This window comes from Gopherus evgoodei, unplaced genomic scaffold (assembly GCF_007399415.2).
Source record: "Gopherus evgoodei ecotype Sinaloan lineage unplaced genomic scaffold, rGopEvg1_v1.p scaffold_34_arrow_ctg1, whole genome shotgun sequence".
Lineage (NCBI taxonomy): Eukaryota > Metazoa > Chordata > Testudines > Testudinidae > Gopherus > Gopherus evgoodei.
In genome coordinates this window covers 599,915-721,810 of record NW_022060016.1, presented here as the reverse complement: position 1 = coordinate 721,810, position 121,896 = coordinate 599,915, and the positions used below count along the sequence as shown (strand labels likewise).

The window sequence follows — 121,896 nt, the reverse complement described above, 5'->3', positions numbered from 1 at the left end:
GAATGATCCAATAATAATTAGCGTTCAGTGACTCAGGACTCCTGGGTTCTATTCCCAGCTCTGTCACTGACATGCTGGGTGCCCTGCAACATGTCCTCACCTCTCTGTGCCTCAGTTTCCCCTCCCAGCCTTTGTCTCTTTAGCTTGTAAGTTCATGGGGGGCAGGGACTGTCTCTTACCCTGTAGCGCCTGTCCCAGTGGGTTCCCCATCTCTGTTGGGCTAGCATACACATAATAGGAGTCAATAAATTCATAATAATTCAGATTAATATTTAAAAGGTCAAATATGGGTTAACATGAGGGGTGGAGGGGTTGGTTAAAAACCAGCTTTTCAAAACCTAAGCCTCAGCAGAAATTGTTTCCATTATATTATTGTTTATTTGTATCACTGTTGTGCCTAGGAATCTCTGGCACTGAACAAACACACAACACACACATGGGCTTTGCCCCCAAAGGGCTCTCAGTGTAAGTTTAAGACAAGAGACAGCGGGTGGAGACAGACAGAGGAGTACAAGGAAAAGACCACAGGGGTCTGGGTGACGACTGGTGGTCCCGGCACGCCAGCAGCCTAACTGTTGCCACATTTAATTTTAATCACCAAACTTTTCTGTAAACAAGTAACCTTCCTCCCCCCATTGGCAATGCAGCTCAGCAGCCCCCTCGTGGAGAGCCCTGAGACACAAAGTCTCTACCAAGCAAAGAGAAATGCAAACAACAGACAAACCACCACCTCCTCCTCGGGTTAAAAAACACATGGCTTGAAGAAAGGTGAGAATTGGAGGTGGGGGAAGAAATTAGATTTTTAATTTGGAACAATCTAGGGTGTTAATCGCCCATAACAATCCCTAGCTTATATCGTCGGGAGAGCTCAAAGTGCTGTACAAAAACACTCGCTGTCCCTAAAACGCTCATCCCATTTTACAGATGGGGAAACTGAAGCACAAGAGAGGGAACGTAACTTGCCCCAGGGCATCCAGGAAAGCCAGAGCTGGGGATAAAACCCAGGTGTCCTGACTCCCAGGGCAGGGTTCTATCCACTAGGCAACACTGCCTCCCTATCTTTCACCAGCTCCTGTGATGATTCTATATGGGGCTTGATTATCGTTTCCCTTACGCTGGGTTTAGACCAGTGTAACTTGGCTGCAGTATAGTCACTCCTGAGTGACACCAGTGTAATTTAGGGTAGAATCGAACTTTCTTTTTTTAACCCCACATTGACTCTAAAAAGTTTCTCTTTGTAAAATATCCCTTGGACCCCAAACCAGGGGTGGAGCCCCATCTGTAAATTCTTTGTGGGGCAGGGAACGTCTTTTTATGGTGTATTTGTACAGCACTTAGCGCAGTGGGGTTCCGGTACATGCCTGGGGCTCCTTGGTGCTACCATAATACACCTAGTAGCCAATGGGTCCTGGTCCATGCCTGGGGCTCCCAAGAGCTACCGTAATATACCTAATAAGAATAACAGGAATCCCCTTTGCTAAAGGGAGTTAGTTTAAAAATCTGCCTTTGAAATAAGGCAAAATGAGCAACGCTGGGGATTGTGACTCTGCCACTGAGGTCAATGGAAAGCTTCCCCTGGATTTGAATAGGCTTCGGATCCTGCCCCACTTCTGTCTAACCTTCCTACTGTCTCATAGTACCTGGGTGACTGTTTTACTCTCTTCTCTTGAGCAAGTTGGTGCACCCCATTTCCCCCCTCTTAAACTGGAGGTGGCTGTTGTGACCTGGGTGGCATAATTCATTACTGTTTATAGTGTCTAAGGCCAGGAATCAGACCTCCTGCATAGCCCAGGGCATAGGACTGCCCTGGATTAATTCCTCTTTGAACTAGAGCTGATCCTGTAGAAAAACAGCCAGTCTTGATTTCAAAATGGCCAGAGATGGAGAATCCGCCTTAACCCTTGGTAGGTTGTTCCACTGGTGAATTGCCTTTCCTGTTAAAAATGTGCCCCTTCTTTCTGTTTGAGGTGCTCAGCTGGAACGGTTTTCTACTAGCACTGAAATTCTTGTGTATATTCCAGAAGGGCATATCTGCTCCGCCCAAGAGAAGAAGGGTTGCCCAAGCATTAGAGTGAGAGCCTGGGACTTGGGAGACCTGAGTTTGTCTCTGCTCTATCACAGATTTAGGGGCCTTAACTCCTACTGAACTGAAATCCCTGTGAGGATCTGGGTCTTAGCAATGGTGTGCCTCAGTTTCCCCATCTATACAATGGGCTGTTGTGAGGCTAAATCCATTAAAGATGGCAAGGAGCTCAGATACAGTGGGACAGGGCTCATATAAGTACCTTTGGTAGACAGATAAATAACCAGCCCTCCGAGCCCAATTGTGCTAGGAAGAGACAGTCTCTGCCCACAAGCTTCACAGAGCTTATGGCCAGAAGGGACCCATTAGATCAGGAGTTAATAATCTAACTAGACAAGGGCAGGGAGGGGAAGCAGAAACCTGGAGAGGAGAATCTACAGTACTTAGGCAAGGTCACTCGACAGGCCAGTGGCAGAGGTGAGACTCGACTGCACACCTCCCGAGTCTTCATCTGCTAGGCGGCGCTGTCATTCTCTCTTCTCCTGCTAACAGGATGAACCCTGAAAATGGGCAACGTGCAGTCGGAAGCATCCCAAGACGTAGACCCCGCGCAGGGCAAAGACAAGAAAGGCAAGCCAGGAGCGGATGACGGGTGCTTGGCTGGCACGCCGAGCGGGGCCGGGAGCGAATCGGGAGCCCTCCCGCCTCCTCCTGAAACCTTGGCAGCGAAAGAGCCTTCCCAGCCACTCAACAGAGAGCCGGGGAGAAGAGAAAAGCAGGCGGCTTCCTCAGAGATCTGCAAGAATTGCTCCAAGCCCAAGCTGCCTTCTGTGTGGGTTCAGAATTCCAGCAGCCTCAGCAGACATCCAGACCTTGGAGACAATGACTCCGCTCAGGAATTGGGGCGAGGGAAGGCAGAGGAAACCGGATTGAGCTGCCTAAGTGGCAATGCCAGCTTGGCCACAGAGCCGAGCCCGGCGCTGGACATCCCAGGCACCCACCAAGGGGAACCTAAGGGCCAGAAGGTGACATCCAGGTCTCAAAACCTGCCCCCCGAGCAAGACTTGCTGAGGTCCAAAAAGCCAGCGCCCAAGGGGAAGAGCAAAGGGGAGATCGTTTCCATCATGAAGCAAGGAGGCCAGGGCGACCTTCTAGGCAAGAGTGCCGCTGCCCCAGTGCTGCTGGAGCGGGCGCAGGGGATCGGCATGCCCAAGGGCACGTCGGGACCAGACAGCTGCAGCCAGCCGGCCCTGACCAAGACACAGACACAGAGTTCAGTTCTGGACAACCCCGCCCGTTCGGATGCTCCAAACCCCAGTGACCAGGGTGGGCCAAAAGATGCGACAGAAAGGAACCCGACCAGGACAGCTCTCCCAAAGCCCCCGGCTATGTCAGGAGGGAAGAAACAGCCCCCGCCTCATGAGGAAGGCTCCCCTGGCAGCCATGGTGACTCAAAGGCACCTGCCAGTCCCTGCCAATCGCCCACCGGCCAGGCCACGACCCAGGGCAGCAGAGCAAAGGAGCCCCCGGGGAGTGAAGAGGATGGGGTGAACGCAGAGGGGGTGCAGGCCCTGCTGGAACATGGCCTGAGCTTCCTGTACAAGGTCACCATCCAGCCTGGGCAGCGGCCGCCTAGTGTCAAGGCGATAAAGCACCGGGCCGGCCTGATCTCCTCCGGCATCTCCTATGCCGACGCCCTGAAGCAGTGTCCCCAGAAGAAGGCCCCATCCAGTGTCTCTGGGTCACCCAAGGTGGCTGAGAAGCTGCCGTCGGTCAAGGGGCTGGAGAGGAGAGATCAGGAGGATCTCAGCTCCTTGACCCAGGCCTTTTTGGAGCAGTTCCAGAAAATGGGCACTAAGGAGCAGGCCTCACCCGCCACCCAGCCCCAGAGCCAGGCCAAGCAGCAGCTGCATCTGGTCAAGATCCTGGATGACCTCACCTCCTTCAACTTCAGGAGCCTGGAGGGTCAAAAGCCCAGAGTGCCCACCCCGTACCCACAGCGGCGCAAAGGCCAGAGCAGAAATAGCCCCAGGTTCGGATCAGACGTGTCTCGGCTGGCGTCCTTCTTGGGCAATGGCCCCAAGCTTGATGAGCTGAGGCAGGACGAGGGCCACCCGCAGCCCATCAGGGCCTGGCTGGCTGACGACACTAGGAAGGACGTGGGTCCCAACGGAGAACCTCCTGGAGAACCCCCTCAACTTAGCCCTGCCTTCATGGTGGAGCCGGAGCAGCTAATACAAGCTGGAACGACCCAGCAGCGGAAGCCAGAGACACCGTCCCAAGAGGCAAATCCACCAGTGAGGGCTCCTGGTCTACCCACGCCAGAATCACCTGCCTTGCCTTCGGGAGGGGCTGTAGCCGCCAGTACAGTCCAGCCTGGCAAAGGAGAGGACCAGCTCATGGCCCTGCCTGGGCAGGAGGCCATTCCTCCCACTCCTGCCCCTCTGGTGCAGAAGTGCCCAGTGGCTCCCCGCTCCTCCTGCCCCATGGGAGCTCAGCGCCAGGCAGCACTGGAGCAGAGCAGCGCCTCCAAAGGGGCGCCAGGCCATGTCAGGCCAAAGGCAAGGAAACAGGCCATAACTAAGCTGCATCCCCGGTCTATGTGGCAGCCCAAGGTGGCAGCTAGCCCCGTCCAGAAGCCGCAGGAGAAGCTCAAGGCCCACGGACAGCCAAGGGCCAAAGCGCAGAAGATCAAATTGCAGAGGCAGGGTCGGGAAACCCCGGAGCCACAGGTTGCCCCAGCTGAGCCCTGCCAGGACGCAGCCTCAGAGCAGGGTCCAGATGGCTCGCACAACAAGCCCCAGGTGTCCACTCGCCACTGGCCGCCGTTCCAGATCATGGATTCATGCCCCAGGAAGTGTTACTGCAAGCACCAGGATCAGAGGAAGCTGCCCAGGAACATCTCTGCGTGGTGAGTGGGCGTGAGGTCTGGATCCCAGACACCCTCAGTGCTCGGAGCCGGCTGCTCCCAGCCCTGCCTCCATAAGGAGGAGAGTCAGTGACCCGGGCCCACATCCTCAAAGCCAATGGGAGGTAGGTGCCTATATACCTGAGGATCTGGGCCTTGGAGACTGGGGAACCCATAACCTCTAGGTCGCCTGTTCAGATCCAGCCCAGGGGGGTCATGGCTGAAAATCCCAGGTAAATAATTTCACACACTGAGATAGCTCTGGTTTTCAGCCACCATGGAGCTTGGCTGGAGTTGAGCAGGAGGATGGTCAGGGAGCCAGTCCCCTACAGTTCTGGCACTGGCTGCTGTCAGAGACGGGATGCGGGGCTAGCTGGACCATTGGTCTGCCCCAGTATGGCCGTTCTTACGTTCTAAGGCTCACTAGCCCGTTAGCAATCCCTTCAAGCCACACGCTCGCAGAGAAGCAGCCTGGACTGCTGTACAATGGCCTAGCCGGCCAAGCAGCCCCCCGATAGCTGGGGAGCAGAAATCTTGTCTGGCCTGTCTCTAGCACTCTGATCCTGGCGATACCACCCCGGCTTGATGGGGAGCGGGACCAGGCCTGCACCAGGAAAGCTTTGCCAATAGAGCTTGACTGGCAAACCATCCTGCTGGAGAGGCAGCTCCACTGGCAAAAATGTGTGGTTGCCAACATTGCCCTGAATGGAAAAAACTGCCAGAGGTGGTGGAACTGGGGGGTGGGGGGTGTGTGCCTGGGGACAGACCAGCGATGACTGAGTTCCCGACCTACCCAAACTACTGCCCCTGCCTATTCTCTCATTTAACCCTTCAATGCAGGCTGAATCCCTCCGCCAACCACCTGGCTGAACCGCCCTGGGTCTCCACTGCCATCCTGGCTGGATCGCTGGTTGCCGGCACCAGGTTCGTCCTGGATTCATACGAGCAGCAGACAGGAGACGACGACTGAGAATCCCCCAGTTTTCCCGTCAATAAACCGCATTGGGCCAGCTCTGTGGATTGGCTTCATTCACACGCCCATCTGCGTGGGAGCAGCAGCAGCAGGCTGGACAATTCTTGGGTGATTTCCTCCTCACGTGACTTTCCTAGCCCAGAGACAGCTGGCCTGATTCTCAGCTACAGTGGCCCCGCTGGGCCACATAAAGGGGTCTTAAAGTGGGTGGAAACAGCCCCCTGGCAATTCTCACCCCTTATGATGCCATGTCAGGGAGGATGATGACACAGAAACCCTGGTGAGGGGAGAACAAGGAAGGGGAAGGGCTGGACACAGAGGCCCTGGGGGGCAGCGGGAGAGGACATGGGGGATACAGCCCATGCCATTGTGGTATCTCATGCGGAGCGAAGAAAATTCACACAGTCAACACAGCTGCAAACAAGTCAGGAATCTCCTTTATTCTTTTCCACTACCCCCTTATATAGTTAAGTCTGGTTACATAAGAACCAATCATGCGGGCTAACATCATACATGCTAGCAATCTAATTGGACAAAAAGAAAAATCACGCGCTTACCATGCCTCTAATCACGCAATTGGCCAACCGCAACAACGCAATCCCCGACCACACAAAGAAGGATCTACAGCCTCTTCCCCTCTCTTCTCCTGAACCAATCGCTCTGTGTGAAACACAGAAAACAAGCGGCTCGGACCAGCCCCCCCAGCCATAGCCACAGGACTCCAGCTGAGGAGGCAACGGGCACTCACGTGTGACAGCTGCCGCCCACCTCTGCCTGCGGAGCGCCCCGCGCAGAGACCCACACATACCCGAGATCAGAGCGGGAGCGGCGCCGAGCCCGGCCGCCTGGGCTCCCCGCGCTGCCCGGCCGGGGCCCCAGCAGCGCCCGGCGTCCGAGTGCATGAGAGGGAGCGAGGAGCGGGGGCCGCGGCCCGAGCCGCTCACCTCCTCTCCCGGACGGCGGCAGCAGAGAGACTGGCCCGGGGGGAAGCAAGGGGGCAGCGAGGAGGCGGCGGCTCCACGCGAAGAGCCCGGACACAACCCCGGTCCAGCGCCGCACCCCATCCACCTAGATCAGTGTAGGGAGGATAAGTCCCCACACCTCCCCCTTTCTTTTCAAACAAGGCCGTGGCAATGCGCATAAGACTTTGTCATAATATATAAACAAAACAAGGAGCAAAACAAGAAAAGCAATACAATCATTAATAGATACAATTTAGCGTGTAATAGTGAAGTAAACCAAGTTGGTTAACCAAAACTATTAAGCCAATCCCAGGGAGGATTCTATCCCTGGGTAAGGTTATACACATTATTCTATAATCAATAGTTGCTCGATTTTACAAAACTGCACAACGTATACTATCTGCATCTTACAACTTAACTAATAATTACAAGTTTCTAATTAAAGTCAGGAAAGAGGAAGTGTAGATCCGGGATGGTATCGTCGTTGGCCGCTTCTATATCGGGATCGTGTGGTTGCTTATCACGTCGCTGGGTGAGCCACGGTCGAACCCACTTCGCGGGGATCCATCTGGGACCTGTAGTAGTAGAAACACAGGCATAGCCCCTTCCCCATGTTAATAAATCCACAGGACCTTGCCACTTTTGATCTGTATAATTAAACCATCGGACCTGTCGGCGGGGCAATTGGCAATCTTGGCCCATAGCACCAGCGATATGTCGCGTAACTGGTGGGACATTATGGGTTCCTACCTGTAACCAATTAAGCACATATAGAGCCTTTGAAAGGCGAGCATGGGGCGTACGGGACAATGGATCAGCATCGGGGGCAACTCTCCCTTTTTGTTTTAACAAAAGAAGCTTTAATGAGGCATGAGAGCGTTCCACAATAGCTTGGCCGGTGGAATTGCCAGGGACACCGGTAACATGAGAAATTCCCCATAAGGAAAGAAAGCGAGCTCTACGACGAGAAATATATCCAGCGCCATTGTCCGTTTTTATGGAAGCAGGAATGCCCATAACAGCAAAGCAGACCTGCCAATGTTTAATAACATCCCGAGAACCAGTACTGGCTAACGCTGTAGCCCACAAAAGTCCTGAAAAGGTGTCCACCGTGACGTGAATATATTTAAGGGAGCCAAACTCAGGAAAAAGGGTAATATCTGTTTGCCAAATTTGTAAGGAGGACAAACCACGAGGGTTAACACCAGAGGCAAGGGAAGGGGGTACAACATGCTGTTGACAACTAGGACATGAGGCCACAAGGGCACGAGTGGTAGCCAAAGGGAGCTTAAACTGTCGGGCTAAGGCACGGGCAGATTGGTGGAAAAAATCGTGCGAAAGGCGAGCCTGAGCAAAGGAGTCAGGGACATGAACTGAACCAACCAATTGGTCAACGATGGCGTTGCCCTGGGCAAGACCATCAACAATACCAGAATGACTGCGAATATGAGTAATAAAATAGGGGCAGGAACGGGCATCAAGTAAATGCCAAAGTCGCAAAAGGGCTTGCCACAGCACAGAATTAGACACTTGTCTCAGAAGAGAACGTTCCAAGCGACATGTCACACCCACAGCATAAAGAGAATCACTAACAATATTAAGAGGGGTGGTGGGCCACTTGACAAAGGCACGAATAATGGCTTGAAATTCCAAAACTTGGAGAGATCCCTCAGCTACGACCAGCTCGTGATGCCAAGCACCGGCCGTATGCCACAGAAGGCCGGCGCGGGCCATCTTGCCACTGGCATCAGTAAATACAGTAAGTCCTTGCACAGGGGAAGATTGTCGCATGACCACCTTTTCTAAGGGAATTGTTACTGACAAAAGGCGATGAGAGGGATAATGATTGGTAAGACGACCAGTATAACATAACAAAGCAACAGCAAAAGAAACATCATTAGCAAGAATGTGGGAAAGTAACAAAGCATTAAAAGGCACATAAATAACATCAGGGTCAGCGCCCGTAATTGCAACAGTACGGGAACGGGCTGTCACAATAAGTGATGCAATGGCTTCCAATCGAGTGGTAACTGTTTTGGAAAATTGAGAAGATGGAAAAATCCATTCAAGTCCGACGAGAGGATCAGGTAAATCCGGGAGCCATTGAAAAAGTAGCGCCTCCAGGGAGGTATCTCTAGAAAGAATTGCTAGGGATACAGGTGAACCCGGGAGAACACGGCCGGAATACCGAAGCGTGACCTTACTGGCAATAGTGCGAAGGGCAACTTCATGTTGTGGTTGCAAGGAGCGAGGTTCAGCTGGATCACGGCCTCCTTTGAGAAGTTGAAGAAGAGGAGCAAGGTCCTCATTAGAAATGCCACAAAGCCCACGGACCCACTGTAGGTCTCCGACCAGGCGTTGGACGTCATGTAAATTGCGAGCAGTAAGATTAATAGTTAATTTCTGAGGTCGCACAATAGAGTTAGTAATGCGCATGCCCAGATAAAAATAAGGCGCCTGTCGTTGAATTTTATCCGGGGCTATTGTGAGGCCAGCAGATTGTAACACAGAAGCAATTTCCAAGATGGCCGTTTCAGTATTAAGAGTTGCTCCAGCAAAAAGAATGTCATCCATGTAATGGTAGATAAGCCATTCGGGATGTGCATGACGGAGCGGCCGCAACGCCCAGGCCACATAAAGCTGGCAGATGGTGGGTGAGTTTTTCATGCCTTGGGGAAGCACTGTCCATTGATATCGTTGAGCGGGCTCGGCCTTGTTCACAGAAGGAACCGAGAAAGCAAATTTATCCTTATCATCAGGATGAAGAGGAATTGTAAAGAAACAATCCTTTAAATCAATGACAAGTAGAGGCCAATCACGTGGGAGCATCGTAGGGGTAGGCAAGCCTGGCTGAAGGGCTCCCATGTCTTTCATAACCGCATTTATTGCCCACAGATCATGCAAGAGACGCCATTTTCCCGATTTTTTGGGAATAGTGAAAATTGGAGTGTTCCAGGGGCTTAAAGAAGGTTCGAGGTGGCCCTTTTCGAGCTGTTCTTGGACCAATTCTTGTACATGGGCGAGCTTGTGAGCTGGTAACGGCCATTGAGCGACCCACACCAGAGTAGAAGTTAACCATTCCAACTGTAGGTTCAGCCGCCCCTCAATGGCCGCTAAGCAAAAGGGGAGTTTTGTAAAACAACCCCCCACTGACTTAAACAATCACGGCCTAACAGCCAGACGGGAGCAGAAAGAACGTAAGGACGCACCTTTGCTGTTGTAGCAGGGTCCTCGTCATCACAGATTGTAATATAGTACGTACTGATGCGAGTGGGTTGGGTCCCTCCAATACCTCTAACCGAGGTCATAGCATCCTGCAGGGGCCAGGTATCAGGCCAAAATTGAATTGGAACAACAGTGACATCGGCCCCAGTGTCTAAAAGGGCTTCATGTCGGATCTGGCGGCCATCCGGGCCCTGTAGACGCACCATCCGTGAAGGTTTACATTGGGTTACTGTCATGGCAAAGGCTACCTGTGGAGAATCTGTAGAGCCAAAACCATGGGACCCACGCTCTGTCAGTTTAGTTTTTGGAACGGAGCTTTGGAATGGAATTAACTGGGCAATACGAGTGCCGGCTGCAATATTGATTGGAGGGAAGAGGGCACAGACCATTATTCCGATATTCCCGGTATAATCTGCATCGATAAGACCAGGTAGCACAAAAAGCCCTTGCTTGGACATAGAAGAGCGGCCGATTAAGAGAGCACTAAGTCCGTACCCCAAGGGGCCATTTACTACCGATGGAACAATTTGTACTTTGTCATCTTCTAATGTTACATCTGCTGCGGTGGCCAAGTCCACTCCGGCACTTCCTCGGGTGGCTCCTGTAAGGTATTCCAAACAACCGGCTTGGGGTTGGGGGACTCTTGTGTCTTCGTGCCCCCCCGGCGGGCGCTCCGCGTCCCGTTTCCCTGAAGCGGTGTGCCATCCTTTTTAAAACGAGATCGACATTCAGACGCACGGCGTCCAAACTTATCACAGCGGTTACAAGTTCCTGCAAAAGCCTTCGTTGCATTTTCGGTTCCTGCCCGTACATTTTTACTTGGGCAGTCCTTTTTCATATGCCCCGGCTTTCCGCACGCAAAACAAACCCCCGACGGGCGGGAAGGCTTACTGGGCCTCACCAAAGGTTGTAGGGCCACTGCCAACGCTGATGCGTGAGCCTTTGCATGTATTTCCGCTTTATCAGTTTCCTCGTACACCGACGCTCTGTTACAAGCTTCCACCATTTCTGTCAGGGAAGCAGTTTTTGGCAAGGTAGCCAAGATACGACGACAAACAGCATTGGCATTTTGTGTAGCAAGATCGAGCCCAACAGCTGTCTTCGCTTCGGCCGTCAAATTAGGGGAGCGGTCTATTGCTTCTCTAAGTCGATCAAGAAATGTTGAATAAGGCTCTGAGGGATCCTGGACAATTTTTGCGTATGGTGGGATCGGTTTACCCATTTGAGGTACATCCTTAAAAGCGGCCAAGGCCAATCCCTGCGACTGTTGTAAAATCCGAGGATCAAGACGAGCTTGCCGTTGCGGGTCCGCATAAACTCCAGTTCCCATAAGCATATCCTGAGTGGCATAACGCAGCGGATTGTCCTCAGACAAATCAATATTGCGTATGAGAGCCATTTCCACACGCTTTGACCAATTATCCTTCCACAATAGCCTTTGAGTGGGTATTAGAAGCATGTCAGCAAACTTTAACGAATCATAAGGGCACATAGCTTGTCCGATGAACACCTGCTCTGTGAGGGACTGTACATATGGATTATTCATGCCGTAGGACATTATTGATTTTTGTGCCTCACGGACAAGTTTCCAGTCCAATGGTGCCCACTGTCGCCTAGCAGGGTTATTCGGGTCTGGTGTAATAACCGGGAAGGCATTAGGTAAGAATTCTCCTTCTATGTGGGCTTCCTTGATAAGCCCACACCACCGCCGCACCGGATCCGGAGACCCTGGACCCACATCATCAGAAGAATATGTTGGTGGCTTATTAATAAAGGGATGGCCAAGTTCCCGTGGTTTGCCCACAAAGGGGTTATCCCGCTCAGTACATTCCACATTACACCCCCAACGCCCGCAGCAACGACAGGGGGTGACAACATCACTCGAGGGTGGGGTTTTATTGGGCGGTTTAGTCTTATAAGCTCTCTGAAAATTAGACAAACCCGGCTCAGACATTTCGTGCAGAGTCTTTAATGTACGAGATTGTGGAGGATGGTCCTCCCCGACCATCTGGGACAATTTATTTAACATTTCTTGCAATTGATAACCCTGCCTTCTGATCTCCTCCTGGAATTCAACCGTCCCTGCATTGATGGCTTCCATTTTTTCCAAGGATTCATCTGAATCCTGAGGGAGCGGGACAGTGCTAGGATCGACTTCAGGCGCACTGGGGGCTAGAGGAATTACAGTCTCTTCTCCCCCAAAGAACTCTTGGGCGCCAACCGGCAACACACAGGGCGGCTCCTCTTTTCGCCGAAAAATATTATTAATCGCCGCCTGCACTTCTGCCTCCGCGGCGAGTGTCTCTACAACCCTTTTTGTTTTGCGCCATATTTGGCTCAGGGATGGGGCTTCTTTGTCGCCATGCGAGACAGACTCCCATAGTTCAGATCCCACCCGTTCCCAAACGGCTGTATCCAAAACAGTACTTGGGGTAATAAAAAACCCGCGCCTTTGTCCCCACTTCAACAACTGGGACAGCGCGTCGGAGGGAATCTTTTCTCCCTGCTTCTCAGCAGTGCATAACAAAAAGTCATGCACCGTTTTTTCCTCCGCTGACAAAGCGGAACCCATATTTCCTTTTATAATATGCGCGGCCGCTCACCTGTGAGCTCACAACCGTCTCTCTCGGACGACCAGGAGCCGATCTTCCTTCGGTACCTCCTGCCGCGGCCGCTACCTCCGCTTTTCTTCTCTCGAGCGCGCCGACCAGGTCCAGCCGGATCGGATCACGTCGGGGTCACCAATTGTGGTATCTCATGCGGAGCTAAGAAAATTCACACAGTCAACACAGCTGCAAACAAGTCAGGAATCTCCTTTATTCTTTTCCACTACCCCCTTATATAGTTAAGTCTGGTTACATAAGAACCAATCATGCGGGCTAACATCATACATGCTAGCAATCTAATTGGACAAAAAGAAAAATCACGCGCTTACCATGCCTCTAATCACGCAATTGGCCAACCGCAACAACGCAATCCCCGACCACACAAAGAACGATCTACAGCCTCTTCCCCTCTCTTCTCCTGAACCAATCGCTCTGTGTGAAACACAGAAAACAAGCGGCTCGGACCAGCCCCCCCAGCCATAGCCACAGGACTCCAGCTGAGGAGGCAACGGGCACTCACGTGTGACAGCTGCCGCCCACCTCTGCCCGTGGAGCGCCCCACGCAGAGACCCACACATACCCAAGACCAGAGCGGGAGCGGCGCCGAGCCCGGCCGCCTGGGCTCCCCGCGCTGCCCGGCCGGGGCCCCAGCAGCGCCCGGTGTCCGAGCGCATGAGAGGGAGCGAGGAGCGGGGGCCGCGGTCCGAGCCGCTCGCCTCCTCTCCCGGACGGCGGCAGCAGAGAGACTGGCCCAGGGGGAAGCAAGGGGGCAGTGAGGAGGCGGCGGCTCCACGCGAAGAGCCCGGACACAACCCCGGTCCAGCGCCGCACCCCATCCACCTAGATCAGTGTAGGGAGGATAAGTCCCCACATGCCATGGGAAGATGGGGGTGCACACAGTCCCTGGGGACATGGGCGGTGCAGGCAGTCCTTGAAATAGAGGGGTAATGGAGGGTGGTACACAGGGGGCTTGTGGAGGGAATGAAGGGTTGGGAGGATCCCCAGGTGCATGCAATGCGCTTGGCTGACAGACACCACAAAGCATGGGACCCCGCAGTGGGAGGTGCTGGAATGGGAATTGAAGGTGCATTGGCAGAACCAACCAGACAGGAACGGTGCAACGGGGACATTTTGGGGCCCAGGACTAGCGTAGCTGAGGCTGTGTGTTGGGAGTGAGGAGCACTCGCAGAACCAGCCAGTAGAAGCTTGCCCAGCTGCGCCCAGCTCTAGGCAAGGGCAGTCTCCAGTCTTGCTGTCCCCCACCTGCTGAAACCACCTCTCAGCCAGCACAAGTTCCTGCATGGCCTAGGCAGGAGTCCCAGCTGTTCTCCCCACGGGAAGCAGCAGCACAGAGCTGCAGCATGCCCCAGCAGCAAAGAGGGAAAACGCAACGGCCCAGGGCAAACCTCTATATTAAACAATCAGGCCTCATGTTGCATTTTGGGTTAAGATCTTGAAAAGGGCCTGAATTTTCAAAGCATGTATCCACATGGAGAGATTTCCCAGCACGAAGATAGAAAAATAGTTCTTCTGCTATTGCTATTCACTCTACGGTGTCGGCACTGCTCCAGAATAAAAGCAGAGTAGTTATTCCAGGCTAAGTGACTTTATTCCAGAATAACGACCCAGTTGCCAGGGGCACCGTGCCCCACTACCCCTATGATAGTTATACCAGATTTCTCCCCCGCTGGGAGGCTTTGATAAATACATTAAAGTCTGAAAAGCGCTTTGAGAGCTACTGCTGAGAAGTGCTAGATAAGAGCTGGGCATTATTATTTCAGCTGCTCAGTCCCACACCTGCTAGCTACGACCGCTAGGACCCAGCTGTGCTAGTACAAACACAGACCAAGGAGCAACGCCCTATGCCAAATGAACTTACCTCCTTAGCAGTCACATTTTCCATTTTAAATGTCACTGAAAAATGGGGGGGGGGGGGATTTGAATTTTTTCTTTGCAGCATCGTGCAACAGCTTCAGGGGAGCGGGAAGCAGTCCTCCGGTGCAGTCACTGACACCCGTGCAAAAAGCACACCCACTTTGCTGGGTCCATGCTGTGAAAATCCTGCTAACATCTGGGCCTTGCTACTTCCACATAGGGGTGAGTTCCAAAGTTTAGTTAAACATTTGCATTGCTCCCTTCAGTGATGTTTCTGCCTCAGCAGGACACCTGACCTTTAACAGCTGCAATTTGTGTTTGCTCCCTTGCAACCACAGACAGCAGTACCTGAGTGACAGAGGTGCCCGTGCAAAGGTGCTTTAGAGAGACAGGGAGCTAATAAACGAAAGGTCCTTCGAAACTGGCCTCTCAGGGAGCAGGATGGCTGGTTTGTTCCCCTTCTGTTAATGATGATGACAGCTCACAATCATCTTCAGACTCAAGGTGAAATTCAGTCGTGAAGTAACCAGCTTTTGCCTGGGCAAGGTGCGCACTTGGGGATGGCTCCTGTGGTGTCTGGCCTGCACCCCCGTGTATGCCGGGTGGATGTAGCCATGTACAACCTCCCCCTGGGAGCTCTGCAGCTGGACACAGCAGCCCCTACACGAACCAAGGCTGTAATCTGATGCATGCAGCTTTCCCCTGCCAGGGTATTAGCACCCTCCCTCAGAACAATTAAGACAACTGCCCCTTGCGCTTGAATTTGATACTGAATTCCAAGGGAAGACAGAGGCTTGTGGCCTGGTCACAAACCCCCTCCCTTCTGTCTAGTCATGTGAAAAACAGAGAAAGGCATCAGCTCTAGGAAACTGGCCCAGCAAAGGGGCACGAGCTGAAACTCGTGTGTTTTAACTCGGAGGGGGCAAGCTAAGGTCTGGCATTCCCGATGGGAATGTTTTGGGCAGAGCCAGATTGCCACACTGTTAAGGAAGCCAGCCAGGACTGCTGGGGGGTTAGGTTTTAACTCTAGAAGATTTTACAAACACAAATATTTCCAATATTTATTTTATTTTTAAATCCCACAAAAACAGTCCTCCAGTCTGTTTGGCTATAAACATGCCCCTGTGCTTGATGTAACCAAATCCTACAGCCTTGGAGAACACCGAGAAAGGGCCTAGCTGTCTCCAGTACTTACATGGTCCCTGTCACCATAGTACCAGAGCCCCACACCACCCCTGAGGCAGGGCAGCGCTGTGATCTCCCTTTTAAAGGGGGAATTGAGGCCCAGCACCTCAAAAGGTGTATTTAGGTGAAGTGGCCAAGGTCACAGAGGGATTCTGTGGCACAGCAGGGAATGAACCTGGGTCTTCCATGTCCCAGCCAACACCTTAACCCCCAGACCATCCTTCCTCTAGAGTCTCATTTCATTGCCCAGAGAAACAAGATCAAACAGGGAGCAGCAGAGATTTCCAGGCTGACCTTTCACAGCCACCAAAAGTGTTAGATGTCTGCTTTCTAGTCACGTTAACTGGGTGCCCAACTCTCTTCAACCTTAACGTTATGGAGTGTTTTAAGTTCAGGGGGTTCCCATGCTACCACAACCGAAGAAATGCATCTGTACAAGAAACGATTGTTTTATTTAAACTGACACAGTCCCTTTAAATGACTCAACTGGAGCAGGGAACATGAAGCAAAACACACTTTAATGATGGCTCTCGGGGGCTGCTTAACCATTTGTTGACTAGAATCTGACATGCCCCTTCTACCCTGCTCGATGGAGGCGGGTAGAATAGAGACCATCACCCGTATCACAGCATCCAGAACACGGGTGTTAATGGCTGTGGGCTGGAAAGTGGGTCCACCACATGGAGAAGAGTTTGGGTTTAGAAGGGTTTTTAAAAGGGTCTTGCCCTCCGCCCATGCTGACGAATGAGAGAAGCCCACAGCAGTGTGGCCCCTTAAGGCCCTCCCTGCTCATGGGACATATATGTCTGCATAAGGGAACGAGGCAGCTTGGCTGCTCACAATTTGTAACTGTGCTGTCCCGGAGAAACCTTTTAAATAGTTTTAAAAATGAACAGGTTACTGGGAACAGGAGTAAGACAATAAAACAACAAGGGGACCAGGGCAGGGGTGAGGAAAGAGTCCCGGCGGAGCTCAGCTAGACAATCATTTCTAGCTGCCTGGCGTATTCAATGACTTGTTTAGCTAACTCTGTCGACGGGATGGTGGTGTCTTCGGGTTTCTGCTGCTGGCTGCTGAAGCTGTAGTAGTTGTGTGGACCCAGAACCCAACCGCGCTAAAATAAAGGGAAAAAGAACATTTTATTAGAATTTTAAGAGTTTCAAGTCCTCTCATGATTTATCGGTTTCAAGGCTTTCGCTGCGGTGCATTATTTCCTCTTCAGAGGGTGGCTTGAAACCCTTCCACCTTCCTGGAGGTGCAGGCCAGAATCCCAGCCAGTTCAACCCTTCCAGATAGGTTACACCATGGGGATTTCAGATCTTAAGAACCACCGTCCTGGCTTCTGTGTCAGCATCAGGGATCACAGGGGGAACTGCTCATGGCTCAGTAGTCTGGCTGGACTAAATCTCCCATGATACACCACAGCCAGGTACCCCTGCAATTCACCACTCCTTACCAAGAGGGGAGATAGTGGTGCATCATGGGAGATGTAGTTCAGCCAGAATTCCTGGTCCACAGAGGCCAGGAGCAAAAGACTGGTGAACTACAACTCCCATGAGGCACTGCGGCACAGGTTTTGAATAGACGGTTTTGGCCCAAGTGTTTTGTGGGGAAAAAACAAACAGCCCTGTATTCCCAGCAGCTCTACTAGCTAACCATCGTGCCACTGTACGAGTCAGGCACAAATCTGGCTCAGCCTGCCAAAGCTGTGGCAGCTTTAGAGGACTAGCGGGAATAAAGAGTAGCAGAAATGGACTTGTCAACAAAGCCAGCAGGTCAGACTCTGCTGCCCACACGGCCACAGGTCAGCTGACAGGGGGGTTCTCTTCAGCGACAGCGGCTCACACACCTTCTTGGCATATTCCGTCATTTTCTTGGGGGTGTTGAAGAACAGAACCCTGGTGGCTTCGTTGAAGAGGATTTTCTCATAAGCCTTCTCGATGCAGCCAGCAATTTCATCCCTGACACCAAAGGGAAACAAGGTGGTTAGACCTATGCCTTCGAAAACAGCATGAGACATATAGCAGCAACAGAACTCAGTGGGCTTTCTGGATTTCTACAGGTGGACAGGAAGGCGGCTAGGCCAAGAGGCTCACACACACGGGATGATTTGGAGAGCCTAACTTGAGACAAGAAAGGATGGCCCAGTGGTTAGGGGATTAGCCTGGGACTCAGGAAACTGGCATTCAATTCCTTTGAGTCAATCACAGGGTAAGGGCAGGCGGGACCACTAGATCAGCTGGTCTGACCTGTCTGGCACAGGCCATCAGCCCCACCCAGCAGCACATGCCAAAATGAGACCAAAGTATCTCAGCCCATAGAAGACTAAACTATTGTGTGCCAGAGGAGGCATCAGTGCCCAAGGCCCCTGCAACGGCAGTGAAGTGACTGAGATAGACCCAGATAAACCAGGTCAGGAACCCACACCCCACACCAGAGAAGGGGGAAAAAAATCCCTTCCTGACCCAGTTTCTGGCTGAAACGCAAGCCACAGACTTGCTGCGTGAACTCAATCGCTCAGTGCCTCAGTTTCTCCATTTGTAACAATGGGGTAACAGCCCTGCCAGAAGGGGGGATGTGAGGATTAATCCATTACAGCCTGTGAGGTGCTCAGACACTATGGTAAAAGGGACCAGAAAAACACCACAGATATGGACAGATACTTTAAAGGGCCCTTTGAAAAGGGGGCTCAAGTGGGTCACCCAGAATCAGTGGGCACTTAGGAGAATCTTTGCCATACTGCTGTGGCAGGATTCACACAGTTATGGAAAAGTACTTTCCAGTCGAAAGGATCTCCGTCCACCCCTGTATTCCAGCCGCTCCTAACTTTCTCAGATCCTAAATCGTTCCATGCTTGGGCTCCCTGAGGTTAGCCCTTTCTGGGCTGTGGGCATGTGCTGGACAGGAGGGGATGGTGATTTGGAAAGTGCTAGGAGGTTACAGGAAGTATGTATTACATGCTATTTCCTACGTGAGTTTGCTTCACAGCAGCTATGCTTTTTAGGACCAGGGGTTTCGTTGTGTTTGTACAGCTCCTAGCACAGTGATCCGTGACTTGGGCACCTCAGTGCTACCATAATACACTTAATGGAAGAGAAGCCACTTCCATAGCAGCGTGCACCTTGCAACCACCTGGAAAAATTCCAATTTCCCCAACACGTTCCAATGGGAAAATAAATTCCTCTGGACTGATTCATGATGGCAAGACACCGATGCCCTAGCTTGTTAGCTGCTCTTCATCTTATTAGGTTCTTTCCTGCATGCTCTGGGTTCCCTTTAATGGCTTCTCTTTAACAGCCCACGCTGAGGGTGGATCGAAGCAGCCAATAGGAAAAGAAAGACTCACCGAATGGTGTCCAATAAGATGTCGATGAAGAAAGTGTAACTCTCAGCAGGGATATTGCCTTTCGCCAGGAACACTTTGTTGTAGCTGCCTTCCATCAAATACTAGCCCGAGAGAGAAGCAGAGATTCAAGATGTTTGTCTTGGGGGTTGGCTTAGTCACTCCTGGAGCCAGGCCCACTTTAACCTTACTCCCCAATGGAGTTATGCCATGCACACACATGCCTCCACCCACCACTAAGATGCGACCACCTCTAGGCTGCAGCGTGGCTGCTGTTTAACGGTGCACAACAACACTGGCCCAGAAGCTAGGACTCAGTGAAACAGCGAGAAAAGCAGGATGGCACTATATTTTGAGGGGCAACGCTCCAGTTCTACCCAAGAGCATGCTGGGAATCTTTCATAAGTGGTCAGGGCCTGTTTTGCAGCTCATCCAAAAAGCTGGCAGCTGTAGCAGCACCGTGTTCCCTAGCTCCAGGCTGGGTTGTTGGCTCACTGCTGCCAGGCAGCTGCTACTTGGTTAGTACCCCTCATGCTTTGGCTGGATGGCTCCCATCCATGCAAGGGGACAGCCACGCCCTGATCCCAGCCCACTGTAGGCTAGAAAGGCCAACAATGGTAACCCAAAACCATGGGCAGAAAGGGGTTAGGCCACCAACGCTGCAGTGGCAGGGCCAGCGGCGGGATGAGCAGGCCGTGGCGGGAGCTACCTGCTCTAGTGAGACGGGGTGTTTGATGTACACATTGGTCTGGATGTCCTTCGCTGGGAGTCTCTCTAGCTCGGTGTGGAACTCAGCCACGCGGTTCTGGGAGAGCAGGAAGAGCAGGTTCAGTCCTAGCAGCTGATGCTTGTAAGCGGACTCCGGCAACTCATCCCTACAAGAAACAGCAGTGTATGAATTTCAGTAGAGGCCCAAAGATATTAACAGAACCCAGTCATTGTCTAACACTAAACAAGGATCCGGAGTAGGGATCCCAAGAGCCCAGCCCGCTTAGTACCCTGGCACATACACCATTAAGCAGCCTGTTAACCTTCTGGTATAGATAAAAGGAAAAACCTTGAAAGCCTTGAAAATGTAAAGCTTTAAATAAGGCTTTCCATTCTAGCAGCATCCCCTGGTCCCTTTGCCTCTAGCCGGAGAGTTTTTAGAAGGAATGAGATGCTCAGCCGGGTTTTTTAATGCTATCAAAGGTGGTAACAGTCCTTTCTGGGAAAAGCAAAGATTTTCGCTGAGATGTGCTGGAGCTGCCACCGCTGCTGCTAAAGTCTGATCCTGTTTTACCCCAGGCAGTGGCTGGGCTCCAGCAGCTGGTAGAGGTGCTGATATTATCTGGCCTCTCTCCCTGGCCCAGCCATCTCCCAGGAGCAGGATGGAGGAGCCTAGGGGTACCAGCTATGATGAAGCTCGCTCCAATAGCCTCTGTCTGTTTTTGCTTATTCCCCCCTTTTTCTCCCCTACCCCCATCGCTTTCTTTAAGGACCAAAAAAGAGAATGACGGGTGGAATAGCCCATCCCCTCATTAATTTGGCCACCAATTAGGACTAGTTTCCAACACACCAGTTTTGGTTTTATTAATTCCGAGCCCATGTTTTCTCACTCAACAGGCATTATGTCAACACAGTCCTTGAGCGATAGCAGGAAGCTTTTGGTTCGGTCTAATTCAGTTTTTCTGTTTGGCTTTTTGCATCCATTTAGAACATTCATTATTAAAAGAGAACTAAGATATCTGGGAGACTTACCAGGACTGAGAAAGGATCGCTCCCAGGGAACAGCATGGTGCTGCTAGTTGTGTTGTGCCCGTGCAATGGGTTTGTTTGGGGCACCCCTCCTGGGCTGCTATCAGAGACGGGCTCCCTGACTAGAGGACCCACTGATCTGAGCCACTCACTGCAGCAGGAGACTGGACCAGAGCCGCCACCAGGATCCAATCCAGCATGGCAGGAGATAGGATTTAGGAACAAAGGAGCCACTGGCATCCAATATACCAGACTGGCTGAACCAAACCATGCGCATTCACACTACCAGCAAGGAAGGTCTAAGGAGGTCGGTACGACTGGGTGTCGTATGATGGGAACGCTTCTCACCCTACAGGGGTCAGTGGTTACCCTACAAGACCCTAGGGGTCCGACCTTACTTGTAGTCAAAGTAGTAGCATTTCAGCTGAGCCATGTATCTCTCGAATGATGGGATGTCCTTCTTCAGGATGCTCCACTGGGCTCCGATTTCGAGAATATCCCCTGGCACAGAGAGAGACGGAAAGGCAGAATAAGAGAGCTTGACTGATGGAGAGCAGGCAGTGGGGCTTCTCGCCTGACCGAGATCTCAAAAGGCTCCCTTATCTATTCACAGCACTGCAACGACACCAGGGCTGAACAAATCTCATTCGCCAGGGGCCCATGGTCAGGAAGGAAACCACCACCACATATAGCACTGCAGCCAGCCCCCTTCATCAGGGGAGTCTGCCCTTTCACTAGAAGTATCAGTCAGGAGGCTATCAGATCCAGTGCATTCTGGCCATTTGCCATGCAACACAGAAACAAACTGCAGCTAAGCTCGCATAGCCTGCTATTGGGGGGCAGGGGGAGGAAGGGTGGGAGAGACACGACAGGACCAGCTCCTTCTAGGGAATGCAGAGATGATACTCACTGGCTAATATAAGCTGCTGCTTCGTCAGTTTTGTGCCTGTAGTAGGCAGGAAATTGAGCTCCAGCAGGGCTAGCTAGAACAGAAAAGCAGAGACGCGTTACACAAGACCGGACACTAGGACAACCAAGACTTAGCATTCCACCAAGGGCTGTGAGGGCCTGAACGTGTTCTCCTGCGATGGGGATCACTCCAGTTCCTTGCAGCCCAGGTGGCCACCACGTGAGACTCCTGCCACACAACTGGTTGGCAGGCTAAGGCTGAGTACACCAGAGTCTTCGGCAACTCAGTTGCCAGGTGCGGCCCCTCTTGGCGGAGGGGGTGGACGGCAGGCATGCTTACGCTGGCTGTACCCATCCTGGGGGCAAAGCAGCCTTTGGTATCGCTCAACTAGCCCCTTTCAGCAGCACTATGGTCAACAGAAGCTTTAACACACACACGCTTATGGAGGAGCACCAGCCTTGCTACAGCTGAGGTGCAGAACAACTTTCTGTTTAAAGCTGGACTCTTCAAAGTGCTCAGTTCTGCGGAATAATCCTAAGCCTCAAACACTTACAGCAATACCAGGGGTTCCTTCACGTCAGCCACTTCTGGGGTGGAACGCTACAGTCACTTACCAGTACTACAGTACTCCTGTCTGATTTCCAGCCTGGGAAACACCCCAATTCTTACAAACAGTCCCTTGGGATCTTTAACAGGCGGCCCCAACCTTGGGCTCGCCTCAATCCTACCTTAGCATGATGCTGGTGCACTGGGCTCACTAGTGACTCAGCAGGCACGACAGCAGCACTTGTGCAGAGATTTGTAAATATTAAGGCACAAACGGCCCGTGGGGAGCAGACAATACCTTCTGACTCACCAACCCCACCTCCTGCAGGATCCCACAATTCTCTCCCCCACCCCATTTCTGACACAGGGCTACAGCTCTAGGCTCCGGCCTGCTCAGATGGAGACAAAGGTGCCAAGTCTCCTTGGAAAAAAGGCACTTTGAGGATCATTCACCAAATATCTCAGACGTATTTTAAGAAGAAATCAGCTGAGCCAAGTTCCAGCTCAGATTCCAAGTTCCAGCTCAGCCTCCCTAAATTCTCCTCGCCCTCAGTCCAATACAGGATTCTTCTTCACCTCCCATGTCCTAAGCTACCGTGCTGCCCTGCCATAGGGTCGCTCAACAGCTACCACCCCAGAGGTGGCTGCATTTCAGTGGACTTTCCACGCAGTGTTTTGGGATCATTTGGTCCAAGGGACCCTACAGAAACACAGGATATACAGGGTCTTCTGCTGGGACCCAGACTCTGTCCAGAAAGCAGCAGCCACACCAGGGCCAGAGGATTTTACAACACACTGGATGCCCACATTATTCTTCTTGCCTGGACCCCATGTGTTCAAGACATGCTGCCCCCCAAGAGGGCTTCTTTTCTACTGCCTCCTCGATGATGTTTCCCTCTCCCCAACTAACCCGCAGTCCCGATTCTCCCTTGCCTGCCTGCCATCCAGCCTCACTACTCTGTAGGGGCAAGCACCCTGCCAAAGACTGACCAGGAGCCCCACAAGCCTCCTACCCTGCTCTCCACTGGGGCAGTGGCAAAATCACAGGGGTGAAGCCGAAGGTGGTACAGAGGAGCAAAGATAAACTCAGGAGATGGAGAGATGCCAGCCCCTAGGGCACAACAACAGGGCCCTCAATGGGGAAAAGTGGGGTGGGCGGTTCCCTGTTAAGGCATCCCAATCACTCCAACTTAAAGGCTTCCGGGCTCCCCCCTGTGCCCCACTAGGAGATTCCAGAATTTCTCTCCCCTGCCCCCACTGCTGGGTTCCCCGGCTCCCCCTCCAGCAGCACAACAGTCCCCACCCTCCCCCTCGGCAGAGGAGCGGCCCATCCCTATGAGCCAGCACCATTGGGGGTGAGGGAAGAGTGCAGACCCAACACCTCCTCCCCACATTCAGGGGATTCCAGCCCACTTCCCAGCTCCAACCCCCCTTCCCAATCAGGCTCTCTATCCCTGCACCCCCAGCTCCCCCCAACCCCATTCTCCCTCTCAGCTCCCCCTCACCCCGCAACTCCCCCCAACCCCATCCTCCCTCTCATCTCCCCCCAACCCCCTCAGCTCCCCCCGCCCCATCCTCCCTCTCAGCTCCCCCCCGCCCCGCAACTCCCCCCAACCCCATCCTCCCTCTCAGCTCCCCCCCGCCCCGCAACTCCCCCCAACCCCATCCTCCCTCTCAGCTTCCCCCCGCCCCGCAACTCCCCCCAACCCCATCCTCCCCCTCAGCTCCCCCCCGCCCCATCCTCCCTCTCATCTCCCCCCAACCCCCTCAGCTCCCCCCGCCCCATCCTCCCTCTCAGCTCCCCCCCGCCCCGCAACTCCCCCCCACCCCATCCTCCCTCTCATCTCCCCCCAACCCCCTCAGCTCCCCCCCGCAGCTCCCCCCGCCCCATCCTCCCTCTCAGCTCCCCCCCCGCACCTTGAGGCGGCCCAGCGCCTCGCCGCACTTGCTGAGGTTCGGGCTCTTGCGGTTCCACTCGCCCTTGAGCTGCTCGTACATCCCGGCCGCCGCCTTCAGCCCCGCGGCCGCGTCCGCCCCGTTCACCACCAGCCCGGCCGCCGCCATCGCTGCCATGAGTCGGCAGCCGCGCCGCGGGCCGCCCCCTTTACGGCCGCCGGCGCCGCGCTGCTTTACGGCCGCCGCTCGCCATGGCAACCGCGGCCAGCAGCCAACAGGGCGGCCCGGCGCCTCGGTGACGCACAACGAAGACGGCTGATCTAACCCCGCGCGGCGTCTGACGTCATCAAAAACGGTCGGGCGGCGCGCGCGCAGAGTGAGAGGGGGAAGTCGTTTGCCTTGGGGTGTGTGACGTATTTGGGCTGTGTGTGACGTCAGGCAAATGAAATACGTGACGTCACGTGGATAGACGATGCGCCATCGTGAGGGGCGCGGATGTGACGTCACTGGGCGGGAAAGAGGGGGGAATGATACCCTGAGGGGAGCGGATGTGATGTCATGAGGGGAGAGGCGCTGGTGTCATATGGGACTGTGACGTGAAAAGGAGGAGGGATGTGATGTGAGGGGGGATGTGACATCATAGGGAGGCCGGGGGAATTCCAGAACCATGAATCCAGCTTCAGAGCCTCGTGAAATGGTGTTAAAATGATAATTACTGGGCTCTCTTCCTTAGCCTGCAGGCCTGGAGCCTTCCAAGCTGTTCTCCACAAGCGAAGGCTAAAAATGGGTGTTTTAAAAATGAAAGTGGAGATTCTCCTGTAAGTCCATTCTTCAGGACCAGGGGCTTTAGTAAATTATCATGAGACTCATGATGAAATTGTGAGAATTAGCACAATGGGAAACTGAGGCACGGTGTGTGTGTGTGTGACTTGCCTTCTCTAGGTCTCTGAGTCCGTGGCACAGCCAGGAAGAAAACCCAGGAGTCCCAGTTCCAACCCCTGGCTCTAACCTGTACACACATGCACTCTTAATCCTGTGCTATGCCAAATTATTTTGTAAGGCTGTGTTCCTTAAATGTTTATAAGGTGTATTGGGTCCCTTGGGTGGGAGATATTGAGGCTGTCATTGTAACTACATTTTTCGGAATCTCCTTTAGGTCTTCCCGCTATGGTTTTCCACCAGGTGGCGTCCCATACCTGCCATAACATCAGCCACCCGATTCTAGCTGCTCTCTGCACATACCAGTAGGGAAGATTTCATATAAAACTTGCTATCCTAGTGGATTTCACACACTTGTGCTGCTTAGTTATCTCCTGTATTAACACCCTCCAATACCACAGTACTAGCTTTGTTTCTGATCCCTAGAAAAGAGCCACAAGATTTATGTAGAACTCCAGTTTAGAGCTGGGTTAGGGTCACATGGACTTTTGATGAGTTTAGGTTCTCAGACTCACAGGGAAGTTTAAATTTAAATGATCTCAAGACAAAACCCAGCTAGAACTGGGTGTTCATGGTTTTAACACAAACCCCAGCTGGTGTCAATTGACATAGATCTATTGCTGTCAATAGAGCTGTGCTGATTGACACAGTTGAGCATCTGGCCCCAAAACTGAAATCCCTCTGGAGATCCTAGGGAGTGGGAGGCAGTTAATTCTAAATTCAGGCCCAGATGCACAAAAGTATTTAAGTTAAGTGCCTAAAGACTCCTCCAAGCTGTGACCTCCAGTTCACTCTGAAACTCTTTCCTCACTGCATTCCAATTCAGTTTTAAACACTGCCTCCTCCCAAAAATCCTCATGCAGTTTCAGCTGGATAGAGGTATTCTTCTTCACTTCCCATCCCAAACTGCTGTGTATTATTGCTGTGTGCTGGTAAAAACAGCTGCTATGCTCCCTCCCAGAGCTGGCTACATTTCATTGCTGGGAGAGCAACCATGTAAACAGCTACTGCCTTTCATGCCTTTTACTAATAGATAAAGTGCTCCCTTCTAGAAGAGCTGCCACGTCCCACTCCAGAGGTGGTTTCATTTCGGTGTTGTGTGAAGTAATCACTGTGTGAAGTGTTTATATCAGTTTCATAGCTAGATCAGTCAAGTGTTTTACTATATCAAGGTTAAATATGATTATTCTTGATGAAGTGGACAGAAAGCTTCAATGTTTCATTTATTCTTCAGGGTCCCTGTGTAGAAACCAAGAGACGCAGAATATGCAGCATCTTTTTGCCCTGCTGGTTCTGCTGCACATGCAGGTTTGCCTGCTGTTGAAGGACTGCGAGTGGAAAGTTGTGCTCAACGATTTTGATAATCTAGGTGGGGACCAAGCTGTGTTCTTTAGGCAGCACCCAGTCACTAGCGTAGCTTCTGTGTTCCAGAATCTGACAGACTCGGCCATAGACCTGAATGATAAAAATTCGGTGAGTGTGACTTTTTCAGAAGGCTTGGCAGGGGGAAGGGGGATATAGAACAGGGCTTAATTGTTAAACCTTCCCACTAGTCAAAGTTACCTACTCGACTTGAACAAAGCTAGAACCTGATTCTTTTCATGCTTTGCTTGGTGTAAATCAGGAGTAACTCCGCTGAAGTCAATGGAGTTATACTGTTGTAAAACCGTGACAGCCCCCGAAAAATCATTGATTTTGAAAGTTTATTTTTTCTGTGGCAGCATGGAGAAGCTTCACCAATAGTCTTGATGCTTAACAATGGCTGCAGGATCCGTGTGGTCTGTGGAGTTTTTAGATAGGCTTGGAAGGATTCGATTTCTGTTGGTAAATGTCAATAAATGTAAATATCATACACATAAACTGACAAAAACAGCCATTGATAACAATCAACATTTACAGATCAGCGGAGTAAGAGAAAAGCTGCTTGAGAACTTGTTGGAGTTTGGGGTTAGGCTACGTACTTTGCATATTTGGACATGTGACGTTGACAGTTTGTGTTTTAACACCTAGAAAGTGTCAATGTTTTGAATCTCAACATCTACTGTCATTAAGTAATTATTGTCTGACCGCCCCATTGGCTGACCTCCCGTAATTTCCCACAGCTGTGAAAATTTAAATCAATAAAAAATTTAAAATGCTTAAAAATCCACATTGATATTATCCGTCAAAATTATAAAAAAATCAAAATCAAATTCTGCCAAGCTTGTTTTTAGAGCAGGGGACTCCTGGGTTCTGTTTCCTGTTCTGCCGCTGGAATGGTGGAAGGTGATCTACTGGAGAAGAGTGTGGTATGTTAGTTGGAACAGGGGAGTAGGATGTATTCACAGCTGTGGGAAGGAGAGTGGTCCATGGTAGGGGAACGAGAGTCAGGATTTGCAGGGTCTGTTCCCAGCTCTTCTGATGACTTGGGCAGTGTGGTATGGACGCTGGGAAATGGACAGAGAGCTAACAGCCAATTTCACCTTGACCATTAAACAGCCCTGCAATTTGTCTTTGAACTAGAGGAAAAGGCCTGGTTAGCACCTGTCGACCCAAAGTTTCAAAGCTTTTTTCTGAACCGTCTGCTTCTCCTTTCTGACAGCACTACCTGGGCTTCCCATACTACCTGAAAATCAGTCTAACCTGCATCACTCAGGTACAGTAAAGAGCTTGCGTTGCAATTGGAGTGTGCAGCCACTAGGGTCTGCACGTGCCACTGCTGTTTTTAAAAGTTGGTGTAATTAGTCATAACCGTGAAACGTTTGTGGTATCATTCCTAGTACATGTTATTCTTTACACTGGAAGGATTTCTTCTTTTATTTACATGACACTTCCAGATAACCATGTGACTGGACTCTCACTAGTGTAACATTTTAACTGTCACAACTGCGGCTGCTGGGAATTTGCTATGGCCACAAAATACCGGGAATCCGGAAATGACTGAAAAAACAGCCCCGCCTGGTGTTCTTTGGAGGTATCGGTCTGTGCTAGAAGTGCTTTACACCACGCAGGGGTCAGCAACCTTTCAGAAGTGCTGTGCCTGAGTCTTCATTTATTCACTCTAATGTCAGGTTTCGCGTGCCAGTCATACATTGTAACGTTTTTAGAAGTGCTCTTTCTACAAGTCTAAAATATAGACTAAACCATTGTTGTATGTAAAGTAAATAAGGGTTTTTAAATGTTTAAGAAGCTTCATTTAAAATTAAATTAAAATGCAGAGCCCCTCGGACCGGTGGCCTGGACCCGGGCAGTGTGAGTGCCACTGAAATCAGCTCACGTGCCGCCTTCGGCACACGTGCCATAGGTTGCCTACCCCAGCACCGCAGTATAGGAATACAGGTCCACAACACAAACAAGGCGCTCGTAGTGTGGATGCAGCTGTACTGGCAAAGCTGTGTTTTGTTTCAGTAAACTCACCACCGCCGGCAAGGGAAGCAGGCTGTAGTGGGAAGGGAATGGTTTTGTTGGCAGAGCCGTGTCTATGCTAGGGACTTCTGCTGGCCCAACTCTGTCAGTCAGGGATCACCCCTCTTCCCGTCTGCATAGCCTGGCCTCAGGTACTTATGTGGTGCCCATCACTGTAGTATCTGAGCATCTCATAATCTTGAATATGTTCATCCCCACAACACCCCTATGAGGCAGGGAAAGGCTATTTTCCCCATTGTATAGTTGGGGAAATTGAGGCACAGAGCAGCTAAGGGACTTGCCCAAGGTTACAAGAACTCCTGTCTCCCAAGTCCTAAGGTCTTTGCCCATACCACTTGGCCCTCCTTCCTCTCCTCATATAATGTGCTGCCTCCATCAGTCTCAGGGCACTTTAGCAACAAGGGTAAGTGTCTCGATCCTCATCTCATGTGTGGGGAAACTGAGGCACAGAGCAGCAACTTGCAGGGAATTAACCCCATGGCTCCAGCATCCCAGGCTAGCGCCCCCAAGAACTGCACCAGAGGGCTTCAAGCAGCGATTGCATGTGATCCTCCAGGCCGATGAAAGCAGCGCTGGCTCAGTGCTCGGGCTGGGAGCTCAGCTTCTCAGCACGGTAGCTTCTCTCTTTCCTCTCTTCCTTCCCTCCAGGATGCGACGAAGGTCATTCGCAGTGCTCACCTAACGGGGCTGAGGCCCATTGTGACCGTAACGTTTGAAGCGCCTGTCAATACAGAGCGTCAGAAACCCCAGGAGCTGCAGATTGAGATGAAAGGCGCCCCTTACCGGCTCCAGGGTACTCTGCTTCGCTTCCATTTCAGTGCAAATAACAGGGGTTGCCTCTGCAGGTGATTGCTGGGATTACAGCCTGGCAGGCCCAGGAATCTACTCTCTTGTTACCTGAGTTAACTTTGCTCTGGGGGTGAAATTACCACCACGTACCCCCCCCCAGGTGCTGAGAAATTGGCCAATGATCAGGCACCGCTTAAGTTTCCTTTTGAGGGTTTAAATGGGACTGAAATGGCTCATCAGGCTTTGTGCCAGGCCCCAGAGCCGTGTCCGTAACCTTGCTGGGAATCCACCTAGAGGGAAAGGAGTTAGGCATTTCCCTGGCTTCTTCCTTGTTTGTTGGAGGAAGTGAGGAGCTGCTGCAGCCATGAGAGCAAGACAGAAGGATGGGGAGGCAGAAAGCGACCATCCTACCTGGGTGTAGGGGGCAGATCAAGCCTTTCCGCCCTCCCTCCCTCTTGGATCCAGGGAATGGCCAGAGTGCACTGCACTATGGCTGTTCTCTGCGTCCATCAGAAGCAGAGCATAAGTCACAGCAGCCCCAAGGCTGCTCTAAATTACACCAGAGGCTGGGCCGGGCCTTGCACAGCCCCCGAATATGGGTAGCCTAAAGGGTTTAAAGCCGCCTTTGCCCCGGAGTGCAGTGGAGTGGAGTGGAGCAGGAGTGGAGTGACTGAGAACCAGCCCTGCCCCACTCATGTGAGAGTGTCCAAGCCTCATGGGCATGTCTCTCGGGCACTGACAGGGCCTTGTGCCAGCGAGGAGGTTTGCCGGATGTGCTGGTACACACCCATGCCAATGACGAAGAGGAGCGTGGTCATGGAGGTCCTGGTCAAGAGCAATGGCCTGGGCCTTGAAGTGGACGACAAGAGGTGAGGAGGGCTGGTGCTGCCTGGGTGCCCTTAGTTCTACTTGTGGTAGGGGCGGCCCAGGACCCACAGGGCTGCCTCAGTAACCTGCAAGGGGTTGAAGAGCTGCTGAAATGGAGGGAGATGGCAGCTGCCCTCCTCCCTAAAGGGGACCTGCAGAGAGGGAAAATTGGGCTTCTTCCCTTCGACCATCTGGGATGACTCTGATGTAATCATTTATGGCATGTCATCAGTGTGTGTAGCGCTGTACAGATGGAGTACAGACCTGAGGAGTTCCATCCGTCCATCCACCCCACCCCACCCCACCCCAGGCATCTTTGTGACAGCTAGATAGATATTTGCAGTGGTGTGTGAGCCATGTTGGTCCTAGGATAGGTGGATAGATAGATAGATAGATAGAGGGGTGTGTGTGGAGATAGATAGATAGAGGGGGTGGATGGGGATAGATAGATAGATAGATGATAACGTATGGGTCTAGATGGATCTAGCTCTATAAGGGGATAGATAGATGATAAAATTATTCTGTCTATCTATCCATCCATCCCTATACATGGCTTTCTGTCTCTCTGTCTGTCTATCCATCCGTCCATGCTCCCTGGACATTTGTACCACACTTGACTTTAAAGACGATTGGTGGTTCTCAGTTCCTCTTCGGGGGTACTCAGAACCTCCCTGGACTGGGCCCTTTGAGGAATACGTGGTGCCCTGCGTTTAGAGAGAGAATACAGCTCAGACTCCTAATACAGCAGCTGGCCAGGGGAGGGTCAGCTTTTAGCCCTGCTGTGGTGGTTCTGAGGAGCAAATGTTTGGCCTGTGGAAATCTCCAAAGAGCTGATGATATTAAGACAGGTGGTCCATGGGAAGCAGTTGGGATCTTCCCAGATGTGGGCTAGCCCTGCACCTCAACATATGACTCCATTCAAGCACAGAAGCATTGTGGGAAACGCCCTTGGCCCATACAACAATTTTTTAAAATTAATCCGTTTTTCTTCGCTGTTTACAGATTTGTTATGAATATTAACGGCTACGTGAAGGAAACTGAGACCGGTTTACAATCTTCCCTAGGAGAGAAGGTAAATTGTGGTTAAGGGTTTGTCTTTGGTAGAAAAAAAACAGTGTTCTTAACTCGTGTTACTGAATACGAGGTAAAACCCTAGAGAAGACAGAGTAGTTTTAACATGAGTTAGAATAACAACACCAAACTCTTTTATGGTGCTTTTTATCTGTAGCTCTCAAAGCGCTTTATCCCCATTTTAGAGATGGGAAACTGAGGCGCAGATGAGGGAATGTGACTTGCCCAGAGTCACCCAGCCGGCCAGGAGCAGAGCCAGGAATAGAATCCAGGTCTGCTAAGTGCCAGTTTAGGGCTCTAACCACTAGGCACCATTGTTTCTCTACCAAGCCTGGTCGGAAGTCTGGGTATTTACTCAGGCTGCTAGCTGGTGCTGATGCTCATCCTGCCACAGCTTCCCTGCTATTGGTCCCTGCGCTAGCTAGATTAAAGCTAGCCGGGGTGTGCTGCACAAGCTATGGTCACACACCCTGACTGCAGTGTAGACGCACCCTTATGCCATGTCTACACTGGCTGCTTACAGCAGCACAACTGTACCACAACTGTACCACTGCGGCCGAGCCGCCGTCAGACGGCTCGTGTAGCTGCTCAGTGCCAATGGGAGATAGCTCTCCCATGGACATCATAAACCCACCCCCATGAATGGTGATAGCTATGTCAGCCGGACACTCTGAGGGGACTGTTTTTTTCGCGACCTAAGCAGTAGTGTAGATATGACCTGAGTGCCAAGGTGAGAAACAAGAAGACGTGTACCCTGGCCTTTTCTCCTCTGCTGCCATTGGCACCTTCTGGCCAGGTCAGTGTTTCCTGAACGGTGGGTCCTGATCCACTGGTGGGTCGCGGGAAGGTTCTAGATGGGTTGAGGGCCCGGTGTGAAAGGGGACCCCAGGGTATGTGCGGGAGATTGGAGAGCATGTGTCAGGGATCAGTGCTAGGCCCCCAGTCTCCAGGAGGAACCCCTTCGGTGTGCCAGTCCCCCATGGGGTCCCACTCCACACGGGAAGCCACGCGGCCTCATCGCCTCCTTGACCGAACCTCGAGGGCGCCGGTCCCCCTACTTCATCCCATGTGCTCTGCCCAGCAAGTCCAGCTGAGAAAATCTCCTGGCAGAGCTTCGCCCACTCCGCAGAGATGAACACACCTCAGCCAGCATTTGCAGTGACACTCAAACGGCTCCATCAGAACAGCCTAGGAAGTCCGTAGGGCAACCAGAGAACTGACCCCATGTTCAAGTGCTGTTTTCTCTCCATCAGTTCCGTGGGGAAAGCCCTGACTCCTTCCAGCAGCTGCTTTTATCCTCTCGCCTCTCCAGTCCTTTGTTCTCCAGCTGGGAGATGTCGCCTAGCTGCCCTGCTGAGAGGTGGAAAAATCCATCTCCCTCTGTGCTGCGGGTTGCTAGCATCAACGTCCTGTGATTGGGTTTGCCTGAGAAGATTCTCCGTTGATATGGGGTCAGCCAAGCCTGTCCTTTTGTTAATGACCCAATCAGGCTGGACAGCCAGGCCGCATTCATACCTAGTTGGTGTTGGTCCTGCTTTGAGCAGGGGGTTGGACTAGATACCTCCTGAGGTCTCTTCCAACCCTGATATTCTATGATTCTATGTCTCTGAGCCTGCCCTGAGAGCAAACAGTCCTTTTCCCCCTGACTGCCCAGCCATGTGAAATACGAGGGAAACTGAGGCACACGTCGGCTTCATAAAAATATTACAGAAAATTCCCACTTTGTCACAGCAAGCCAACCTGTATTCACCCCACAGCAGTGGTTCCTGTCCCATGGGGCTGGGCTCAGCTCCCCCCTGTGGGCGTTGCCACCTGGGGCACGGGATCATGGCCCCATGCAGGTTTGGCCCGGCCACGTCAGAGGAGTGGCTGGAGTTACGGTGTCAGGGCAGAGGGTGCTGCAGAGGGTGGTTGATGCTCCTTCGGGATGAGGAGGAGGCAGAAGTGGCAGCAAAGGAGAAGAAGGATGCTGGCATATGATTGCGGGGGCCTCCCCCAACAAATTTGGACCCTGTGTGGCTTGCAAAACTAGCCCAAATGCAGTTGGTGGGTGACCGTGGTAGAAAGTTTGGAACTGCTGTTCTAGGTTACATCACTGGCGGAGATGATCTCACTAGACAGCCGGTCTCGTCCCATTTGGTCCACCTTCAATCAAGCCCCTGTGCTGATCCTCGGGGGATTCCAGGATTACAAAATCATTCTGGTTTCAGACTCGGAGTTTGCGGATTTCACTGCTGTGGAGGTAAAGAGAGCTGGGAACAGAGGTTTGGGTCCCTTCAGAAGGCAGCCGCAATGGCAGGCCTCTGCCAGTTACCGTTCAATCCCGTTCCCATTGAAGTAGGAGGGGCGTCACTGCAGGGTTACACCGGTGGCAGGCACAGAGATCAGAATCAGAGCCCTTCTCTGAAAAGTGGTTCCTAGGATGATAATGCTGCTGTGGTGTCACGTGGTTATGTGCATGCTCTGATTTCACATCAGGTCGGCTCAGTTTACAAGAGAGAGAAGGGGAGATAGAAGCAGGAGCCTGGGAGTCAGGACTCCAGGGTTCTATTCCCAGATCCAGCGAGGAATCTGGTATAGTGATGAGAGGGGTGTTGTGAAGCAGCAGCAGCTACTTAAACGGCAACCTAGCCTCTGGTACCTTACCTTTGATTTAACAACAGTAATATAACGTATGTTTATTTTGCCTCTTTCATCCGGAAGCATATTACACACTTAAATCGATATTCGCTACCAGCTCCGGTTCCAATCTCATTCCCTTCGGTGCGAATCAGGAGATACACCCCTGAAGTCAGTCACATTACTCTGGAGTCCAATTGCCATGAAGTCGAAATCTGGCCGCCTTTCTACAATGATCCCTTCCATGGAAACACGATCATTGCATTGTCAGTGAAATGTCAGGGACCAGATCCTTACCTGGTGTCAATCAGCAGTGCTCTATTGACCGCAGCAGTTTGCCCCAGCAGATCCCTGATTCGGATCTGGCCTCCACTGGGCCCTGTCCTGCGCTAATGAAATCCCTGGTGACTTGGGTCTCCCTGCACCGTGTCTCCTTCCTTGGCTGCCTTGTGTTGGTGGCTGCAGGTGTGAAAGTCCCTGAACAGGAATCTGAACTAAGCTGGACTGAATGCAACAGGAGTGTTTTGCAACAAGTGATTTACAGCAGTAAAAACCCAGTTAGCCAAAGGGAACAGTCAGAAATATGGTGTGTGGTCACCTCCCTCAAAAGATTACAGAGCCGGGCAGAGAGAGGGGCAGTCAAACAAGACACAGCTGGTGGGACAGCTGGAGAAGTCTAGTCAGCCCAAGAACCGTGGGCCAGACCCAGGCAGGGTCCCCAGGGAGAGTCTGTGCCAAGTTGTGAATTTATTTACAGCAGTGGAAAGTGAGCATGAAATGCTGCCTTTCGGACCTGGGAATGCCTGCTTGGCACTGATGTCAATGACAAGGCTTGGGGAACAGGCCTGGGAGCTTTACCACTAATTGAAATGGGAGCAGGATTGGCCCCTAGCTGAGATCAGGATTGGGCCTGCTGGCCCTCATTTGTCCTCTGTGTGCTTCAGGTGGGGATCGACAGCTGCTGGATCGGGTCCGTGAACTGCCCCCTGGACTCGTTCTCCTCCTCCATTTTCGATGCCATCGCTACAGAAAGCGTGCTCCTCCTCCGCCAGAACCAGCTGGTCTATTACTTCACTGGGAACTATTCAGTCCTTTTTCTTCCTGTGCCGGGATCCGGTAAGAGAAGCCAGAGATGGCCAAGACCCATCAGCTTCCCCACCCAGAGGAGAAGGAGGCCTAGTGGTTAGGGAACCAGCCTGGGAGGTGGGAAAATGTAATTCCCTGCTCTGTCACAGAGTTCTTCTGTTACCTTGGGTGTCACTTAGCTTCTCTGGACCTTAGTTCCCCGTCTGCAACACAGGAATGATAGCGCAGCAGTACCTCGATGATCAGTGCATCAAAAACTGGGTGATGGGGCTGTATGACCTAAGACAGAGTCTCTTTCTTCCCTCTAGGCCTCTGGACCCGTGTGCTGAACAACATCTGCGTGTCACGGTTAAACCCGGTGCACTTCCCCCACAACGACTCCGAGTTCGTGATTGCTCTTGGAGGGGGCGTGCAAGAAGGAGAATTCTTCCTTGGCACCATTCGCGGTATGGCATGCGGGCCAGCTCATTCTCCCCGGGAGCTGTGCTGGTTCATACCAGCTGAGGACCTGCCCCTGTGTGTCCCACGGACTGACAGCCACCCCCTCAGAGTGTTTATTGCTCCGTCAGCCGCTGGTGCCACATTTAGTGCTGGTGAAGGGAGCTGGACTGATAGCTGGGGAGAGGAGCCCGCCCTGCATACAAATGAGTGGCAACTGTTAAAGTTTTGCAGCTTGCATTGCCTGAAGGGCCACATCTGTTGTTATTAATATTGTGTGTATCAGGCCCCTCACTGTGCCAGGCACTGCACAGCCCATGTCTGAGATCCAGGCCCCCATTGTGCCGGGCACTACACAGACCTCAGCCAAGGTCAGGGGCCCTTTGTGCCGGGTGCTGCGCAGACACACACTGAGAGACAAGGCAGACATGGAAGGGACTGTTATCCCCACGTTATAGGTGGGAACTGAGGTCCTGGTAGATGCAGTGACTAGCCCAGGGTCAGATCTCCTGAGTCCCAGCCTGAACCAGAAGGTCATTCTTCCTCCCGGTGCCTTAGCCAGGAGACAGCTAAAGTGCTGAGTAATTGATAGGTACAAGCCAACTGCACACTAGGGGCGTAGCTACGGGTGGGCCGTGGCCCACCCACTTAGTATCCAGGCCCACCCCAGCCCCAGCTCTGCTCTGGCCCAAGCACTTGCCCGACTCCGCCTACCTGCCTGGCACTCCAACTGGGGAGCAGGGTCGGGGCACGGGGCTGGGTGAGTGGAGCAGGGCAAGACCCCACACCCTGGCTAGAATGCCAGGCAGGTTGGCGGAGCGGGGCAGGGGGTGCGGAGAGGTGGGCCCCCCATTCCTCCTGTCCTCCTAGCCCTCTGTAATTGCTCGCCCACCCAAAGTCAGGGCCCACCCAAATATCCCATGCTGGCTACGCCACTGCTGCATACGTGTTGGGGGCCACTGGCCCGACTGGCTGAAGCCCTGCAGCTCTTTTCTCCCATCCAGATGGAGCCGTTCGGTTTCCCGAATCACACGCCAAGGGGAGGAAGACAGTGTGTGAACATTTGAATAGTGAGTCCCTTTTGGGTCCTTGTGTTCCTCAGGGTCCCTGCTTAACAGATCCCCAGCTGGTACTCATGGGAGTCGTTCCATTGGGCTCAGTGGGGCCAGCTCCTCATCTGAGATAAATTGGCGGCAGTGCCAATGAAATCGGCACAGGCTCAGCTCTGTTCTGGTTTACACCGGCTGAGGTTCTGGCCCAGCGTTTACATGGTGCTGTGCAGGAGCCTCACAAAATTATAACATTTGGGCCAAGTGGTTGGAGCGGAGGGGGCTGGAAGTCAGAACGCCTGGGTTCTGTTCCCAGCTCTGGAAAGGGAGTGGTGCCTAATGGTTGGAGCAGGAGGGCTGGAAGTCAGGACACCTGGGTTCTGTTCCCAGCTCTGGAAAGGGAGTGGTGCCTAATGGTTGGAGCAGGGGGCTGGAAGTCAGGACACCTGGGTTCTGTTCCCAAGTCTGGAAAGGGAGTGGTGCCTAATGGTTGGAGCAGGGGGGCTGGAAGTCAGGACACCTGGGTTCTGTTCCCAACTCTGGAAAGGGAGTGGTGCCTAATGGTTGGAGCAGGGGGACTGGAAGGCCCTCAGGACTCCTGGGTACATTCTCAGCCCTGCCATTGACTGGCTGTTCGACCTTGCGGTAGAGAGCCTGGCTGTTAAGGTCTGGGGCTCCAGTTGTGTTGGGATTAATTGGGGAAGGGGAGGTCTGTTACAGAGAAAAGGCTCGACCGTGAGTCCCCAAGCAAATCCATGGATGAAGGCTCCAGCTCCCAGCTGCAGGAGTAAAAAATTATTTAAACCACAAAATGTGAGCTGGCTCCTCAGCTGCTGCCACCTCCCTGAATCAGAGGAGCACGGGACTGCAAGGGGCTCCTGCCATATCACCCCAGTCAGACACCAGTCAAGCTCCATCCTCCAGTCAGTTTGGTTCTTTGCCCCTCACTGCTGCTATCTGGAGACTGTTCCCTCCTCAGAGGGCTGGACACCTGCTTCTCATCTCCAGCCTCCTGCCTTCATTTCCAATGGAAAGCAACCCAAACCCCTCTTGGGGCTGGTCTACACTGAAAACTTATCTCAGCATGGCCACGTGTGAAAAACCCGCACCCCTGGGAGACCTAGTCCAGTAGACCTCTCCCCTAGTGTAGACAGTGCTAGCTCAAGGGAAAAATTCTTCCAAGCTACCGCCTCTGGGGGAGGTGAATTGACTACAGTGACTGGAGAACCCCTCCCATTTTAAGTATAGACATAGCCTCAACCTGCCGTTTGCCAGGCGAAACAAGCTCTCTCCCTCCTCTCAAGAGATCGGCTCTTCAGTCCCCTGATCATCCTCTTTCTTCTGCACCGGTTCCCATTTGAATCCATCTTTCTTGAGCATGGGGGACCAGAACTGAATCCAGTATTTTAGATGACCTCATCTGGAACTCCGGCTCCAGTTCTGGAACACTGGTACAATGGAACTCTGGTTCCAATTCTGGAACACTGGTACAATGGAACAGTGGTGCAATTCTGGAACACTGATACAATTCTGGAACATTGCTACAATGGAACTCTGGTACAATTCTGGAACACTGATACAGTTCTGGAACACTGGTACAATGGAACACTGATACAATTCTGGAACACCGGTACAATGAAACTCTGGCTCCAATTCTGGAACACTGATACAATTCTGGAACACTGATACAAAGGAACACTGGTAAAGTTCTGGAACACTGATACAATTCTGGAACACTGGTACAATGGAACAGTGGTGCAATTCTGGAACACTGATACAATTCTGGAACACTGGTACAATGGAACAGTGGTGCAATTTTGGAACACTGGTACAATGGAACTCTGGTGCAATTCTGGAACACAGATACAAAAGAACACTGGGTACAATTCTGGAACACTGGTACAATGGAACAGTGGTGCAATTCTGGAACACTGATACAATTTTGGAACACTGGTACAATGGAACACTGATACAATTCTGGAACACCGATACAGTGGAACTCTGGCTCCAATTCTGGAACACTGGTACAATGGAACACTGGTACAATTCTGGAACTCTGGTACAATTCTGGAACACCTGGCTCCTCATCTGGCACACTGGTACAATGAAGCAGTGACATGTTACACTAGCTGAGGAGACTGTTGCTTGTTCCAAATCATCGCCACAGAGATATTTCGAAAGAGCTGTTTGGAAAGATTTTGCAGCCTCTCTCTTTCTCTCTCTCCACTTTCAGTTTCTTGCGCGATCCTCTGGGCTGTCTACGTCACGGAAGAGGAGATGATTGTGCTTCTGGTGGAAGGGAAGAAAAAGAGCAGCAAGTCCAATTACTACATCATGGCCTACGATCAAGGTCGGTCTGTCGCTCTGGACCGATACAAGTGTAAAGCCAGCTGCTGTGAATCAGCGTCCTTCCATCGAAGTCCGTGGAGCGACGCTGAGGTTCACGTTCTGCGAATCAGGTCCCTAAGTGGGCTGTGTTGGGGGGCGCAGTGGGGGCAGAATGTGTTGTCAGATCCTGCTAGCCCCTGTGCTCAGCAGGGAAGGGCCTCAGGAGGGAGTTAGCTCGCAGAAGGTGTTGGTTTATCTCGGGTGCGAGAGTGATGATCTAATAATTGGATCATGGAGGAGAAGTGAATGGCTCTGGGTCTGCCTTTGCCCAGCCCAGGTCAGTAGCAAATGAAAATGATTACTATCTAATGAATGGCTAGGGGCGTGGGGTCCTGAGAGGGGGTTGTCAGGGGACAGGGAGCGGGTGGGTTGGATGGGTCAGGAGTTCTGAGAGGGGCTGTCAGGGGGTGGGAAGTGGAAGAGGGCAGAGAGGGGGCAGAGGCCAGGCTGTTCAGGGAGGTGCAGTCTTCCCTACCCGGCCCTTTTGCAACCCCAATGCAGCCCTCGGGCCAAAAAGTTTGCCCACCCTTGAGCTAAATGCAAGAAAGATTCTGATTCTGTGGTAACGGGGGCCAGGTATGTACAAAGATTTAACAGGGTGAGTTCACGTAATAAACAGACACGGCTGTAACTCGTCATTCCCCTGTCTGTTTGCTTGTAGTTAATGGAGATTTCTGGATGTTGTACTCCATCCCTCGCTTCATACCCAAAGGTAAGAGCCCACCTGGAACATTCTAACAGGCTTTGATGGGAGAGGCAGAGAGATCCTGGTAGACACCATAGATTGGAAAGTGCGGCCGGCTCTTCCAGTCCATACCTCCCGCAAACCCAGAGCATGATTGTTCCCTGCAGGGCTCTGCCCAGCCTCTCTCTCAGTGCCTTTCTCTCAGTCTACCTGGCTTTGAAGGGGAGAAGATCACAGCACGCTGGGGAATTTTTGGAGTGAGACAGCGGGATCCACATGGAGAGTTGGTGCACGGCAGGCTGGTGTGGGGTAGATTTACACCGTAAGCTGTCTGTTTGTATCCGACAAGCCTTGGTTAAAGCGCATTAAACCCCTGCGTGGATGCTCTGATTCAGAGTAAAAGTGGCCTTCGTTTGGATTCACTGAACTCACTTCCAAAGTGAAATTAGAGTCAGACCTGGTCTACACTTCAAATTTTGCTCAATAGCTATGGCGCTCTGAGATGTGAAGAAATAAACTACTATTGTCCCCATAGTGTAGATGTGGCCTCATTTTAATTCAGATTAAGAGCATCCACACAGGGGCTTAATGCATTTTAACTAATTCACATTAGAAGTTAATTTGGATTAACTTTCCCGATTGTCCCCATGTAGACAAGCAGAAAAAGGCACTCTTATTCTAGAATGAGTGTCCATGGGGAAATTGACCAGAATTAGCTATTGCAAAATAGCTACCATGTATAGACAAGCCCTTCATCTCCCGCACTGATTATCCCACCTCTACAGGTCTAGTTCACCACTGCATTACTCCTGCTTTACACCACGTTGACAAAGCTCCACTTGTGCAAACCAGGAGCAACACAGCGATGAATCAGAGCCAACATAGCTACTCGCTTTTGGGTCACAGACCCTAGATTGTGAGCTCTCTGGGCAAGCATTGTCTTCTCTGGGCAAACATTGTCTTCTCTGTTACATGACTGTGCAGCCTCTAGCACAGTGTGACCCTGATCTCATGGGCAGTTCTTAGGTGCTTCTGTAACAGGAATAATGTTGCTTCTTTGACCTGAGTATTAGCCTTGCAGAGCTCATTATGAGGAGAAATCGACGCTATGAATCAGGTATGTTCTCAGTGCAACCTTGTCTGTTTACAAAGTGTCCACAAAGGCTTGTTTCCCTGAGCACAGGTGAAACAGACAGCAGCAGGCAGTTTGCCTTGATCCAAAATCCACACATCTGCCCCTCCAGCGGGCTCTGTGCCCAGGAATCAGTGTCTCTCTGCTTCCTCCTAATGTTCATGACCACAAGTGCTTTGCTCAGTTTTCTCCTCCAACACACAGACTGCAAACTAATCTCCTAGCCCTTGCCTTGGCAGCTAGGTGAGAGGCGCCCCGCCTCTGACCTGCCCCATGGCTTGGGCAGTCCCTTCTTGTTTGTAGCTGTCTGTTACTTAAAGAGACTCAACTGCTGCGTCCGTTGGGTCTGAAAGACTGCTTGGCTCCCCTGTTCACTTTAATGAGGCCCAGGTTTGTCTTTAGATCAAGGCCTTACCCCATGCCAGCCATTACCATCTTTCAGCGTAACAATACCCCGGAAATCTCCTTGCAGCCTGATCCTTTTCTTTTGCTGCTCTTCTCTGAACTCCGACCTCGCGGCTCCTACAGAAGACCCACTCGGACCAGGTTTCCCCCACTTTCCTTTGCAGACACTGATAAAGGATTTGTGATGTTGCTGGGACTGGAAGAATTACACGGATTCCCCGCTGGATCCCAAGGGGGCTGTCCTATAACCCATTCAGCACAATCTTCTACATCTGGGGCAATGTTATTTTACAAAGGTGAGAACAAAGTCTGTATCGATCTCTGGTTTTCGGGGAGGCACTGATGAGTTGGTTCTACACTTTGCTTGTTACCAGGCATGATTTAACAAAGGGGTAGGCAACCTATGGCACATACGCTGAAGATGGCATGCGAGCTGATTTTTCAGTGGCACTCACACTGCCCGGGTCCTGGCCACCGGTCTAGGGGGCTCTGCATTTGAATTTAATTTTAAATTAAGTTTCTTAAACATTTTAAAACCTTATGTACTGACATGCAACAATAGTTTAGTTATATATTATAGACTTATAGAGAGAGACCTTCTTAAAATGTTAAATGACCGGCACAGGAAACCTTAAATTAGAGTGATAAATGAAGACTCAGCACAGCACTGCTGAAAGGTTGCCCGACCCCTGGTTGTAACAGATTTAACAGATTCCTTCAGGTTACATCAGCGGCCCTTTCGCCTGGGCTAATTCAGTCTGCCTACCTTTCGTTCCTTTCCTATTTATATTTGTCATTATAGGTTATTGTGATGTCTTCTGAACCTAACTCACTTTTTAGAGTTGAACTCGCAACTCAGGTATATTTATAGGCCCAGTTATTACAACCTGCACATTTCACATGCATTAGGGAGTAGATGCACATGGACCCAGCTTCAGGACTAAGGTGTTAGGTGGGGCCTCAGAATTACAGCTCACACCAGCAGTGCGAAGTGGGTAAGTCGAATGCCACGCTTGGTCCTTCAGATGAGACATTTTAAAAACCAAGGCTGAGATTTTCGAGAGATGGGTGATTGCAGGGGCCCGGCCGGAGGCACTATAAAGAGGTCTGATTTTCAGACAGTGACGAACTCCCTCTCCCCCACGTTTGCTTTGAAAATCAGCCCCCAAACAGGGGCACTCAAAATCACTATTTCAAAGAATCGTGACACAAAGCTCTGGACCCAATTCTGATCTCAACTGCATCAGTCCGTGAGATCCCTCCGGATTTGCACAGCACCCTGAGGATGAAATTCACCTCCCATGCAGAGAGTCAGCACAAAGCATGTACCACACTTCCAATACAGCTGGAATGGAATTCATGCCCTACCCGAGGCTTTTGCCGGCTCGAGGGGCAGGTTTCACCCTGCGGCGCATGGCAGAGCTGTGGGGGGAACTACACGACCATTGCAAAACAATCAGCTAATTGTGAAGGTTCCAGATGTGGCATTACAGCCAATACAAATGGAACAGATCAGGGGACAGACCGGAGGAGCCACTGTCAGCTAGGAGAGCCAGAGCCAGAGCCAGTGCCAAATGTAAAGGTTTTACTACCAGGCTTTTCATCCTCAGGGAGAGACTGAAAGGGGAACAAAAGCAGTGGAGTGTAATGTTTCCCGCTTCCCTTGTGCTTTCCTTGCAGCTACGACCTGGTTAATTACATTCATCTCTCCGACTTCCCCCAGCGATCCCCCATCAGCTACTTCATTCTGTCGTATGTAGGGGAATTCGTGTGTGTGACAGTCTCGGAGGAGGTACGGTGGCGTGAGTGGGTGGATCAGGCAGGCACATCGTTCGACTGGCTGCAGCATCGTGCCCTGGGGTCTCTTCCTGACTGTGCCCCAGATTAAGCTGGGTGACTGGCATGAATCATGTCACCTCGTTGTGTCATAGGGTATACATGGCAACTACACCCCTGCAGCTGGCCCGGGCCAGCTGATTTGGGCTCTCGGGTCTCGGGCTGGTTCACTGCTGTGTAGATGTCTGGACTCAGGCTGGAGCCAGCTCTGTAGAACCCTGTGAGGTGAGAGAGTCCCAGAGCCTGAGCCCAGAAGTCTACGCTGCAATGTGTGCAGTGTACACTGCAGAGGCAGTGTATGCTGCCTGTGTGCCCGAGTCGGCTGGCACAGGACAGCTCCAGGTTTTATTTTGCTGTGTAGATGTACTCTCAGTTTCCTCGTCTGTAAAATGGGGATAATGGTACTGCCCTGCCTTGAGATCTGCTGATGAATAGTGGTCAGCAATGTCATGGATGGCTGCCTTTTTGTGTAGTGTCTTTCATCTGAGGATCTCAGGGCGCTATTCAGCCACTAACGCTGCCTCCTAACCTGTCCGAGGGGCTGCTAAATATTCTTATCCCCTGTACCAGTGCTTAAAGTGAGGCAGAGAGAGAGCAAAGGCCTTGCACGACAGAGGGCACACAGAACCCAGGAGTCCTGCGGGGGGCTGTGCTCACCATTAGACCACACTCAAGAGGAACTCCGTGCTGGCTGGGCAAACCCTGTATAAACAGCTGCCACGCTCCATCCCTGCAGAGCTGCCTGCATCTTGGCAGTGGGGATGTAGCAGCTCCTTGGGAAAGTCCCCGCCAGCAACACCTTCCGAGACTTCTTCTCCCTTCGTCTGCTCTTCACATCCGGCTCCATTTGGCTTTCCAGATCTGGTTTTCTGTGGAAGGCAGCTCGGTCGTCGTTCGGCTTTACCCCTCCGAACCCTGGGACATGTTCTTCAGTCTCCAGCTAATGAGAGGGTCGAAGGACTTTAGCTTCAACGAGACCTTTGTGAGCCTCTTCTTTAACAAGGAGGGGCTGCAGCAGGTGAGCCCGGGCAGCAGGAGTCACAGATGCAGGGGTGGGTGGCGTGGTGGTGGTTAATGGTCTCTAGAAGTTTGAATCTAGCCCTGGTCTATAGTGCTGGGAAGCCGTTGACAGCTGCTGACTGGCCAGTGGATTAATGAGCCATCTCAGCCCAGTTTCCAGGGCCAAGCAGCCACAGGAGAATTGGCCCCCTCATTAGCAAACACCATAGAGATCGAGCTTCCCCCAGGTTACGTCTGAAACACGGTGGTGGTGAGTGTGGGGCACCTGCTCTGGGCACAGAGAGAGGCCTTCATGCTTCCACTGTCAGGGCCTTATCCTGATCCCACAGTGGAGTAATTCCATTTACATGAGTGGGGCTATTCCTGGTTCGCACCCATGTGAATGAGATCAGAAACAGGAGGCGCCTGCAATGCTCACGCAAGGGAGAGCTAGCAAGGGGCGTGGCCACACAGGTTAGGGCCATGACTGATCTGGAAACCAAATGCCGTCCCATTTCCACACAGTTCTGAGCCCTGATTCCCACTTGGATGGATCCAGGGAGCCTCACACCAGCACCTGCCCTGTGCAGCCACAAAACCCTCCAGCACATAAGAACCAGAACCGCCCTCCTTCCTACCCACAGTTCAACCGTAAATCGTCAGGCGCAGTTAGGTCTGTTGGTATTTAACACGGCAGCACATGCTCCCTGGGCAGTGCTGAGCATACTTCGCTCCTGCTCTAGATGAAGAAAATGACCCCCAACCATGGGGGCTGTTTAGGGTGACCAGATGTCCCGATTTTGTAGGGACAGTCCCGATTTTTGGGTCTTTTTCTTACATAGGCTCCTATTACCCCCCATCTCCGTCCTGATTTTTCACATTTTCTGTCTGGTCACCCTAGGGCTGTTACTGCTTCTGACCTGAGCAGCCAGACGAAAAGTCCAGGTCTCCTGGCTTCTTCCGATTAGCAGGAGAAATTGGTGCTAGTCAAGTTTTGTCTTTGCAGCCAGTTCGTTCATTTGCACAGAATGCACCAAGGCCTCGTTTCCTTGGACACCGTGGGAATGAGCTTCTTTCCAGCCTGCACCCGGTTCCTGGGAGTGTTCTCTCAGGGCCCCGTCACCAGCTTGTTCCGGTCCACCTGGCTTTCTCCCACTGCGCAGCTCTTCTCCTGGGCCTCTCTCATGCCCACACAGAGCAAAGCCCTGGCCCCTGCATTCGAAACTACTCTGCCTTGGGCCACATGATTCAGGTTCTCTTCAGCTTTTCCATGGGTGCTACTACTTATTTCTTTATTTATTTGGAGTGGTGATTCACTGTTACCCCCGAGAGCGGCAGTCACAGGCCAGGACCAGAACAAAAAGCCCAAAGAGCTTACAGAAAACAAGAGGCAACCTGCCGGTGTTAGTTTCAGCAGCTGGGTGACAATGGCTTCTTTCCACTTCTCCTGAATAGCAGGGGTTGAACTCCACCTGTCCCCTGTATTTTCTGCTCTTGCCTCCCCTTTCAGCTGGTTTACATCCCGGATGGACACGGGGAGGGAAAGCTGATCAAGAGGAACTTCCCTCTCCATTATATATTGTCGTACCGGCACCTCATCATCCATCAATACCATTGGCTGTATTTAGAGTGAGTAGTGGCAGAGGACGGGCAATGGTGGGAAAGACGGTTCCAACACTTCTGGTGCAGACAGAGCCGGCTCCAGTTCCTGGGGCCGCTCCAATGCCCCCCAGCGGGGCTGTGGCTGCCTGTACCAAGGCTGAGCTGTCAACTGGGTCTAAGTAATAATTCCTAGATCTCAAAGCATTTTACAAAGGAGAGCACTCTCCTTACCCTGTTTTACAGAGTGGAAACCGAGGCACGGTGCAGGGCTGGGACGAGTCCACAGTCACCCAGCAAAGCAGCAGCAGATCCGGGAATAGAAACCAGATCTCCCAAGCATAGGAGCCAACTCTGTGGGTGCTCCAGCCATGGGGAAAAAATGGTGTTTGCTGCCCTTTGGCAGGCCCCCGCTGATCAGTGCCTCCCTCTCCCTCCTCGCGCCTCCCATCCCGCTGAGATCAGCTGTTTTGAGGCATGCAGGAGGCTTGGGGAGGGAGGAGGAGGAGCAAGGGCATGGTGCACTGGAGGAAGGATGTGGAGCCAGAGTGGGAGTGGAGCCGGGACAGGAAGAGGTGGGGCGAGAGTGGTGCCGGGGTGGGAAGATGCTGGGTGGGGTCAGGGCCTTGGAGGAAGGGGTGCAGTGGGGGCAGGGCCGGGGGCAGAGCCAGGGGTCAAGCACCCTCCGGCACATTAAAAAGTCAGCAACTATGCTCCCAAGTCCAAAACCAATACTCTATCTGCTAGGCAGCACTGTGTCCCTCGTATTGAGATCCTAGGGGCCTGATTCTGCCTTGTGCTCAGCACCTGGGAGTGGTCCTGAGGAGCGCAGAGTGCTCAGATCCAGGCAGGATCTGGCCCTATACACGTCAGGCCAGATCACAGGTGCAGCACTCCACCTCAAGATCTCCAAGGCAGCCTCACGGCCTCTTCTGTGTTTAGCCCTGATCCTGCAACTCCCCTTAGCTATTAGTAGTATAGGACACATGACGCACAGAAGAAAGATCCTGATTCCATCCAGCACACAGGCTCCGCCTCACCGCGCAGTCCACTGCAACATTCCAGAGCACTGCCAACCTTGTGATGAACCAGTGCATTTCGGTGCCAACCCACACTCACTTCCTGTCTCCCCGTTTCTCCCTTAGAGATTCTCAGTATATCAAGTTCTTCCATCCCTGCTCCTTCTCGGTCATGCGCCTCGAGGACCTCCCAGCCCCTCAGCGCTTCACCCGGATGGAGCACTACTGCACCGAGCCGCCGGAGGTCATGGACAGAACAGGCTTCCACAACAACGTGTCTCTGGCTGTATACCAGGGACTGATCTTCCAGCTGCTCTGGCTGCACGCGGACTATAGCAGGGTGATTTCTTCTCGTCAGCTCTCAGCTGCATTACGGTGATAGGCTGGGAGGAAAGTACATTGTACCCACCGCGCTAGGTAGGAAGGTTGGGAGTTCTGAGTTTGGGGCAGCGCTAGTGCCGTCCACACAGGGAGTGAGGAATTATAACTGCCTTGCTCAGGAATGTGGACTTTCCCACAAGTAACAGATTATCCAAGAAAGATGCGGATTATCCACACCAGGAACATGTGCTTTTCAGATGAGAAAATCTTGTGTTTTCAGATGACTTGTAATTTAGCAAGCCCTTTTTTTATTTTTATTTTTTAGCCTTATGCTGACCCAGTCCATGACCCAACTTGGCGCTGGTGGAAAAACAGAAAGCAATACGGAGTAAGAAAAGATTCTGAACATTTCTTTTCGACAGAAAACCCAACCAATCAAATTAAAAGAGATCTGGATACATTCATGGAGGTTAAGTTCGTTAATGGCTATTAGCCAGGATGGATAAGGAATGGTGTCCCTAGCCTCTGTTTGTCAGAAGGTGCAGATGGATGGCAGGAGAGAGATCACTTGATCATTGCCTGTTAGGTTCACTCCCTCTGGGGCACCTGGCATTGGCCACTGTCAGCAGACAGGATACTGAGCTGGATGGGCCTTTGGTCTGACCCAGTACGGCCGTTCTTATGTTCTAAGGGTGTTGGTTCCTTGTCTAAATCGTGTTATATTCTTTTAGAAACAGATCTGTAACCTCCGATAGCCTGGACAGATCTTAGTTCAAGTACCTCCAGCCTGTCTCCATACATTCCCACTGCAGTTACACAGTCTTTCTCCTTCACTTCCTGTCCCAGACGGTTGCAGTTAAACAGCTGCTGAGTTCCTCCCCAGAGGTGGGACAGAGAAGGTAGATTGGCCATGTCTCAAAAACAGTTCTAATGAATAAGAACTTTTCTTGCCTGTGGTAGGGAGCCCTGAAAGGCAGAAGGTGGCAGACTTGGGCCAGTAGTTGCCATGGGCTGGAATAAATCTGTAATCTTCCAGAGGGAATGAATCAGCATTATGTATCTCTGACAGGAAGGAATTTCCCTTGAGGTCCCTGCCTCCTGGCTCCGCCACGGCCCTTGATCGCGGAGCTCCCTGTGGCTGCTGGGTTTGCAGTTGCATCAAGCCGGCCCTGGGTCTTGCTGGACAGACGCAAGGAGCTCTGGAGGCAGGAGGAGGAGACAGAAGCTTCAGCTGTGCGACTCGATGCAAGCTGAAGGTTGGGCCCGGCAGAAAGGCTGCCAGGAAGCCACAGCACATTGCTGAGCCTGTAGCAGGATTCGCTTGGAGACCAGCAGGGCTAATGGGTAGGCCATGACTCAACAGTCTCTCCACACCCAACATCCTGGGGCTGGGCTTGCATGATGGCCAGTGGGCCAGCTGCAGTCTGTTCCCTGGATGGACAGAATGGGGAAGGTGGGGGACCTGGGCCCTCCCTCTCCACCAGGTCTGGGCCCAGGGCCCAAGGGAGGGAGGTGTGGAGTGTCTTGATCACCTCTCCCTGGTACACCTGACCAGCCTTCAGAAAACGGCCATACTGCATCAGACCAAGGGTCCATCTAACCCAGTATCCTGTCTTCTGACAGTGGCCAGTGCCAGATGCGTCAGAGGCAATGAACAGAACAAGGCAATTATTGAGTGATTCATCCCCTGTCATCCACTCCCAGGTTCTGGCAGCTGGAGGTTTAGGGGCACCCAGAGCATGGGATTGTGTCCCTCACCATCTTGGCTAATAGCCTTGATGGACCTGTCCTCCGGGAACTGATCTCATTCTCTTTTGGGCTTCACAACATCCCCTGGCAATGAGTTCCACAGGTTGACTGGGCATTGGATGAAGTCCTTCGTTTTGTTAGTTGTAAATCTGATGCCTGTTAATTTCATCAGGTGACCCCTGGTTTATGTGTTCTGTGATGGGGTAAATAATACGTCCTTATTAACTTTCTCCACACCAGCCATGATTTTATAGACCGCTATCATATCCCCCCTCAGCCGTCTCTTTTCTAAGCTGAACGGCTCCAGTCTCTTTAATCTCTCCTCATCTGGAAGCCATTCCATCCCCCTGATCATTTTTGTTACCTGTACCTTTTCCAATTCTAATGTATCTTTTTTGAGATGGGGCAGCCAGAACTGCGCGCAGTTTTCAAGGGGTGGGTGCTGGGCTGCTCCTTACTTCCCCGCTCTTTCTGCAGTGGGGGGCACGGTGGCAGGCTTACCTCAGCAAAGAGTTCCCAATCAGTCTCAGCGACTCAGCTGACCAAACAAGTGTCCCCCTGCTCTCTTCCCTGTGTCCAGATAGGCTCCCTCAGCAAGGAATTGGGGGAGGGAAGAGGGCCGGGCCCCCACCCTCTTAGTTGGGGTCTTACCCACAATATCCAGCCCCTTGTGGATTGTTCTGTTCCCAGCAGCTGCAAACTGGCTTCCTCCTCCTAGACAACATCTCCTTCACTCTCCCCCTTGTTTGCCTGGCAGAGTCTCCTTTGGAGCAGATCATCCATTTGGAGCATGATCCACTGTGCTCCTTCACCCTCTTACTCTCCATGGCGGGGGGTCTCTAAACACCCCCCCCCCATGCCAAATGTGAGTCCCCTTTAGGGCTAAGCTCACTTTGCTTCTCAGGCCTTTCCTGGCCCCTTGCAGTGAGCGGAACTGCTGTTAGTTTGAAGCTGTGGCGTCTATCATCCACCAAGCCCCTGTACCACCAGCGATTCACATACCACAGCTTGGGGTCCCTTGCACCATGCCCCCGCCTCCTCCTCTTGGGAAATGGTGCAGGCAGTTGCTTGACCACGCTTTGGTTCGGCTATGAAATATATCCAAGAGCCCAAATCACCAGTCTCAGTCAGGGGGGTTGCGACAAGTCAATGAGAAGCTAGGGCAGGAAGAGAGGCTCAGTATGATCTCGGTCACCACAAAGCTGTCTTGGGCAGTGTTAAATTCCCCTTTCCAAAGTGACACCCCCAAAACGGTCCTGTTTGTACTCCACCTGTCAACAAGCATACGGCCCTGTGGATGTCATTTGAGGCTAGATTCACTCCATCGGCTTTCTGCCTGGGTTTCCTGGTACTATGGGGTACCCAGGGCTTACATTCCCATAGAATATTTCCTGGAGAGTCCCCCATGCCCCCCCATTTGGGACTCCGGGCTTCAGCTGCAGGGCAGGGTGCACCAGGGCTTGGGGCTTTTCTCTTTGTTCTGAACACATGCATGTCAGGTACCAAGGGGCGTGAAGGCATTTCCTCACCTTGTACCAGGGTATGTTATGTCCTTTGGGACATGCCGCGTCTGGCTGTGTGCAAATAACCTCCTGCCTGTTACTATGGGAAGAGGGAGACGAGGTAGGGGAGATGATCTCGTTTATTGGACCAACTCCCGTCGGTGAGAGAGACCCACTTTTGAGCTCACCCAGAGCTCTTCTTCAGGTCTGGAAACAGACTCAGAGTGTCACAGCTAAATGCACAGCGGAACAGATTGTTTAGCATAAGCAGTTAACACACATTTCAAGCAACCAACACCCACGTGTCCTGATCCTGACCGTTTTCCTATCGGCCTGCGCTGAAGTTTAATTCAGCTAACGCAAGGTGTTCTGGGAGCATCAGCGAGCAGGATTATAGAAAGACGTAGGCCAAATTAAGCCATGTCACTGCTCAAAATCTACACAATGTTATACTGATAGTGTGTGCTTAATGCATATGAATAGATTACGCTGGGTAGAGATTAAATCCGCCTCTCCTGTTTCAGGAGTATTTCTTTTACGTAGCGAGCAATGGCAACTCCTCTGGAGGCGTCTATGTCGACATGGAGGGCTACACGAAGATCTATGACCTGCAGCCCAATAACCAGCTGCCCAGCAAGATTTACCTGGACAAGAATAACGTCTTTTCTTTCTCAGTGTTCCTGAGCATCAGGTCAAAGGCACAAAGCAGTAAGAGAGGAGAGTCTTGGGAAAGGGATGTGAAAATAACAGGATTTTAACAGCTAGATGAATTTGCAGGAGATCAGAGGAGCCGGCGTCTGCTGAGTTAGAGCAGGGGGACTGGCCGTTGATGATAATAATAATAATACCTAGCACTTTTCATCCCTACACCTCAAAGTGCTTCACAAAGGAGGGCGGTAGCATTATCCCCATGTTCCAGATGGGGAAATTGAGGCACAGGGTGGGCAATCGACTTGCTCAAGGTTACCTCATAGAGCCCAGGTCTCCTGAGTCTCAGTCATGCCCTCTATCCCCTAGGCAAAACTATCTCCCATCAGAAGGGTTTCTATCCCCAGCTCTGGGAGGGGAGTTGGGTCTAGTGGTTAGAGCAGGGGGCTGGGAACCAGGAATCCTGGGTTCTGTTCCCAACTCTAGGAGGGGAGTGGGTCTAATGGGTTACAGCAGTGGGGACTAGGAATCAGGAGTCCCCTGTTTTATTCCCAGCTGTAGGAGGGAAGTGAGGTCTAGTGAAGAGAGCAGGATGTCCAGTTTGGCCAGCTGCCTATTGGCCTCTGCAAAGAGATCTGCTTTGACCTGGAGAGATCCACCTTGAAGGCGCGAGGAGCGTTACATCTTTGGCCTGTTTGATCCTCGCCCTGTTGAGGCCTGTTAGTGCTCATCGCTGTGATAGGGACAACAAACCTCCAGCTTAGGGTAGTGAGCAGCTGGTGACCAGATCTGTCACTACCCACCTGGGTGAGATTTGAACCTGTGACCTTCAAGCAAAAAGGTCCCTCTAATAGTTGCAAGCCTTCACCCTTAAGCCATGTACTGCCCTTGAAGATTGCTGATGTGTGGATCTGATGAGTATCTACCCAGAGAGCCTCTCTTCACTGGGTCAGTGATTGCATTATAGGTCAAAGGCCCCTGTGCAAATGCAGCTGATTGCCAATGGATCTGTTTATGGCTAGTGTGATTCAAGGTTTTTCTCTTCTGCCGCAGTGGAGGAAATGCTGGAAGAGAACTCTCTTGATTTTGTGTGGCTCACCGTTGTCTTAGCGCATCCGAGGTTTGTGGTTTCAGACCTCCACCGGCACTATCTGATGGGCCGGGGCTCCGTGCTGTATTTGGTGAGTACGCGGGGCCGGCTACTTTAGACGGGTCGGTAGTGCAAGGGTTCTGGTTTTGCAGCCATTTTGACGTATATCCACCCCAGCTGTCTTTCGGTGTTGGGATGGATTCAGCTACTCGGGTAGGTATCACTGGCAACGTTCAAGTGTCTTGCAAGCAGTCCTTCAAACCACTTCCATCCTGAACTGTAGCAGCCCTGCGTACCCGTCCAGTCCTAGATTTTAAAGCCAAAAGTACACTGTGACCATCTGGTCTGACCTCCTGTGTAACACAAGCGAGAGACACCTCTCGCCCCCAGTAATTAATGCACGAGCAAGCCCGTAACTTCTGTTTGAGATAGGGACAGGCATTTAGAAAGATATTCTTGACTGAAAATATCAGTGATGGAGAATCCACCACCTCCAAGGGGAGTTGTTCTAACAGTTGATTACACTGTTGAAAATTCACATCTCAACTTTAGTATCCGCATGCTGGTCCTTGCTCAACCTTCTTCTGCTAGATTAAAGAGTCATCTGCCATCAGAAATTTCTTCCCCAAATAAGGACTTATAGAGCATGTGATCAAGCCCTGGGCTGCACACACACTAACTCTGGCTGCAGACTTTTCAGCAAAATGGTTACTTGATGAAAAATGCCAGTTCCCTCCAAACTGAAGCACACGTCAATTTCCACCACCTTTCATTATGAGACACCCCGAAATGAAGTGTTGTAATAATATCTCAGCGTCCTGTTGCGACAGTTTCAGAACTGAATATTTCCATGGTTTGGGGGGGTTGCGATGTTTCAAAAGGGAATTCATTCTTTCGGTTTAAAAAAAAACACATTTAAGTAAAAAAAAATATTTTAAATGTCAAAATCGGAACGAACTGTTTTGATTTTATGGAAATGAAACATTTTGATCAAAATGAAATTTTGAATGTTTTCGGTTTAGTTCCGGAACGGCAAAATGGTTGAAATCATGGAACTTCCTGTAAACCTGAAATTCCTCTTCCCAACCAGTTCTCACTGAGGCAAACAGTCCCAGAGCTCTGCCCACGTCCTTCAGTCATCACCTGCTGCCAGCCCTGCTCTTCCACCCCCTTGCACAGCTCTGCCATTAGTCCTGGATCAATCCACAACAGAGCGATGCTGAAATGCTTCCACTGGGCCCTGTTCTCAGGGCTGCTCTGTCTCCTATGGAGCAGGGAATAGCCCCAACGCAGTGTGCTCTGACCACACCCTGATCCGCCCCCTGTCGGCCCTGGGGGGCAGGGAATAGCCCCAACGCAATGTGCTCTGACCACACTCCAATCCGCCCCCTGTCGGCCCTGGGGGGCAAGGGTTGTCACTCCTGAGAAACAAAAAACCAAACCCTTTCATCTGGGCCAATCCTGGGAGGACCCAGACAGGTGGCAGCCGTACTCTCCATCCACGCCACCAATCTCCCTATACTGGGGGCTGGGAGCAGGGAGTGTGCGGACCCCAAAGCGCAGCTCTGTGCCGGCCAGTAAAGGCGCCCTGCGTAGGGGGTGGGTCTCAGATTATTCCTGCTCACTTGAAGGCCCCTTTATGCTTCAAGAGAATCAAGGCCCCAGAGGTCGATAAACCTCTGACCTTTATTCAGGAGCCCAATCCTTCTCCCAGTGCCCAGAGGGAGTTGGATCAGGGCCTTTCTTCCTCAGTTACGGAGCCCGCCTGACCAGCACCCTGCAAATTCTCCCCACCAGGTGACCATCAGAGACACCGGCCAGTATCCGGAACAAGAGCTGAGTGGGACAAAACTTCTGAAGAGTTCAATGGCTTTAAAGGTAGCTCAAAGGCTGGACTGCCACCTAGCAAGGTAGTTGGAAGCGAGGCCAGAGCCACCATGTTATTAGCTCCTCAGCACAACTAGTTTCATTGGGCACGTCCCTGGGTGGTAACGGATGTCGTGCTGGGAAAATCGGCCAAAGGGGTTAACAGGGCGTCTAGGAGAGTTTTTCCTCGTTGTGCGGGAATAGGGGGCTGGGAGTGACACATCAGATCACAGGCCAGATAGCAGCGGATCACTCTGCAGATGGAATTACTTCCAAGCTGATTCATGTTCTCAAAACTGTTTTGGCCAGGCTGATATCCAGTGGAGCTGTATCAATTTATACCAGCTGGGGACCTGGCCCACTAGTTCTAGATAAAGACAGTGCTGTATGTCAGTGCAAGATACATCGGGCCAGATGTTGTGTATCGGCCACTGAGAGCCTCCCCAGAAGGGGGGCTCTCAGCTGTCAGGCCTGAGAGCAAGGGCTGTGGGCACGAGAGGGTGGCCAGCATAATCTAGAGCTGCCTCAGAGCGCCAGCCAGTGGTAGGATTGGGGCAAGCGGAAAGACAGAGGAGAGGACTTCCCCGCACACCCTGCACTGTGCACCGCAGGGCCCAGCCCAAAGATCTGGCCCTCTGATTCAAAGCAAACATGTTGACAACTCCCTGTGCCTGGAGGGAGAAGCTTCTGACAAATCTATAAGAGGAGGCCATTCAAAGTCCCTCTGTAACAAGCTCGTTAAATTAGGCCGAGTGACAGATTGCCTCACCACCTCAGCTGGAGATTGGATAGCACCCACGCTGGGACGAGTCTCTCCCTGAAGGTTCTGGTTTGATCCAACATCGGAGGAAGTCCATGAGACAGCCTCACCCCAGGGATGGGAGGTGGATAGACAGTGCGATTCTTGGGGAAGTACAGAAACAGAGCCAAGCCTCAAGACAACCTCGGTATAGGAGCAATTCACCCTCAGATCATTTGTGTGAGATCTGGCTATATAACATAGGTTTACACTGGCTCCCTTGCTCTCCACGCGAAGAGGTCTGATTCTGATCTGACACCAGATTGATCCTGATGTCACTGGAATTGCTCCTGATTTAAGCTGCCCTCAGAACCCCCGCTGCTGTAATGGCCACAGGGCTCTGTTAGTGCTCTGCCAATGCTGTCAATCCAGAGTAAATCCACTGACTTCCATGGATGATACTGGTGTACGTGGTGTAAGAACCTAGCCCTCGATACTTAGACATGGAGAAACGATTTTGGTGTCCCCTCTGCCCTGAGCGGTTAGCCCAAACCCGGGGGCTTGTGGCTTGTTTCCAGCAGAAGGAGAAATTGACAGTGGTGCAATCCTGTTTATTTACAAACGTCTACCAAGGTTCCTGGTGCCAGCCCAGTGCTCTGTCCACTAGGCCATGCTGCCGTCTAGGATCCAGCTAGGCCGGCCGCCATCATGGCTCCACAGGCTCTGTGCTATGCCCCAGCTTTTAACAGTCCCTTAGAGGACTCCCATCAGGGGGCCAGATGCCCAAAGGGTCTCATTCTGCCTTCAGTGGAGGCCACACAGCATCTGGATTCCAGCGCTCCTGCCTCACCACGGGAGCTCTGCTGGCAAGTCCAACTGAGGCTGACTCCTAGTCAGAGACTCATGTACTCTGCAGGGACCTGTGCATCTCGGCAGGTGCTCACAGTAATGCCAGGTGGCCTTTTCCAAGCAGAGCCGGGTTCATTAGCCACCCGGAACCCAGCACCGTTCAGTCTTTGGGTTACAAAGAAGCAGAGGTTGAGATATAGTCCATCCTGGCCAAGCCACAGCTCCCCTGAGCCATCCTCTCAGTCGCTGTTCCTTTGTCTGTCAGTCCCAGACTCACCCGCCTCTCCTATTGCAGCCTCCTGTCACCTCCTGGGCAATTGTCCTCCTGCAGGTCCCTGCTGAGTTCACAAATTCCACCTGCCTGACATCCCGGTTCCTAGGTGTTCAGTCCTTGGGGTTCCTCTTGTCCCTTCTCTATTGCTCTGGGTAGGGTTCAGCCCGTCCTTTAACAACCCCAGACAGGCATGTGAGACAAACACCGCCATGTCTCCAGCTCTGTCAGGTAAGTCCTTGCCGTGCACATTGCTGAGAACAGTATTTCAGAAGAGTCCCGCTTCATCACAGCCTGTGTCTGGCAGCGGCCAACAGCAGAGGAAGGTGTAGGAAACCAACACTAGCAGGCACAGGATAATCCAGGGGTCGGCAGCCTTTTAGAAGTGCTGTGCCAAGTCTTCATTTATTTACTGATTTAAAGTTTCGCATGCCAGTGATACATTTTAATGTTTTTAGAAGATCTCTTTCTCTAAGTCTGTAATATAGAACTAAACTATTGTTGTATATAAAGTAAACAAGGTTTTTTAATCATTTAAAAAGCTTCATTTAAAATTAAATTAAAATGCAGAGCCCCCATCCCCCGGACCAGTGGCCAGGACCCGGGCAGTGTGAGTGCCACTGAAAATCAGCTCGCGTGCTGCCTTTGGCACCCATGCCATAGGTTGCCTACCCCTGGGATAATCTGTCCCCCACATTAGGTCTCATGCTGACCCCTCGTCACTGGCAATTGGATTAAAGGTTTACTAGCCCTTTCTTCCAGATCTCTATTAGCATGAGCGATGATAACTCCGGGTGATCTTGTTATCCATATGTACGGCCAGTCTGGCTTAGCTCTTCTCCTCAATGACATCCTGTGGCAAGGAGTTCCACAGTCCGATTACAGTCCAGTGAAAGCCTCAGCTTCTTTCCTGCATTGAGATCTGCTCAGTTCAGGAGGATGGTGGCTATCGGGCTGCTTCTGTGGTTCTCTGCACCTGCACAGCTTCAGGCCCAGCGCAGGTCAGAGCAAGGATCTTGACGGTTCCCACCACGTATCACCATGTGTTACCTAGACCTTTCCTCCGGAGTATCAAGTAGTAGTGGACATGGCTGAGAGTGGGCTGGCTCCGTGGGCTGATCGGCCAGGGCAGCAGCCGGGATATAAGGCGAGATGGGCCGGTGATGTGATCAAACACAGCAGAAGGCAGGATCCCAGACTCCATGGGCCAATGGGCTGATCCAGCGGGACAAGGAGGTGGGATACAGGACTGGATGGCCCAGTGAGCTTTGACTCCTCTTGTCAGTGACAGGACGATGGACTTTTCATTTGTTTGGTCCTAACAGAAATTCATTTTCGATTTAAACATTCCAGGTTGTAAATTCGGCAACAAATTGTTACCACTACACGGCGTCCGGCCCCAAACTCCAGGTAACTATTGGGTCTGAACACCTGGGAAAGGCAGATTAATGAGACTCTATTAACATTTTGTTTGGGATAATGGAGCAATGACATCATCTAATTTGTCTATCCCCATACACCCCCTCTATCTATCTGTCTATCTATTCCCGTACACCCCCTCTATCTATCTATCTATCTATCTATCTATCTATCCATCCCCCTACACACCTCTATCTATCTATCCATCCCCACACACCCCCTCTATCTATCTATCTATTCCCATACACCCTCTCTATCTATCTATCCATCCATCCCCATACACCCCCTCTATCTAGCTATCTATCTATGCATCCATCCATCCCCGTACACCCCCTCTATCTATCATCTATCTATCTATGCATCCATCCATCCCCGTACACCCCCTCTATCTATCCCCACACACACTGTCTATCTATCCATCCCCATATACCCCCTCTATCTATCCATCCCCATACACCCACTCTATCTATCCATCCCCGTACACCACCACCCTCTATCTATCCCTATATACCCCCTCTATTTATCTATCCCCATACATCCCCTCTATCTAATCTAAATCTAATCTAAGATGCCCCAGCATTTAATTAACACAGAGTTAGGGTTGCCTAGTGCTGTCTCACGCTGTTTCCAAATGTGGATAGTAGCTAACCCCCCACCCCCTCCTGTGGTTCCCTTAACTCTGCCCCATTGGAGCAGGCAGTAGCCACTGGGAATGGGTCAGTATGGGGGTGGGTGGGGAGCGGTACCTTAATAAGCCGACATGAGCATTGGTTGTGTTGCAGTCCACGGGTTGGAACTCCTGCGTTTGGCTATACACATTAGACTCCCCACGACCATCCCTGGGGCACCTTACAAACGACAGAGTGCATGGGTGTGTCTTTTTCTTGCCCACTCCCCTCACCTGCAGGGCTATGCCATGGTGCCAATCTTCATTGGCTGCCCCCCGGGCAAGAGGCTGGCCTTCGACATCACCAGAACCCTGAAGTACACCACCAAACAGAACAAGCGGTACTTCGACTGCATCCACAAGAACCCAGAGCTGCCGTGTTTCTTCTTTAACGATGGTAAGGAGAGGCAGATGAAGGTGTCCGCACAGGGGGCCAGATCCTGGCTGAGGCCCAGAGATAGATTGAACAGGACCCTGCTTGTAAAACCCCACTTCGCTTCTCTGGCATGGACCCTCACTTGACCCTTTGGCAGTGGCAGCGGCTGCTGGCTGTCACTGCTGAGAGTCTGGGAGATTTGGGAGTAGACGTGAGGCGGGAGGGGATCCCTGCTAGATCCTGGCTTGATTCTGATCTGAGCCTTGATTCTTGGTTGTGATCCATGGCCTGACTGCGGATGTCCTGAGCTGCCCGGAAATCGTCCTCGGTTTGGCTATTCCAGTGTCTTAGAGTCGTGGGGCTGGACTCGGATGCGGCCTGCTGATCTCTGTGTTCTCAGAGCAGGGCCAGCTTTAGGCCTATTCCACCAATTCCCCCGAATTGGGCCCCATGCCTAAGAGGCCCTGCACCTAGTGAGAATCCCTTCCCTGGCTAGAGGCGCCTTTTTAATTTTTACTCACCTGGCGGCGCTTTGGGTCTTTGGCAGCGGGTCCTTCGCTTGCTCTGGGTCTTCGGCAGCATTTCAGCGGCGAGTCCTTCAGTGTCGCTGAAGACCTGGAGCGAATGAAGGACCCACCGCCGAAGTGCTGCCGAAGACTCGGAGCACCGTCTGGTGAGCACAAGCCCCATGTGTTTTTTTACATGTGTTTTCTTTAAGTCATCCCTGCCAGGGCACCATTGAAGCTGTTCGAATTGGGCCCCACACTTCCTAAAGCTGGCCCTGTCTCAGAGCCCTCCATGGAGCAAGGCCACCGCACCTTCCCCTTAGCCCAGTGGTTCTCTTCTCCAAACTGGCCAGGATCCAGCTGGGATCCGCCCCACTTCCCACCTAGCTGGGTTCCCCCCTTCCATTCCCATCCAGCTGGGATCTAGCGAGAACTCCCCCCCTTCCCCCAGACAGGATGTCGCCGGGATCCCCTTCCACTCAGCCATATGGGCCAGGCCGGATGGTCTCGCCCGTTTGATGCTGGTTTCTGACTCCAGGCAGCGACCCCTGGGGGATGTCATGCTCTCTGGGGAGAGGTGCATGGTTAAAATTATCAACTTTGATGTTCTTCTCTTTCCCACAGTATTTTACCCCTTCTTCTTGATCCAAGACATGGTGACGGGGGACTCAGGACCTTTCATGGGCAGGTGAGTGTTGGGCAGAGCCACTCCCTTGGCTTTAGCAAAACTCGCCCAGGGCTGGGAGACCAGGTGCGTGAGGTTGTGTCTTTTATGGCGAGTGGAAAAGACGAGCTTTTGGGCTTGTACGGAGCTCTGCTTCAGGCCCCTTCAGGAGCTCTGGGTAAACGCCAAAACTCGCCTCTCTCACCAGCAGAAGTTGGGCCAGTAAAAGATGCTGAGCCACTTGAGGGCAACAAAGACCCAGTAGGCATTACACCAGCGGTCGGCAACCTCTGGCACGCGGCTCGCCAAGGTAAGCACCCTAGCGGGCCGGGCCAGTTTGTTTTCCTGCTGCCTCTGCAGGTTGGGCCGATCGTGGCTCCCACTGGCCGCCGTTCGCAGGTTGGGCCGATCGCGGCTCCCACTGGCCGCCGTTCGCAGGTTGGGCCGATCGCGGCTCCCACTGGCCACAGTTCGCTGCTTCAGGCCAATGGGGGCAGTGGGAAGCCACAGCCAGCACATCCCTCGTCCTGCGTCGCTTCCTGCCGCCCCCATTGGCCTGGAGTGGCGAACCATGGCCAGTGGGAGCCGCCATCGGCTGAACCTGCAGACGCAGCAGGTAAACAAACTGGCCCGGCCCACCAGGGTGCTTACCCTGGCGAGCTGCGTGCCAGAGGGTGCCGACCCCTGTGTTACACTGAAGCTACTGGCCTTGCCCTTTGGGGTTGTAGCAACAGCCGTGAAGGCCTGGGGAGAGTGGGGTGAGGAAGGTTCCCCCCAACTGTTTGAGCCGCGTGGCTAGGAGGACCTGCCCCCTTAGCGAGGGTGTTTCTAACTGCTGATCCCACTGGGCTGGTTTTCACGGCAGCGTGTTCTTTGTTCCACTGTAGCTACATGCTGAGGATCATTGGCGGAGGGCCGTACTCGGAGAGCAGGATCCGCCTCTACAGCCCGAGCGAAATCCTCGACTATAACACGGCAAACGGCAGGTAGGACACAGCTACCCCCAACGGAGGTCTATAACCCCATGGCTGGTGTGGGGACAGTGACTGGGGAAGTGTTCTTTACCCCTTCACAGAGAGGGTCACCCAATGGGATTAACAGGCAGCAGGTTTATAACAAACGGAAGGAGGGATTTCTTCACCTCACGCACAGTCAACCTGTGGAACTCATTGCCAAGCACTGCACGGATCCTGACCGAGATCGGGCCCCTGCTGCCCCTTGCAGATATTACTTCTCACACTTTGCTTCTTCTACCTTTCCAGGAGCTGGGGCTGCTGCAGCTGGCCTGGCTGGGTTGCCCTCGACTCCTCCTTGGGTGGGGGATCGAACCGCGGAAGATCCAGGCTTAGGAGAATACAGCTGTTTAACCCAGGGCCTCCTAGCAGGGCAAGGCTGACAAGGATATGGGTATTAGCCAGAATCCCCCTTCTCACAGCTGGGGTTTTCCCCTTCCATCTAGCCAGGGTGGGTTTCAGCAAATCTCCTGACTGGGGAAGAGAGTTTCATGTCACTCATGTTCTAAATTTTTTCAGGTGGAAATGACTTTTTGTGGAGAATTGTTTAGTAAATTTAGGTCCCCAAAAAGGTTGCTTAAAAAAGGTTGAAATGGCCTTAAAATAGATGGATCTATGACTCTGGACACTTTCGCTCCCCAGCACACCGCTGAGTCTGATCTGGATGAGGGCTAATCACACAAAACCTGCCCTTACCGATCCTGAAGGCTTCAATGTCTTCTCCGGAACCGACTGTGGGATCAAGTAAGGAAATATTGGCGCTTTCCAGCCCCTTCCCTGCCATTCTCCACGAGGACCTTGCTTGTTCTCTTCTCATCCACTCCGAGTGCAGTTTATTTCCTGAACATTATCGTTGTTCATCTGAAAGGTGCCATCGGGTAGAGCTTTGATCACAGACCGCATTAAAGCCAGCGTCTGTGCAAAGCACTCTCCTCTTGGCTCAGTGGCAGGAGCAAAGAAGCCCCTTTATGCAGTAGAGATAGGGGAGTGCCCAAGGCAGAGCTCAGCTGTGCGGGAAGACAGGTTTGCCTGGTTGCCAGCCCAGGGCTAGGACAGTGAGCCTGGGGAAGCAGCTGTGAGTGTGATCCTGGGAGGGAGCAGAGAGACAGGCTTTCTTGGGCACAGAGCCCACCGGAGGGCCAGACTTGGGAATTTCAGAACAGGAAACTGCCTGTGGCTCTTTGAGACGGGACTTTGTGGGGGTCCTTTGCCAATAAACCAAGAATAGACCTGATTCGTATCACTTATAGCTCCTCTCCAAAAAAGCCCTGTGAAGCCCCAAATATTGGTTACCTGCTCGGGCCGAAGGGACGCTGTTACGATTCTGAAGGCTTCCCGGCAGGCAGGCCACCCTGGGCCCACGCTCATGGCATCTTTCCCCTCCTGTAGGTGGATCTGTGAGCAGAACTCGCCCTGTTACGACGTGGTTCCCTTAGACCTGACAGCTCCAGATTACTTCTTTTTGGTCGAGGTGTCTAACAGGTGAGCCCCACGTGGTCCTTTAAAGCCCAGGGCATCTGACGGTGGTGTACGCTGGGTTGCCGACCCTGGCATCTGTTGACAATAGCCCCTGACTCTTCTGCAGATCCCATAGCGTCTCGTCCAAGGTCACCCAGCTCTCCTAAGTCCTAGTCCAGACTTTGATCCACTAGGCCACACTGTCCATCCCGGGCTCCATCTCCTGGACCAGCACCTCATCTGGAACAAGTCGGGCTGCTCCAACTCACGCTTCCTAGGGGATCTTGTGGGCTGCTCTGGCAACAATACGGGCCCTTGGAGGGGGTGGAAGTGGCCCCTGGAGATCACCCTTGCACAAAGGGCTTCCTCTGCTGGCTTTGCCTTCAGCCCATCCCAGTGGGTGTGTCGGGGTAGGCATGGCCAGACCACCCTCAGCTGCAGCTGTTCTCTGCTCCTTGGGGTCTTGGGAGGTGGAGAATAAACTAGAGTAACCTTGAGGCTGCTCTAACTTAAACTGGAGGGCAGGCCCCTGCACAGCCCTGTAATACAGAGAGCACAACAGGGGCTTAAACCCACCTCTGCCCCCTGTCCCAAGTCCAGGAATGGAGTAACCAAGAGTCTAGCATTAAATATCCCCCTTGCTGATCTCCCCCAGCACCATATTCAGAGCCTGGCTCTGACCCCCTCCAGGAATCTCTGTCTCCATGTCCTGGCCATTCTTGGCTTGTTAAGAGCTCTTGCAACCCATTTTTGCTGTGGAGACAGCGCAAGGGACCATGGGATGCCTACCCTCACTGTCCCACACGGAATGGGACGTGGCAGGCAGAGGCCGGCTTTGGGATGCCGAGTCGCTTGTCCCGGGGGCGGCCACGCTCGCCCGAGATGGCTGCATGGCTTGAATGATGGCGATGGCTGCCTGCGTCCTGAGCCCCCGGGTCCATCCCTGCAGGGCAGTGGACAAGAGCACCTACTGCGACTACGACCTGGAGTTTGTGATCCACATTCACGGCTTGCGGCTCAGCCCCTCCCGGGCAATCGCCTTCATGAAGGTACACAGGGGACGGGACATGGAAGGTGATCTGGGGCCCTGACCCTGCTCACGCCAGCCAGCAGGATTGCCACGCCCTAGCAGGATTGCCACGCCCTCTCCAGGAACTGGGGTAGGGAGGCCAGCCGTCAGGCAGGGACCACACTGGCCCTTGTGTCGGGGCACAAAGCTTTACCTGGCGATGGCTATGGGCTGTGGCCCATATGCACTAGTCACCACAGAGGGGCAGTAGAATGACGGCCAAAGCACAAGATGGGAGAAACCTGGCTGCCAGGCCACACTGGGAACAGAACCCAGGAGTCCTGACACCCAGCACGCCTGCCCATGTGCCCTGCTGCTCTAACCACTATACAGTACTCTCCTCCCAGAGCTGGGATAGAACCCAGGAGTCCTCCAGGAGAACTCCGCCTGCTCCCAATCCCAGAGCTTTCCAGGTGCCAGCCGGATGAGTCTCCCCAGCAGCAGTTCCGAGACTGGCCCTACCGTTTTCTCAAAGGAACCGGAGTCCTCCATAGCCACAGACGGGGTAACAGTACGTCTCCCCCTGCTTTTCCCCGGCAGATTTCCATGGCCGTTCTTACCGGCATTGTCTTCTTGTACGTCCTCCACCAAGTCCTGGGGCCTGTGATCGGGGCTGGCTTCACCCGACTCATCCAAAGGTTTGAAGAGGCCCTAGCTGTTCGCACAGATGAGCTACGGCTCCCCACCCCCCCGTGCCAACCGAGCTGCCCCCCCGGCCATGGTTAGACTGTTGAGTGGGGAAATCCTGACAATCCCAGGGGGTTAAAAACACCCCCAGCCACCCACCCACCCCTGCTTCTAACCCACCGCGAGGGGTCAGCCACCCCCTCTTTTAACCCACCCCAGCAAGCCACAGCCCGGTTTTAACCCGTCCCCAGCCAGCTCCCAGCCTGGTCCTCACCTACCCCCAGCCAGCTCCAAGCCCAGTTCTAACCCGCTCCCAGCCCGGTTCTAACCTGCCCCCAGCCAGCCACAGCCCGGTCCTAACCCGCCCCCAGCCAGCCACAGCCCGGTTCTAACCCGTCCCCAGCCAGCTCCCAGCCCAGTTCTAACCCGCTCCCAGCCCGGTTCTAACCCGCTCCCAGCCAGCTCCCAGCCTGGTCCTCACCTACCCCCAGCCAGCTCCCAGCCCGTTCCAAACCCACTTCCAGCCCGGTTCTAACCTGCCCCCAGCCAGCTCCCAGCCCGGTTCTAACCCGCTCCCAGCCAGCCACAGCCCAGTTCTAACCCGCTCCCAGCCTGGTCCTAACCCGCCCCCAGCCCATTTCTAACTCGCCCCCAGCCAGCTCCCAGCCAGCCACAGCCCGGTTCTAACTCACCCCAAACCAGCTGCCAGCCCAGTTGTAACCCGCCCCCAGCCAACCACAGCCCAATTCTAACCTGCCCCCCAGTCAGCCACAGCTCGGTTCTAACCCAGCTCCCAGCCCAGGTTCTAATCCGCCTCCCAGCCTGCTCCTAACCTGCCCCCAGCCAGCCACAGCCTGGTTCTAACCTGCCCCCGGCCAGCCACAGCCCGGTTCTAACCTGCCCCCGGCCAGCCACAGCCTGATTCTAACCCACCCACAGCCCAGTTCTAACCTGCTCCCAGCCCAGTTCTAACCCGCCCCCAGCCAGCCACAGCCCAGTTCTAACCCGCCGCCAGCCAGCCTCAGCAAGCCACAGGCCGGTTCTATCCCAGTTCTAACCCACCCCCCAGTCCGGTGCTAACCCGCTTCCAGCCCGGTTCTAACTCGCCCACAGCCAGCCACAGCCCGGTTCTAACCCGCTTCCAGCCCGGTTCTAACCTGCCCCCAGCCAGCCACAGCCCAGTCCTAACCCGCCCACAGCCCGGTTCTAACCCGCTCCCAGCCAGCCACAGCCCAGTTCTAATCCGCCCCCAGCCAGCTCCCAGCCTGGTCCTAACCCGCCCCCAGCCCATTTCTAACTCGCCCCCAGCCAGCCAGAGCCCGGTTCTAACTCACCCCAAACCAGCTGCCAGCCCAGTCCTAACCCGCCCCCAGCCAGCTCCCAGCCCGGTCCTAACTCGCCCCCAGCCAGCTCCCAGCCCGGTTCTAACCCGCTCCCAGCCAGCCACAGCCCAGTTCTAACCCGTCCCCAGCCAGCTCCCAGCCTGGTCCTCACCTACCCCCAGCCAGCTCCCAGCCCAGTTCTAACCCGCTCCCAGCCCGGTTCTAACCCACCCCCAGCCAGCTCCCAGCCCGGTCCTAACCTGCCCCCAGCCAGCTCCCAGCCCGGTTCTAACCTGCCCCCAGCCAGCCACAGCCCGGTCCTAACCTGCTCCCAGCCCGGTTCTAACCCGCCCCCAGCCAGCTCCCAGCCCGGTTCTAGCCAGCTCCCAGCCTGGTCCTCACCTACCCCCAGCCAGCTCCCAGACCAGTTCTAACCCGCTCCCAGCCCGGTTCTAACCCGCCCCCAGCCAGCCACAGCCCGGTCCTAGCCCGGTTCTAACCCGCTCCCAGCCAGCCACAGCCCAGTTCTAACCCGCCCCCAGCCAGCTCCCAGCCTGGTCCTAACCCGCCCCCAGCCAGCTCCCAGCCAGCCACAGCCCAATTCTAACCTGCCCCCAGCCAGCCACAGCCCGGTTCTAACCTAGCTCCCAGCCCAGGTTCTAATCCACCTCCCAGCCTGCTCCTAACCTGCCCCCAGCCAACCACAGCCCAATTCTAACCTGCCCCCAGCCAGCCACAGCCCGGTTCTAACCTGCCCCCAGCCAGCCACAGCCTGATTCTAACCCACCTCCCAGCCTGCTGCTAACCCACCCCCAGCCAGCCACAGCCCAGTTCTAACCTGCTCCCAGCCCAGTTCTAACCCGCCCCCAGCCAGCCACAGCCCAGTTCTAACCTGCCGCCAGCCAGCCTCAGCAAGCCACAGGCCGGTTCTATCCCAGTTCTAACCCACCCCCCAGTCCGGTGCTAACCCGCTTCCAGCCCGGTTCTAACTCGCCCACAGCCAGCCACAGCCCGGTTCTAACCCGCTTCCAGCCCGGTTCTAACCTGCCCCCAGCCAGCCACAGCCCAGTTCTAATCCACCCCCAGCCAGCTCCCAGCCTGGTCCTAACCCGCCCCCAGCCCATTTCTAACTCGCCCCCAGCCAGCCAGAGCCCGGTTCTAACTCACCCCAAACCAGCTGCCAGCCCGGTCCTAACCCGCCCCCAGCCAGCTCCCAGCCCGGTCCTAACCCGCCCCCAGCCAGCTCCCAGCCCGGTTCTAACCCGCTCCCAGCCAGCCACAGCCCAGTTCTAACCCGTCCCCAGCCAGCTCCCAGCCTGGTCCTCACCTACCCCCAGCCAGCTCCCAGCCCAGTTCTAACCCGCTCCCAGCCCGGTTCTAACCCACTCCCAGCCCGGTTCTAACCCACCCCCAGCCAGCCACAGCCCGGTCCTAACCTGCCCCCAGCCAGCTCCCAGCCCGGTTCTAACCTGCCCCCAGCCAGTCACAGCCCGGTCCTAACCTGCTCCCAGCCCGGTTCTAACCCGCTCCCAGCCCGGTTCTAACCCGCTCCCAGCCAGCCATAGCCCAGTTCTAACCCGCCCCCAGCCAGCTCCCAGCCTGGTCCTAACCCACCCCCAGCCCATTTCTAACTCGCTCCCAGCCAGCCACAGCCCGGTTCTAACTCACCCCAAACCAGCTGCCAGCCCAGTTGTAACCCACCCCCAGCCAACCACAGCCCAATTCTAACCTGCCCCCAGCCAGCCACAGCCCGGTTCTAACCTAGCTCCCAGCCCAGGTTCTAATCCGCCTCCCAGCCTGCTCCTAACCTGCCCCCGGCCAACCACAGCCCGGTTCTAACCCACCTCCCAGCCTGCTCCTAACCCACCCCCAGCCAGCCACAGCCCAGTTCTAACCCGCCCCCAGCCTGCCTCAGCGAGCCACAGGCTGGTTCTATCCCAGCCCGGTTCTAACCCACCCCCCAGCCGGATCCCAGCCCGGTGCTAACCGCTCCCAGCCCAGTTCTAACCCGCCCCCTAGCCAGCCACAGCCCGGTTCTAACCCGCCCCCAGCCAGCCACAAACCGGTTCTAATCCAGCTCCCAGCCTGGTTCTAACCCGCCCCCAGCCAGCCACAAACCGGTTCTAATCCAGCTCCCAGCCCGGTTCTAACCCGCCCCCAGCCAACCACAGCCCAGTTCTAACCTACCCCCCAGTCAGCCACAGCTCGGTTCTAACCTGCTCCCAGCCCAGTTCTAACTCGCCCCCCAGCCAGCCACAGCCCAGTTCTAACCTGCTGCCAGCCAGCCTCAACAAGCCACAGGCCGGTTCTATCCCAGTTCTAACCCACCCCCCAGTCCGGTGCTAACCCGCTCCCAGCCCAGTTCTAACCCGCCCCCCAGCCAGCCACAGCCTGGTTCTAACCCACCCCCAGCTGGGCCAGCAGCCTGGATTCTAACCCACCTCCCAGCCCGTTTCTAGCCAGCTTCCAGGCCGGTTCTAACCCGCCAGCAGCCTGGATTCTAACCCATGTGCAAGTGCAGGTGCTAGGTTTTTGTGTGGAGGAGAGGGGTTCTGGCTGCCCCCCGGGGAAGACCCTGGGTTCGCTGTGCAGTGTAGCTGAGCTGGGCCCCTGGTATGCTGGGGTGTGACAGCCCTGCTGCATGTCACTGCCACAGGCACTGATGTCCACTTCCTTCCCCTCCCTGCCACCAGCTGTTTCCAACTCTGCCTTGCTCTGTTCTTCCAGAGTCCAACATCACCTTCTCCGGCTCTTCCTCCATCCAAAGTCAGGGGAACTCCCACCACACATCCCCCTTGTAGACCTGAATCAGCGGCAACAGCCACCTGCCCTGGCGCAGCCTGGAAGAACCGGCCCCCCAGCGTCCCATTGTCCCCATCGCAAGTCCCAACCTGTATCCAAACGTTCCTTTCCTCTCTGCAGTCCCCAGCAGCCCGAAAGCCCCGCCCCCCCCCCCGCTCCCTGCTTTGGGCTGGGACCTTCTGTCACCGACTTGGCTGATGAGTCCAGGCAGGCTAGACCCAAGCCGTGGTGGGCGTGCTATTGCTCAGATCTAGCATCTAGCTTTCCTGGCTAAAGCAGAGGGGATCAGGGCTTTCCACGGTAGCTCTGGAGCAAACTAGTCAGTCAGAACTATAAAGACCTGAACCCACAGGGCGTTGCTCTAAACGCCTCAGACAGAGAACGGTGGCCGGCCTTTCCCAGTCCAGCTGGAACAGGAGCTCCATTTGGCCACCCATTTCGATGCTCCCGGCCTTATCCGTGATGGTACCCAAGCTCCAGGCATGATCGGAAGGGCAGCGAGCGGCCGCTCCAGTCTGAGCAGGTTTAGGAGCTCCCGCGCAGTGAGTGGGACCTTTGGATTCAGGAATTCCCATGTCAAAATCTCTTGCTTTGTTGAACGAATGAAAATCTTCCCGTCTTTTTCCGGTTCCTTTTGCATTTTGCAGCCTTTAGCAGCATGGCAAGGGGAGACAGGTTGTTTCTGCAGGTGAGTGCAGGAGCCTTTGCTGAGCTGGTCCCTGCACCAGGCTCCATGGGCCTCACGTCTTATTTCGGTTGTTCAGTAAACGCCCTCGTCGTCTGGGAGCGGATCCCGAGTTGGGGAATTGAATCTCCTGCTTCCCCCAGAACTGGTGCCGACCACTCCAGGGGAAATGCTCTGCCCTGGGTTCTCTGATCTCCATGCTCCCTGATGGTCTAAGGGACGGATCCCCAGCTGATGTAACTCAGCATCTCTCTGTTGGGGTTAATGGGCGAGATCCCCAGCTGGTGTCAAGCGGATATTTACAGCTGCCGTGGAGCTGGCCGCGAGCTGGCTGGGTCCCCGAGGAGCAATGCCGGGGGGGTAAATTCACCAGCCAAGCTGACATTTTCCCACCCAGAGCTTTCTAGCTATGGGGAGGTTTCTTTCTCGGTGGGAGACTGGGAGCCAGGACTCCTGGGTCCATCCCATGTTCTGCCACCAATTCACTGAGCTCACTCCTAGGGGGTGGGGGGGCTTTGTGCTGCCCAGGATCCTATCCTGACACAGGGAGAAACGGAGGGTAGGGTGGCAACAAGCTGGCTCTATGCCACCCTTCCTCCTTCCGGGAAGAGCATGCTGAGATGGGGCTCTGTCTGGGATGTGATTTGCAGCTGGCATAACTAAGAGCAGCCCTGAGGCTGCTGTAAGTTACACCCTGAGCTGGTACTGGGCCAGCTGCGGGGAGAAGAAAGGTGGCTTAAAACCACCACCCCCATCTCCTGGGCTTCAAGGAGTGTAAATTTAGCCCACCTGAGGTTTATTAACACCTGCCTCTCACATAGCACTTTTCCTCAGTAAAGCCAGAGCATTACACCCATTTTACAGATGGGGAAACTGAGGCACAGAAAGACGCTGCAACCAGCCCAGTGTCATCCAGCGGGTGAAGCCAGGAATAGACACCTGCTTCCCTGAATCCCAGGTGAGCCGGTGACCTGCTTGGCCACCTGCCTGCGCCTTATACCCTGCCCTTCGCTGGGGAGGAAACAGCTGGCTGTATCTCTGCCACGGTGCTTTCACAGCAAGGATAAGAGGCAGCTCCCGTTGCAATGTCCTGCTGATAAACGCGCATCGCAGCCTCCTCTCCGCACTGCCAGGATTATCTCCCTGCGGCAGCAGCCTAGCGTCACCGGTGCGTTCCAGCCCTGACCCCGGAGACGCGGCTCTCCATTCAGCCGCCTCTGTCAGTCCCGGCCTCCCTTTGATCAGGAGCTGCCATTTATCGTCCTAACTGAGAGATAAAGGGAGCTGCTGTCAGCCCAGCGGCCGGTATCTTCTGTTTGCGGGCTGGCTTTTCAGCTGTAGAGACTAAGAAACCAGCCAGGTCTGAATTCCCACTGGAAGAAACAAAAGGCAAGAGGACAAACAGAGCCCCGCAGACGGACTGTAAGATCTCAACCACCCCTCCAGTGCCACCCCTCCCAAAGCACGTCACACCCAGGGCCCACCACTGAAACAGTCACAATGATGCAGCTGCCTCTGGGGCAGGACACAGCAGCTGTTTAGAACAGCCACGCCGAAAACCCCGCGGGACAGCAAGCAGAGAAGAGTTACGTCTACAGTGGAAACTGCCAGGAGGGAATTCAGGGAGACAGAAACGGAATTAGCCGAGCTGGGATTAGGCCAGGTGGGAAGGGTTCAGTGTTGCTTAGGGGTTAGAGGGATGGGTAGTGGTTAGAGCAGAGCAGATGAGAAGCAGGACGCCTGGGCTCTCTTTGAACGAGGGCAAATCCCTGGGCTAGACACGACTTACCTTGCTGGCTCTGTCACCCTACATTTTGCATAGCCACCAAAGCCAGGGTCGAGTGAGTGGGGCAACAAGTGGAGAATGCTGCCTGGGTAACATTTTACAGCCCCGGAGCACTGGGGTGAATGGCTGGATTGGGTGCCGGAGGACGGAGAAACTGCCTCTGGGTGGCAAGTACAATCTGGACCTGGTCACTCCAGGGGCCAGACACTGGGCTGGGAGATTTGTATGTTTCACATCCCCACTACAGGGCAAGTTACAGCAGAGAAGGGGGTTCCCCTAGTGCTTTGCATCATGGGCCTGACCCCCTGGCTGCAAAGTCATGCACCATCTGGGCCCAATTGCCGCCATAAATGTTCCAACATGTGCTATAAATAGGTGATTAGCACTAATGGCCCTCGTTAGGGGTAATTAGCCCAGCCAGGGAAAGCACAGAACTGTGTCCTTTTGTGAACTCCTGTGGGCTTCTTTGGAGGATGTTGAAGGATTGGCCTGGTTGAGCCAGGTAAGGCATTTCCGGCTGGTCACACTAAGGTCCCTTCATGCTCTCGCAACTAAGGAAGGGGAGTGGTGTCTAGTGGTTAGAGCAGGGTGGGTCTGGGAGCTGGGGCTTCTGGGCTTTCTCCCTGGCTCTGAAAGGGGAGTGGGCTCTAGTGGGGAGAAGGGGGGGACTGGGAGTCGGGACTCCTGAGTTTTATTCCTTGCTTTGGCACCAGACTCACAGTGTGGATTGCTGGCTGGTGACATCCCTGCTCTGTCCCTCAGTTTCCCATCTTTAAAGTGTGCCCTCCCCCTTTTAAGTCCACTGTTGGGTAAAGATGATTCTGGGCAAAAACACTAGATCCCAACCCCCCTGAAACATAGGGGAGTTTACATGCTGGCTTTATGGCTGGGGTCCTGCTCTCATTGACAACTCAGGGCTTGTCTGCATGCAGAAACTTCCCGGTTTAATTAGACACTGTAGTTACAGGCTGGTCTAACTCTTATTCTGGGCTGAGTGCCTTTTCCCAGCTTAGCTTCTGTTGCTTTACTGATATCACGTCTCTTCTTTTCCTGGCTGAGTCCTATCTAAGTGGGATTCGCTCTGCAAGGCCTTCTACTCCAGCCAATCCGTCTTGATGCATTGCCTCAGAAACACCACAGCCGAGTCATACTACAGTAATTCGGCTTGTAAATTTCCCCATGTGGACAAGCCCTTAATCAATGCTGGCAGGGTCTCAAATGAGGAGGCACCCCAGAGGTGGCTGTATTTGATCCCTGTATAAACAGCTGCCCAGTTCCACCCCAGAGACAGCTGCAATTCAGGGCTGGGTGAGGGATCCCTGTATAAACAGCTGCCCAGTTCCACCCCAGAGACAGCTGCAGTTCAGCGCTGGGTGAGGGATCCCTGTATAAACAGCTGCTACATCCCACTGCAGAGGTAACTGCACCTCAGTGCTGGGTGAGAGGCCTTGTATAAATAGCTGTTGTACCACACTCCAGAGTCAGCCGCATCTCTGCATCAGGTGACGCGATCTGGGTGTAGAATTTTTGGGCTGAAAACACTATATATGTGTTATACAGATTATTTTAGGGATCAGGGTGCTGGAAAAACAGATGAAACTTTTCTCCTATGGCCTCTTACTGGGCAGTCTGACACAAAGCCTCTATTAGAAGAGAAAAAAACCACCTCACCAATCTCCAATTAGCCCAGATTCTTCTGTTTCCATCAGGGTTACAAGCCCCCTTTCTTTCCACCCGGCGTCCTTCATTCTCCGCTAATTCCATGTGACACCCGTGGCAAAAAAAACTACCTTAAAAACAGATGATTTTTCCTGCTTTAATTGGGGACACTTCTTCCCTTAATTCTTTTTAATTAAACAAATTGGCTCCGGCCTCCAGCAATTGCCCAGCTAACCTAGAAATGGGAGGCGAAAGGTTAATTGCGGCTAAAAATAGCTTTCTAGAAAGAACTTCATGGGGCAGAGCAAAAATCTACTAAATGATTTCTGAGCCGGGCGAGGTGAGCCCGAAGTTTGGGGAGCCAGCAGCACCTCCGATTCATCGCGTCTTCACCCTGCCTTTTGGCAGAGCTCAGCTCCATTTGGGAGTGCAGGGGAAGTTAGGAGAGGCGAGGAGATGAGGAGATTTTTCAGATGCGAAGCCGAAGATGGCATGTTAGTGTAACACCGGCGGGGGTGGTTCCTTGACCAGGCGTTTATCCCGGCACAGCCTCTCATGGGATTTACCGGAGCAGTATCTCCTAGTGGGTAGAGCGGTAGGCCTCAGGCGATCCCTTCCCCATCTGTGAAACGGGGGCCGTGCGGCTGGGAAGCTCTCCAGGAGCAAGGGCTGGCTGCGGTTCTACTGCCATCGCTTATTTCTCTGCCCAGATAGGAATAATTTTTCCCAGTCCAGACAAAACTCATGGTGTCTCTGCGTTTAGGGAGACCCCTTATTTGGTTTCAGAGCCGCGTGCTTGGCGTTAGCTGGAACCCTTCCTATGATCAACTGAAGCTAAACCAAAACATATCGTCACCTCCATGGGAGAGGCTCGGATCCCTGGCCCTGCGCCACCCGCCAAGTATTCCTGGCAGGGGGCCCCTCGCTTGGCGCTTAGGCCTAGATCCTCCAAGGGATTTCACCACCTAACTCCCAGTGGTTTCAGTTAACCACCTACTAGGATCCAAGCCTTTGTGTCCTCATGGCATCAGGTTGCACTGGCCAAGGTGTGTTGCACTGGGGATTGGGCACAAGGATGGAAGGGGAAATCAGTGCTGAGGACTGGGGAATGCCTGCCCCCCCCCCCAGTTTAAACCCAAATCTTCCCTTCAGGGCTCCCAGCACCCTGCGATCCAAGGCCCCCCCCCCATCGGCCAAGCCAGGCCCGGCTCCGCTCAGCTCGACGGCACGTCTCTGCCCCTGTCCAAGCATCTCATCCAGGGCCAAAAGCCATTTTCTGCCTCCACCCCTGTGTCCTCGCCTGGATCTTGGGGGGTCAAGTAATGCTGACGTTGTCCCAGTAGAGGGCGCCACCAAACCATAGATTAGAGCCATGCCCCTGGCCCTAGCTGTGATGGGGTTTGGGAACAGGTGACCCCAGGAGAGCTGTGTGTCCTCAGCCCTCTTGTCCCAGAGCCTGTGCAATGGAGTGAGAGCTCCACCAAGCACCATCTGATTTCGTATCTATCCCGTGCCCAGTACCGTTCTTACGGGAAACCTCGACAAACAGCCAGGCCAAGCAGTCTGGTGCAGTGGGTAGATCACTGGCCCGGGGGGTCAGGACACCTGGGTCCAGTTCCTGGCTCTATTGGGTGATGGGTAACTTACTTCTCCGCTCTGTGCCTCAGTTTCCCCTCCCACCCTTTTAGATTGTGAGCTCTTTGGGAAAGGGACTGTCTCTCCCTCTGTGCGTGTGCAGTGCCTGGCACAGTGGGAGGACCCATCTCGGTCAGGGTCTGTGCAGTGCTTGGTACAACAGGGTCCTGATCTCAGTCGGGGTCTGTGTGTCACCCATCAAAATTGGGCCCCGATTCCAGCTGGCACCTGTACATCTTCTCACAATGACAGATCTCAGTATCTTCCTGGTTCTGTGTGGTGTTTTACATGGCCCAGTCAGAAGGTCGGGATATCGTGTGTGGATGTGGTAACTAGGTAGGTAGCAGAAAATCACCTTGACTTGGCTGTTGCTATGGTGCATGTCCTGGCAACCGCAGGGGATATAACCCAGATCATCCTGCTGCAGAAGTACAGGCTTTGTGTGAAAGGAGGATCCCACGAAGATAGCAGTATAGGGCATATGAGACATGGCAGAGGACTTCTCATTCCAGCCAGCAGAGGGCAGTGAATGAAATTTCACTTGGACAGTGGCTAAGTTGAATTTTAAAAGAAAAAAGGGGGAAATTTTCAGACACATTTGTGCGAAATTCCCCCTTTGTCCCCATTTTCCGACAGAACTGGTTGAAATAGGCTGAATTTTGAGAAACAAATTCCCAATTTTGATTTTTTTTCTGAACTTTGGGGAAATTAAAAAAAAATTCAGATCTGGACAGAGTTTAATTCCTCTCCCCTCCCAAATTTAGGGAATTTTTTAAAAATCCTGAATTTGACAAAATTTCAATTCAGATTTTTGGGTTTGGGAAATTTTTTTTTAAAAATCCAAATTTGGACAGAATTCCCAAAACTCTTTTTTGGGGAAAACCAGAGATCAATTTCATCAACACCTTCCCACTGCTAATTTCCGTCTCCACTGTGTCTTTTTTTTACCTGCCCTACTAATGGTAGTTAACATCCATAGATCTCAAAGCACATTAAGAAAGGTCTATCCCAATTTGACCGACGGGAAAACTCACGCACAGAGAGGGGTTTGCTCATTGGCACCCAAGCAGGCCAGAGTGAGGAACAGAACCCCAAATCTCCTGAGTCATAGACCGGTGCTGTACCGAGTAGGCAACACTACCTCTCTGGTGCCAGTTTCATTCAGAGAGCTTAGGGTCACATTAGAATTGTACTTGTGGGGGTTTGGACGGATGGAGCAGCCTTTGTGGTTTATGCAGGAAGATCCCTGCACTGATTTGTTTGCCTCTTTTTGGAATCCTTCGCCAGCCCCACCCTGCTAATCTGAGTCTATAAAATCTGTTGTAAATGATTGTGCCAGAGCCTCTGATTAAAGTCTCATTAAGCAGATTACTCTGTGATGCTCCGAGCTGCGGGGGCGGGAATGAACGCACGGGGCTGCTTGGAGCGCCGCATCTCTGGGGGCCGGATCCGAAAGCTGCTGGTAAAGTTTTCAAACCTGGGTGCTTAAAAGGGGGCTGGGCTGAGCCGCAGGGAAGCTGGGTTCCATGCGTGGGAGTTGGGGGTGATCTCATCCCATGGAATGCTCCCCCCCCCCGGAAGCCTGGGGTTGTGAGACGCACAGGGAATCCATTTGTAAAGTCTGCCTGCGCGGGCCGTCTCTCTGGGTGAGTGCCGCCCCGGGGCAAGGTGGGGCCTGATCTCAGCTGGCACTTCTGCCATACAAATGCTCCTAACAGACCTGTGGCCATAGGTGGCTGGTGGTTTTTAGGGGAGCCTCATCTGAGTTGCCGTAAAGGGGCCTGGCTTTCTGAGGGCGGGTGCTGGGCACTTTCTGAACCACAGGCCACTTTAAGGCATTTCAAGTCGGCCGCCCCCCCACCCCAAAAAAGCGGAGGCACTCAGAATTGCTTGTTGCTCTCGAAATGGGAGCCATGGGAACTAAAAGTCAATCTCCAGAATCTGGGCAGCAGTAGAGACACTAGGACACACAGGGAGGAGAGATTCTGGTTGCATCTGGTAGAAGCACAGTTCACTGTAGTATTCAGTGAAAACTGGAGGGATTGGAGGCAGAGGAATAAAAGCCAAGGAAACCACAGGTATAATTCTTCAAAGATCTTTCAGAGAGAAGAGGCAGAACATGGTCCAGTGTCTTCTAAGCACAGTGTTACTCCGGACTCTGGAAGGCCCTGCTGTGAGATAATTAACTCTGCCTTCCCCTCTTCCCTCCTCGCCGTGAGCTTAGGGCAAGAGCACTCAGATTGCAGTACTTGGATGCAGGGGGGGACTAGGTTCTTGGAATTGTGCTGTGACTTTCAGCTCGTGGTAATAAGATGTTACCTTTTTAACAGTGTGGGTAACTAACCATTGGAGCAATTTTCAAATAGGGTGACCAGATGTCCTGATTTTATAGGGACAGTCCCGGTTTTTGTGTCTTTTTCTTATATAGGCTCCTATTACCACCCACCGCCATCCCGGTTTTTCTCACTTGCTGTCTGGTCACCATATTTTCAAATCCAGATCTGCTGTAGCTGAAACAGGAATTCATTCAGGGAAGTTCTCTGGCCTGTGTAGCGATCACCTGCTTCTGGACTTAAAATCTAGGCATCTGTGACTCACATCACAGTTGAAAGCAAACTCCCCTGCTCCTTCCTCTACCCAGAGGCTTGCATAACAAAAATGAGTACACAGCATGTCTCCCGGAAACTGAGCACTTGCTCGCACATTGAGGGAATGAGCTTGAGAAAGCTGTGTGGAACCGCGCCCCCTGTGGTGCCTGTTATCAGAGCATAACCATTCCCCTTCCTTCCTAGGGCACCAGGCCTTTGGGAATGTTCTCCCTGGGGAGCTTTGGCAGGAGATCCAGCCTGTGTCCCAAAAAGTGGATGCTCCTCTGCGTTCAATGCTTCCATCAGGATCTGATCTGGGCAGAGCGGACGCAGCTCCCCGCTGTCAGCTGGGATCCCCTCCTGGAGCTGGGAAGAGAACCCAGGAGTCCTGCCTGGGAAAGAGGCCCCGACTCTGTCATGCTGGGGGCATGGGAGGGAAAGGGCAAATGCTCCTCCATCTCTCAGGGGTGGGCAGCCCTGTGTAGCACAAATCTCATCTCTTGTGATTCGGTGGGATTGGCCCCGGCGGGCGGCTCCCTGGGCTGGCAAACCCCTCCTGGTGTCTGACGATTCGAAGATCCTTCCAGGGACCTGTCGGGAGGCTGAGCCGGCCCCTGTCGGGTCCCATGCTGGGTTTCTCTGATCCGTCTCCGCCAAGGCTCTTCAGGGTGGCTGGCGATGTGGGGGGGAGCCCAACGAAAACACTGCCAGCCTGGACTGGTCCTGTTAACTCGCCGCCCTGCCCGGGGACCCATCAGCAGGCAAGGAAACCGCATCACTCTGAGGTGTAGGATTTAGCCAGTAGCTCCGGGAGGGGAGCATTACCTAGCAGCTAGACCAAGGGCCTGGGAGTCAGGACTCCTGGGTTCTGTTCCCAGCATTGCCACTGGCCTATTGGGGGAACTTGGGCTGGGCACGTCGCTTCTCCGTGTCTCGGTTTCCCCTTCCACCTTTGCTGGCATTGGAAGCTCTTTGGGGTAGGGGCTGGCTCTCTCTGTGTGTCTGTGCAGCGCCTGGACAATGGACACCCCTGATCTCGGTCGGGGTCTGTGCAGCGCCTGGCACAATGGGTGCCCCTGATCTGAGTTGGATTCTGTGCAGCGCCTGACACAATGGGCGCCCCTGATCTCAGTTGGGGTCTGTGCAGCGCCTGGCACAATGGGTGCCCCTGATCTCAGTTGGGGTCTGTGCAGCACCTGGCACAATGGGCGCCCCTGATCTCAGTTGGGGTCTGTGCAGCACCTGTCACAATGGGAGCCCCTGATCTCAGTTGGGGTCTGTGCAGCGCCTGGCACAATGGGTGCCCCTGATCTCGGTCGGGGTCTGTGCAGCACCTGGCACAATGGGTGCCCCGATCTCAGTTGGGGTCTGTGCAGCGCCTGGCACAATAGACGCCACTGATCTCGGTCGGGGTCTGTGCAGCACCTGTCACAATGGGAGCCCCTGATCTCAGTCGGGGTCTGCAGCACCTGGCACGCCGCTACCCTGGTTTTGGTCCATTGCCGTTTCCCTTCTCCCCCCCGTAGGAGCTCTGTGGGTTTCCTCATTGGGGTCAGGGCTGAGAAATGCCCTGGAGACAGCTCTGCTGTTCACTGTCACGCACCCCCTGCGATCTCTCCCCACGGGTAGCAGCGTGTCGATCTGAGGGGGGGAGAAGACTCCCGACCTTCCAGCAATAGCAGGGATTGCAGCCCCTGAGTTTGTTTGAAGGCTGGTTTCCGCCCGCCACCCTTGAGCCTTTCAGGGGTGAAATTCAACACAGTCAGGCTCCAAAATCGCACTCAGCACTGACCGTGGGCGTCAGGACTCCTGGGTTCTCTCCCCAGCTCCAGGAGGGGACTGGGGTCTAGTGGTTCGCAAAGGGGGGTGGGAGCCAGGACTCCTGGGTTTGCTGCAAGAGGGAAGTGGGGCTTAGGGGTTAGCGCCTCCGTTCTGATCCCAGCCCCTTGCCCTCAACTATCCACTCCCAAAACTGCCGAGGTGACAGAGGGGCAGCTGGGCCGGAACCCCCATGTTTAAACGCCAGCCGTGGGGTGAGAGCTGCTTTGTCCAACTTCCCTTCCTCCTCGGATTCCAGCCGTCCCGTCCCCACACACAAACACCCCCCCAGCTCCCTTTCTCGGGGTCAGATCTTTTGTGTCTGCCTTTGTGCCCCTCCAATTCGTTCTGCCCCCAGCCCCGTGGGCTCCGATGCCCCCTCCCCCATTCCCGGCTTCCCCCGGCATTGTGTTGATGCTGACAGGTGTATAATTGGATGATTAATGTAGCTTCATTAGCCTCTGACTGAACCAGAGGCGCCAGCCCAGCCCCTCGGCCTGAGCTAAGCCGCGCCTCTCCCAGGAAGAGCGGGGGTCTTGGAGACCAGGCCTGGCCCATCTGTTTCAGCCTTTTGTCCTCAGATGGGGGAGAGACGGGCCCGTCCCTCTAACTCCTGCCTTGCCGAACGCCAGCAGGGCTGGACGGGGACTACGTGACCCTCACCCTAGTATTTCTAAGGGCTGCCAACCCTCGGGAGCAGAGCACGCCTCTTGTAGGGTTCGGGGCTTTTCTTAAAGCCCCAGCTCCTGGAGTCAGGGGAATCTGTGAGACTCTCAGCTTTCCTGTTATTATTGTTTACTATTTAAAAAAAGTTTCTAGACCTCAGGGGCTCAGAGTCAGGAAGGGCTAACTACAGTGCAGTGCGCACAGGCTACGCCCCTGATCCGCCCCCCATGGGCCCTTGGGGGCAGAGAATAGCCCCAGCACAGTGCGCTGTGCTTTCCTGGTCCATCTGCCCCCTTTGCCAGGGCAGGACAGAGATCGGGTCCCTTTCCCGGCCCCATGCTCTGCAGGGAGGCCCCTGATGTGGGGCTGTTTGAGAACCAGATCCCTGCAGGGGAGCCTGAGTGTGACGAAGGCTCCAGCCTGTTCCTTGCCAAACCTCGTGTGGTGAGAACGCTCCAGGACTCAAGTGCTGTGAAAATAGAACAAGGTCCCTAACTGCTCCGTGAGAGGAGAGAGACGTCTTCCAGGAAAACGCCGTGAGGATGCGTTATTTATGGAGCTCGCCTCCCTGGGCACATGGCCCTTTGCGAGCCAGGACTCCTACGTTCTCTCCCTGGCTCTGGGAGGGGAGTGGGGTCTAGTGGTTAAAGTGGGGGGCTGGGAGCCAGGACTCCTGGGTTCTCTCCTCGGCTCTAGGAAGGGAGTGGGGTCTGCCCCCTGCCTTTCTTTCATGGTCCCCCTGTTGCTGGGCTCAGGCCTGGCTCTGAAGCAGGGCCAGGCCTTCCCCTCCCTGCTCTCCGCCTTCATCCAACACAGCTGCAATGTTGCTTAAAAACCAGCTGCTTGGAAAACACTCCCCCCCCGGGGGGGCATCCCATCCCCCCCACTACCTCTCCCCAGAGAACCCCCCCGCCCCCCGCTTGACTGGCAAGCGTCAGGCGATGATAAATGGCTTTATTATTGTAGTTGTTTCTGCGGCGCTCTGCTCCTCCTTCCCTTCTGCACAGCCCAGGTCCCCCGACAGCTCATTCCTCTGCTTGGGCATCAGGCATCCATCATCGGCCTCCCCTCGCCCCCCCAGCCTGATTGCCGAGCCGCCGGCCGTGAATCACAGCCCCACAAAGGGACACGTATGCCCGATAAATTAATCCAGCCGCCAGCCGCCTCCTCGCTCAGTATAAATCTACCCAGGCAGCGAAAGAGAGAGGGATTCGAGGGGCTTGGGCCTGTTAACTCAAAGTGTGTGTGTGTGTGTGTGTGTGTGTGTGTGTGTGTGTGTGTGTGTGTGTGTGTGTGTGTGTGATGCTGCCCCCAGCTGGAGGGGCTGAGCCCTGGTGTGTGTGTGTGTGAGAGAGAGAGAGAGATGTGTTTGATCAAGGTATGTGATTCTGTGTGTTTGGCTGACATATATGCGATTATGTGTGAGTGTTTGGCTGACGTGATTGTGTGTGTCATTGCATGTCAAGGTGTGATGTATGTTTGCTTCAGCTGGGGGACAGTGAGTGTGTATTTGTGTGACAGTGTCTGTACATGCGTGGGTGGATGCGGGGGTGTTTGTGGCAGTCGAGAGACCTGTTTCCGTTCCCGGCTCTGGGAGGGGAGTGGGGTCCAGTGGTTAGAGCAGGGGGGCTGGGAGCAAGGACTCCTGGGTTCTCTCCCCGCTCTGGGAGGGGAGTGGTGTCTAGTGGTTAGAGCAGGAGGCTGGGAGCCAGGACTCCTGGGTTCTCTCCCTGCTCTGGGAGGGGAGTGGTGTCTAGTGGTTAGAGCAGGAGGCTGGGAGCAAGGACTCCTGGGTTCTATCCCCAGCTGTGGGAGGGGAGTGGGGTCTAGTGATCACAGCAGGATTTTAGAGGTCGGTATCCAAACGCACTGGGCCAGCGGCTGGTATCGGATCCTACCTGGCGCCCTTTGCAGTGACGGCTGGAGATGCAGGAGCCAGGCAGCGCTGGGCTGGTATCGTCAGTGACTGAAATGTTGGGAGGGAGAACGTCATAGAAAAGCAGGAGGAAATGAATCTGTAGTGCTGGCAGGAGCCGATTCCTCATTCCGTGTCAGCTGCTTGATTAGGGAGGGTGGGTAGCGGCTGGGCAGGGAAAGTGCCCCGTGGGCAGTGGCTGGGGAGGGAAGGTGCCCGGTGGGCAGCGACTGGCCTCCAGTGCTTGGTCCAAGCTCGTGTCTCCTGGGAGGGGACTGTTTAATCTCGGCGGGGGAGGAGCGTGGCACTGCTCTGTGGCACTGGAAAGTGGCTGGAAGAAGAGGCAGCCAGAGGATTAAGGATGCCTGAGCATGGGACTGTGTCCCTGATCATCTTGGCTAACAGCCATTAGGGTGACCAGATGTCCTGATTTTATAGGGACAGTCCTGATATTTGGGGCTTTTTCTTATATAGGTGCCAATTCCCCCCTCCCCCCCTGATTTCTCACACTTGCTGTCTGGTCACCCTAACAGCCATTGATGGAATGTGTCCAATTCTTTTTGGAAGCCAGTTAGACTTCACAACATCCCCTGGCGAGGAGTTCCACAGGTGACTGTGCGTTGGGTGAAGAAATACTTCCTCTTGTTATAAACCTGCTGCCTGATCATTTCATCGGGTGACCCTGGTCTGTGTGTGATGTGAAGAAGTAAATAACACGCCCCGCTTCACTTTCTCCACACACCAGCCATGATTTTATAGACCCCTCTCATGTCCCCTCTTTTTCAGTCTGAACAATCCCAGTCTCTATCATCTCTCCTTGTATAGAAGCTGTTCCATTGCCCTGATCATTTGCGTTGCCCCTTTCCGTACTTTTCCCAATTCTAATAAATCCTTCTGAGATGGGGCAACCAGAGCTGCACACAGGTGTGGACGTACTGTGGCTTTATATCGAGGCATTATGGTATTTACTGTCTAGGACCTAGGGGTTACAGTGGACGAGAAGTTGGATATGAGTCAGCAGTGTGCCCTTGTTGCCAAGCAGGATCACAGTGTTTTGGGCTATATTAGCAGGGGCATTGCCAGCAGATCGAGGGACATGATCAATCCCCTCTATTCGGCACTGGTGAGGCCTCATCTGGAGAACTGTGTCCAGTTTTGGGCCCCACACTACAAGAAGGATGTGGAAAAATTGGAAAGAGTCCAGCAGAGGGCAACAAAAATGATTAGGGGGCTGGAGCACATGACTTCTGAGGAGGGGCTGAGGGAACTGGGATTGTTTAGTCTGCAGACGAGAAGAATGAGGGGGGATTTGATAGCTGCTTTCAACTACCTGAAGGGGGGTTCCAAAGAGGATGGATCTAGACTGTTCTCATTGGTACCAAATGACAGAACAAGGAGCAATGGTCTCAAGTTGCAGTGGGGAGGTCTAGGCTGGATATTAGGAAACACTATTTCACTAGGAGGGTGATGAAGCACCTGAATGGGTTCCTAGGGAGGTGGTGGAATCTCCTTCCTTACAGGTTTTTAAGGCCCGGCTTGACAAAGCCCTGGCTGGGATGATTTAGTTGGGGTTGGTCCTGCTTTGAGCAGGGGGTTGGACTAGACCCTCCTGAGGTCTCTTCCAGCCCTGAGATTCTGTGATTATTATCTACCCCTTCCTAATGATTCCCATCATTGTGTTCGCTTTTCTGATGGCCGCTGCTCACTGAGTGGATGTTTTCAGAGAACGATCCACAGTGACTCCAACGGCTCTTCCTTGAGTGGAGAGAGTTAATTTAGACCCTGTCATTTTATACATCTAGTTGGATGCTGCTTTCCAAGATGCATCACTTTGCCTTTATCAACACTGAATTTCATCTGCCATTTTGTTGCCCAGTCACCCAGTTTTGTGAGGTCCCTTTGTAACTGCTTTGGACTTAGCTATCTTTACTTTTGTATCGGCTGCAGATTTTGCCCCCTCACTGGATCATTTATAAATATATTGAACAGCACTGGGCCCAGTCCCCTGCTATTTACTGATCCTCACTGTGAAAATGGATAGTTTATTCCTACCCTTTGTTTCATATCTTTTAACTAGTCCCTGATCCAGAAACTTTTGGGTAGGTTAAGAGAAGTGATCCCAGCCTGCTAGGACCCACTCGGGGAACAGAAATGTGATAACAGAGGGCTCCTCGGTCTAGCCGAGAAAGGTTGAACACAATCCAATGGCTAGAAGTTGAAGCTAAGGAGATGCAGCGTAAGGTGCACATTTCTACTAGTCAGGTAATCCAGACTGGCCGTTTCTCTAAAAGATCTGTTCTAGTTCAAACAGGAATTAACGCAGGTAAGTCCCATGGTTTAATCCACAGCCAAGGAGATTTAGGTGAGATATTAGCAAAACCTTCCTAACTCTCAGGCTCCCAAGGGAGGCTGTGGGATCCCCGTCACAGGAGGTTTTTAAGAACAGGTTGGGCAAACCCATGAAGGCTGGTCCTGCCTCAACACAGGGCACGGGAGGTGTTGACCTCTCAAGGTCCCTTCCAGCCAGACATTTCTGTGATCCTTTGGTGGTGTTACACAGGAGGGCAGCTTAGGTGGTTGTCAGGGTCTCTTGGAATCTAGGTTTCTAGGGCTGGGATGGAGTTTTGAGTCTGAAACTTTTTTCTGGAACAAGGACACAAAAATTTGGGATTTCCCAGGAAACGAAATTCCAGGCCCCACATGGTTTGTTCCAGGTGGATTGAAACATTTCACTCCCCTGGGGATGTCTTTGAGTTGGCTGCAATAATACCAAAGAAGAGAAATCTCTCAGTGCAAAGTCGAAGGTTCTGTTCTGAAAGGTTAAGGCAGAACTTCCCAAGCTGGGAATCAAACCCAGGAGTCCTAGTGCCCCCCGCTCTATCCACTCGACCCCGCTCCCCTTCTAGAATGAGGAGTAGAACCCAGGAGTCCTGCCTCTGGAAGGAAATGGGGGTCTGGTAGCTGGAAGGGGGGCTGGACTCCTGGGTCCCATTCTCAGCTCAGGGGCAGGGTGTAGCCATGGGGAAATGTCCTGCCACGTCCGCTGAAACAGACTTTGACCTGGAAGGTCCCTGCAGTGCCAGTTGCTGTCCTGTCAGTGCCCTGGAAAGCAATGCAGAATGGAGGCTCCCCCCGCCATCCGCCTGCCTCTCCCCAGGCCCCTGCTCCAGTGCTTGAGGCCTGGTCAACAGCCCAAATGGCCAGCACCTCTGGGCATGTCCTTAATGAGGGACCCCTGGCTTGACCCCTATGCTGGGACATTGACATGAAAGGAAGCGTCTGTCACTTCCCCGGCACAGCTCGCCCCTCGGCCAGCGTCCAGCCTCTTCCCGCAGCCTCTTTGGTTATTGCTCAGTTCCACAGTGCTTGACCCCTGGCCGGGTCACCCTGCAGGCCGGGGACTGCACAGGACCCACCTACCTGCCTAGTAGAACAGGATCCAAAGGCTGCAAATTGAAGCCAGCGAAATTCAGCCTGGAAATAAATTTTTGACCAATGAGGGTAATTATCATTGGAAGAATTTACCCAGGGGCATGGTGGATTCTCCATCACTGGCAATTTTAAAATCAAGATTGGATAGGGTGGGGTTTGGGGCGGGGGGGTTAGGAATGATTTGGGGGAAGTTCATACGGAGGCCAGACTCCATGGTCACTGCGGTGCCGGGTGGCCTTGGAATGGATAGCTGGGCTTGGAAGGATTGGATTGGTATCGGTCAGCGTCAGTTTCACACACAAACTGAGGGGGAAAAACAGTTCCACATAATAATCGAAATCAACAGCGAGGCACGGGAAGACAAAGGCTGCAATGTATTAGATTAAAATTCCAGTGAGCTAGACCAGTGGTTCTCGCCCAGGGGTCCGCGCACTTCTGGGGGTACGCAGAGCTCTTCCAGCCGTCTTCTATTTCCCTAGTTTACAAGAGACTACAGAAAAAGCACTAGCAAAGTCAGTACAAACTAAAATTTCGTACAGAGAGTGGCTTGTTTATATGGCTCTATCTAGTATCCACTGAAATGTCAGTACATTATTTCTATTCCAAGAGATTTATTTTCTAATTGTTTGGTAAAAATGAGAAAGTCGGCAAGTTTCCGAGGCGGTGATACCTTAGCATTATTAAGCCTGATTTTGTAAGCAAGTCGTTTTTAAGTGAGGTGAAACTTGAGGGTATGCGAGACAAATCAGCCTCCTGAAAGGGGGACTCGAACGGTTGAGAGCTACTGATTTAGACTTTTGATTTAGGCGGGTTAAACAGACTAGCCCATCCAGTAGTAGAAACAGGCGCGATTTGTTGATTTAAGGAGATTTTCTTGGTACATTGCGACATGGGATGCTGACCAGTTGCGTTTTAATGGTTTATAAGGCTTTAACTTTTTGAACCTCCACATCTACTGTTATTAAATAATTGTCTCCCCCACAATCATTTCGCACAACTGTGAATTTAAATCTATGTTTTAAAATGCTGAAACCCCGTAATTTTACGCTGGGACGAGAATTTAAATGAAATAAAATGCTTACAAATAAATATCGGTATCTGTCCAAATGATGATAAAATTGAATTCTGCCAAGCCCAGCTGTCAGGAGGTGGTTGTGAATTTCTGCCCTGTCAGGAGCTCAGAAAAACAGGCATGCCTAGGGAGGCAGTGTTGCCTAGTGGATAGTGAAGTGGCCTGGCCCACAGGAGATTGGGGTTCGGTTAGTTCTGCCTGCTGCGTGACCTGTGACAAGTTGCGGAGAACAAGACCAGTTTCCTGCACCAAGTGCTTTGAGATCCATGGAAAATCCTTAAGGAGATTTGGCTCTCGCTCCAGGACATTGTTTCTGCAGCCCTTGGCTCATCCAGAGGAGAGGAACAAAAACAATAAAACAGTTAAAAAAACCTGACCTAGGAGGAAAGGTTTAAGAAAAGGGGGTCAGGGGAGCGTTTAGTCTGGAGAACAGACCAGTGAGGGGGAACCTGAGAACAGTTGTCAAATCTGTTCAGGGCTGGCACAAAGAGGACGATGATCAACTGTTCTCCCTGTCCAGGACAAAAAGCGATGGGCTCAATCAGGACCACTGGAGATCTAGGTTGGATAAACGTTCTAGCTCTGAGGCCGGTTAAACTCTGGGACAGGTGACCAGGGAGGCTGTGGATTCCCAGCCACTGGAGGATTTAGGAACAGGTTGAGCAAACCCCTGTCTGGGTTGGTCTAGGTTCACTTGGCCCTGGCTCAGCGCAGGGGGCTGGACGCAATGTCCTCTTGAGGGCCCTTCCAGATGGATATTTCTGTGATCATTTCTGTGCTGCTGCTTAAAACACCTGCCCGGCATGGCAGCCACGGTTAAACCCCTGCACAAATCTCTGCAGGACGGCGGTTCTAGACGGCTTCCCTTGTGAGGCTCTGGGTCTCAGGTTGCTGGCAGGAGCCTTGGCTGGGTTCCCGAATACAAGTGCCAATTAATAACGACGACTTGGCCTAATGCGCGGCCCGGCTCCACGCAAGGGTCCTCCCGGCCTTTAGAAAGCGCTGAGCTCCACCAAGGAAAAGTGCTTGGTGGTGGTATTATCTGTAGCCACACACACACACACAACTGCTTTTTTGGGATTTGTTTTTTATATCATAAAAAACAGATCAAACAAAACTCTTCCCCTCCCACCCCCCCAAAAAAACAAACCCCAAACCAGGAAAACAAATGTACACGTTAATTTAGTTCCCCGTTCTGCGCGTCAATAATAATAAATTCATTCATAATAAAAAAACCAACCAAACCAAGAAAACCCGACGGATTCTGCTGCCCCGAAAGACCCCGGAGCTTAGCGACGGTGGTGGAGATGGGTGAAAAGCTGAACCGAGAGGCTGTTGTTTCTTTCCGTTGGGGAGTGGGGGGGAGGGGTGCGTGCGTGCGTGGAGGGAGAGAAGAAACCAGCCCCAAAGTAACACAAAAGAGCCCCAAATCCTTCTCTGAAGTGCGCCCGAGTGGTTCCTTTGCAGACAGCCGGCCGGGTCAGTTTCACATTCGATTAAGTGCCCGACTCTGGCTTCTCCATCGGCCGCCTCTTGGGACCCTGTGCCGCTCGACGGCCTGGCTGCGCGTCCTTCCGAGCGCGGCCCGGCCTGGCCGCCCGGACGAGTGGTTCCTGGGGTGATGGCGGGAGAGGGGGACAGAGCCGCGGGGGAGCAGCGTGGGTCCTGTGTCCGTGGCCGCCCCGCTCTGGGGCGTCGGAGCGGGTGTCGCGTGCTGCTGCCTGGGAGCATGGGGGGGGGGAGCTGGCAGGAAGGGGGGGATGAGGATAGGGGGTGCCTGTACCCCGGCTGCTGCGTGAGTTCTGTGCCCGTGGGCCCGATAGGATAATGGCCCGGCAGGGCCTGGCATATCCCGGAAACCTGGAAGAGATGGGGAAAGGTGGGGGGGGCAGATTAGGGCTATACCGGTGGGGCTGGAGAGGCCTGGGGGGGGCGGGGAATGGGCTAGGGAAGGCAGGTCGGGGGATGGGCAGGTCGGAGCGGGACGGGGGAGGGGAGGTGGGCAAAGAGGATGAAGGCTGGAGTTTGGGCGGGGGAGGGATGGAGCCCCTGGACCCAGCCTGGCTCATTCCCCCCCCATGACCGTTGGGGGATTCTAACACCGCCCCCCCTCCCCCGGTGCTGACCCCAGGTGGGACCAGTCCAGGATCCAGCGGCTGCGAGGAATGAAATGAGAAAACTAGGGGCAGACCCACCCCCTGCAGAGACCTACGTCCCTCCCCCCACATCCACCCCCCCCCGGCTCCATACTCACATCCCCCTGCATTGGCGTCAGCAGGAGAGTTCACATGTAGTGCCACTGGCCCTCCATTCCCATGGCAATGCCCATACTGCCCATCGGACCTGGCGTGGGGGGGAAGAGGAGAGCTGAGACCCCCCAACAGCACCAGAGCCCTAGATCCCAGAGTAGGATGGGACCCCCCCTACTTCCGGCCGGTCTGGCTCACCCAGGCCCAACAGCCTCCCCCAGGTCAGCTAGCACAAACCAGCTGCAGCTCGGTTTAAAGGCTCCCTGGGTTTGACGGAAGGGGGGGGCCCTCCCCGAGGCTCAGGTTCCCCCGGCCAGGACGGCAGCCAGGAGCATCAGCTGTTTAGTGAGGGTGGGCTCCTGTCTGAGATCAGCCAGTGACGGTATCTCGAGGGACACGGACTCGCACTTGGGCCTGGCTGGACGTCTCGCACAATCATGGCTTTTTCCGACTGACATAAAACATGCTCGGGGGGGGGGGGATTGCTGGAATGGGGGAGGTTCCCCCCTCCCCCCAGAGACAAATCAGCCACTTGAGCTTCGATTCCAATCAAAACAAAAAAATATTTGCAGGGGGGGATTTAACCCCCCCCAAAAAATGTTCACACTGAATCAAAGAGGAATTTGTCCTTGCAATGAAAAACAGGAACCGATGCTGGGCGTGGGGAAGGGGAGGACCCGATATATTTTTTTTATGGCTTTAGACATTTTCGGTGGACAGCGTATGTCCCGTTTTCTCGGTCCCACCCCCTTTCACTGGGGGTGAAAGTCGCCAGTTCCCCCCACTGTCGCCAGGCCGTTGCAGAGGGAGGAATGACATTGGAGTGGACGGAGGAGGCCAGAGAGTTGGGGGGGTCCCTGCCAGCTAGTCCAGCCCCACCCTGCTCCAGCCTTACCTGGGGGGCGGATGGCCATGTGCTGCTGCCCGTCCATGACGTACCCGCCCATGGGTTGCGCCTCGGGGCTGTAGGGCGGCCCCTGACCTGCACGGAAGAGAGGGGGGAAAGGTCACGGTGGAGATTGGACGTGGGAGGGGGGCACTTTCCCAATGTGGGGGCATTGTGGGTTCTGCAGAGTGGGGCGCACAAGCCCTGCCCTGTGGGGGGCAGGACACAAGCCCAGTGGGGGGGGACCCGGAAGCTGACCCCCCCGCCACCCCCTCCTCTGTCGGGCAGCAGGGCACTCGGTCCCCGTGGCCCATTCAGCCCCCATCTCCCCTGCAGGGGGGGCTGGTTCATGCCCCATTTCGCTAGCAACGCCCCAGCCCGGTGGGAAGGCGGCTGAGACCCAGCGAGCTCGTCCCATGCTGCGGGGGAGCAGGGGGGTGAACCAGGTCCCTGGCTCCCGGTCTGGGAGGCAGAGGGTTTCGGGGGCTCCCCACCCCTGGGCCCAGCCCCGCCAGCTGGGCCTCACCTGTGCGGTTGGACTGGTCGATCATCGGCTGTACGATGCGCCTCCGGGCGTTAATAAACCTGCGCCGGCCGGACAGACAGACAGACAGACAGAGGGTGAGTCCCGGAGCTGCTGGGAGAAGGACGCAGCCCAGAGACCCAGGGACCCCAGGCGCAAGGGGAGGATGAAGGTCACAGCCCCCCTAGGTTCTTGCAGCGTGTCACTCTGGGGAAGGGACCACAACGGCCTTGGGGGCATGTATCCCTCCATTGGGAGCCAAAAATGTCTGATGGGGGGACCAGCCCCCGCAACCAGGAATAGAATCCAGGAGTCCTCATTCCCAGCCCCCTGCTCAACCACTAGCCCCCACTCCCGTCCCAGAGCCAGGAATGGAACCCAGGAGTCCTGGTTCCCAGTCCATACCCCCATGCTCTATCCACTAGCCCCCACTCCCCTCCCAGAGCCAGGAATGGAACCCAGGAGTCCTGGCTCCCAGTCCATACACCCATGCTCTAGCCACTAGACCCCACTCCCCTCCCAGAGCTGGGAAGAGAACCCAGGAGTCCTGGCTCCCAGCCCCCTGCTCTAACCACTAGACACCACTCTCCTCCCAGAGCTGGGGATGGAACCCAAGCATCCTAGAGAAGACCCCCCCCCATTCTAACCCTGAGCCCAAGGTATTTCCCAGAACCCCCAGCTCCCACTTCCCCCCAATGTTCCTCACAGGACCCAGGGTCTGCACAAGGGGAAAGGGGCCCCCAGCCCCAGCTGAGCAGAGGCTGCCTAGGGTCCCAGGCCTGCTTCTGGGGGGAGGTTTCACTCTGATCATGGGTGGGGGGTGCCAGGGATGTGGGGGAGGGGGAAGGCAGGAGGCCCTTAGGTGGGTGGGGGAGGCAAGGGGCAGGGGGGGAAGAGAGGAGAGGGGTGGGGGAGTGAGGGGCATGGGGAGGCTGCAAGGTGGGAGATTCCAGGGGCATGGGGGGGATGCAAGGAGGGTCAATGGGATGGGGGGGTGAAGGGGGAGGGGTAGATGCCAGAGGGGGAGGGGGAGATGCCAGGATGGGGGGGTTGCGAGGGGGGAGTGGGAGATGCCAGAGGCAGGGAGGATGCAAGGGGGTGATGCTGGGATGTGGGGGGTTGCAAGGGGAGAGGGAGAGATGCCGGGACGGGGGTGTTGTGAGGCAGGAGGGGGAGATGCCAGAGGCAGGGGGGTTGCAAGGGGGTGATGCTGGGACGGGGGGGGGGAGTTGCAAGGGGGAGGCGGAGATACCGGAATGGGGAGGTTGTGAGGGGGGAGGGGTAGATGCTTGATGGGGGGGTTGCGAGGGGGGAGTGGGAGATGCCAGAGGCAGGGAGGATGCGAGGGGGTGATGCTGGGATGGGGGGGGGTTGCAAGGGGAGAGGGAGAGATGCCGGGACGGGGGGGGTTGTGAGGCAGGAGGGGGAGATGCCAGAGGCAGGGGGGTTGCAAGGGGGTGATGCTGGGATGGGGGGGGAGTTGCAAGGGGGAGGCGGAGATACCGGAATGGGGAGGTTGTGAGGGGGGAGGGGTAGATGCTTGATGGGGGGGGTTGCGAGGGGGGAGTGGGAGATGCCGGAGGCAGGGGGGTTGCAAGGGGGTGATGCTGGGACGGGGGGGGGGTTCAAGGGGAGAGGGGGAGATGCCGGGACGGGGGGGTTGTGAGGCAGGAGGGGGAGATGCCAGAGGCAGGGGGGTTGCAAGGGGGTGATGCTGGGACGGGGGAGGAGTTGCAAGGGGGAGGCGGAGATACCGGAATGGGGAGGGGGGAGGGGTAGATGCTTGATGGGGGGGTTGCGAGGGGGGAGTGGGAGATGCCAGAGGCAGGGAGGGTGCGAGGGGGTGATGCTGGGATGGGGGAAGAGGTTGCAAGGGGGGAGAGGGAGATGCCAGGACTGGGCGGTTGTGAGGCAGGAGGGGGAGATGCCAGAGGCAGGGGGGTTGCAAGGGGGTGATGCTGGGACAGGGGGGTTGTGAGGCAGGAGGGGGGGTCGGGAAGGGGAGATGCCAGAGGTGGGGGGGTTACAAGGCGGGAGGGGGAGATACCGGGATGGGGGTGTTGCTGGGATGCGGGGTTGCAAGGGGGGAGGGAGAGATGCCGGGGGGGTTGTGAGGGAGGAGGGGGAGATGCTGGGACAGGGGGTTGCAAGGGGGGAGAGAGAGATGCTGGGATGGGAGGGGTTATCAGGAGAAGTGCAAAGGGGGAGGGGACGTGAGGGGGAATGGGGTGGGTCATGAGGAACATTGGTGGGAGATGACTGAGGGGCATGAAGGGACGGTGGGGGGGGGCACGGGAGGGATCACCCCCACACACACCATGGCAGCTTCCGGGCCGATCTTACCAGTTATTGACCTGCAGGATGGTGAGCCCTGTGTCCTGCGCCAGCTGCTTCTTCTGCTCCTCCGAGGGGTACGGATGCTGCAGGCCAGAGCAGAGAGCAGCGTGACCCGGGGGGCAGCCCTGGCCACACGGCACCCCCAGCCAGAGGAGGAGCTCAGAGCCCTGGGCCAGGGGGCACTAGGCCCTGTGAGCCTCCTGGTGACAGGGACACTTTAATCCCATTATAAAGATGGGGAAACTGAGGCACAGAGGGGGTAAGTGGCTTGTTCGATAATTAAGTGAAGCGTGTGTCAGAGACAAGGAGAGAACCCAGGAGTCCTGGCTTCTAGCCTTCCCCTTTCCCCCAACCCCATTCCCTGAGCAGGGGATAGCACCTGGAGTCCTGGCTCCCACTCCCCACTTCTAACCACGAGGCCCCCTTCCCCCAGTTGGAAATGGAACCCAGGAGTCCTGCGTTCCCGATCTAATAAGAAAAGGTGGCCAGTATTTGTCAAGTGCTTTGAGACCCTAGGACGAAGTAAAAACACAATTAACACTAATTATTACACAAAATGCCAAACATTCCCTGCCACGGATGCGGCCGGCCCTGGGGCCTCGGATCTGTAGTGAATGGATTTAAAACTTCCCTCTAGAGACGTGGGTGAGAGCAGGGGGCTGAGGAGTCAGGACTCCTGGGTTCTATCCCAGCTCTGGGAGAGGAGTGGGGTCTAGTGGTTAGCACAGGAACCTCAGGACTCCTGGGTTTATTCTAGGAGCCTGAATAGCCAGGCCTAGAACCCTATTCTCCCGAGTCCCAGTTCATTGCTCCATCCACGAGCCCACACTGCTGACAGAATTAGCCCATTTGGCCTGTCATAGCTTCCCCAAGTGCCAGAATCCCAGGCCTTGAGCTGAGGGGTGACTCCATCAGCCAGTAGCAGTAGAAGGCTCTTACCCTCAAGGGGGGAACATGGTGCATGTAGCCACTACAAAGAGCAAATGTCACCATCCAATGAATGATCCCTGCCTGGGCCAGACCACCAATACCGAATTAACTTGCCAGACCATGGACCCCGGCCCAGATCCTGGTCCCAAATGGACCTGATCCAGCCTCCTCCTCATCTGTGGGGCCTGGAATTCTAACCTAATTTTTGGAGGCATCAACTCTCCCCTGGGAGCTCTGAATTTGCCTCCTAGCAACTGCCCAGCTTGCGGTGACCTGGGCGGCCAGGGAAGGCCGCCTGTCATCTGTCACCATGCTGTCAGGGGCGGGAAGGAGGGCTTGGCAGAGGTCTCGGGGTGACCCACAGAACGGTGCCGCCTCATCCATCATTGGGGCCTGGCAGGGAAAGCACGAGGCTGCCTGGCCTTTGATCGGCAGGACCTTTGCTGCCCCGCGGGAGGGGAGAACAAGGTTTCTACACCAGGCCATCTGGCTGGAAGCTGAAGAAGGGGGAGGCTAAGGATGGGAAGGATCCCAGAGCTGAGGAGAGAACCCAGGCGTCCTGGCTCCCAGCCCCCCTGCTCTAACCACTAGACCCCATTCCCCTCCCAGAGCTGGGCAAGAATCTGGCTCCCAGCCCCCCCACCCCCGCTCTAACCACTAGACACCACTCCCCTCAAAGGGCCAGGGAGAGAACCCAGGAGTCCTGGCTCCCAGACCCCCATCCCCCCCGCTCTAACCACTAGACACCACTCCCCTCCCGGAGCCAGGGAGAGAAACCAGGGGTCCTGGCTCCCCGCCCCCCTGCTCTACCCACTAGACCCCATTCCCCTCCCGGAGCCAGGGAGAGAGCCCAGGAGTCCTGGCTCCCAGGCCCCCCTCCCGCTCTAACCACTACACCCCACTCCCCTCCCAGAGCCAGGGAGCGAACCCAGGAGTCTTGGCTCCCAGCCAGCCTACCCAAATTTCAGCTTTGCCCAGCCCAGTTAACACATGGCACAATTTATGCCAACTTCCTGCTCCATCAAAAGGCTCCCCCTTAAGAGTCTTTAGTTTCAGAAATGGTGGGAAAGGCCCACGGGGGGGTCACCTCTGTCCTGCCAGGCTGGGAAAGGCCTTGGCTTAGCGGAGCCCTCTGCAGTGGCAGCGCCAGCCAGTGGGTTCAGGGTAATTGGCCAGAATTGATTACACTTCCCCAGTCCCTAATAGGTTTATGGTGCCTTCAATTAGTGACTAATTGGTCAGCGCTCATTAACTCAGCTTTGTTTAACTAACCGGGGAGAGGGGGGTGTGGCAGCTCCCCTAATGGCTTGGTGGCACAGCAGCGAAAGAGCAGACGCAGCAGCCTGCCCGCTCGGGGGTGAGGCCTTTTACCTGTAACCGGCACCAGCTCTGGTGAGTGTAGGCGGGACCTTTCCCTGCTCTGGGAGACACTTTCCATACTCACTGCAGGCCTGGTTCTCTTATGCTAGTGCCCCTCTGGGCTCCGCCCCCTAGAGCTGGGGATAGAACCCAGGAGTCCTGGCTGCCAGCCCCCTGCTCTACCCACTAGCCCCCACTCCCCTCCCAGAACTGGGGATGGAACCCAGGAGTCCTGGCTCCCAGCCCCCCCGCTCTAACCACTAGCCCCCACTCCCTTCCCAGAGCTGGGATAGAACCCAGGAGTCCTGGCTCCCACCAGGAGTCTCCGGCGCCTGGCCTTGCCCTGCCCCTCTCATCACTCACCGACAGGTGCTGGAAGAGCCAGGCCCGCATGATGTTGGTGGCTACTTTGGGGAAGATCCCCCGCTTCTTGTTCCGTTTTTTGTCCCGGTCCAGGTCGTCGTCATCTCCGGTGCTGGGGGAGGCCACGCTGTTATCCAGGCAGTCCCCTGAGAGAGAGGCAGCCTGAGTGTCCAGGAGCGGGACTCGAACTCGGGAGCAGTTCTGCTGAGACACCTGCCCCTTGCTGCTTGAGCTAAAGAGAAGCTTTCGGCCCCCTCCCTGATGCTGACGCACAAACGTGGTTGAGCCACTAGTGGGTGACAAAGAGCCACAGCAGGGGCACATGTCCCCCTAGGGCGAGAAGGAGAAAGTGCCCTCGCTTGGCTGTTCTCCACCTTTCCTTCATGTCTCGTCTCCTGCACCTCGGGCAAGCGTCTTCACCCGTGCGCAAAATCCTAGTGCCTGTCCCCTCTTGCACCAGGCCCTGCTCCCCTCCCAGGGCTGGGGACAGAACCCAGGAGTCCTGGCCCCCAGTCGTCCTGCCCTCTGCTTTAACCACTAGACCCCACTCCCTCCCAGAGCCAGAACCCAGGAGTCCTGGCCCCCAGTCATCCTGCCCTCTGCTTTAACCACTAGACCCCACTCCCCTCCCAGGGCCAGAACCCAGGAGTCCTGGCCCCCAGTCGGCCTGCCCTCTGCTTTAACCACTAGACCCTACTCCCCTCCCAGAGCCAGAACCCAGGAGTCCTGGCTCCCAGATGCCCCTACTCCAACCCACTGCCCCCTGCCCTTGCCAGCGGCTGCTGCTGGATCCCTGCCCTGCTGCAGCCGTGGGAATTTGGGACTTTTCCTCGGCTCCTTGTGGTGCGGGGCCCAGGACAAGGCCATTTCGGATCAGACAGACTCTGGTTTTTCTCTCAGCCCCAGCCTCGGGGTGGGGACTTGAGTGACTCCGAGGCGGTGGTTGGGGAGAGGGGCCGTAGAAGCTAAGGGGGTGGCGTGGGATAAGGTTGGGGAGCCCATGGACACACAAAAGGGTGTGATGGGTGGACAACTGCAACCCCCCCCCCGCCCTGTAGGTCTGCTAGCATCGTGGGTGGACAACTGCAACCCCCCTGCACTGCAAGCATCTTTCGGTCAACTCCTGCCAGAGGCAGGATTCGAACCCGCGACGTTGAGGGCTGGTTCCCTTTGGGAAACAAACCTCCCCGCGGCTGAGGTAAAGTGAAACGGAACCCAGGTCTGGTCGCTGGACAAGTCTGGGTCACTGTTAATAGTGCAAGGTAGGTAGGGGTGTGTGTGTGGCTGTGTGTGTGTGTGTGTGTGTGCGCGCGCCAGACCCCACCCTGCTCCCAGCTGCTGGGGATTCTCCTTTGGCTCAGGGTGCAAGGCACAGCAGGATGTGGGTTCAACCCCCCCAGGTTCTGACAGCTGCTTTTATTTCCTGCTCTCTTCTCCCCCCAGCCCCGACATGCTGCTCCCCCCTTCCTCTCCCCCAGCAGTGCTACAGCCTCCTCCAGGCCTCGGCCCTGATCCCACGTCCTCTATAGGGCACATGGGTCTATTGGGGCACCTGCTAGTGCCGTTTGCAACCCGCTCCCCCCCAGAGAAACATAAATCCCCCCCCTCCAGCTGCTGATCTTTCATATCCTCCGGCTAAAAGGCAGCTTAAAAGTCTTGCCTGAAGCGCCCGTAAATTATGCATCAGAGAATGCGCTGCTGGGGCTGGGCTGGGTTCTCCCTCGGCCCCCACTCCCTGTCCCCCTTCCGCCAGGAAGCCGGATTTCGTAGTGGGGAAATCCCAGGGAACAAAGGAAACAGCAGGAACTAAAGGGCGGGGGGGGGGGGGAATCTGGGAGGGGAAGAGGGGTTAAGTGGGTCATAAGAGGTTCTGGGGGGAAGGGGAGTGGGGTGCAGGGATGAGCCAGGCTGGGGCAGGGGGGTTAGGCGCAGGGAAGTGGGTGGGGGGAGGGGAGTGCAGATGAGCTGGGATGGGGGTGAGAAGGGAGAAGTGGGGGGGTTGGGAGCAGGGAGGGGTGGGGAAAGGCAGTGGGGTGCAGGGGTGGGGGAGGGGAGCTAGGAGAAGAGGGGGAGGGGCCTTGGGAGCAGGGCAGCCGTGGGGTGCACCAGCTCTAAACCCCAGTTTGGGACAGGAAGTGACAGCGACTCCCTTGGAGCTGCCAGGTCAATTCAGGGCCCGGCACCAAACACCTCAGGACAAGCAGAGTCAGCACCTCACTGCAGCACAGCGCCCCCTAGCGTCGTGCTGGGGCAATGGGGCCAGCCCTGTCTGCCAGAGGAGAGCGCCCCCTGCTGCCCCCACCCTGCTCCCTGCCCCACAGCGCCCCTAGCGCCACACTGGGGCAATGGGGCCAACCCTCTCTGCCAGGGGAGAGCACCCCCTGCTGCCCCCACCCTGCTCCCTGCCCCACTGCGCCCCCTAGCGCCACACTGGGGCAATGGGGCCAACTCTGTCTGCCAGGGGAGAGCACCCCCTGCTGCCCCCACCCCGCTCCCTGCCCCACAGCGCCCCCTAAAGCCGCTCTGGGGCAATGGGGCCAACCCTGTCTGCCAGGGGAGAGCACCCCCTGCTGCCCCTGCCCCGCTCCCTGCCCCACAGCGCCCCCTAGCGCCACACTGGGGCAATGGGGCCAACCCTGTCTGCCAGGGGAGAGCACCCCCTGCTGCCCCCGCCCTGCTCCCTGCCCCACAGCGCCCCCTAGCGCCACACTGGGGCAATGGGGCCAACTCTGTCTGCCAGGGGAGAGCACCCCCTGCTGCCCCCACCCCGCTCCCTGCCCCACAGCGCCCCCTAGCGCCACACTGGGGCAATGGGGCCAACCCTCTTTGCCAAGGGAGAGCACCCCCTGCTGCCCCTGCCCCGCTCCGTGCCCCACAGCGCCCCATGGGGCCAGCCCCACCTGCCAGGGGAGAGCGCCCCCTGCTGCCCCTGCCCTGCTCCCTGCCCCACATCACCCACTAGAGCCACCCTGGGGCCAGCCCTGCCTGCCAGAGGAGAGTGCCCCCTGCTGCCCCCACCCTGCTCCCTGCCCCACAGCGTCCCCTAGCGCCACCCTGGGGCCAGCCCTGCCTGCCAGAGGAGAGCGACCCTGCTGCCCCTGCCCGTGAATGGAGCACAGGGAGGCCGGGGCGCTGACTCACTGCAAACACTTCCCTGGTCACGGCCTGTTTCCCCAGCCACCACACTGGGCCCGTCGCTGGGTCCCGGCTGGAATCACCCCACAGACACCCCGGCACAGGGCTGGCTGGGGGGCTAGGCACCCCGCTCCAGAGCCTCTCACCCTTCTCCCAGACGGCCCATGGGCTGAGCAGCGTCTTCCACTGTTCCTCCATCCCCCTTCTCCTCCAACCCCCCTGCTCCCCTGCCACCCCCCCTGCTGTCTCTCCACACACCCCCGCTGCCCCGCCATCCCCCCGCTGCCCCTCCAACCCCCCTGCTTCCCCGCCATCCCCCTGCTGTCCCGCATCACCCCCACTCTCTCCACACCCCCCACTCCCCCTCCAACATCCCTGCTCCCCCGCCATCCCCCCGCTGCCCCTCCAACCCCCCTGCTGCCCCGCCATCCCCCTGCTGTGCCGCATCCCCCCCACTGTCTCTCCACACCCCCCACTCCCCCTCCAACACCCCTGCTGTCTCTCCAACCCCCCACTCTCCCTCCATCCCCCCCACTTCCCCGCCATCCACCCTGCTGTCCCTTGTCCCCCCCACTGTCTCTCCACACACCCCGCTGCCCCTCCCACCCCCTGCTGTCTCCACACCCCCCCACTACCCCTCCAACCCCCCCGCTGTCTCTCTAACCCCCCCACTACCCCTTCAACCCCCCCGATGTCTCTCATCCCCTCCGCTATCCCTCATCCTCCCACTGCCCCTCCAACCCCCCCGCTGTCCCTCCATCCCCCCTGCCTCTCCAGATCCCACCACTGCCCCTCCAGGGCCCCACTGCCTCTCCAACCCCCACACTTTCCCTCCATCTCCTCCTGCATCTCTATTCCCCCCCCCCCCATATTCGACTCTATGCCACCCCATAGTCTCAGCGTGGGGCTGCGCTGTGCAGGGAGGAAGGCGACCTCCGTGACCCTGGAGCCAAAGGCAGCTGTGGCCTTTTCCTCTGCCCGCTCTGCTCCGCTCCCCGGGTTCGTTCGTGGGGTAATCACCTTGCCACGCCTTGCCTGGCCGTGATGGCCGGCTCTCAGAAACACGGTGACGGAGGTTTCTACCCATGGGCACGAGGCTCCACCCCAGAGGCAGTTGCATTGCAGGGTTGAACGGGCCACGCGGGCTACCACACAAGGCAGGAAGGGGTTAATGGGCTACCAAAAGGCCAGTCAGCCCAAACGGAGACACCTGGCAGTGAAGGTTTCAAAGGAAAAGCCCTTGGCTGGGCATGGGGGGAAGGAAGGTGGAGCTGGTGGAGGCAGTGCTGGCCTGGTGGATCTCGTGGAAGACAAGGAAGCTTCCTGACTTGTTTTGGACTTGGGCTGCCCCGAGATGGGATGGGACCAAGACCTCTCTGCAGGGCTAGTCAGCGTTGAAGGCTGGCTGGAGCCAGTGAAGAGCAGCTGGGAAACTGAGGCTGAGTGGCTGCTACGCTGCCCCTCCCCACTGCAAGGGGGGCACTCAGGTGAGGCTGTTTCCCGATGGGCAGGCCCTCGTGTGGCACGCGCGTACCAGAGTCGCACCGATGCAATGCACCAGCACAGGACTGTGACTCGCTGCTGAGGAGACGCACTGTTGGGGTTTGAGCTCGGCCTAGCGCAGCTGGGACTGTGTGGTACCCGAGGGGGGCTGCTGATCAGTGACACTTGCTAGGGCCAAATTTCTTCCCCAAATCAAACTCCAGCTACAGGGATTTTGTTCTGCCGCCTCCCAGCCCCTGTCATTTCATGGGGAGTTGGGCTCCTCCATCACTTCCTGTCCCAAACTATTCTGCACCACTGTGGCTGTTAATCAGCTGGCCCGCTGCACCCCAGAGGTGGTTGCATTGCAGGACTGGGTGGCACCTGTCAAGTGCTTCTCAGGCTGTAAAGAGGCTTTTCTCCCAGCCAGGAGATGTTGCCCCACAGGCTGGGCTGGTGCAGGGGTGAGGGCCGGGGGTGTGTCCCACCTTACCTGGCTCGCTGGAGTTGTCCCCGCTCTGCGAGGCGATGCCCCCACTGGAGGGGCCTGGGGTGCCCGAGTGCGTGGACCCCGTCTCGTCGTGGTCTCGGATCCAGGAGTTGTTCTAAACACAGAGAGGGCAGCGCTGGGAGGGTTGGCCAAGCCTGGAGTGCCGGGTGGTGGAGCCGGAGCCAGCCCCAGTGCGACCCCCTCGTTACTCCTGCTACGCCCCATCTCAGCCCAGCGCCTGACCCGGGCTATCTGTGCCATGTCTGGCGTGGCAGCGGTCCCCAAGCTGGGTTGGCCAGAGGTCCGGACCATGTCCAGCGACAAGGAGGGGCCATGGATCTTGGCCGAAGGGGTCAGGGCAACCTCCTGGCCCAACGAGGGGCCCCAATCTGGGTTATGAGGCCTGTGCAGTGCCCGGCACGGTGGGGGCCGCGGATCTGGGTTGTGGGGTGGGGGGAGTCTGTGCAGTGCTCAGTGTGATGGGGACCCTGGATGTCGGCAGGGGTGTCTGTGCAGTGATAGGGACCCCAGATCTCGGTTGGTGCCTCTAGTTGCTACATTATCAGCACTAAAAGACCCTCTAACAAGACCAGACCCATGGGTGGGGGAAGGTTGCCATGCAGCACCCTGGGGGCTGGCCAGCGAGCTCCCGCAGCCCAGCCTCAGCCCACAGCAATGGGGCCAGGGTGAGGGGGATTTGCACAGGGTGAGGATCGTTGTGAACTCCCAGCCCCCGAGCGGCAGGGTGGAGTTTAAGGGGCTGCGGCTTTGCCCCCAGAAGGAACGATACAGCTCAGGTTACATCACCCCCCCCCCCCCAGCCTGCCCTCCCATCTAGCCCTCTCCCTGCACATGCCCCACCTCGTTAACCCGGCTAGCTGATCCAGGCCCCTCAGCGGGAGCCTGGGGGTGAGACGGGTTAAGGAGGGATGGGCTGCAGGGGGGAACCTGGCACGCGCCCCTCACAGGAGCAGGGGAGGGAGGGGAGCAAAGGTCCCTGGTTAAAGGCCCAGGAGGCCAAGGCTGCAGTGCTGACTGTAACGCAACCGCCTGGGACACGTGGAGCGAAATTCCTCCTGCTCCTACCAGCGCCGGCCTCCTTTGAACTGGAGTCACTTCAGAGTGACTCCCCACTCCCCCTCCCAGAGCTGCGGGGGCAACACTGAAGTCCTGGCTTCCAGCCCCCTGTTCTAACCACTAGACCCCACTCCCTGCCCAGAGCTGGGACAGAACCCAGGAGTCCTGTCTCCCAGCCCCCTGCTCTAACCACTAGACACCACTCCCCCCCACCCCAAACAGCTGCCTGCTCCTGCATTTACCGCCCTCCCATCCTACCTATATTCCAGCTCCCTGTGCCCCTTTGAGAAGGTGCTATTGTCTGATGGAGCACGGTGCACCAGGCTGGCTCCACGGGGCACACAGGGGAGCCCTTGGGGAGTTGGGGTCTGGCTTTACCACAAACGCCAACAACTTGGTTCATTGCTCTGGGGCAGGGGGGTCTCGGGGATCTAAACTGCCCAAGAGCAGGGCTGGGTATACTCTTGTCTCGAGCCTGAGCCCTTCCTCTGCCATCCACAAGGCTGGAAATATTCCCACGGGGAAGTGAGGAGTTTTGCAATGTGTGTGCCTTTGCAGGGTGTGTGTGCGTTGTGTCGTCTCTACCAGCAGCGATTCTGTTTGCAGCGTGTGCGTACATGTGCAAAGATCAGGCGTGTGGTGGCCATGGGCGCACCCACACAGATCATGCGTGTTTGCGGCGTGCCTCTGTATGTGCAACGCTTATGCCTGTGTTTGTGGCAAAGATCACGTATGTTGCCAGCGTGTGCCCTGGCATGGCCACAGTCGTGATCTTTGCACGGCACACATGGAGACACAAAGGTCATGCGTGTGTTGGCGGCGTCGGCGTCCCTGCGTGTGTGTAGCTTGTTGGGTGTGTCTGTCTGTGAAGGCGCGGGTGGGTGGGGGGTATATTAGGAGAGGTGACCCCTGCCCTAGGAAGGGTCCCGGTAACAGGCTGGACCCTCCTGTGTCGTTGTCAGAACCCCAAGGACAGATGGGTCAATATGGGGGTGGAGCGGGGGGGGGAGGTAGGGGGCTACTTCCCCTCTGGCTGCTCCCAAGTCCTGGTCTGGAATAGGGGATGGACTGGGGGGGGGGGGGGTCTATGCAAGGCCTAGATGCTGATGCTGAAACTGACCCCAAATCAACCTCCCAGCGGGGTAGGTGCGGAGGGGGTGGTGGTGGCTCCATCTAATTATAACAACAAAGTCCTGGCTGGGGATTAGCTCCTCCACCCATAGCGAGTAGCCTGGGGGCGTATTAAAAATGCAGCAGAGTTGCTATAGGCAAATGACTGCGCCGGCTGCATTAGCAAGTGGGGGGCAGCCCAGACGCTCCCTCGTCCAAAGCATGGTTCCATCATTAACATTTCCAAAGCAGGAGGGGTGCAGGGGAGTCTGGTGTCCTTTGGAGGTGGGGACCCCCCACCCCAATCCACCCTTCCCCACGGCCCCTCTCACAACATCAAGTCCCCCAGGTAGCAAGAAGCCATGTGGGGTGATTGTTTTGGGGGTGAGCTGGGCCCTTGGGAACGCAAAGGGGCTGGTGATAACAGATGCTGGGCTAGATTCTCACACACAACCCTGCAGCTGCTCCTCCATCCCGACCTGCAACCCCCTGGCTCCCCCCCACCTGCTCTACTGTTGCCCCTCAATCCTCACCCCCTCCCCTCATTATTCCAGTCTGAGCAGATGGCATCAGCTGAATGCCCAACAAATACTAGTTAGCGCCTGTGGTGTGCTTTTTATCCCTAGATCTCAAATGGGGAAACTGAGGCATGAGGTTGGGGTGGGGGGGAACTTGCCACAGGTCACGCAGCAGGCCAGAGCGAGGAATCAAACCCAGGTCTCCCGAGCACCAGCTCAACGTTTTATCCATGGAGCTGTTCTGCCTTGGGGCTACCCTAGCACCTTCTCTGCCCCCATGGGCCCCGGGGAGCAGAAAACACCCACTGGAGGCTGTCCCCCACCCCCTCCCAGGCCCCTTCATGCTGCCAAAGGCGCAAGGGGGTGCTGCGTGTGTGTGTGTGTCAGAGAGTGGGGGGAAGGCGCTAGCTGTCTGCAATCCTCCATGTGTGTTGCATGCATGTGGAGGGAGGGAGGGTGCCTAGCCCTGGCTGCTCACACACATGCTAACTTGTAATGTGCTTGCCCCGAGGTCTCCCCGCGTGTGCCTGGGGGTGCATGGTGGACATGGCTGCACATTCGTAGCTGGGGGGCACGTATCAGTCCGTGTCGAACTGCTGCACACACCTGCGGGTGCGTGAGCGGCGCGGCACGTCTGTTACTGCGTGTCTGTGCACACGCCTGCATCAGCGCCAGGGAGCAAAGACCCCGTTTCCCTTCCCTCTGAGACAGCCAGTCCCCCCACAACCTGGATCAGAGCCTCTTGGAGGGGAAAAGGCCTCATATCCCACTGGATGGACAGACGCACCCCTAAAGCGCCGGGAGAGACAATCGCCTCCTCTGTTGTGGGACACACGCGCCCCGGGACGCAGCTGCATCTCCAAGTGCTTGGCCGGGGCATGGGGACACGCGCAGATTGGCCAGACCGGCGCCAAGCTGCTGCAGTCTCCATCCCTGAGAGGCTAGCTGGGCCTGCTGCTGCCAGCCAGAGAAATGTCCCCGCCGCTCGGGGTGGGCTGAGCTGAGGCACTGGGGCCAGCCAGGGAACCACCTGAAAACCTCGGAGCTGGGTTCTGGGGTCTGCCTCAGTTTCTCCTCCCACCCCTTGTCTCTGGAGCCTGGGAGCTCTTTGGAGCAAGGCCCATCTCTCAGTGTATCCGCGCAGCACAAGGAGGGAGCTCCCAGATCTTGTGTCTAAAGCAGGCGTCCGGTCTCTCACCTGGTCGGAGAGGCTGGCGCAGGACCCTGTGAAGTCCTCCAGGTCGGATTTGGAGCCCCCGTCCCGGTCGTCGATCACCAGGTCGATGGGCATCTTCCCCTTCAGGCAGGTGATGTAGCGGTGGCAGAAATTGTCACACAGGTCATGTACCTGCTCCCCGAAAAGGAGAACCGTTAGGAGGCACGAGGCCAGGCAGCTGGGTCAGAACCTAGCTGGGCTTGGTGCTTTCCAGCAGCTCCCAATCAGGCCTGCCCACCTGGCCCAGCGTCCCGTCTCCCCAGCCCTGAGCTGAGAGGAACCACGGAGAAGATCCAGACAAGGGCCCGGCTAGGTGGAATTAGAACTCAGGGGCCATCTCTGGCATCTGACAGCGACAGACGCCACCAGGGGGCAAGATTCCCCCCCGCCACCCCCTTCTTAGCACTGCTCCTGAGCCCTCATCCTCAGAGATCAGCTAGACCTCTGAAGTAGGAGAGGGGTGGTTTTTTTGGTGTTTGTTAGGTGTATTACGGTAGCCCCAGACCTCCCGGTGCTCAGCCCTGTCTGGCATTTGTCAGGAGCCCCAGGCGTGCTAGGGGCTGTACAAAAACACTGAGCCGAAAAGACTGCTCCGCCTCTGGTCGAAGAGACAGGCGGTGGAGATGGACAGAGATTGGGCAGGGCCGGGCAGGTATGATGCGGGGAGGGAAGGAGGGAGGTCTGTGCATGCGTGATAGGCGGGGGGTGTCTTTGCAGAGCCGGGCACAATAGGAACCCCACCTTGGTTGGGTGGGTGTCGTCTAGGTGTTACCATAATATACCCCCTAGTGAGAAGACCGGAGCCCCGTCTGCCCTAGGCCAGGACCCCTCCCAGTGTATTTGCTGCAGACGCTGTGGATCCTTCCTCTGCCTTTCCTCTCTCTGGGTCTTCAGCTCTGAAAGCCCCAGCTCCTGGCTTCCCCTTTCTTCCCTGCTCCTGGAAGAAGCACTTCGCGCCCCCCCCCACACTGCCTTTTTTCAGCTCCCAGCAGGCCCCCACTGTGGCACTCAAAGGGTTAATTACCCCATTAACAAGGGGATTATCGAGATAAAAACCGTGAGGGCGATTGTGGCCGTAATGAGCTCATTACCCTGGCCAGTCGCTTGGCTGGGGCTCTAGGACCCCCCCTTCCCTACCCCTTCGCCACTGCATCATGCCTGGAATTTACCAGACCCGCCGCCCCGGGGAGCGGAACAGGCCAGATCCGCCCCCTCCGCGCCATCCAGGGATCTGGCCCACGGACCCCCATGGAGCCACAGCAGGTCGGCACGCGCTGGAGATCTCTCGCCAGCCAGGTTTTCTTTCCAACCCTGCACAAACGCTGGACTGACAAGCCAGCAAGGCCTGATTCTGCTCTTGCTCATTCCTCCTCCAGTGGCGTTACTCCCCGTTTACACCAGGATTTACCCTCCCGCCCCACGGTGACCTGATCTCTCTACAGTCGGCTGGGCTAAGCAAGCCGAGCAGTGCTGACTCCTGCTGTACGCCAGGGAAAGGGGCGGAGGGTCTGGCTCGCTAACCCCTCAATGTGTGAAGTCCGTAGGGCCCAATTCTGATCTCACACCCCTTGTAAATCGGCCCAGAGCCGCGTGCCGATTTGGAATTCATCCCTTGGAATAACTCCATTGACTTGGGGGATTCCAAGTTCCGATTCACTCCAGTTTAACTAAAATCAGAATCTGACCCTCTAGCCCTGCGGTTGCCGATTATTATGTTAAGTTGATTTCAAACCGTTTCAATGGCGTGCATATTAGTGGTCGGAACTGGTGCAATTAGATATTGATGGGGCAAGATCTCTAATTCAGACCGGTCCTAAAACTGCTGGAGAAGAGAACAGACAAATCCTGCCGTGATGCTGGCAGAATTCAGCTGTCATCCACCCACCTGGGAAGGTCTCTTCCCACAACACCACCCCTCTCTGAAGCATCAGGGCAAAATCTGAGTGCCAGCTTGGTCTTAGACATCCTAGTCTTTCATTTGCACAAGACACGCTGCCCAAATGCAAAGCTTATCCCGATCTCCACGTGTGAGAGTGTCAAGAAATTTCCCCCGGCTTCTCTGTAAATCAAACCCAGCCATTCATAGGGGCATCGTTTGCTTATCCCTTGGATGGGTCACTTTGAAAGCATTCGGTCTAACTCCAAGCATCGTCTGTATTTTGTTCAGACTCCAACCCAATCCTCTGTCCTTGATTTTAAAGGAGCGATGTTGATTTACGCTGGGGGAGGGTCTGCCCGTGGGGTTTTTTTAAAGAAAAAGATAAACCTCCACACGTTTCTTTAACGGCATGGAGCAGTGGCAGAGGCCTGTACTACTCTGGTTTCGTTACTTTAACAACGACACGTGCTACGCAGGGCTTTGGCTACCGGAGACTGAAGTATTGTGAGAACTAGCTACAGCTACTGTGAATTAACAGTCTATTTTACAAAGCAGCCTCACCAAGGAAGGGCGGCTTAGTGGTTGGGGCCCTCGCCTGGGTCTCAGGAGACCTGGGTTTAGTCCCCGTCTCTCCTACAGCTTCCCTGTGTGATCTTGGGGAAAATCACTTCCAAGAGATTTTGGTGCCTAATTCCCATTAACATCTAGGTGCCTAAACACCTTGGAGGATCTAACCTGTAAGTTTCTCTGTGCCTTAGTTCCACCTCCATGATAACAGCACCATTCTATCTCACTGGGGAGGGTAAATACACTGAAGATTGGGACATGCCCAGAGGCTATGGTGATGGGCACCATAGAGAGGTTGATTGAGTTAAAAAAAAATTGGAGCGATTCCATGTGGCTTGGAATCAGGCCCTTTACCATCACTTCTACAGAAACTCTGCCAGTGAATGTACTAATTAGCACCCATCTGGATCCGATCCACTGTGGGGTATTGAAGCCAAAGGCCTACCGAGGTGCTTAACGATAAGCAAGGCCCTTAGGCCCGTGCGTACTGCCAAGCAGGTGGTTAATTCCACCCTGATTCTGCAAAGCATAAATCCAAGTTCAAGGGGATCTGGACTGGGTCTGTCCTGTTAGAGTCCCCAGTCCTACAAACACTCGTGCACGAGAGTCACTGTATTCACCAGAGCAGCACGGCTATTGTAAATCAGTAATTATAACTTGTAGTGCCAGAGCATCGAGCAGCTGCAGCTCTCCCAATAATCAATGGGGCGGGGGGGAGAGGCGGGCTTGCTGGCAATTCAAAATTACAAAACAAATCGTTTTGTGTTGACCTGAAAACAAAATTTCTTGGAACTTTTAGCGAATCTAAAAGCTTAAAAAACAAACAAACCCCAAAACAATTTGTTTTGATTTTAGACATTTTCAAACTAAAACAAAATCAAAGGAAAGGAAAATTCCAACCGAAATGTTCCAAGCCAAACAATCAAAACTCGCATCCGAAAATGTCAGATTGAAGCACTGATTTGTTTTTTGTTTTTTTTAGAATGTTTCTTTTTTTTCCAACCTCAACAACCCTCAGAAATCACCCGGCCTTCGCGAACTGTTCCAAGTCTGCTTCTTTTGAAGAACAAACTTCCAGCTGCAAATGTTTGCTCGTTCTAGCTAGGGGATCAGGGCGCGTTGGGCCGGGCTGCAGGCACTGTACATTTTTACGACTATTTGGCGTGTTACGGGAGCCCTAGGGAGCACCGCTGCCCTGCCTCCCCCATGCATCAGAACCCCCTTGCGCCAGGAGCTGTACAAACATAGAACAAAACGACAGCCCCTGCTTAGAGCTGGGCAAAAAAAAAATGTCGGCAAATAGTCAATTTGGGTCGAATGCGGGGAATAGTTTTATCAGGGAAAAAATAAATTTTGGAAAAAGTCGAAACGGTTTGTTTAAGATTTGGCCAAAACATTGAATTTATACCCTTTGTTTTAATACACGTCCATTTATTTTCTCCTCTCTCTCATGCCTGACCTCTACTCTCAACCTGCCCCTCTCCCCCTGTCTTGCCAGATGAAAAATTAAACCTTTGAGGGCCATTGTACCAGTGAACCAGGAGAATAATCCCAAAGCCAAAATTCAGCCCCACGTGGGTTTAAATCTGTTTTATTTGGCCACTTAACAGCTGCATGTGGGGCTTAGTGACGGGCCATGCAGCTTTCACCATGGCGAGCGGCTTGGTTTTGCTTGAAAACATCAATGAGAAGCGGGCTGGCTTTCGCGGGACTTTCTCCTTGCTCAGATGGTTTGGTTGGAGGTTCATTTCTGCTGTCGTCACATGAAACCTCAGATCCATCATCAAAGCAGCTGTGAACGGGCAAAAAAAGTTGCACCGTATTTAACTAAATGTTACTTGTGATGTTTGCAATGGCTCCAATTGGAAAAAAACAATCTACGGCCAGAGTAGAGATTGGCTACAGGTCTGCCGGAGTCACTGGGGCCAGCTCCCCCACTGGTGTAAACTGGCAGAACTCCTTTAGAATCAAGGGGACCAATCTCTAGCTGGTGCAAACCACCCCTGCTCTATTTGAAACCAATGGAGCTGGGCCAATTTGGATCAGCTGAGGGTGTGACCTATAAGGGTTCATTCAGAGGGTTTCCTTTTGCTTTTTAATAAAAAACCGTTAAAAATAATGACCCCCCCCCCCAACCCTGCGCTGGGGAGGGGGAAGGGAGGAAAACGTGTCAATTTACCTTTTCTAATTCCAAAAGATGGAATCGCAGCACCTGGATTGACTGGATCATCTGTAATGAGAACACAAGGGAAATCCGTTTGAGGAGGCCTTATCTGCATCTCCAATAAGGGGCCGAAGCGGCATAAAGGGGCCAGTGCATAAGCCAAACTCATGGAGCTGGCTGGATTATACCCAAATAGTCACTAGGATGGACCCTTTGCTTTTCTCTCCCCAGCCCTCCATGTGAAACTTAACGAGCCTGGGTCTCCGTGGCTCGGAGCACAGGGCATTCAGACCAGCACACGCCCGTGCAATGTGAGTGAGACTCATTGGGCTCCCATGTAAATGTCCAAAGCAACAGAGAATGAGGCCTAATAAATCCGTTACTCGGGAGAGCCTGAAAAGCCTTTCAAAGGGCCGAGTCCATTGGTGTGACTCCCATGGGCCAGATCCTGCGCCGCCGTTACGCCGCATCGCTTCAGAGCTGAGGTGGTGAATAAGGCCTGGCTTTTGAAAGCCCGCAGCACCTCCGTCGCATTTCCAAGACGGATTTAGCAGCTTGCATCCCCTTTGAAAACGACCTGGCCTTGCAACGTGGAGCACGGCAACGCCATTGCCCCTTGAAAAATCTGGGCCTTCATTCTTAGATTTAGGAAATGAATGAATTTCCCCACATGCAACATCTTTAGCCCCTAATCTTGCTATGACTTCACGCATGTGCTTAACTTTGGGTGCACTGAATAAGTCCCAGTATAAGTCCTTATTGAGGAAGGCACAAACTCAGCTTTGAGTACATGCTTCCATCTCTCGTGTCCACGCTCAAAGGCCCGGGCCAGACAGGAATGCAAGCTTGCATGGAGGCTCAGCGGAATCAGCTCGCTTCGCAGAACTGGAGCCACATTTCAATGAAGACAAGTAGCACGAAAGAAAAATAACCCCAAGTCAATCAGACCCGCAGAAAAGCCATTAAAAAAAATTATGTATATCGTACACGGAATTACAGATTTTAATTTTTTTTTAAGTTTCTTACCAAATTATCCAGCTCAGGATTGGAAGAAAATAAAGGTTTTTCTGTCCTAATCTAGAAAGAGAAAGACATGGGCAATCCAGCACAAATAAAACACAGGCAAAAGGTTAGCACGATTAAAAAAAATCTGCTTTTCTCATTTCCCTGGAACATAAAAAGAGAGAGAGAGAAAGAGAGAAATCTCTCTTTCCCCAGAGCTTCTGTGACATCCTCACATGCGTATATTTCACTCTAGGCTCTGCCCTGTCTATGTATTTTAAAATATTCCCACCCCTGCTGCGGTCCAGCCCCTCCTATGCAAGATCAGATTTCACCCCATCTCCTTTTAAAAAGTCCTTCCAAGCAAGCGTTGTGCTCTCTCTCTATATATATATATAATTTTTAAGCATGACGCAGCCTCATGTACGCTCTCAGCCTGGCCAAGGCATGTCCATAAAGGCAGGATTAACACAAGGTTTTTTGTTTTGTTTTGTTGGCAATGATAAGATAGCAGCTGGGCCTGATTTGCCGAGTCTGATTCAGCGCTGGGTCTTCCAAGTAGTTCCCCGAATCGAGCCAGCGATCAGTCGATTTTACCCAGGGATAACGCTAGAGCGAGTCGGGCCCCAGCGCTGGCCCAGCTTCCCCTGCGTTTCTCTGGCCTTAGCTTTCTCCTGCTTTGCCCCCCACCGGCTCTGGACACTGACCTGTTTAGCGAAGACGGCTATGTCCTCGTTGAAGGAATCGGAGGAGCAGACGTCCCCACCGGGGTAAGAGCCCGAGGTATCCCTGGGGGAGCAGGTCGCCAGCTCACACTTCTCAAAGACCAGGGCCAGCAAAGGGAACAAAGGGTGCCTGCCACACAGAGGCCAGGTTAGAGCCGCACACTAGGGGTGACCAGATGTCCCAATTTTATAGGGGCAGTCCCGATTTGGGGGGGTCTTTTTCTTATATAACCTCCTATTACCCCCCACCCCCGTCCGATTTTTCACACTTGCTGTCTCATCACCCTACCGCACACACAGGGTGCAAGGCACATGCATTATGCAATCCAGACACCCCACTGATCAGTGCCGGAACAAAGTTAGAGAAGGCCCTGGGGTAAGAATACATTAGTCTGTGTAGCCCCACCAGCCGCATCTGCCCCCCTCGCGGAGGGAGAGGTCCCAAAACCTTCCCCTCCTCCCAAAATCTGCTGCTTTATAGGTAGAGTGGCCTCTGCTGCCTGGGGCCCCATAACGTCCCGGGTTCTGACACAACTGTCCCACTTGCACTATTACAGCTTGGCCACTGTAATGGATTGTGCACCAGTGAACAAACGCCATGCGATCTGTGCAGACGCACGCACGACGCGGCGGCGCGCACCCCGCATCTATGCCATGCCAACGTATACCCAGCCCATGTGTAACACCCCCCCGATAGTGTGCAATACACATACACCACCTGCACCCCTCTGCACAAATATAAACACACACACGCACACGTAGTCATTCATGCTCACGGATCCATTCTGTGTGGCACCAAAATATACACACACCCATGTTACAGAGCACCTACGCACGGTTGCATGCGTGTAATCTGTAGCCGTGTCTGTCTCGGGATATTAGAGAGACAAGGTGGGGGTGGTAATATCTTTTATCAGACCAATTTCTGGTGGAGAGAGGGACGAGACCAGCCTTCCAGCTTACACAGAGCTCTTCCTCGGGTCTGGGAAAGGTATCTCCGAAACGTCTTGTGCAGAGGTGAGCAAACAAAGGCTATACCTACTAACAGTGTATGTGACTGTTACGCAAGTGCACCCACTCAGAGGACAGTTATACACCAGGGGGTCACAAACTGGGGCTCGGGATCCCTCAGGGGGTGGCGAGGTCATTACATGGGTGCGTCGCAAGTTGTCAACCTCCAGCCCAAACCCCGCTTGCCTCCAGTGTTTATAATGATGTTAAATATATTAAAAAGTGTGTTTAATTTATTGGGGGGGTCACACTCAGAGGCTTGCCATGTTAAAGGGGGCGCCAGTGAAAAAGTTTGAGACTAGGGTGACCAGCCAGCAAGTGTGAAAAATCAGGACGGGGTGGGGGGTAATAGGAGCCTATATAAGAAAAAGGCTCCAAAATCAGGACTGTCCCTATAAAATCGGGACATCTGGTCACCCTATTTGAGACCCACCATTATACACAGACTGGAATGGCATTAGTGTATGTACACACACAGAGCAAATACGCAAACAGAGGACCACAATCCTTGAGCGTAGACAGACACAGGGCACATAATTAGGCTGGGCAAAATTAGATTTGTATTTTTTAATAATTTTGAGGTTTATTTTTAAGCATTTTCCCCCAGTTTTATGTATTTTAAATTGCCACTGTTGTGGGAACTGGGCGGGAGGGACATCCAGCAATTGACACAGATTCAAAAAGCTTTATAATCGTGAAAACGCAAACCATCCATCCCGTGTCAAAATAGCCAAAGTAAAGACACTCGAGGAAGTTCGCAAGCTACTTTGCTTAGCTGTAAATTTCAGTTTTGAATTGATGGAAATATTTTGGTGGTGCGCACGGTCCGATCAACATTTTCTGATGAAATATATAATCCTTCCAAGGCCACATATAACACTATATAGTGTATCTATAGTACATGTAGGCCCTCGTGTAGGAATTGTATGTACATAATACACAGAGTAACGTTATTGGTGGGTACAGCGTGTGCATAATACACCAGACACCATTATTACTGTGTGTGTATGTGCACATCTATTACACACAGACACAAGGGAGAGCGTTATTAGCGAGTATACACACAACGTATATAAGATACACACACATTAGCGGAGCTGGCGGAAGAACAGATTTTTCTCAGTTCCTGGGCAGCTTTTAAGAGTGTGTGCAGGAGGGAATCATTTAGAGCCAAAAGTTTTGTTGAAATCAGATTGGAACGTTGTTCTGACCATTTTAAAACAGTCTGGGGAATTTAACAAGAAAATTGAAGGAAATTTTGAAACAAAAAGTCGTTCGGAACTGCAAAATACAAAACATTTTGGTCTGGAAAATGTCCAGCGCCCAAGGGGGAACTTTATGAGGGTGTTTACACCCGGCTAGGGGATGACCTTGTGCATGTGCATACACACAGTGTGTATAATACATACGGGATGGCATTTAAAGTGTGTACAGACTCACAAACGCACCGACAGCATTTTAACCTGCGTGCATCCTACAGACACGCACAGCCCTTAGCTGTGCGATATGCCTGGTGCTACTGGGCAAAGGCACCGGGGTTTCTTTCCTTGATGTGCCATCGCCCATTAGTTGAGCTGGACGGTGGTACCTCTCTGGACCAGAACCAGCACCACTCCAGATAGCGGGGAGAGAGCTGCTATAGAGGAGATACTGGACTGAACTGGCAACATTCATGGCCTTGCTTGGGACCATTCTCAAGGGGAGCAAGGTCCAGTCCCGGGGGAGAAGGGGGCTCAGAGGAGGCGGAGGGAAGGGGCAGTTTGCGAATGTGAGAGGCGAGCTCTCTCCATTACTCTGTGTTCCTACAGCACCATTTCTATTGGTCCCTGGGCAACCACCATAATAGGCCTGATACATTAATAATCAACATGCGAGTAAGAAGCAGGGAGCAGGCGACTGGGAGTATGAACCGGAGGGTTAGGGGAAGGGGGAAAGCACAGAGAGAAGGAAAGAAAATTAGAGGAGAAAGGGAAGGAGAAAAAGAGAAGAGAGAGAAATGCGTGGTGGGGGAGGGGAGGGGAATATACCAAGTACATAAAACGTACATACTGTGTACACACTCCTGCTCTGTAATATGGATGCACTTTGCATAGAACAGGAAGGTTCGTGATTCACAGGTGTGCATATCAACATAGCTAATCTACCTCTACACACCCTGATACAGAGTGCAGCCGCATTGTACAGGACAGAGAGGCTGAGAACATGCTCGTGGTGTGTATGTCTACATAGAAAATAGTGCATACGGCATGTGCAAATATCATATGTAAACAGCTTTTATGTCTGGGAATATTTCTTCGTGTGTTTGCAGTATTGAATGCGTATAGCAATCTTACATACAGCTGTGTGGATAGGGGTTTGTGCGTACAGATGCACTGTAGACTATAAAACTAATGCACAAGCATCACATAAGAGACATAAAAACAGTGGGTGTGAGGATATCAGCATTGTACACTACAATGTGTTTAAACGCACAAACGCATATACTGACGTGCAATGGCATATGCTGACAGAGATGACATACAAACTGACTGATGGTGAGAATATCTTTTATACTATGTTTGTGTGTGTTGGCATTAGATCCTGCTGTGCGATTCTACACACATATACACCCGCACAGCAGCATATAACATCGCTCCACAAAACACATGCTAAAAGATCTACTCACACTCAGGTCTATACAATGCAGGCACAGCGTATAACACCTATTCCCACCACAGGTCATATTAATATGAATGGAAGATACCAATTCAGCTTTGACTGCACCACTCCTCCGTTGAATATGGTTTCAGAAACATGACACAAACTGCAGCCCTACTGTACGTGCTGCATGTGTGCGCAGATGTACGCTCACCGACAACGGCCCAGATTTATGCAGCCACGGCCAGATCCTCAAGTAATGTAAACTGACCAGTGGCCATTAACTTCCCTGCAGCTATCCCCTCTGAGGACCAGAGGACCATGCCATGAAGTTTAATTTATGTCTAGACTTAAAACTGCCACACAACACAACCACCATCCATATGTTGAAATGTGCACTAATGACATGCATACAAAGTCAGTGTCCTGTACACTGTGTGTACACATATACACATGTACACACACACACACACACACACACACACACACACACACACACACACACCAGTATATATAGGCACAATGTACCACTGATGTGCGTACACACACGCAGAGTGCATAGCTCGTTTACACACTAGAGACAATGGCTACTTATGCAGGCAGTTACACAAGTGCAGCGGGAGTGTAAAGAGGGTGTAAAAATGGCACCATTGGGCAAGTCTTTGCACTCACTTTACACTCATACAAGCAAACACACAAGGCAGTGGGAAACAGGGATTTGGGCCTAGAGAATTTCGGCCCGTACAATCCAGTCTATACAGATCCATTGTGCAACACTAATATATGTGTGTGTGTGTGACATCTTGCTCACTATGTGTATAAATACACACACAGAGCATGACATACATACACCCACTGTGTAAATATATATATATAGACATAGATACAAAACTATTCTATATGTACATATATACAGTGTGCCACATTGTTACACATGTCACAATGTTACTGCAGACACAGACACACACAGAATGACCGACAAATGAACCGCTATCCATATATGCACATACACACATACTATACCCAGTGTGTAGCTAAAGATACATATTTGCACCGTGTATATCACAGCAGATTAAGGGCAGATTTTTAAAGGTATTTAGGTGCCTAAATATCTTTAAAAACACATATTTACACCGCCCGTATAGCTAGAGATACACCCATACACTCTCTGTCTGTGTGTGTGCATGTTAACATTACACACTTTGTAGCTGTATATATAGAACAGTGGTTCTCAAACTTTTCTGTGCTGGTGACCATTTCACACAGCAGGCCTCCGAGTGCGACCCCCTCATCAATTAAAAACACTTGTTTATATATTTAACACCATTATAAATGCTGGAGGCAAAGCGGGATTTGGGGTGGAGGCTAGCAGCTCACGACCCCCTCATGTAATAACCTTGTGACCCCCTGAGAGGTCCTGACCCCCAGTTTGAGACCCCCTGAGATAGAATATACCCAAAATGCTGTCTACCTAGACACCCCGTGCCGGCAGCTTAATGCCTTCCACTGGTGTAGCCCCCCGTTGGGCCCAGGATATTCACAAGACAAGGGCGGGGCGAGAATCACTTTCGTCTGCTCAACTTCTATTGCAAGCTTTCCGGCTTATCCAGCACTCGTGCAATATCACGGCTAAGGCCCCGAGTGTGTGATATATCGATTATATCGCACTGTGGGTACAAACTGTTCCATAGACACACAGGGGGCCACCCTGACCACGCTTTGTGGGCACGTCCATATGCCACATATACACACTGGTCAAGGACAGTCTACGGCAGTGGCCCGCAACCTTTCCAAACAACCGTCCCCCTTTCAGGGGGTGGATTTGTCTCACGTCCTCACCACCACTACCATGTTTCACCTCACTTAAAAACCACTTGCTTACACAATCAGACAGAAGACTACAAAAGCGTCACCGCCACACAGTTACTGACAAAGGCCCGACTGTCTCATTGTTACCACACAATTATCAAATACATCAGTCAGAATACCAGCCTTGTACTGACATTTCAGTGTCCAGTACACAGAGCTGTACAGGCCAGGCACGGTATGAAATGTTAGTGTGTCCTGACCTGGCCAGTGCTTTTTACGTAGCCTGTTATAAAATGAGGCAAATCCCTAGATGAGCTGATGTGCCCCCAGGAAGAGCTCTGCGTAGCCCCAGAGGTACGTGTACCCCTGGTTGAGAACCACTGGGCTACGGTTACTTGGTTCAGTCTCAGCGCGGGGCCCTACATTTCTGCGATCGTTTATATCTCCCCACTCACACACATATATATTATACACACCCACACACATCCAGATATATCCACCTAGGCCAGGGCTGTCTCTTGCTCTCTCCCGCTCCATCTAGACACACACTGTGCATTCCCAGCTCGCTGCACAAGTTCACACAGCATATACTATGTAAATATTTGCAGCCAACATAAGCCATGTTATCTCTTAAGTGTGTCTCTCCCTCCTGGAACTGGAGAGCTGGCGTGTCAGCCCAGCAGCCGAGACGAGAGTCTCCACAGAGCCCACGAGTAAAAACAACAAATAGTTGCAAATTGAAAGCAGCCTCTACTCTGGCAAAGGGGGCGCACGCGTGGGGGGGGCGGGGAGGAGGTCACTTTGTGCCCCTTGGGGGAGGAAAATAGTTTCACTTCCCTGCTCCTAGAAATGTTTACATGGAGCCAGAAGAGCCAAGATTCGAAGAAAGGCTGGCAAACTTTAACGGCCTTTATAGCACCCGTTCCCTATTCCTCCAACAGTGACTGCAAAATCTTTGGGGGTAGGGGGGAAAGGGGTCCTGGCTGGGCCCAGGTCTTTGTAGTTTTCGGCTCCTTCTGTCCTCCGCATTGGCTACAACCTTATTCAGAAGGGAGCGATTTCTCTCTCTTTCCCTCCTGGGCTCTTGCCTTCTGTTTCTGTTTGTTTTCTATCGTTCCCTCTTTCCTTCTTTCTCCTTCCTGTCTTTCTTCTCCCTCCTGCTTTCCACTTTCTATTTCCTTTGCCTGTCCCCTCTTTCTCCTCTGTTTTCTCTCTTCCTTTCCCTCTTTTCTCCACCTTTCCCCTGTCTCCCTACAAACGCTGGGTCCATGCTGATGCCTCAGCATTTTTCACTTATTTCCTCCCTTCCAAGGGACAGTTATTCCCCGTGGGTGGGTTTAGGTTTCAGGAGTATTTCAAGTCCCCTCCTTCCCTTCCCAGGGTCCTTCCCTGGCTTGCATTTCTGGCCTCACCTGGACTTCTGGTGAGGCCAGAAATGGACTTTCTCTTCCAGAGAAATCTCTGGACTTTCTCTTCCAGAGAAATCAAGCAGAGCCTCTTCCCATGCAGCCTTTTCTCCTGCCCGGAAAGGCGCCCCCCTTTTCCAGCACCGACCCCCCCACTTCTGGGTCCTGAGTGCTTTGGGCTAAGGTAAATGACTTTGACGGCAAAGCAGGCACCCCACGCTGCAGAGCCATGAGAGACCAAGGCATCAAAGTGCTCACACCAAGCCGAGAAAAACTTCCTCTCCCTGGGCCTTCAAAATCACCCCCGCTCCAAGGTCCCCCAGCCACTTTTCTCTCCTCCGCTTGGATCCAAAGTTTGCTCCTTTTTTACTGGATTCATCCCCAAGCCCTGCTCCCTCACTCTTTCCCTGGGGAGCCTGATCTGAAAATGACAACCCAGCCTTTCCCCCTCAAAGTGCCCTGTGTTTTGTCTGGGGTGGGTAAATCTCTCTCCTTCCTGGGATGACAACTACTAGGATGACAGGCGGAGAGAGAGATTCTCCCTTGAAATACATGGTTAGAAACAAACAAATCCCCCGGAAACTGGACTGAGAGAAAACAGACAGAAAATGGCTAGACAGACAGCCCCGATCATGCTAGAAATTAGACTGACTAACAGTCAGAAATCTCCACCGCAAATCCACCCCCCCAGACACACACACACACTTGAAATAAAAGGAGATAGATACAGATGGTCCCACCAGCCGTGAAACTGACCAGAGCCTCCTAGCAATCAAATGGATCCAGGGATCCCTCGGTAATTAGCTGGATTCAGCCCTAAATGAAGAGACAGACCCTCCAAAAATTAGCGGGCTCGCCAGGCAGACAGCGCCTAGGTCCAAATAAAACAACCCCGAGGCTTCACACCCCCACCCAAAGACACACAACTTGCTTCTCCCAGCCAGCGATTCTCAGCGGCGCCTGGGCCAACCCTAGGGAGAAACCCGCCGCCCTAGGTCTCTGGGAGTCCCCGGAGCCCAGCCCCGGTTCCTTACCCATAGATCTCATCCTTCTCCCTCTTCAAGGCGTCGGTACTCCCCAGCCCCGGCGGCACCCCTGCCCGGTGGGGTGCCCCGGCCGATCCATAGGGCGAGCTCTGGTTCAGCGCGTGGTGCTGCAAACTCCGAGCCGTGTGAGGGTCCCCGAACCCAGGCAGAGCGACTCCATCCATGGCAGGGTAATGCACCAGGTCATCGTACTGCAAGGCAGGTGGAAAACAAGGGGCGGGCGGGTGTCAGGGAGCCAGCCCGCTCCCAAACACGCAGCAGCGGCCCCCGGGTCGGGAATGCACAGAGAGGAAGTGGGGGAGGAATTTTCTTTCTTTCCTTTTTTTTTTTTTTTTTTTGCACCAAAAATATCCCTCAGATCCGGGGAGCTGGAGAAGTAATTTTTGCCCAGACCTCCTCGTAGGCAACGGCCCTCCCCGTGACACGCTCCCCCAAAAGAAAAACAAGGCATTTGTCTGCTCGTTTGTTTCGTAAAGAAGCAATTGACAAGGGGTTGATCTGATCTATATGGGGAGGGCGAGAAGTGGGGAAACAGAAACCCTTAATCACAACATTGTGAATTGCATTGATTTGATTTCCAGCCAAGTTTTTGCTTTTCACACACAAAAAAAATCGATACCACTCCGCTTACCGACCCCGTTTGTCATTTAAACATTCTCTCTTTTGTTGTAATTAGTTCCTGCCCAGCCACATTTTGTTAATTTAACTCCAGCGACACCGCGGCTTTCAGGATCAGCGGCTGCAAAATTTGTTACTTTCACGCCTGTAGCCGGTGTGGTCAGTTTCACCCCAGCACCGTTGCGGCTTCGAGCCTTGCTCCTTTCACCCTAGCCCGGGAGTTTCCCCTCCAACACCAGAATCTTTTCCCACCTTCTCGCCTTTACAAAAAGTTTCCAGCGTCGAGGTGATAAAATCTGTTTTATTTTCTTGCAAACTTCGCCTTTAAAACATTATTCGTCTCGCTTTTTTAAACTGGAGTTTGGGGGTATTTGGGAAAAAGAAGCGACAGGGCTATTTTCAACAGATTTTCGAGGAGGAAATTTGACATTTACAATAGGAACGTGCTCCTGGTGCTGAGATTCTTGGTTTAAAATCTTTCCTCTTTGGTTCCTTGTAAATAAACTGCTAAATCCGCCCTTCGCCCGTCCCTTAGATGTTGGTTTCTAACTAGAAATAGAAAGAAAATCCCAGGCTCTTTTCTAAAAAACTGAACTCTGTGAACCGAGGTCTAATTTATTAAACACGCTCTCCACTTTTTACCTTAACCAGAGCTTTTAAAGGGGAAAAAAGGAGTGTGAAATTATTCCAACACGACAGCTATTCTGATTTAAATCTCGCCAACTTTCCTCCTCCAGCCTTTTCAACCAATTCAAGCGAGCCATTTTTACTCTGCATTAGCCGGTTGGAGGTTGTCTGACTTTGGAATGAGTTGAGAAAATGTAGATCTGTATAATCAAAGGCTTCGATTTTATGAGCAAGAGGGAAATCTGTTTGAAACACGTTTTCACTTTTAAAAAACATCTAAACAGAATTTCTGTCAACTCGGGAGAGCCGGCTGGAGTTTCATTGGCCCTTTGATTAAAAAGTTGTTTAGATCTGTTTTCGCTTCCAGGGCACACGCTGGCGTCCTCACCTAATAATGCTGCTCATCAATTTAATGTGCCTCGTTTTCTTTTAAATTGTCTTCCCAGAGTTTCGTGGCATTTTCAAAGCACGCTGAGCTTTCCCAGGCAGATCCCCCCCCCCCATCTCCTTTTCAATGACAAACTTTTCTCTTTCGCATGGAAACTTAACTTGTGCTGGATGTAGAGAATACGGATGGATGGTGGTTTGCAATTTTTTTTCAAGTCTGTATGAAGTTACTATTTTTTTTAACGTTGGCATTAACTTTTCCCCCCTGATTTTAGCCGATAGTGTTGGTTTGTATTTTAGCAGCTGTGCGGATATTTTAGGGTCGCGGATAAGATAGAGAGGCTGGGCTGTTTGTGTCTAAAAGTCCGTGTGCGTCAGATCCCGAGCGAGCTCCCAGCAAAATAGAAACGTGATTTCAAAATAGGAGGAAAATCTTTCAGGAAGCGCTTGCTAAATTTCTAACAACCGGGCGGATTAAAGCCACATTAACTGCTGGCTCTCAGCACCAGAGCTCCTTCCACGCACTCCAAGGAGGGGATTAGAGTCGAAAAGGAGTTGGTAAAACTTCAGAAACGACGCACGAAGTGGCCCCAATTAAAGGTAAACCCATTAAAGCCCCTAAATGAGCGATCTAGGCTCTGCCAGCCACGCCGAAAGGGGGGAAAGTGGAAACTACCACCAGGCAGGACCCTGCTTAGTTTACACGGTGCAAAATCCCAACCAATCTATGGATTCTGTAGACACACATTCAGCGCCCGTCTCCCCCAGGCTCGGCTGCTAAGCAAACAGTTGTGGAAGAACCGGAGCAGCGCGAAGCCACCACACAAAGAGGCCACCGAGAGTCTCTCTCCCTTTTTTTCTTTCTTTTTTAAGAAAAAGTTGAGTGTAAACATCCCCCGCCCCGCCCCCGGGGAAACAACCCACATCTGGCACTGGCAGCGCGCACCCGGCCCCAGGAGAAGAGGCAGATTTCCATGCGCAGCAGAGAAGTGGGACACAAGGGGTCTGTGCACACAGAGAAACCCTGGCTCCAGCTGCCCAAGAAACACACAAACTAGGCTCTTTTTTTGGAAGGGGGGTGTAGCCGTTCAGCGCAAACCCCCCCCCTTTCAAATCCCAGCTCCTCTTCCAAAAGTCCTTGGACAGCCAGGACCCTCCCGCGCCCAGGCGGGGATGGGCCACCCAGCCCCCGGGGAAGGACTCAGTGGCCCGCAGACCTACCCTTTGTGCCATCGGATGCCTGGTGTGTGGGGGTCCAAGCCGGGGTCTTTTTTCCTCTCGCTCTCCTTAGGAAATGGGCTGTGTATGGGGGGTGAGGATCCGAGATCTCTCCCCCCCCCCAGCTCCGGGTCCAAACTGCTGAAAACAATTCAATTCTCGGGGTGGGGGTCTCCTCCTCCCTGGCTTGGTTAACCCTGATTCAAGGCTGTCCAGAAAGCGAATGCAAGGAAGCAAAACATTGGTGGGGGGGGGTCCTGCAGAAAGCTGGGGGGGTGGGGGTTGCAGTCGATTTCTCTCCCTCTCTCTCTCTCCCCAGTAGTCCTGGCTGCCTCAGCTGTCCATCAAGTATTCCGAGCTGTCAAACGCAGAATGACTGATGATCCTTTAAAAAAAGAAACCCACCCTGGTGCTGAGCTGAGGAAGGGGGGGACGGAGAAACACCCCCTCCCCAAGCACTCTGCGGCTTGCCTTCCCCTTCCGAAAGCAGGGCGAGCCCCCACCCCGCCCTCCCCAGCGCTCTGCCCAGAGATTTCTTGCCTGCCAATGGCGGGGGGGGCCTTGGGGGGGAAGCTGGAAGAGGGGTGGGGGGACTGATCCCTACAGCCCCCACCCCCTTCAAGAGATCAGGGCCCCCCCACCCCCAAAAGCTCCAGAGCAGAGGAGGGGGGGGCCGGGGAGGGGGGCCGGGCTGGGCTCGGTGGCAGGTTCCCGGCTCGCTCGGCGGCGGCGGCGGGGGCCGGGGCGGAGGAGGAAGAAAGATGCTCTGTCTGCCCAGCCCCGGGAGCTGTGAGCACATCCGGAAGTGGAAGGGGCTTTTCTTTAACCCCTGCCTGGCTCTCCGGCTCGGAGGCGGATCCCCCCGCGCCCAGCTCCTCGTCCTCCCCCACGCGGATCCCTCGCTCCCCGCCTGCTGCTGCCCCGGCCGGGCCCCGATCCAGCCCACCCCGGCTCCCACGGGTGTCAACTCCCCCTCCCAGCTCCGGCTCCCACGGGTGTCTGTCTGCCCCTCCCCCCACATATCCCCCCTCCGGCTCCCACGGGTGTCAACTCCCCCTCCCAGCTCCGGCTCCCACGGGTGTCTGTCTGTCCCCTCCCCCCACATATCCCCCCTCCGGCTCCCACGGGTGTCAACTCCCCCTCCCAGCTCCGGCTCCCACGGGTGTCTGTCTGCCCCCTCCCCCCACATATCCACCCTCCGGCTCCCACGGGTGTCTGTCTGCCCCCTCCCCCCACATATCCCCCCTCCGGCTCCCACGGGTGTCTGTCTGTACCCTCCCCCACATATCTCCACCTCCGGCTCCCACGGGTGTCTATTCCCCCTCTCAGCTCCGGCTCCCACGGGTGTCTGTCTGTCCCCTCCCCCCCACATCCCCACCTCCAGCTCCCACGGGTGTCTATCTGTCCCCTTCCCCCACATATCCCCATCTCTGGCTCCCACAGGTGTCTATCCCCCCTCCCATCTCTGGATCCCATGGGTGTCTGTATGTCCCCTCCCCCCACATATCCCCAACTCCCACCTTCGGGTCCCACGGATGTCTGTCTGTCCCCATATCCCCTCCCCATCTCCGGCTCCCACGAGTGTCTGTCTGTCTGTCCCCATATCCCACCCCCCGGCTCCCACAGGTGTCTGTCTGTCACCTCCCTTCTGTCATGTGCCCCCACCCCATCTCCATCTCCCACGGGTGTTTGTCTGACTGTCCCCTCCCTCCCCCTATCCCTCTCACCTCCAGCTCCCAAGGGCATCTGTCTGTCTGTCCCTTTATCCCCCCCACCCCATCTCCAGCTCCCACTGGCATCTGTCTATCTGTCTGTCCCCATATCCCCCTCACCTCCAGCTCCCACAGACGTCTGTCTATCTGTCTGTCCCCGTATCCCCCTCACCTCCAGCTCCCATGGGCATCTGTCTGTCTATCTGTCCCCGAATCCCCTCTACCCCATCTCCAGCTCCCACCTGTGTCTGTCTGTCTGTCCCCATATCCCCCCCCACCACCGGCTCCCATGGGTATCTGTCCCCTCCCTCCCCATTTCCCCCCATACAGCTTCTGCAGCTCCCATAGGTGTCTGTCTGTCCCCTCTCCACATCCCCCCACCCCCAGCTCTGGCACCCACTGGGGTCTGTCTGTCCCCCTATTCTAGCTCCCACTGGTGTCTGTCTCCCTGTCCCCCAGTCCACCTGAGCTGCTGTCACCTCCCTACCCACATTTCAATCCATCGCACCCCCACTTTATAGGGGCCTCTTCCCCCCACCCTCCCGTCTGTGTGTCTGACACCTTGGTACTGAGCCCTAGCTCAAGGGCTGTCTTGGGCCAATGGCCCCACGCATCCAGGGGGAGGGAGGGCAGAGTTTACAGATGGTTTAAACACGTCACCCTTCTGATTGTTCTGTATTCCCT

General features: G+C 54.1%; 4 protein-coding genes across 4 annotated transcripts; 2 read left to right on the top strand and 2 right to left on the bottom strand.

The window, feature by feature from the left end:
- Positions 1 to 2,589: 2,589 nt before the first annotated feature.
- GGN (gametogenetin) lies at positions 2,590 to 5,901 on the top strand. Its single transcript, XM_030544396.1, has 2 exons — positions 2,590 to 4,934; positions 5,772 to 5,901. Exons 1-2 carry the CDS (start codon positions 2,590 to 2,592, stop codon positions 5,899 to 5,901), a joined length of 2,475 nt encoding a protein of 824 aa, XP_030400256.1.
- Positions 5,902 to 16,188: 10,287 nt separating this feature from the next.
- PSMD8 (proteasome 26S subunit, non-ATPase 8) lies at positions 16,189 to 24,379 on the bottom strand. The gene is made up of 7 exons (XM_030544653.1): positions 24,211 to 24,379; positions 21,748 to 21,820; positions 21,236 to 21,338; positions 19,810 to 19,975; positions 19,104 to 19,204; positions 17,607 to 17,718; positions 16,189 to 16,871 (listed from the first exon to the last, which is right to left on the bottom strand). Exons 1-7 carry the CDS (start codon positions 24,364 to 24,366, stop codon positions 16,734 to 16,736), a joined length of 849 nt encoding a protein of 282 aa, XP_030400513.1. The 5' UTR covers positions 24,367 to 24,379; the 3' UTR covers positions 16,189 to 16,733.
- Positions 24,380 to 26,236: 1,857 nt separating this feature from the next.
- CATSPERG (cation channel sperm associated auxiliary subunit gamma) lies at positions 26,237 to 69,451 on the top strand. Its single transcript, XM_030544335.1, has 33 exons — positions 26,237 to 26,601; positions 27,710 to 27,763; positions 29,182 to 29,326; positions 30,065 to 30,191; positions 31,192 to 31,261; positions 32,514 to 32,666; positions 33,347 to 33,502; positions 34,824 to 34,995; positions 35,274 to 35,411; positions 36,408 to 36,473; positions 38,686 to 39,009; positions 39,502 to 39,552; positions 40,897 to 40,900; positions 41,239 to 41,358; positions 42,743 to 42,854; positions 43,758 to 43,916; positions 45,408 to 45,526; positions 46,642 to 46,855; positions 47,162 to 47,224; positions 50,612 to 50,795; positions 51,789 to 51,916; positions 53,623 to 53,703; positions 55,575 to 55,705; positions 55,742 to 55,781; positions 56,904 to 56,960; positions 57,877 to 58,033; positions 59,143 to 59,206; positions 60,070 to 60,168; positions 60,838 to 60,939; positions 61,585 to 61,677; positions 62,603 to 62,702; positions 63,263 to 63,389; positions 67,399 to 69,451. The coding sequence occupies exons 1-33, from the start codon at positions 26,308 to 26,310 to the stop codon at positions 67,470 to 67,472; spliced, it is 3,978 nt and encodes a 1,325-aa protein (XP_030400195.1). The 5' UTR covers positions 26,237 to 26,307; the 3' UTR covers positions 67,473 to 69,451.
- Positions 69,452 to 85,872: 16,421 nt separating this feature from the next.
- MEIS3 (Meis homeobox 3) lies at positions 85,873 to 120,082 on the bottom strand. The gene is made up of 13 exons (XM_030544679.1): positions 119,504 to 120,082; positions 116,639 to 116,841; positions 108,724 to 108,871; positions 108,041 to 108,091; positions 107,030 to 107,080; positions 102,387 to 102,536; positions 98,487 to 98,598; positions 93,377 to 93,522; positions 90,731 to 90,807; positions 88,391 to 88,449; positions 87,874 to 87,960; positions 86,984 to 87,072; positions 85,873 to 86,589 (listed from the first exon to the last, which is right to left on the bottom strand). Exons 1-12 carry the CDS (start codon positions 119,513 to 119,515, stop codon positions 87,014 to 87,016), a joined length of 1,155 nt encoding a protein of 384 aa, XP_030400539.1. The 5' UTR covers positions 119,516 to 120,082; the 3' UTR covers positions 85,873 to 86,589; positions 86,984 to 87,013.
- Between the last annotated feature and the right edge of the window lie 1,814 nt (positions 120,083 to 121,896).

Bases quoted from the DNA above. Each gene is read 5' to 3' on its own strand.
- MEIS3 (XM_030544679.1), bottom strand. The intron at 90,808-93,376 runs GTGAGTGATGAG...TCTGGCCTGCAG, and splicing joins GGCTCTTCCAGCACCTGTCG to CATCCGTACCCCTCGGAGGA. The intron at 87,961-88,390 runs GTGAGGCCCAGC...TCTTCCGTGCAG, and splicing joins CGACCAGTCCAACCGCACAG to GTCAGGGGCCGCCCTACAGC.
- GGN (XM_030544396.1), top strand. From the start codon at position 2,590: ATGGGCAACGTGCAGTCGGAAGCATCCCAAGACGTAGACCCCGCGCAG. The intron at 4,935-5,771 runs GTGAGTGGGCGT...CCTTCAATGCAG, and splicing joins CCCAGGAACATCTCTGCGTG to GCTGAATCCCTCCGCCAACC.
- PSMD8 (XM_030544653.1), bottom strand. From the start codon at position 24,366: ATGGCAGCGATGGCGGCGGCCGGGCTGGTGGTGAACGGGGCGGACGCG. The intron at 19,205-19,809 runs GTAGCTCCCGCC...CTCTCGGGCTAG, and splicing joins ACCCCGTCTCACTAGAGCAG to TATTTGATGGAAGGCAGCTA. The intron at 17,719-19,103 runs GTGAGTCTTTCT...CTTTGGTGTCAG, and splicing joins ATCTTATTGGACACCATTCG to GGATGAAATTGCTGGCTGCA.
- CATSPERG (XM_030544335.1), top strand. From the start codon at position 26,308: ATGATTATTCTTGATGAAGTGGACAGAAAGCTTCAATGTTTCATTTAT. The intron at 33,503-34,823 runs GTAAAGAGAGCT...TGTGTGCTTCAG, and splicing joins CGGATTTCACTGCTGTGGAG to GTGGGGATCGACAGCTGCTG. The intron at 36,474-38,685 runs GTGAGTCCCTTT...CTCCACTTTCAG, and splicing joins AGTGTGTGAACATTTGAATA to TTTCTTGCGCGATCCTCTGG.